This window comes from Talpa europaea (genome assembly GCF_964194135.1).
Source record: "Talpa europaea genome assembly, chromosome: 3".
In the NCBI taxonomy this organism is placed as follows: Eukaryota; Metazoa; Chordata; class Mammalia; order Eulipotyphla; family Talpidae; genus Talpa; species Talpa europaea.
Genome location: NC_140069.1, coordinates 141,816,305 through 141,960,483, shown reverse-complemented (window position 1 = coordinate 141,960,483; position 144,179 = coordinate 141,816,305). Strand labels below are relative to the sequence as shown.

The window sequence follows — 144,179 nt, the reverse complement described above, 5'->3', positions numbered from 1 at the left end:
GGTAACAGCAAGATGGCCTGGCTGACCAAGTATCTCCTGTTAGGGCGCTACTAGAGAATGTGAATCATCCAAAGGGGGGGAGTACATTAAAAAAGAGGACAAGAGAGTTGTGAGATCCCCAAAGAGAGAATAGGGTCTCCAGCAATGAGGGGTATGACCCCAGCACTCCAGGGGAGCACTAGTCTATGGCTCGGCCAGCTCAGTGCAACTGGAGGGGTGACTCCAGACAGTGGAACCAACATGCTAGAGCACATGGAAGATGTCATGGAAAGGCCTTTGGCAGAGATGTTAAAGCTTTTAGAGAACATGAACAGTATTCGAGACCTAAAGTGAGTGAAAAAATGCAGCCAGGATTAATTTAGGGATTCCTGGGAGGCTGTGCAAGAGTGGAGCTAAACAGAGCTCACTTGCTTAGTTATTGTAACATGATTACTATTTACTCCTCCAACAACTGTGATGAAGCATGGAGGGGAAGTGATGGGTACACATGGAGAGGAATGACCAAAGTCGCAAACAGCATGTAAAAGAGATCAGATGGAGGCGCCAAAGCATTGGGCAGGGAGCTGTTACTTTTCATTAAAAACATGTGTACAGGGCCTCCCCGGTGGCGCAGTGGTTGAGCGCTGGATTGTGAAGATGCCCGCAGCCTCTGCAGCGCTGGTTCGATCCCTGGCCAACGGTGAGGGTCCCACATGGCGCGCAGACCTCTCTTGCCACCCGCTGCTCCCCTCAGCAGTGTACTTCGGTCTTTCTGCCTGTTCTACTCTCTGCTCTGGCTCTGGTGAATTCTCTCACCCTCCCGCGCTGCTGACTGTACTCAGTGCTTGTACAAATAAATAAATAAATCTTTAAAAGAAAAAACATATGTACATACATCCACACATCCATGTGTAACTATACATATGTTTATTAAAAATAATTGGAAAACAGTAATGACACCTAAGAAGGGTCTATATTCTTCAGGGCTAGGAGGTGTGGTAATCTCCAACTGCTAGTGAGGCATAAATCTGTAGTCTTTTTTTTTTTTTTTGGTGGGCATTTTTATTTTATATATTTTTTGCATCATTTTTCATTTTTGCACAATGTATACTCAATGGAATATTACTCAGCAATCAAAAAAGATAAACTCATGGGATTTGCAGCAACATGGATGGAGCTGGAAGGGATCATGCTCAGTGAAATAAGCCAGAAAGAAAAAGAAAAATACCAGATGGTCTCACTCATAGCAGGAATTTAGAAAACCTAAATAGGGACCAGGAAAAAGACTAAATCAGTAGTCTTTTTGGAAGGTCACTTGGCAGAATCTAATGAGATTTTTAACCTACACACCCCTGCCTCAGCGGTCTTCCTTCTTGCCTTTATCCTCAGAGAAATACATGTATGTGTGCTAGAGGAAGCTTGCTCACGGGTGCTGCTGGGGTGCTGTTCTAAGGTGAAAAAAATGGTAATGCGATGGATTGGCCAATAAAAAGGAAAGGCAGTACAGCAAGACAAAGTCCATCTTTACAGCGCTGCTGACGGTGCTGTGTGTGCCACATGATAACTCAGAAGTCTCCCGACAGGCTGCACGTTGAACAGGTTCCAGAATAACATTCATGTTAAAGTTGCAATCAAACCCACCCCAAACAAAACAGTACATTTTGTTATGTTCACATAAGTATGTCTATGTGCAGGGAAAGTTCTAGAAGCAGCCATACCCAACTGATAACAGTAATCAAGTGGGGACTTTCCTATATCTGTACTATCTTTCAGGGGAGCGGGGGAAATGCAAATCTGTTTTTTTTTTTAATTTAAGAAACATACCAGTTTCAGGTGTACAGTGCAAGGATTCCATATTTGTATATATTGTGAAGTTATCACAATAATTCTAGCTAAAGCCTATTACCACACCCAGCTATATATTTTTTTTCTTGTGATGAGACATTTTAAGATCTACTCTCTTAGCAACTTTCGAATATGTAATACAGCACTAACTAGAGTCACCATGCTGTAAAATACCCCAGCACTTATTTTACAACTAGAAATTTGTACCTTTTGATCCCTTATTTTGTTCACCCCTACCCCACTCTATCCCTTGCCTCTGGCAACCACCAATTTGTTCTCTGTATTTGTGAGCTTGACTTATTTTTTTTTTAAGATTCCACATACAAGATCTATGGTATGTCTTTGTCTGACTCATTTCCCTTAAGTTCCATCCATGTAGTCACAAATGGCAAGATTTCATTTTTTATGGGTGAATAATAGTCCTCTGTGTGTGTGTGTGTGTGTGTGTGTGAGAGAGAGAGAGAGAGAGAGAGAGAGAGAGAGAGAGAATCACATTTTCTTATCTGCCCATCCATTGATGTGCACTTAGCTTGTTGTTGTGTCTTGACTATTGTAAATATTGCTGCAACAGACATGGGGTGCATATATCTTATTGACTTAGTGTTTTCATTTTCTTTCGATCCAAATCAAGAAGTAGATCATATGGTGGTTTTATTTGTAAATTTTCAAGTAACTTCCATGCTGTTTTCCATAGTGGCTGCACCAATTTGCATTCCCAGGACAGTGCACAAGGCTCCCTTTTCTCACTTCCTCACCAGCACCCACCATCGCTGGCCTTTTTGTGGAGAGCCATTCTGGCAGGTGTAAGGTACTATCTCATTACGGTTTTGATTTGCATTTCCTTGATGATTTGTCATGTTCAACACCTTTCCCCATGCTTGTTGGTCAATCTCTAGATCTTCTTTGAAAAAATATCTATCCAGATCTTCTGCCCATTTTGTAATTCAATTGTTTGTTTTGCTGTTGTGTTGTAGGAGGGCTTTATATATTCTGGATACTCACCTCTGTCGGTTATGTAACTTGCAAACATTTTCTCCTATTCAATAGGCTGTTTTTTTCATTTTGTTGATGATCTCCTTTGCTCTGCAGAAACTTGAATTTGATGTAGCCCCACTTGTTTATTTTAGCTTTTGGTGTCAGATCCAAGAAATCAGCACCGAGACCACGCTCAGCTTCTTTTCTTTTTATTTTTTCAGTTGTGGTAAAAGACACTGTAACATAAATTGACTCTCTTACATAACATAATTGACTATCTTAACCATTTTTATGTGTACAGTCCAGGAGTGTTAAACATATTCACAGCACTGTAAAACTGATCTCCAGAACTCTTTTCATCTTGCAAATTGGAAATTCTGTACTCACATTAAATTCAACTCCCTGTTCCTCCCTCCCCAGCCCTGGCAACCACCTTACTTCTATTTCTGTGAACCTGACCACTTGTGGTCCTTGATATCGGGGTGTTTGTCTTTGTGTGTCTGGTTTATTTCACTTAGTGTAATAGCCTCAAGGCTTAGCTGTGTTGTACAATGCACCAGATTTTCCTTCCTTTTTAAAAATTTTTAAAAAGATTTATTTATTTATGCATACAAGAACTGGGGTACAGGCCAGAGGTGCGGGGGGGGGGGGTGAGAGGATTCACCAGAGACAGAGTGGGGAGCAGAACTGGCGGATCTACTGAAATACACTGCTGAGGGGAGCAGTGGGTGAGACAGGAGAGGTCTGTGCACCATGTGGGTAGATCCCTGGCTGGGGATCCAACTTGTGCTGCAGTGGCTGGCAATAGCTTGATAGCGCTGTCTTTAACCCCTGCGCCACCAGTGAAGCCCCATATTTTCCTTCTTTTTTAAAACTGAGTTGTGCTGGGCCTCCCCGGTGGCGCAGCGGTTGAGCGCTGGGTTGAGAAGCTGCCCGCGGCCCCTGCGGCGCCGGTTCAATCCCCGGCTGCTCCCCGGCCACCAGAGGAGGGTCCCCCATGGCGCGCAGACCTCTCCTGCTGCCCGCTGCTCCCCTCAGCAGTGTACTTCGGTCCTTCTGCCCGTTCTGCTCCCCACTCTGGCTCTGGTGAATTCTCTCACCCTCCCGCGCTTCTGACTGTACCCAGTGCATGTATAAACAAACAAACAAATAAATAAATCTTTAAAAAAAAAAAACTGAGTTGTGCTGTCTCTTTTAAAGAGAATGTATTCGTGTGTTTTCAGTGAAATTAAATTTATAACTTTTGAAAGAAAAAGCAAATGCACACTTAGTGCAATCAATTGGAAAAAAAATACTTAAAATATTATTCATTTATTTCTGGGTTAGGCAATTATGGCCATTTCAATTTTCTTTCATATATTCATTTTAGTTTAAATCATGTGTTATTTTAACACTAGGGAGAAAAGTAAAAATAGAAAGCAAGGAAGTGTGCCATCCTGGTTTTGGCGCATCACCCGGGGAGCCGGCAGTTTAGAAAGCAGCAGTGTCTGACTTAGTGCCTTAGGGATATAACTTGTCGAATCTGGAGACAGGGATGGAGTGTGTATGCCCAAGCCAGGCCTCTGGGTGTGGCCCAGCCCCAGACTGAGGTGACTACCTTGTCCTAGAGACCCCATGAACCAGGTGTTGATAAGTCAGAGCTCCAGGAGCTAAGGCTCTGTGAGGCTCTGGCCATAGCTGCCCCCATAACTGTGCTGTGATCAGTCCAACCTCCACCCAAACTCTGGAAGGGTATCCTCATGTGCCCTCCAGACTGGAGCCTCCTGGCTTTGGCCACACACCTCTTTGTCACCCATCCTCCTGGCCTTCATGTTCATCCTTGAATGAATGGATATGAAAATGTGACATACACACAGGAATATTATTCAGCCATGAAAAAGAAACGAAATCTTGCTGCTTGCAATGACATGGGTGGATCTCAAGGGTATTATGCTAAGTGAAATAAGTCAGGCAGAGCAGATAAATACTGTATGATCTTACTTGTATGTACAATCTAAAACCAAAACCAAAACAGAAGAACAAGCTTATAGATACAGAGAGCCAGATTGGTGATGGCAGAGGAGGGGCCAAGTGGGGAGAGAATGGTTGAAGAGGTCAAAAGGTACAAACGTCTGTTGTAAAAATGTGCTGGGGATGTAATGCTATTGGAGGTGGGGCTCCCACCTGCTGTGCTGGGGACAAGTGGAGGTGCTTTAAGGACAGTCTAGTGAGGAGGACAGAAGTGTGTAGGACTCAGGGAATGGTGAGAAACTGGATGTGGAGGAGTGGTTTAGGGGAGGGCCCAGGATGCCTCCAAGTTCCTGACGTGAGAGGATGTGTCTTCCTGGACATGGCCCTCAGAGAGTCCAATCACCAGAGCTCACCCACAGCCTGTCCTTGTGAGGGACAAGGTCTCCATGGCGGCTCTGCTTTTGCAGCAGCAGGGGGCATTGAGCCCTTCTCCCAAGCCCTCTGTCTTCCTGCCTGTGGCTGGAGACCCTGGTCACCTGCTCTATCTGTGCTTGCATTGGGTGTGACTGGGCCATAGCAGGTTGGGGGAGGCAGACCCCCAAGACAGGACAACCTGAGCTCCTGGGGCTGAACTTGGTCCCACCTCCCCCCAAAGTCAATAGGAACAGATTTTTTAAAGATTTATTTTTATTTATTTATGCATACAAGAACAGGGGTGTAGGCCAGAGGTGCAGGGCGGGGCTGGGGAGGGGTGAGAGGATTCACCAGAGACAGAGTGGGGAGCAGAACAGGCAGACTGACTGAAATACACCATTGAGGGGAGCAGCGGGGAGACAGGAGAGGTCTGCTGCTCCATGTGGGTAGCAGAAATATTTTTAATTAGAAAGCTGACACTAGAATTTGTACAGAAAAACAAATAACGAGGACCTTCTGAATAAGAAGAGCAGGGATGAGAGACTAACACAAGTTTTAAACAAGTTTTCAAGCTACATTGGTGTTAACAAATGTGGTACTGGCCTGTGAATGGGTAGACAACTCAATGGAATGGATTCAGAGGTTTAGAATAGACCTAGATACATGCAGGAATTCAGTGTATAAGGCAGGGATCTCATTCATAAGCAGGAATTTTAAGTTTATGATCCGCAGTGGTCACCTGCAATCCTACCACTCAATTAATGGTGGTGGGGCTTCTGGTTAGTCACCTAGAAAGAAATTTGGATCCCTTCCTGGGTTTTAACCTAAAATAAGACATAGACTAATTGATATGAAAATGTAAAAATGGAAAGAAACCCTGACAGTGCTAGTAAAATATGGGAGATTTAAAGAAAATGTGAGAGGAGGCAGGCCTTGTAAAATGATGTAAAACTCAGAAATCTTAAAGGGAAACCTTGAAAAATTCAACAACAAAAAAATAGAATGTGTCGATGAACTGTAGGCCTAAAATCGGTTTACATAGTACCTTTATGTTAGGTACATTTCACCACAGTAAAAATGTCAGTGCAGCTAGAAACAAAGTCAAAAGGCAGTGCTGGGAAATGTGTTTATAACTCACATCAAGACAAAAAATGAATATCCCTAATATAATACGTATATAGAAGCTCCCACACATCTGTACCCTAGATAGGGAAAAAATGGACATCGCTAATATCTACGTAGCATTTTTTTGTGTCCTGGATACTCTTCTAAATACCTTAATTAACCCAATTGATCCTCACCACAGCTCCAAGAGGTATGAGTTCTATACTGTTAAATCCCCATTGGGGAATTAGGCACAGGCAGGGGAAGGAATTTGCCTCAGGTCACACAGCTGGCAGGCAGCAAAGCTAAGATTCAAACCCAGGCATTCTAGTAGCTTCAGGGACCGGGACTTTAGTCACTATGTTACCCTTTAGGAGGAAAATAATACACCTGACTCTGAAACATGTACTAAGATGCTCGCCCCAATTCATAATACACAAGTGACAATTTAAAGTGCCACGAAGTTCTATTTCCTTTTCTTGCCTATCAGTTTGGTAAAGTGCAATAATATTTGGTGAGTTGGGGAAGCCATGGCCAAGCAGGTGGTCTCAAGCATAGCTGATAGGAATACGAAATGGTTCCATCTCTACGGAGAGCAATAATAAAATTACAAAGACTCAGGTCTTTGACTTGGAAATCCCACTTCTAGTATTTCATCCACCAGATAAATGTGTGGACAGTGTATACATGTATGTGCCTAGGATACATGTATGTAGGTATGTATTTGTAAGAACACACGCACACGCACACACATGCAGAGACAAGGATATTTGTTGCAGCATTGTTCATACTAGCAAAAGTTTGGGGAAAAAACCAAATGTCTCTGTGGCTTAAGCACCCCCCCCACCGTCTGCACTGCAGTGCTAAGGTGGTGAGGCGGGGGGGGGGGGTAGCCACTGTGTGGCTCTGTGTCCTGGTTTTCTGCGCCCCCACATTTCCACATCGCTACACAGGAGGAGCTCGTGAGCCCATCCCTGTAAAATGCTTCCATCCAAGCCTGGCACGGAGCCCCGTCTAGGTTTGTCATTATCCAGGGAAGCTCACATAACACAGGTGGGCTGTGCACCCCTCTCCCCTCCATGGGGGGAGCACGAGGGGTAGGGGAGTCCGGGGGTCTCTGGTGGTGAAGGTTCAAGCCGCTTGGAGACAGACAACAGGTTATGCCAGAAATGTCAAATCACACCAAATGGAAGCATGGCGGAGACTGACGCCCAGCTAAGACACACAGGGCAGCCTGGTGCCTGGCATGGGGTGGCTCTCCAAGGAGCCACATGCTGGTCTGTCACCCCCTGGCTTGTTCTGATGGGTGGTAAGTGGCAGTGGGAACTCCTCCTTCAGAAGACCTGCAGGGGCCATACCAAGGGGAAAGCCCCCAACCAGGAGGTCTCCCCCATCAGCCCCCCTAGGTGAACAGCTGATGTTCAAGGTCAGCAGAAGAAACTGGAGAGGCCAAAAGTGCACCTCCTGTGAGGTCTTCCCTGGGGGCCCCTCAGACCCCTCAGACATCTCTTACATCCCACCAACTAAAGCCTAGTCACAGGCCACCGAGCAGAGGGCAGTCGAGAAATAACTCGCTGGCTGGCAGCACTGCCTTCCTGAACAAAATACATGCCCAGTGATGGGAATGTTCTGGAAGGAGATGGTTGCCCAAATCTGTCAGTCATCAAACACTGAGTGGTAGCCTTTTAAGTGGCAAAAACTGTCATGTGATTTTTATCACAATTCTTAAAACTTGGGCTTGTGTTTGGAAGGACTAGGTGAACCTGAATATGGGGGGAGGCTCGCCCACCTGCATTTTCCTGGCCAGCGTTTAACTGCGGGGTGGGCAGGGAGCAGGACTCATGGAGCATCGCACCTGGCTGGGGGACGCGGCGCTGTGATTGGACAACCTTCGACACGTGGTGCTGAAGGCTGGGGGCGGAGGAGGAAGCACAGGTGGGGGCGTCCAGCCCTACAGCCGCCGCCCTGACATCTGCCACTGGCATGTAGCTGGGAACCCTCCTTAATGTGAGTCACACCTAAGCTGGTACCTGGAGGGGCCTGGGGTCGCGTCACCTAAGTGGAGTGTCCTGCTCACAGGTGCACCTTTAGGTAGTGAGGATCCAGTTCTTGCCTCAGCGAACCTCGACTCTGTCTTCCAGGACAGCCCCCCAGAGGGCTGTCTTTTTCTCCTTCCCCATTTTAGAGATTCCCCCACCTTTCCCTGCACCATCTGGGAATTTACTTTTGAACTTGAGCTGTTCACTCTTAGCTACACCCCACGTGGAGCGTTCCCCTGGCTCCGAGAATACCCGGGGAAAGTCTTGTGCAGATTGCTTGCATTTCCTCAGCACCCCCAAAATGAAGGGTGGTGTAGGGTAAGGTAAAAAGTATCAGGCTTTGGGCCTCCCCTGGTGGCGCAGTGGTTGAGTGCTGGGTTGCGAGGCTGCCCGCAGCCTCTGCAGCACCGGTTCGATCCCCGGCCACCGACGAGGGTCCCACCAAAAAAAAAAAAAAGTATCAGGCTTTTGTGCCCTCCCGCCATTAGGACTGATGATGAATCCTTGCGGTCCCGAAGGCATGCCTGATGGCGGCCACCTGCAGTAGGGTGTGGGCATTTGGAGATGGGATTCACCTGGGCTAAGGCTGGGCTTATAAGGGGACGCCAGCAGAAAGGCCTGCCAGCCTCCCGGCCCCCCAGGACCCCTGCCTGCTGTGTACCTGGTAAAATCCCAATAAAAGCCTGAAAAGCCACTGAGAGCTCCAGGACTCTCTCCTCCTTTATCCCATCTGCTTGGATCATAGAGATCCTGCCCCGTGTCTTCCTGCCCTTACAGGTGGTTTCCAACTTCCTTGAAAGAATACCTGGGAAGGAAAGTGGGGAGCATAATACAGAGACCAAAGGAGGGGGTGGCTAGAGAGAGGTTTAGCCACTTCTGCCTCCTTCCCGGTGCCTGGAGGCCTGCGTGGTGCCCACGTGCCTGGTGCTCAGAGGGGTGGAGCAGGAGGGGGACGCGGAGCAGAGGGCAAGTCTGTCCAGGTCTTTCCATGTGATGAAACCATCAGTGGTGCCCAGAGCAGGTCAGGGTCAAAACGGGACCCCCCTGGGTAGTGATAAATGGGCATTTCTCTGCAGATTTTACACTGCTCTCTAGGGAAAGTGCTGGAACTGCTTGCCTTCAACACGTTTTTTACAAATCACGCTGAAGAGGAAGCATAGCCCGGGCTCTCGGGCTCGCCAGGGACATTAATCTCTTCCAGGTGCTGAAATGCTAAGGCAGTGGCAGGGCTGCAGGAAGCCCCCATAGCACTTACAGGAGGGGGCTGAAAAACATCCCCCCAGCTCCCTGCAGTGCCAGGTGTTGGTGGGGGGGAGAGGGGGGATAGAAATGTTGGGGCGTCTGGTTCATCTGGGAGCCCTGGAAGAGTCACTTCTTGGCCTGCGCGCAGAAGCCCTGCTTTTCTGGATGCCCTGCCTTCCTCGTGCCACCCTCCCCTCCCTATGCAGCGCTGGGCTCTGGGTCTCCTCCACAGTCACCTCCTGTTCCCGCCAGGCCCCTCCCACCCGGTGCTTGGTGTCTGGCCTTGACCCTCCTCTCTGCCTCCATGGGGTGTGGTGTGATCACAGCCTGTCCCCCACCTGGCTCTGCGTCCTCACTCTGTCTCCCCACTCCTTTCACTAGGCCTGGCCCACTGTCAGGCCCTGCTTCCCCACCCCGCTGAGCTGCAACAAGCTTTTCTAGAGCAGAGAAGCGCCACCTCAAAGTCCCTAAAATCAAGGCACATATTCACCCTCTGTCCATTCCACCTTCCCTGAGTCCCTCCTGCCTGCCGGGGCCTTCACCTTTGCGCAGGGGCCGTCTGCAGCTTATCCTGCTCTGATTTGAGAGCTATTTATTTTGTTGTTAGATTTCACCTTGACGCTTCCCTTCCCTCTCCTCCGCCCTCGCCCCCTCCTCCTGCCAACATGGTTGTGAATCTTGTTCTCAGGCACCACAACCAAAGCTAACAAAATGTTCTCTTAGTGTTTTTATTTCCCGCACCAGGGAGGCAGCCTGGGCGCCTCAGACTGAGGAGGTAAGCTAGAGGATGCATAGGAAAGTGAAAGGCTTTTAAGGGTAAAGATTTAGCCTCATCCTCCTGTAGACCTTAATGATGGGATAGTAAATATTTGTGTGTTGCAGCCTTTTTAAAAAAAAGATTTATTTTTACTTATTTATGCATACAAGAGCTGGGGTATAGGCCAGAGGTGCAGGAGTGTGTGTGTGAGAGGATTTACCAGAGACAGAGTGGGGAGCAGAATAGGAAGGGTGACTGAAATACACTGCTGAGGGGAGCAATGGGCGAAAGAGGAGAGGTCTGCTGCGCCATGTGGGTAGCTCTCTGGCCTGGGATCGAACTCATGCTGCAGTGGCTGTGGATAGCTTGATAGTGCTAAGACTTTAATCCCTGCACCACAAGGGAGGCCTTGTTGCAGCCTTTGAGGGGTAACATTTCTTTAAATGTTTGCCAGCGCAACCAGTGAACTAGCTGATTCAGGCAGGGGTCGTCAAGGAGCACCCAAGTCATTAGGTGAAAACTAGCTGGGGAACTGGATGGGTGCATGGGGCCCAAACATCATCCACTGAATTACTGGCTAATCACAGGTAGGAAGTGAACTAAAAGTCTGTGATGGAGTGACCCAGTTTGACATGACTAGTAGAGGAACTATATTATCTGCTTCCTGATGTCATGTGCAGTGAACTGTTCTTGCTCAGGTAGTTGGCCTTAATCTAATCACCTTAATTTCTTAACCAATGTTCCTGGAAGAAAGTCCCAATAATTGATTGATTGATAGATAGATTGATAGATATTTAGACATCCATCACTTAACAATGTGGGTATGTTCTGAGAAATGCATCATTCATTAACTTCATAATTGTGTGAACATTAAAGGATGTAATTACACAAATCTAGATGGTAGAGCCTACTGCACAACTAGGATATATAGAAGAGCTTATTGGGACCACTGCCATATAGGTCATCCATCACTGACCATAACGCTAGGCAAGGTATGACTGTGTAATAGATATAGTCCCCTATTTACTATATAATGTAGTTATATACCATAACGTCTATAAAGATAGATACTATATAATAGGCATATTTATTATAAGGAACTGGCTCATGTGATTATGGAGGCTGAGAAGTCCCAAGATGTGCAGTTGGCAAGCTGGAGACCCAGGAGAGCTGACGGGGGTAAGTGCTAGTCTGACTTGTACCACCAGAAGAATGCATGATTCATTTAAAGTCTGAAGGCAGAGAAAACAGTGTCCCAGCTCCAAGGTATCGGGCTGAAGAAATTTCCTCTTACTCATGGGAGGTCGGCTCTTTTCTTTGTATTCAGGCCTTCACTTGGTTGAAAGAGGCCTACCAACATTAGGGAGAACAATCTGCCTGATTAGTCTACTGGTTCAAATGCTAACTTCTTCTAGAAAAACATTCACAGGCACCACCAGGATAATGTTTGAGCAAATGCCTGGGCTCAGTCAAGTAGACACATAAAATCAAACATCCCACCATCCTGGTTATGTAATGAATAAACGTCTCCACTACAAATTGGGAAGGATTCTTGTATAAGAGTTGTTCAGTGTTTCCATGTTCTGTGGTTCAAATGAGGGACTCAGAGTTTGGAAAAGTCCACTTTAGAGAAAATGAAGGGGTAGAGGGACAAGTTAAATGGTGCTATAGGGAAACAATTTGAATAGTCCAGAATGTGGATATTCTACAAAACAACTAACCTGGTTTCTTTAAAAATAAAGTGATTAAATAAATAAAATTAAAAACATAAATAGATAAATGGTGGGAGAGGCTATTCTGGAATAAATGAGACTAACAACCAAATACAATTTTTGAACTTTGTTTGGATTCTGGTTTCAATAAAGTGTTAGGAAATATATTTTGGGGACCACTAAAGAAATCCATACAGGGAGTGGATATTAGATATTGAGAAATTACCTTATGTATGAAATTACCTTAGGTGTGATAATGGCAGTGTGGTTATTTTTAAGAAGTACATACTAAAATATTTAGGGGATAAAACTTATTTTCATACATGTCAACAAGAAAAACACACATGTGTAGATAAAATCAAATGTCACAGTATCAACAATTATTAGGTCTAGGTAGTGGGTGATCATTTAGTCTTTTAACTTTTCTATGTGCTTCAACCTTTTTTTAATAAAAAGTTTATGGAAGTGGGGTTGGGGATGGCATACACTTGTTGATCTGAGTCTTCAATATATCTGGGCACAGGAGGGGTTAATGATGCTACTAACCCCTTAGTAATACTACTAAGTAGATTTGGAAAAATCTCTTCATTCTGAGAAGCTCAAAAAATATTAGTTATGGACTGAATTGGCCCCTCCAAAGTTCACATATTGCAAACCTCACTCTTATACTACAGAATGTGACTGTTTTTGGAGATAGGATCTGAGCCTTTATAGGGGGAATTAAAGTTAAATCAGGTCATTGGGGTAGTGTCCTTATAGTAAGAGGAAATCAGACACAGATTGGTAGAGAAAAGATGATACGAACCCCTCAGTTTATATGTTGAAGCCCTCACCCCCAGTGTAATGATCTTAAGGATGGAGGAGCCTCTGGGAGATGATTAGGTTTAGATAAGGTCATGAGCGTGGGGTTCTTTTGTGGACTGAACTGTATCCTACCAAATTTGTGTTGAAACTATACCCCTCACTGTGGTGGCTTTCAGAGGTGGGGTAAGATTACTTGCCCATTGCCAAATTACTGTGGCCAGGCCTCAGCTCTGGAGCCAGGGATAGATCCAGTTCCATTGAAAGCACAGACTGAGGATAGAGGAGGAGTTGTTCTCCTCACACTGTGGGGTGTAAGTACCACGGGAAATGTGAATGGGGGCTAGGTAGTAAAAAATGTAGTCTTCTACTGGAATGTTGGTCTTTCTCCATCACCAAAGAGCTCCTGAAAGTCAGCAGCTCTGCTTCTCATGTTTGTATTCCAGAGCGTAAGATAGTAGCAGGCCCTCAAATAAATATTTGCTGAGTTATTTTGCATTTTCAACATGATTCCTGAGAGCCAGTTCTTGAACTAGGGTGACTCCAACCCATGAAATTACTCCCCTTTGTAAGGTCCTAACTAGGTAGACCAGTTGGCCATGTATCAGGAGCTCATTCTCAAAACTTCCTTGAGAGGGAACTGAGAAAAAGATATCTGGTTCATGTTTGGGTCAAAGTGGGGCAGGAGAGAGACACAGTGATAGGTGAAACTGAGGAACAAACACAATCTGACTCTCCCCATTGTCCCCACCCCCCACCATGAATCTACCCACCATGATTCTCCACATCTGCAGGATGGAGTATTGTTACTCTCATGTGTACTGGACTCTGAAAGAGAAAATAAGATTCTGAGTTTAGGTGTGTATCATTCAGTGGGGTATGCCCAAAGTGTTGTTTCTGAAACACCAGTAGACAGGTCTTGCATCCCAAGCACCAGCAGGGTCAGTGCCCAGAGGGTGAAATCAGACAGCCCTTCAGCTAGATGAAATGGACTCCGAAACCACACTGTGAAGCTTAATTTGCTGACCTAGATGTAGTTTGCAGCCCACAAAACCTCATACCACAGCAAAGTTTTTCTTGTGCTGAGACAGCTGACTCTGTGTGATGTTGCAATGACTCAGTTCTCAGTAAAGGGTCTGAAGAAATGAGGGGCAGGGCTGCAGCCCTTCGACCACAGCCCCGAGAGACCTTCCTGTTTATTCCAGGGTGAGAGGAGGGGAACCTTCTCTCTGTGGGCGCTGGTGCTCATGAGAAGGAATAGGACTGGACCTTTGGGTTCAAGCTGAGGATACACTGTCTCACTTGATGGCCAGACAGTTATACTGAGAGTCACAATTCAGACTGGACCACAAGGGCCAAAAGCATTTTTGGAAAGTGGTCTTCAAACTATGTGAGTCCAGTTCTATTTTTTCTTGATATCTATGTTGAAATGGAGACTAGGTTTACACCAAGAAGTCTGTCTCAATTAAACTGTGGGTTCTGAGGACGTCCCATTAAACAGAACAGATTGAATGTGTGCATAAGCCTTGGCCTCCTCCAAAAATCCCACTAAACTGTGGATAAAGAGATTTTTTTAAATAATAATATTGAAAAGGGGTATATCCATAAGAGAGATAAGAGCAGAGAGGACCAAAAACCCCTACCTGAACCCTAACTGATGTTCAAGAGAACTAAATTTACTCTGGATGGATTTCCCTGTTGTGAAATATGTATTTGATTATCAACTGTTAAACATTGTTACATAACCAGTGTTTACTGAATTACTTAGCCATCTTTGTGCGAGAGTGTGTGTATGTGTGTGTTGTCTTGGTTGATTCGTTTTATGTAAATCTGTGCTGCTTCTGCAGTCACATCTTAGAATATGTGGGCAGAAAGGAGGTGGCAGGGGATTTAAACATAACCATGTGCGTTTATAACACCAACCAGTATTTTTCAACCCTAACATTAGAAGCACCTTCAACTACTTGTTAAACATGGGAATGCTTGTTAAAAATTCATGTCCCTGGGCTCGCTCTCAGATAGATGAAACAGAAGGAGTGCATAGGGTCGTGGATGGGGAAATTGTTGGGAATCTGCTTTTCCTTAACTGTTTACTTTGAAAATTTTCAAATTTACAGAAATTTTACAAATTTACGGAAAGAATACAGCGCTCACCCCTTTCCCTTCCACTTGGATTCCAACATATGTGTGTAGACTTTCCCACACAAACAAGCAATTCTTGGACACCAGCAAGGTGTGAGAGAAATAAACTCAACTCCATTCTGACACTACTTGGAGATAGCATCACATTGCACAGGTCAATTGCTCAGTCCTATGATGACCCTTGACCTCTGGTGTCAATCACAAGTCCAGGTTGTTACTTGGACTTCTGACTGCCTGGCTATAAATCAGCAGTCTCTTCAACCCCTCTTTTTTTTTTTTTTAAAGATTTATTTATGCATACAAGAACTGGGGTACAGGCCAGGCCAGAGGTGTGGGGTACAGGGCAGAGGTAAGAGGATTCACCAGAGACAGAGTGGGCAGCAGAACAGGAAGATCTACTGAAATACTCTGCTGAGGGGAGCAGCGGGTGAGCCAGGAGAGGTCTGCTGTGCCATGTGGGTCAGCAACCTGGCTGGGGATCAAACTCGTGATGCAGTGGCTGCAGGGCCTGGTGGCACAAGGGGTCAACCCCTCTTTAGGTTCGATTTATTTGCAAGAATGGTTCATAGAAGTTAGGAAACCCATTTACACACTAGATTATCAATTTATTACAAAAAATATATACGTAGGGTGCAGTCCTGAACAAAGGGACTTATGCCTCATGAACTTGGGGCCCTACACAGTGGCAAGTGGACGCACATGCTGTTTCCCCAGCCAGGAAGCTCTCTGAACCCCTCCTTTCAATTTTTCACAGAGGCTTCCATTCATAGGCATGATTGATGATCTCACTGGTGATTGATTCAATCTCTAGCTCTTCTACTTTCCCAGGAGACTGGGGGTGGCACGGGAAGCTGCAGCTTTCTATTCAAGGCTCGTTCCCCTGGTGGTTTCCAGCCCCCATTCTTAGATGATTTCCAAAAATCACCTCATTAATATAAACTCAGTTGTGTAAGAAGGGACTAGTTACAAATAACAAGAAACACACTTCACCTTTATGGCTCTGAAGAGATTTCAGGAACTTGAGGACAGAAAAACCAAATATTATAATGAAAGATGTTCCTGTTGCTTCAGGAAATTCTAAGCATTTGGGGGGCTGAGTCAGGAACTGTGAGTAAAAATAAAATATATGCAAGAAATTAATTTTCATCATCTAAATGACCAAATATGTGTATTTCTTTTAAAACTCAATATTATACCTAGATTACACAGTTAACATTTCACTATATATATTTTTAAATGTTTCCCTTTTATTGATATTGAGCTACCATTGTTTTACATCCTTGCTAGTGTTTTGACAGTATAGGATGTCCCCCTCAGGTGTAGTCACTGTAGCTCTCCCACCATACATTTGTTTTTTTCTTTCTGTCTATAACATTTTTTTTAAGATTTACTTATGCATACAAGAGCTGGGGTACAGGCCAGAGATGCAGGGGGTGAGAGGATCCACCAGAGACAGAGTGGGGAGCAGAACAGGCAGACTGACTGAAATACACTGCTGAGGGGAGCAGCAGGTGAGCAGGAGAGGTCTACTGCACCATGTGGTTTCTCCCTGGCCGGCCAGGGATGGAACTCGTGCTGCAGAAGCTGCGGATTGCTTCATAGTGCGGTGTTTAACCCCTTAAGCCACCAGAGAGGCCACTGTCTATAACATTTTTTTGCTGAGATATTTGAGAGTAAATTTCAGACTTCCTGACATTTTATTCTTACTGTGGGTTGAATTATGTCTCCCCAAGAGATGACTTGAAACCCTAAGCCCTGGTACTAGTGAATATGATGGTATTTATGAATAGGGTCTGTGCAGATGTAATCAAGATGAGAGTGTGCTATGTTAGGGTGGGCCCCAATGACTGGTGTCTTCATAGAGAGAAAGATATTTGAAGTCAGGGAGAGGCACGGGGAAGGACTTGTGACTATAGAGACAGAGATTGGAGTTTATGCTCCAACCTGCCCCTGTCATAAGCCAGGGTGCCCCAAGGATTAGCAGAAGCCACCAGACGTCAGGAAGAAGCAAGGATGTCTTCCCTAGAGTCTTCAAACAGAACAAGACCCTTGATTTCAGACTTCTTTGTCTCTAGATTGTGAGAAGATAATTTTTTTTGTTGCAAAGCACCCAGTTTGTGGTAATTTGTTATAGCAGTTGTAGAAAACTACAATCTCTAAATACAGATGTTATCAAAATGCAGGTATTTTATAGGAATAAGGATATTGTCCTTAATCAACACCATTTTCACATCTAAGAAAATTAACAGTAATTCTGTAATATTCAGTGTATAACTAAACCACACGACTCAGAAGTACCAGGGACCCCAAACCATTAAGGGGAAAACCCTATTTCGTATGTACTGAAAGGACCTGGCTCTCTGTGTGCACTAAGACAAAGAGAACAGACTCTTGGTGTGAAAGATCTTTAATTGGTGTGCAGAGAGAGAGAGAGAAAAAGAAGAAAAGACAGGATTTCAAATAACAGACTCCTGATCAAACTCCAAAATTTACCCATGACACAGGCAAATTCCCAGCCAGACAGGCTCAACCCAAAGAGGGATGGCTGAGGCCTGAAAGCTTGCCACAAATCTAAAGTACATTCCAGGAGGGAACCATAAAAGAGGGATTAGATGGGTCGCAGAGACCTGGGACAAGGAGAAATGTGTTCTATAATCCACCATGAGGTCAAGATAATGACTGCCGCTGTCTCTGCCAGGATCAGAAATGGCCTCTTCCCATGTCTCTCTGCCACATGGTTTTCCTTCACATTTCTCTCCTTTGTTGCCCCTAGATTTACAGATCCCCTTGGTTCCTTCTTCCTTCCCAGCTGCTCCGCATTCAGGAAGTCCAGTTCATGGTCTTCTGGGAGTTGTAATCCAAGGCAACTGTCTGGAGGTGGGTCAGGGAAAATGGTGCCTGCCTGTTCCTGGGGTCAGGATACTCCTCCCCCATTTGTAGGAATGCATTCTGAAACATACCAGAAGGATCTAATTGTCCTTAAAATATGTTTTCTATTCTTTTTTTTTTTTTTTAAATGCTCGCCATCTTTTTTTTTTCCCTTTAATATTTATTTATTTATTTATACATGCACTGGGTACAGTCAGAAGCGCGGGAGGGTGAGAGAATTCACCAGAGCCAGAGCAGGGAGCAGAGCAGGCAGAAGGACCGAAGTACACTGCTGAGGGGAGCAGCGGGCGGCAGGAGAGGTCTGCGCGCCATGTGGGACCCTCCTCCGGGGGCCGGGGAGCAGCCGGGGATCGAACTGGCGCTCAACCGCTGCGCCACCGGGGAGGCCCTTCTAGGTTTTCTTTTTTTTTTTTTTTTAAGATTTATTTATGCATACAAGAACAGGGGTACAGACCAGAGGTGCGGGGGGCGAGAGGATTCACCAGAGACAGTGGGGAACAGAACAGGCAGATGAACTGAAATACACTGCTGAGGGGAGCAGCGGGCAAGTCAGGAGAGGTCTGCTGCACCATGTGGGTATCTCCCTGGGCAGGGATCGAACTCAGGCTGCAGTGGCTGCGGATAGTATCATAGGTTGTGTCTTAACCCCTTGCACCACGAGGGAGGCCCCTTCTTTTCTTTATTTTGATCAGGATCCAATCAAGTTATATTCATTTCATTGTTACATCTTTCTAACTTCTTTTTCTAAAATAATCCACTTTAAAAAAAATGACATTAGGGCCTCCACGGTGGTGCAGCAGTTGAGCGCTGGGTTGTGAAGCTGCCCGCAGCCTCTGTAGCACCAGTTCGATCCCTGGCCACCGGCGAGGGTCCCACATGGCGCGCAGACCTCTCTTGCCACGCCCGCTGCTCCCCTCAGCAGTGTACTTTGTCAGTCTGTCTGTTCTGCTCCCCACTCTGTCTCTGGTGAATCCTCTCACCCCGTGCCCCACCCACATCTCTGGCCTGTACCCCAGCTCTTGTATGCATAAATAAATAAATCGTTAAGAAAAAATAAAGTAGCCTAACAGGATTTTTGCTAACATCAAGCCTAGGACTTAGATATCAAGCATAGGGGATGAAGAACTTGACCCTATATCAAGGGTGATCAGATTCCAAGGATGGAGGGATGTTTCAGCCATATCTATGCTAAGACTGGGCTGTGCAGGCCCAAGGCAGAGTGAGGCCCAAGGCAGAGGCCTAGTCAAATGAGGGCTCAGAGGAGACTAACTAAAGTTTGGTCAAGGAGAGAACCTTTGAGAGGGGTCAGTTGTCTTATAGATATTTCATACTCTGATTTTATCCTTTTGATTCCTCTCAGTGTCATTTAACTTGTTCCTCTATCCCCATATTTCCTGTAAATTGGAATTCAGGTCATGAAGCTTGATTAGATTCATGTTAGTCACCCTTGGTTAATTCATAGGTGGTAATGTATATTTCAGATTATCTTACATCCAAAGGAGCATAATTGTTGCTCTATTAGTGATGCTCAGTTTTAGCAAATGGTTGAAGTGGTCACCCCTAGCCCTCTCCAGTGTAAAGGGAAATGTTCCCCTTGGTAATTTGTAAGTCATCTGTGGATGATGCTTTAACCCAATCCAAATATCTTACTCTTCATGAAATGTCACACAATGGTGCCATGGATTATCATTGCCTAAATCACTTTCTTGATTTCCAATTCTCTCATAAAGAAAAAATCAAAATCAACAAGTAACTATAAACCAGAGACACACTACGGGGCGGGGAGGAGAGGAGGGATTTAGGGCCAAAATAAGGGGGGTGGGAATGGTATGGGGAATATAACCAAGATGAAAATGCATACATTGTGCAAAAATGAAAAATGATGTGAGAATAAAATAAAATAAAATATAAAAAAATAAAATAAAAGGAGCTACATAGTAGCTCATGCTTATGAGGTACATCTGCCTGGCATTGTGCCCAAGCCATTGCCATACATGAGCTCATTTAATTCATGAACTTATTCTTGACAGCAGATATTCTTACTTATGCCCACTTTACAGATGGAAAAATCGGGCTGTGAAAATGCGAATTGCACAGCAATTAGAGGCATTATCGTGGAATTCAGATCATTCTGATGTCAAAATCAAGCTTGCGGTGGTCAAGCTATATTATCAATTTTGCTACAAAACAAGACAACCCCTTAAGAAGGACTGAACCTTATTATACGTTCAGTTTTAAAATTAACCATGCTTAAAGAAGGATAAGTATTAAGCTAAATTTACAGAAAGAAATCCTTGAGAAATCTGGTCTCTTTCTCATTGATTCTAAATTGCTGATAATCAGAGTTTCGGATCTCCTAGGCCTGGAAAGTGATTAGAAAGCTTTCTTGCCACTCAACCCAAAGCCAGATCATGGACTGAATTGGAGCCGACTTTGGGCCAAGCCAGTGTTAACAGCCTCTCAAGCGTCTCACAGTTACACGCATTTTCCCTGCTTCTGGGGTGGTCTGTTCAGAGCTTGGGCTGTCCAGGTTAATGAAGGGCCAGCTCTGGGGGGCAGGAGAAATGCTGTGATTATGTCACTGTCCTGGGTGGCAGAGTCCCTGGGTGCCGGCAAAGTGAGAGGGGACTCATCAGGTCCAATGACTGCTGGAAGAAGGGGCCCCTTTTTCTAATCTGCAGAGACGCGCCCTGTGGGCGAGCAAAGCCCCGTATCTCCGAGCAAAGTTCTTCCAGTGTGAAGCCAGCTGTTCCGGGTTCAAGGGCGAGTGACTCCATTATCTCTTAATGAGAGAAAACTTCCTCCTCCCGACAGGAATTTCCAGTTGTAGTTATTAACCTAGGTGTAACCCGAAATGTAAGCGTAATTACACTCCTCTTAGAGCCAGGGTCGCCCTAGCAACCTGCCAGTTTCCTGCTTTCCTTCTGAGGAGAGGAGGGAGCCTTTGACCTTTCTCTTTTCTCCTCCCCCCCCCCCAACCTTAGGGTCCAGTAAAGCCTGGGCGGGGGTGTTTAGAGTGGCCCCAAATCCAGGACACCAAGTGTCTGCTTGTCTCCTCATTGCTGGGGGAGGGTGCCTGAGTACCTGCGTGCTGAGGGGTATTCTAGGGAACCTGTCTCCTCATTGCTGGGGGAGGGTGCCTGAGTACCTGCGTGCTGAGGGGTATTCTAGGGAACCTGGGGGGGGGGGCATTAAGATAAAGAAGAAGAATAAACAGAAACAGATGTGCCTTCAGCCAGGTCCCCAGCTCGCTGCAAAACAGGAAACTGGAATGGCAGCTGATAAGAGCCTGTCGCCAGGCCCGGCCTGCCTGTCCTCCTCTGACCTGGGACAGGTCGCCTCCTCGGTCCTCATCTGGACATTGTTTCCCGTCCCTGGGGACAGGCCTGCCCTGCGGAGAGGCAGAGGAGCTTTCCCTCCACGGGACTCAAAAATGTATTGTTATCCACTCAGCCTGTTACCCATGCCAGTGTGTCCCCTAAATTTTACAGTCATTCTCCTGTGAACTACAAAGTGCACGCTGTACCCCCCACCCCTCAAACATACACACATGCACCCCAACCCTCCCACACCCCATATACAGGCACACGCCCGTACACCCCCCCACATAGACACCCTCACATACGTACCTCACACACACGCACACAGCCCCCCCCGACCACACTCACTCCGTACACACCAGCACACGCCATACACACAGGCATACTCCATCCACACGGGCACACGCCATCCACACGGGCACACACCATCCACACGGGCACACTCCATCCACACGGGCACACGCCATCCACACGGGCACACGCCATCCACACGGGCACACTCCATCCACACGGGCACACACCATACACACAGGCACACGCCATACACATGGGCACACGCCATACACACGGGCACACGCCATACACACGGGCACACACCATACACATGGGCACACGCCATACACACGGACACAGGCCATACACATGGGCACACACCATACACACGGGCACACTCCATACACACGGGCACACGCCATACACACGGGCACACTCCATAAACACGGGCACACGCCATACACACGGGCACACACCATCTCATTTAGGCTGAGATTACAAAACCCTGAGGGGACTCTAGTCTCTCTCACCGAAGGGCTCTCTGGCCTGGAGTAAAATGAGGGTGAGCAAGAGAACCTCTAGGGAGCTTCCTGGCTCTAGGGGCCATGCTGGGCTGCCCACGCCAAGAAGGGATCGAAGCAACGGGAACTCTGGACTTCAGGCTGTGAGGACTGGGGCCGATGCTGCGGGGGGTTGATGACGTAGGGGACCGATAACCTGGGGGGCGTGTGGGGGGAGGCTGATGTCAGGGTGGGGGCTGATGATGCCAGGGGGTGGGAGGGGTGCCGAGGCTTCGGGGGGCTGGCTTGTCATTCTACAGTAGTAGAGGAGCTCTGAAGCCAGGCCCTCGGGAGGCAAACTGGGGTAGGGGCTGTGTTTTCACCCCCATCCCTGCACATACATAGGATGTGGGCCAGGGCTGGACCAGGCAGCCATCTTCAGGCGGGGCTGTTCCCGAGAGGGTCTGGCGCTGACCTGTCAGCAGGCCTGGAACCCGGGCTGTGCTCAGTGTCCACCTCGAGTTCAGAGCCCAGCCCTGCGCTCACTCTTTGTGTGTCCTTGACCAAATTCCTGGTCCTTGTTTAGCTTGGATTTCAATTTCTGCATCTGTGAAGGGGAAGGAAGTTGGGGGGGGGGGAGCCGGAGGGGGGCTCTAAGACCAGACCCGCGGGAGGGAGGGCCTCGGCCCCTGCTGGCTGCCCTCCAGGGAGCCGCTGTAATCTGCTTGGCCCGTGGCCAGGACACTGGTTTGACCACCGGAGGAGGTGAGGCTCCTGTGCGATAAGGGTTGTGTGCCCAAGTGTGGCCTTGTCTCCGACTTCTGCCTCCTGGGAGCTGGGCGGACTTGCTGTCCCGGGGTGTCCTCCAGCCCCACCCCTGCAGGCCGGCCGGGCTCCTTGCCCTGCCACATCCTCCTTCCGGGAGGACTAGTTGGCGGGCCTGGGTGGATGACAGGAGAGTGAGAGTCCTTGGGCCCCGGTGTCCCGAGCCTCTGTCGCGCCCTGGGCTCCGGAACTCAGGCCTGAGCGGCGTGCGAGGCTCCATGCCATTTGCCTTTGTCGGCTGTGTATGTTGATCCCCAGCAGCCGCCCAAGAAGGCTGTGGTGGGCGATCCAGGCAGAACGCTCTTTCCCGAGCTCTCAGTGATAGAAAAGATGGAGAGATTAAATAGAATGGAGGGGGGTGTATGGAGGGTTCAGCGGTACCCCAAACATCCTTAGCTCTCCTCACCCCCCCCCCCACCAGTATATACAGGCACTTGACATGAATGAGGATAAGCCCCTCTTCTGGATCAACATGCTTCCACCAGGGCCCAGCTTAGTGCACAGACAGTGGCTCTGTGCAAGCTAGAAACAGCTCCCCCCCACCCTCCCTGTGCACTTGAGGTGCAGTGCCCAGCCTGCCCAACCGTGCAGGGCAACCCAGAGTGAAGGCTCCATGCAACATCCTTGGTGCCTTACCCTGCCTCTGCCCTGCCTGTTTTCTCAGCACACACCAAGCCTAAGCAGGCACGAGCAGGTATATGCCACAGAAAGTGTCTTCCCACACCCCAAACACCTCTCAGCCTTAGAGCCTTGGCTGTGACTTTCTATGGTGATTCCATAGATTCAGAATCCTGGAGCTGCAAGTAACCTGTACAGATCACTATCCCTGCTGAGTGGCAGGGGCCCCGAGCCTGCCCCCTGGGGGACAGACACAGAGGTTGTGCAGCTCCATGAAGGTCTTCTCTATGTCCACCCTGCCGGCCTTCCCTGCTTGGCTCAGAGTCCACCCTGTGCAACCATGTCCTCCATGGACCACAGAACAGCGTCCTGTCCAGCTGGGTCCCTGCAGGGGTGGTGTGAGGAGGGTAGAAGTCAGGAGACAGGTGACCTTGGCCTGGAGTGAGCTGGATTTGTCCAGTGTATCTGTGTTGGCCCTCACGACTTCTCTTGAACTGGACGTGGCCAGAAAGGACCAGCTTTCCTTCCTGGCCACACGAGAGCTGAGCACTATCTCCCCAGCAGAACTGTAGGGGCAGCCTGGACCCCTCTCCTCTCTGGGGAAGGAACGACTCCAGAGTCACTGAGCTGGAGTTTGAATCCTGCATCACTTATTAGCAGTGGGACCTTGAAAAAGTTACTTCTCTGGGCCTCGATTTGCCCATCTGCCAAACTGGATGATGACGTATGAGTACCCACCTTCCAGAGTCCGTGTCGGGATGAAATGAGTAAGTGCTTATAACAGCACAGGCACAGAGTAAATGTGGGCTATCGTGAAGACACCAGGTGAGTTCCCAGTGGGCAGAGCAGACATGGATGTCAAATTTCCACAAGTATCAGTGAACCCCGAATTCCCATCCTTAGGGTGCAGCCAGTCTAAGGAAGCCTAAGTTGGGAAAATCACTTTTTCACCAGTGAGCACTGCCTGACCCCAGCAGGGCCACAGTCCAGGCTGCCCAGGGCTGTGGGGGCAGCTTCACCCCCCGTCTTGCCTTGCTCTGAACTCCTGGGGGGTGGCAGAGAAGGAGGGGAGGGCAGGAAAGGAAGAGCTGTGAGCAGCCAGCAACTCCAAGAACACACCCCCATATCCCCCAGCATCCTCAGTCCTCTTAAGTCATTAGGGGTCTGTCAACAGCAGGGCCTCCTGGTGCTTCTGGGTCTTTCCTTTCCTTTCCTGTTTGGGGCGATGAGTTGACCGAGGAAAGCAGGTTTGCTTTTATGATTCCTTAGCATCATTCTGTCGCTCCTGGTTCAAGTTCAGGGTTTGCAAGTGGGTACATGGCCACCCCAACCATGCATAACCTTGGTGGTCAAACACACGTGATGTCTATGTAACCTTTATCCTTCCAGACGGAAGAGCCTCTGTGTATCACTCTGTATTTTCACGACAACATCCCTATTTCCTGTTGACTCCTCTGGTTTCCCACTGTTTTTCTTGAGGTGCAGTAAGCACCCAGGACAGAAACCCCTCCTCAACCATGAATGCCGCCCCCCCAATGCCGTTTATATGAGAATGCACTTCCAAGTGCCAAGTGAGGACTGGCACTCACTACATGGCACGGCAGCCAGTTGGCTGACAAGAACTAGAAAAAGAGGGGGCTGTGAGTTGGTAAAGGGAGAGAGGATAAAAGTGGCAGCGGACAAGCAGCGGGTCTGCCATCGAGGCGTGGGAACAACAGTGGTGGCCTCAGAGTCCCCCTCCCTGGAGTGCCCACAGCTGTGCAGGATGGGTCCTATCCAGGGACGCCCTCCAAGGGGCGGGTAGGGGCTGAAGCCCAGCTGCGCCCCCTCACATGGTCCTAGGTGCAGGGCTGTGTCAGCCAGAGGGAGTTACTTCTCCTGGTTTTACACAGACACCTCTTGGGCCAGCAGTGACTGGGTCTGGGTTATGCCAGGCAGCACCTGGGACTCTCCTGGGCTAGTGATTGTCTGGGTGATGTCCCAAACAGTCCAGTGCTTCCTGTGCAGTGTTGAAGGACAAGAAACTCTCTCTCTGGACCATCCAGGATATGGCTGTGAGGCCAGGGATTGCTGTAGCCACTTTGCTGATGTCCAGGAAGTCAGCCTGAGGAGCTATCCGGAGAATCACAGAGACAGAGCCTGACCCCATCTGGCAGGAACCGGATTCGTTTCTGAACTTATCACTCCCCATCATGTTGAGGCCAATTTGGGTATCTTATTTCTTTTGACCAAAAATATCCTGATTGAGGCCTGAGTGGTTGCTGCTGAAATGGGCAAGTTCATGAAACCCAGGAAGGTGGTGCTGGTCTTGGCCGGACACTACTCCGGAAGCAAAGCGGTCATTGTGAAGAACATTGATGGTGGCACCACAGACCGCCCTTACAGCCACGCTCTGGTGGCTGGAATGGATCGCTATCCCCGCAAAGTGACAGCTGCCATGGGCAAGAAGAAAACTGCCAAAAGGCCAAAGACCAAGTCTTTTGTGAAAGTGTGTAACTACAATCACCTCATGCCCACTAGGTAGCTATCCCCTTGGACAAACTGTTGTCAACAAGGATGTCTTCAGAGATCCCGCCCTTAAAGGCCCCACGAGAGGCCAAGGTCAAAGTCGAGGAGAGGTACAAGACTGGCAAGAACAGATGGTTCTTCCAGAAGCTGCGATTTTAAATCTGTTTTGCTTTGGTCATTACAAATACACACACACACACACACACACAAAATCCTAAAATCCTAATTGAGAGAGGTCATCAAGGAAGGAGTGAGGTTTGAGCTGAAGTGCAAACAATGGTTAATAAGCCCTGAAGGGATGACCTTCTAAAGCAGAGGAACAGGCAAATGCAAACATTCCAGGTGAGCATGGCCAGGCACACCTGGAAGCAGAAAGGTGAGTGAGCCTGGGGAGGGTGAGAGCCCATGAGGTAGAGAAGGGGCCAAGGTGAGGTGCTTAGACTCTATGCAACAGGAAGACATCGCAGTTTGTTTTGTATTTTTTAAAACTGATTTTTATTTATACACAGCAGTGAAGTGCACAGAGCTTCGGGGCACAGTTGGATGAATTTCAACGCCCACACATGCACACATATATCTCCATCAACTGGGCCTAAGAACATTCTCTGTCCCCACAAGCTATCTCTGTAGTTTTACATTTTCTAGGAACTACTTTACAACAAGCGAAAAGAAACAGGTTAAATTAATTTTAAAAATACATTTAACTGGGGCCTCCCTAGTGGCCTAGGGGTTAAGTCTCATTGCTACCACCACAAGTCCCACTGCAATGGCCTGAGTTCGATCCCTAGGCAGGGAGCTGACCCACATGGCACAGCAGACCTCTCCTGACTCACCCACTGCTCCCCTCAACAGTGTATTTCAGTAGATCTGCCTGTTCTGCTCCCCACTCTGTCTTTGGTGAATCCTCTCACCCCCCTCACCTCTGGCCTGCACACCAGTTTCCCTATGCATAAATTATAAAGCAATCTGTAAAAAAAAAAAGAAAAGAAAAGAAAAAAGAAAGAAAGGAAAGAAAAATACATTTAACTGAAGGGATCCAAAAGATTGTTTCTACAGGTAACCAATGTCAAAGCTGTTCATGAGCTGTTATATTTTTATGTTTCCATGTGGACTGGCCACGTCTCAAGGTGTGATAAATGGAAAGGAAGTCAACCACATCAACTGATCAGAACAGAAGCCATGTAAGACGTAGCCATTGACCTTTATCTCTATTTTGAGCACCACTTTTTAAATTTCATTTTAGTGAAAATATGTTCCCACCCAATCTCAGTTCCCTCCTCCTTAGTCCGCTAAGGGCTTAGATTACTCAACACAGAATTTTCCTACCGCGAGGGGTTTCAGTTCCCTGTCGGGCTCGCTTATGAATGGGGTTGTCATGTTGCGCATTCTTAGGCAAGAGGAGCTTCTGCATGGCAGGTTCCTCATTGGAGCGGCCTTGGCCAATCGCAGCCATTCTTGGCTAGTTCAGCCCTTTCGGATGGAAATTGTTCTAGGCTGCGAGTCCCAACCTGGTGGGTCATGTGAATCACTGCAAAGTATTTAAAATTAAACATCCAGGACCTCCAGAATCTCCTGAGCCAAGTGTCTGTCTGAAGAGCTGGAGTGATGGGCCTCCAGCCACGGGGCTGCTGAGCATTCTCCCCTTTGCCCAACAGGCCAGAGACTTTGTCTGGCACTGTGGCCGGTGGAGGCACAGCCAGCCCCCCGGGGACAATGCTGCTGTGGGGAGGGGGAGCCTACTTTAGACTGGAAGAACCCAGGTCTGTTTGGGGACCTGTATGAGAGAAGGCAGGGACAATGGCTTGAGCTGGTCTGAGGGGTGTAGGTGGGGGGAAATCCGCAGCTGGAAACCGGCCTTCCTCTGCCTGCCCTGTGCTACCTCTGCTGCTGACTCCCGGTGAGGCAGTGGCATCTCTCCTTCACTCAGAGGGGTGCAGAGCAGAGCTAAGCCACGATGCAGGGGGACAGCTGGAGAGAGCAAAAACTGAAGCAAAGAAAGAATCAACTCTGTCTTTCTGATCCAGAAGGCAGGCCCGGTTACCTTCCTGCGATGTATTGAAAGAGCCTTGAATTTCCTTGGGATGCTTGGCTTCTGGCCCCAAAGGTATTCCCAACCGCGGTGTCCATGTGGGTGCAGGATTTTACTTCTTTCTGTCTATGAGTGATGCTCTCCGTCTTGCAGGTTACAAGTGACCACCCAACAAACTCGCCCGTGAAAGCAATGTGGAAACTAAAGCCCCACACGTAGGCAAGATGCTCACATCCCTAGAGTGAGGTGACGAGGACAGGGATGGGCCGCAGCTTAGACCCAAGCTCTGTCTCTGCCCTCCCCTCTCCTGCAGGCGAGTGGCAGGGCCTGGCCGTGCCTTAAAAGGCGCTTTAACCGACACGCATGAATAAAGGAGCCCCACTCCGTGCGGGGCTCTTGATGCCACTCCTGTCCGGGCACAAGAAGCCTCTCCCCCAGGTCTCCCCAAATGTTTGCAGGGTCAGTTCCTCCCAGCTCGGCTGGTTTGCGCGGCTGAGCACCCCTGCGCCTGCCTTTCACTGCTGACAACCGTGGGGCCGAGAGGAGCAAGCTCTGAGGTTCCCTGCGGAGAATCACTTAGGGCTGCGGGCCCCTCCTTGGCTGCCCCAGTCCGGTGGGGGCGCCCCTCCCCCGCCCGCCCAGTCTGTCCCAGGCGCTCCCCCAGTCCTGAGGCCCGGCACCTGCACCCGGCGCCCCAGGCGCCCCCTCGGGAAGCCTTTCCCGGCCCCGCGCAGCCACCGCCAGGCCCGCCGCGGGCTCTCCGGGCCCCGCGCGCGAGCCGCGCCGCTGACACCTGCTCGGGCCGCACCCGCGTCCAGGCGCGCGGACCCCACTCCTGCCCGCGCCCCGGCACAGCGGGAGGACGCGGACGCCGCCGGGCCCGGAGCACGCTGGGCTGTGAATGCAGCGGCCTCGGCCGGCAGCAGAAGGAGGTGCCGCGTCCCCCCAGCACTCACAGAAAGTCTTTCCTCGTCGCGGAACAGCATCCGCAGCTCCCCGGAGGACGCTTGTCCCGGGACCGCGGAGCCAGAGACCGCCCGTGCGGCCAGGGGCGCTTTCTAGGGGCTGCTCCACGGTCCCCCCACTTCCCGTCAGGCCCTTATTGTTAGCCGGCCCCTCCCGGCTGCGAACCCCTGACCGAGCCTGCGCGCCCCGGCGCCCCCGGGCCCCAGCGCCCCGGCCAGCTGCGGGCGCCGGGAGTCGGGGCGCGGCCTTCGCGAGCCCCGCCCCAGAGCCCGGCTGGGGCGCGGGGGGCGCCCGCTGCCAATCACCGCGCGGCGCACGTGCGGCACGTCTCCCCGACCGGCCCCCCGCCCGCGCCGGCCCCGCCCGGGGTGCGATGGGGGGGAGGGGTCGAGGAAACGCGGGTGAGCCGGCGGGGGGGGGGGGGCGCGGGGGCAGGAGGTGTGATCCGGCAGGGAGCCGGGTGTGGGGGTGTGGGGGGTGAGAGCGCGGGGAGCTGGGGGGTGCCGATGTGGATGGGGGGGTGCGGGCCGGCGTCTGGGGAGTGGGTGCTTTCTGGGGGGCCGGGGTGTGCGGGGAGTGCGGAGGGTGTGAACGTGCCCGTGCTGGGGCTGGGGGCTCTGCTGGGGTTTGGGGATCCCCGAGGGCAGAGGTGGGAGGTTGCTGGGGTACAGGAATGCGGGAGGGTTGGAGGATGAGTCGGTGCCAGAGGATGTGAACACCGTAGGGGGGGGGAAAGAGTGTGCAGGGGGCTGGGGTACGCCGGCGCTCTGAGGGAGTCCACTGGGGGTATGCCAGGGTCACTAGAGGGTCAGCCTCCACTTGGTCACCCTCCTAGCCAATTAGGGGAGCTACCGAAAGCTCCCCAGTCTGTCTCAGCCGGCTCTGCCCCTCTCTCGCACTGAAAATTCTCCCAGACGGGTGGGGAGAGTCACTGGGGACCAGCTGGTGGAGTCGCTGCAGCGCCCGGCCCTGCACTCGTGGCAGGGGCAGGGAGGGGGAACATCACATGCTGCCTCCGCACCTGCTCAGCAGAAGCCAGCTTAGATTTCAGAGCCTCCTTCCTTACCAGCCCCTTCACTGCCCCACCCCGCTCATGGGGGGAAGAGCTTTACTTCTTGAGATTTTCAAACACAGAACCACCCTACATGTCCACTGCAGAGCAGAAGCGCAGAAACCCGAGCCACGCTGCGGCCTGGACAGCAGTTAGGAAGAGGGGCCAGCCCAGGGGGGCAGGACCAGACATTACTGCTGGCCTCTTGGGGGCTGCTGGTGGCTCCTCACTGCACCCGGAAACCTAGGGAAACCTGGGGTCACACTCTTCATCCAGAGTCACATCTTCATTCTGGGGTACACCCTTGCCCCCCCCCCCCCCCCCGCAAAGTTCTAGGTCCCAGAGGGAAGCCAGTTGGACAGAGCTGTACCTGGCTGCAGTGCCCAGGGCCGTCCTGCTGTTTATCCTGCTGTGACAGCTTCCGGAAGAGGGGCTCCCTTTGAAGTGTGGGCAGCATTTGGGCTGCTTAGACTTCACGTCTCTCCTTTGATGTGTGGTGAGGCCAGGCTTAGCTGAGACTGGCTGGCTACCAGCCACCAGCAGATCAAACACCACTCCACCAAGTTCACCTCCACCACAACAGAGCATTTGGAAGGGCAGATTGAAATACTCTAGAAAGAATCTCAAATTTTTCCATTTCTGGGGTGTGTTTCAAAAATTGACACAGCACCTATTTTTCCGATGTTTTGCGCACTTCTCTGTGCCTGTGAAATCACCATGGAGAAGCTTGGGCTAGAGGGCTCTACCTACATTATTTAATCCTCACAACTACTCTGTTTGGTGGGTATTATTCCCATTTAAGAGAGGAGAAGGGCCTCCACCGTGGTACAGTGGGTTGAGCACATCGCTGTGAAGCTGTCTGCAGCCTCTGCAGCGCTGGTTTGATGCCTGGCTGACCAGGGAGATACCCACATGGCGCAGCAGACCTGTCCTGTCTCGCCCGCTGCTCCCCTCAGCAGTGTACTTCAGTCAGTCTACCTGTTCTGTTCCCCACTCTGTCTCTGGTGAATCCTCTCACCCTCCCACGCCTCTGACCTATACCCCAGTTCTTGTATAAAATAAAATCTTAAAAAAAAAGAGAGAGGAGAAATTGAAGGTCTAGGGTCACACAGCTATTTGAATGAAAGCTTTCCTTCTAGATAATTCCCTCACTAAAAATGTATTGGGTGAAACAAATGACTCAAATTGCAAAAAGCATAAGAGTGCCTGGCACACAGGGCACATGAGGGCTAGCTGTTCTCTAATGGTTGTTATTATCACAAGTGAATCTAAAAGTTCTCTCTATTGTGGTGGCAAATTCTTCAAGAATCAGAGGCAGCAGACCCTGATGTATTCTGATAGTGATATTTTGGGTTTTGCTTTTCTCTGGCTAGAACCATTTCCCCAGAGTCCTGGAGTGGAGTCCTTGAATGAGTTGCTCTATTGAATGTCTTCCTATTGAGATTTGTCCCCAGACTGGATCGCTCCTTCCTTCCCCACTGGAGAACTGTTATGACAAGCATGCTGTTGGTAGGAATGCAGACTGGCCCAGGCTCTATGCAGAACAGCATGGAGGTACCTCAGAATGATAAAAATAGATCTACCAGGTGAGCCAACAATTCCACTTGTAGGTATCTACCCAAAGAAGGCAAATCCACTAATGTGACGGGATTGATGTTTGTTGCTGTTTTATCTGCAGTAGTCAAGTCATGGGAACAGCTGAGTTAAGTGCTCAAAGACAGATGAATGGATTGAGGTGTGATTTGTAGACACAGTAGAATACTACTCAGCTGAAAAAACAAAAACAAGAAAAGGATGAAATCCTGCCATTTGTGACAACATGGATGGAACTGGAGGGGATCATGCTAAGTGAAATAAGACACATACTGGGTGGTTTCACTCATGTGAGGAATGTAAAAAAAAAACAAAGGAACAGATAAAAACAATCTGAAACAAACTCTTGAAATCTGACAGCAGAACTGAGGCTACCAGAAGGGGAATGTGTGTGTGTGGGTGTGTGTGTGTCTGGGGTAGGGGATGTGGATAAGCTGATGACTTGGTCTTAGAATTTCACAAAGCAAATCAACATAATTTACTAAATCATATACTTTAAAAAAAGTTTAAAAGTGCTGCCTTTGCGGGGGGTGGGGGATGTCCTCCTGAAGACCCCATAAGCTGAGTGAACCATTAGGGCTGATCTGAGGCAGCGTGTTGGGGGCTGTCCTAGAGACATTAGCTGAGAGACCCAGGAGGACAGCGGTCAGGTTGAGCTGCCCGGTCCGATGTGAGCAGGCCAGGATAGAGGGAGGCAGCACCTACAGATAAGTGCTGCTAATAAGTGAGGTGCACGGGGAAACCCGCCAAAGGCACCTCTCTTTTGAGTCAGAGGCTGACTGGAGGCTGAGCACAGTCAGGCTTTGCCTTTAACACAAAAAGATGGAAGAAGGTTTGATGGCCTCCTGAGCGTGGCTGTGTCACTCAGGAAGAGAGGGAAGCACTTCGTTCTTTCATACCAATATTCATTTTATTAGTTCTTTTTTTTTTTTTTAAGATTTATTTATCTATGCATACAAGAGCTGGGGCACAGGGCAGCGGTGTGGGGTGGAGGTGGTGAGAGGATTCACCAGAGACAGAGTGGGGAGCAGAACAGGCAGAACGACCAAAATACACTGCCAAGGGGAGCAGCGGGCGAGACAGGAGAGGTCTGCTGCGCCATGTGGGTTTCTCTCTGGCCGGCCGGGGATCGAACTCGTGCTGCAGAGGCTGCAGATTGCTTCATAGTGTGGTGCTTAACCCCTTGCACCACCAGGGAGGCCCCATTTTATTAGTTCTTTTCACAGGGCAGTGGGGAACTTTCTCGTCTGAGTCCATTTGAAGAAAGAAACCTTTTGAAAAGGAGTTGACTGAGTCAGAGGGATGGGTAGGATAGACACAGGTAGATGACAGGTGGACAGACAAGACAGGTACATAGGTGACCAAGTGGCTGAGCAGAGATGAGGGAGAGGAATTGTGACCAATGACACAGTAGGAGAGCGTGATTCCTTACAGTCCTGTGCATGCAGGGAGACATGAGGAGAGGTGGACCTTTGCTGTGTGGGGAGCAGAAGTTGGCACAAGTGAGAATCCTGGGAGGACAGGGTGACCCCTTTGTTGTTTTTTGTTTCCCCACTCCTCTTGGGTGGCCATTTTGATTTCAAAGTATACAAATGACACCTCAGTTTTAACACAGTGTTATGGGTTGAATGGTGCCCCCACCCCAGTTCATATTTCAAAGTCCTAACCCCCAACCCAGGCACACCTGGGAGATGTTATAAGTTGGGTTCGAGACCATAGCAGGCAAATGGAATAAAGAGATTCACATGAATTTTTTGGTTTCCCAGTGCATATAAAAGTTATATTTACACAATACTGTAGCCTATTGAGTGTGTAAAATAGCATGTCTAAAAAATGTACATAACTTAATTTAAAAATCCTTTATTGCTAAATAATGCTAACCATAACCTGATCTGTTGGATAAATAGCCACAGTCTTGCTCCACATAGGTCTGTGACAAATTTATTTGTAAATGCACTATATCTATGCAGGGGAATTTAAAAAAAAAAACACTCAATAAAATGAGGTTTGCCTCTATCTCAGAATGTGAACTTCTTTGGAAATAGCATTTGGCAAGTGCAATTGCCGGAGTTAGAAAGAGCTCACACTGGGGCAGGAGGGATGTTCATCCAATAGGACTGGTGTTTTTATTAAAAGGGGAAATTGGCACACAGACCCACACAGGGAAACACCATGTTGCTTGCAGATGGAAACTGGGGTAATGTTTCTACAAGCCCACAAGGGCCAGAGATCATCAACAAACCACCTGCAGCTAGGGGAAAAGTCTGGAACATTCGCCTCCTCTGCTCACAGAAGGAAGCAACGCCCGATGCCTTAATCTTGGACTCTGGCCTCCACTCTGGCCTCCAGAACTATGAGGCAATACGTTTCTGCTGCTTAAGTCAGTGGTAAGAGTTCGTTGCAGTGGCCCAAGCAAGGTAATGTGTCTGGTGGCTACCCTGGCTGGGAAAGACCCTTAAGATTTGCAAAACTTTGCTTTGTAGAAATTGAGAAGACTTGTTTTCTATAAAATTACCTCCTCTCCCCTCTCTCTCTCCAAGTGATATCTGTGTATAGTTTAAAAAATGAATAAATATGAAAAAGTTGTATGAAAAAAAATCCCCATTTTTTCCATGTCTCATGGCTTTTTCCCCAAAAGAAACTACTCAACTGTGTAGCCATTTCCCTGGTCTATATTTCCATTTGTACCCCTATTTTAAGGCTAAAGAATCAAAATCTCCAAAAGCCTGTATTCTCAGCAGCTGAGGTGTAATTGGACTCCAGGTCTAGGCTTTTCTGCTTTCAAGAGAATATAAAAGTCAAGTTGTCAGAAGGTCATAGAGGACATAACAGTCCCCTTGTACAGTTTTTTTTTTAAAGATTTATTTATTTATGCATACAAGAGCTGGGGTACAGGCCAGAGATGTGGGGGTAAGAGGATCCACCAGAGACAGAGTGGGGAACAGAACAGGCAGACTGACTGTAATATACTGCCGAGGGGAGCAGCAGGCAAGACAGGATAGTTTTGTTTCGCCATGTGGGTTGCTTCCTGGGCCATCGGGGATCAAACTCATGCTGCAGAGCCTGCAGATTACTTCATAGTGCGGTGCTTAACCCCTTGCCCCACCAGGGAGTCCCCCCCACCCCGCCTTGTACAGTTTTCTGACCCAGTTATAGGCATCCCATTTGAAAAGGAACAAGAACAAGCTAGAGCACTCTGAAGTAAACAAAATTAATAAGCTTTTGGACAACATATCAAGTCTGCCCTTTTCAGCATTATATACTCATTGCTCAACAAGACCTGGCACGTACTAAGTGCACTGTAATCTGCTGGAGAAATGAATAAGTCCTGGCGAGGATGGAAGACCTGGAGACCAAGTGGTTAGAGCAGAAAGCATAGGTAGGAGAAAAATCCAGGAGTCTCCAGCTATGAAAAGCCCTGAAGTGAAAGGATCAGATTGTAATGTGTAACTCCAGAGCAAAGCAGAGTCAGCCCAGGGGGCAGGGCAAGAGACAGTGGCAAGAGTTAGAGTGAGACCAGCTTGGGGTCAAAAGAGCAAAAAACATTGCAACAAGGGCCTCCCTAGTGGCACAGGGGTTAATTCTCAACACCATGAAGCTATCGGCGGCCACTGCAGCATAAGTTTGATCCCTGGCCAGGGTGCGGACCCACATGGCACAGCAGACCTCTCCTGTCTTGCCCGCTGCTCCCCTCAGCAGTGTATTTCAGGAGATCCACCTGTTCTGCTCCCCACTCTGTCTCTGGTGAATCCTCTCCACCCCCTCACCTCTGCCCAAACCCCAGTTCTTGTATGCATCAATAAATAAATCTTTATAAAAAACAACACTGCAACAATGAAAACTGTTGAAAATGAAAATGGTCATTTGAGGAAGCAAAGGCCCTGCTTTGAGAAGAAGACTGAGCTGAAACACTTGCTGCAGAATCTATGCTGACTCAGCAGAGAACCCAGAAGGCCCATCTCCCTTCTTGCTTCGGAGATACAGGGCTGCTGTGGTCTCTGTTGGCCCTTCTGTCTGTCCCCAGGAGGAAGCTAGAATCTTTGACTCCTGTCAACCTGTCCTTACCACAGAGGCGAGATGAAATCTCGGCGGTACAAGTGGTACCCAACCACTGCATGCCAGGCGGAGTAGGAAGGGAAGGTTCTGCAGATCTCAGGATGTGTAGTCTGTGTGTGTCAGGAATTGAGGGGGAAGAAGCCACAGTAGAGGGCCGGGAATGCGAGGAAAGGAGTGAGAACATTCTAATGTGTCTCTAAAGGAACCGCAGGCCTTGTTGGCTGACTCAATGTGAGTGAAAAAGCACAGGAGGTTGAAAGTGTGCTCATCTGCACATTCACAGGAGAAGTGGGAAGCAGAGACATCTCTGATTCAGACTGGTGATTAGTGACTCATGGAGAGAAGCCTTTAAGTGAGCCCAGAGTCTGGGTGGAAGGAAGGAACGATGAGCAGATGAAGCCTTTTGGGACATGTCAGTATAAAGTGGAGAGGCAAAATCCATGAACAAAAGAATAAAAGAATGGGAGAAAAAAGAAGGTGCCCAAGAACGTGCGTGAAAAGCACACCACCCTGGAGCTCAGGGTCCTGGGTTTTGGTCTGTGGGACACACTCCCTGTTACTGTCACCCCCCCTCAGTGCTTTTTACCACAGTTGCTCCATTCCGACCTACCAGGCTGGAAACTGAAAGGTGGCATATCTGTGTGATTCGTATTATTCTGCCTTGATTGTCCCTGGAAGCAGAGCCTGAGAAAAGGACTTAATGCTGGTAATTTTTTCTAGAAAGAGATCCCAAGGAATAGGCTAGAGGGCTGGGAAAAGTGGAACAGGAACGAGAAAAGGAAAAAGAAAAACAGAACAATCCAATTGGTTTTGGGTAAGCCGGGTTCTGTCCCTCGGGGGCATCTGAGTTGCTGTGTAGACCACGCCTAAGGATTGTTGGCCCAGAAGGTACCCTTTGTTCTGCAGGCTTTTATGCAGCACTTGCTTCGTAAAATGAAATCATCCTCTCCTAAGAGGGCGCCGTTTTGGAATCGAGTAGTTTGAAAGAACTCTAGTAAATCAGCGGCTTTGACTTCAAAGTTAGGAAATGATCTGAATTTACAAGCCATGTCCTAGGTATGCAGGGAAACTTGTGAACTAACTTGGCTACTATTTTCAGAGGTGTTGTCTACATTTTCTCCTTTGTCTTTCTTTCGTGTCCTATATACCATTTCTTCAAAGGTCTGCTACATCGAATTTAGAAATAAGGCAAGATTGGTAGAATTATTTCTGAATCCCCAGAAGCCCAGACGTTCCTGCAGCAAATGTTTAATGCATTAAAAACTTTTCAGGTCACAAACTCTGTCACCCAAATAGATATATAATTATATTTATATATAATTTTATACTTCCACATAAATAGTTGTCACTTAACATAAATGCTAAATACCATCACACATTTCTCTGCCCCTCCCGCCCCCCACTTTCTCTGTCACTACCTCACTTTCATGCTCTTTCAATCTTTTTTTCGCTCCCGTCCCCATGGAGAGAAACTGAACATACAACGTGTGCAAGTCAGATGTAAAAAGAAAAAAAAAAGAAAAGAATTGTGTTAGCCCAAGCGCAGAGTGAATAAGCCACTGGTTCGGGTTCTTGTTTCCTGACAGTTAGAAGTTGTCTCATCCCCAGGGGTTACAGTTCCATCAGTCCAGCAGAGAAAACCCAGGGCAGAAAGCCAGGGGGACGGAGCTTCCAAGGCGAGGTGTGGCAGATGACACCCCCAGGCAGCTGCTTGCTGCAGCAACAGCTGGAGCAGAGGATCTGAGGCTTGATGTCTCATCCACGTAACTGACACCGCCCGCGGGGCCTCCCTGTCAGCACTGACTGTGGCAGGAAGCAGAGTTCTCTCTAGATCTATAGGATCCCCTGTTGCCCACGGGCACAGTATCCTCAGAGTCAAGGTACCTCTCCTGCACCTCCAGACCACTTCCAACGAGCCAGTCTTGATGGCTGCAGCCTTTATCACCAAGATCCTGCAGATGACACAATTAGTTTCCCCTGGTCAGGAAGTAAATTTCCTTTTGCTCCATTTCAGAAACATGGGCACCGAGACAGCCCCCAACCCCCACTCAGTTGCTCCCGACAGCTGGGAAGGCCCCCAGCAGCTGCCATGTGTCTTGTCCCCGTGCCCACTCCAGCTCTGGGCCCGGAGCTCAGAGGACGGTAGAGAGACATCGAGGCCTGCTTGTCTCACATACAGGCTGCGGATCCCAGGACACTCTCATCAGTGGGGAGTGAATTGAAATTCCCTACATTCTGGTCTTTTGGGGCAAAATTGAATTTGTTGCTTTAATGGGGCAACTTGACTGCATTCTCAAGGACCCCGTTCTAGCTGCTTCTAATTACTATTGGGTTCTAATCTCTTCATATTTGCAAGTTTGTTCCGCCTCACTCGTGGCTACTTAGTGTATTTTTACTTCTTTCTGAGGACAAGGTTAAGTAGTCTTTTTTCCTAACTTCTTGTGATTTTCGGTGACCCTGTTTGGAGTTCATAATCACAAAACCTCAGGGGTTTTCTGAGGTTAAGGGAAAACAGCAGTTTGAAGGCTCAGGAAGTGGTTGGGCTTTGGTCGTTCTGGAAATAGCACTGAGAATGGAGATTTACAAATCCTTGATGAGACCATATTGGTGACTTGGATGACTTGGTGCTGCTAGGCTGGCCTCTCGCCTCAGCAAACATCGCACACAGGAGCTTCGGGAAAGCTGCTGTATAGTCGGGAATTGTCCTTAGGGTTTAGGGAAAGTAGTTGAAAAGGTCCCTGATTTGTATCAACTAGTTTAGACTCAACCTCCATCACCACAGTTTAAATAAGATACATTAAAGTGTTTCTCCTGTATGTAGCCCAGTTCCATGGTGTCAGCCTCACCGCCATCAGGGAGACAGTGCCTTTCCAGTATTCTCTCCAGACTGTGTATCATCCTCATGATCCACACTGACTGCTGGAGCTCCAGCCTTCATATCTGACTTCCCTGCAGCAGGACAGAGTCTTCCTGGAAGAACTGTACTATACTTTTGCTTACAGCTCATTGGCTGGAACTTAGTGGTCAGACCACATTGAAGGGAGGCTGGGAAAATGGGTTCTTTCGCAGGTTACTCAAAAATAAATGTGGGGGTTTTATTAGTAAGGGAGAAGAGGAACACTGCTATTGGTTGGGTTGGCAGGTTATCATTTGTGAAAGAAAGCTGGATTTAAGGGCTTTGTATAGGGATTTTTCTTGGAGGTGCCTCAGAGATCAGTGGGAATTTCAGAGCTGAGATGCCAGAGAAGTCCAGACCAAGTTTGTTCAGGTTTGTTTGGTCACTGCACATCTCACCAGCTCTGAAGCTGCTGGGGGAGAAACTTCAGAGCCACTGTGGAAAGTTCTGGGTTTTGAGAGAAGCAAATTAACCTGGTTATGTGGGCTCAGGTGGTTCCAGAACTACAGAGATGCATTTCTGTAATTCAGGTGAAAGCTTGGTCGTGCTTCTGTGATTTCTGCAGGTAATCAGACATAATTTTCTTGACTCAGGGGCATTTCCTAAGGGCTGGAATAAAGAGAAAATGAACCTTGGAATAAGATCCAGGCTTGTTTTTCTGTTCTACCATTTGGGGCTTGTTACTCATTCTCTTGGATCCTCAATTTGCTCATTATAAAAAAGTGGGAATAATGTCTACTCTCAGCACTGCTCTGAGAATTAAATGTAATCAGATGTGTAAAGCTGACTAATTTGTGAGTCCACTTCAATGTCACCCATTTGTCAGGGGGTCCCACACCACAAGGGGTTAGGATCTTAGTGAACTGACCAATCAGTCCCTGAGACTCAAAATAAAAATGATGACATTTGTTTTTCTATTTTCCACACATCTGAGGCGGAGAAATCCTATCCTGTCAAAATATTAACAGGGATGTAAAACAGTGGCACTTCATTAAAATCAATTAATTAATTAATTACTCTTTTAAAAAGATGACATTGGGCCCCTGAGCACTCTCTGGACCCAGCCCGTACCCCATGGGACTTGAATGTCTGACATGCAATGCCCCGGAACCTCCCTGATCCTTTATTTTTTTAAAGATTTATTTATTTATGCATAGAAGAACTAGGACATGGCCAGAGATGCGGAGTGTGTGTGTGTGTGTGTGTGTGTGTGTGTGTGTGTGAAAGAGAGAGAGAGAGAGAAAGAGAGATGATTCACCAGAGACAGAGTGGGGAGCAGAACCAGCAGATCTACTGAAATACACTGTTGAGGGGAGCAGCAGTTGAGACAGGAGAGGTCTGCTGTGCCATGTGGGTTGCTCCCTGGCCAGCTGGGGAATCGAACTCATGCTGTAGTGACTGCAGATTTCTTCATAGGTTGCATCTTAACCCCTTGCACCACCAGGGAGTCCCCATAGATAAATAAATCTTTAAAAAAAAAAATCTTAAAAAAAAACCAAAGGCAAGTTCAGAGTGTAGATGCTAGCATCATGTATGGGTTCAGTGTGATCCCCAACAGTTCGGGGATCTGGCATATGGATGTCCTTAACTCTGTTTTCTCTCTAAGCTGCTTTCCACCCTGTTCCTGGGGCTGTCTCAGCCCCACTCCAGTGGGCTGCCCAAGCCCACGCTGATTGCATCACTCCCCACACCTCCCTGCAACAGGCAAGGATACCACTCAGCTGGGGCCAGGGCAGGAAAGGGCTGCCGCATAGAAGAGGGGCTGCCCAGAGCGCAAAAGAAGACCCAGCTTGTGCCCCCCAGTTCTTAGGTCCATTGCCCAGAAGCCCTGGAATTTCTTCCCAGCAGGCTCTTCTGGGTTACTGTCTCCTGCTTTGTTGCTGGAGCTTCTTGCTCCCTACATGACACTTCCTCCCATGTTTTAGTTTCTTTTAGTCTCTAAGACCCTCTCCAAGTCCTGGCTCTGAGGCCACCAGGAGCACGAAACTAGCCCTTACTGTGCTGGGTGATTTCAGTTCCCTTTTATCTCAACTTTCTCTTTCAGACAGGGGTGTGGGGTTGTGGGGGCGTGAGGGGGGAAGATGAACCCCACCCTGTGCTCACCTAGTGGGTCCACAGACACCTTCCAAACCTAAACACAGTTCACCCTAGGGCGCCACCTTCACCCACACAAAACTCCAGCAGAAATTCTGAAGTCAGCTTTTCTTTCGTTCTTTTTTTTTTTTAAAGATTTATTTATTTATTTATTTATTTATTTATTTATACAAGCACTGGGTACAGTCAGAAGTGCGGGAGGGTGAGAAAATTCACCAGAGCCAGAGCGGGGAGCAGAGCAGGCAGAAGGACTGAAGTGCACCACCGGGGAGGCCCAGCTTTTCTTTGTTGGGAGTCAATGTCCTCAAAGAATATTCTAGGCTTTCCTTTTGACCAGTAGTGTCCACGGAAGGAAAGCGAGGAAGATCTTTCTAGAACATTTTTCAAGGTTATGGTTTATCAGCCCCTTCTATTTATGTGGCCTTTCTGGGGTGTTGACACCCCCTCCCCCAATCACGAGCTCCTGCTTGGCCCTTGGCCCTTCCCCCTGGAACTCCCAGGTGGCTCAGGCTTCTGTTTTCCCTCCACTGTCGCCCTGAGTTCTCTCCCCTCCCAGGGCTCCTCTTCTGCTTTTTCCTTTCTTTTCACTTTTAAATCATTTCACTTCTAAAATAATTTCAGACTTAATAGGGATCTATTGCACCACTAGGTAAATGCACTTCAGCCCCCTGAACGTACTCTTAAAAATGGTTGAGATGATAAATTTAATGTTATCTTTTTTAAAACTATACTTTTTAAAAAGAATGTTTTTGAAGGCGAGTTACATTGCAAAAGGGAGGGAAGGGGTTGAGATGGAATTCTTAGGAATAACTAACCAGGCAGTTTTCAACTCTAATAAATATTTGGCATTTAATACACACCTCAAAATAGTTTCAGACTTATAGAGAAGTTGAAAGGAAACTGAAAGAAAAAACAAAAAGAAAAGTTGGAGGAATGCCACAAAAATTACTGTATAACTATCCCCAGAATCACAAATGTTACCATTGTTATATTTATCATTATCTATCTAACTCTCTATCATCTAATTTTTCCTGAACTATAGAGAATAAATCTTATTTTTTAAGATTTATTTATTTTTATGCATACAAGAGCTGGGGTACAGGCCAGAGATGTGGGGGGTGAGAGGATCCACCAGAGACAGAGTGGGGAACAGAACAGGCAGACTGACTGAAATACACTGCTGAGGGGAGCAGGAGAGGTCTGCCTCACCATGTGGGTTTCTCCCTGGCCGGCTGGGGATCAAACTCGCGCTGCAGAGACTGTGGACAGCTTTATAGTGTGGTGCTTAACCCTTTGCGCCACCAGGGAGGCCCTAATCTATATACTTTATTTCAAATTTTTCTAATTGTTGCAAAGAAATTGTAGCACAAGAGAAAAAACAAACAAACAACACAACACAACACATCTCTTTCTGGTCCAGGCTCAACTCTAGAATGAAATGTTGTTTTCTTGATTATGTTTGTTCCTTAGTCTCCTTTAATCCAGAACAGTTCCTCAGCCTTTATCTTTCATAACCTTGACATTGCTGCAGAGCATGGGCCAGCTATTTTGTAGAACGTTCTTCCTTGGGGGTTTGTCTGACGTTCTCTCCTGATAGCCTCATGCCACACATTTTGGGCAGAACTGTTACGGAAGCAAAGCTGTGTCCTTCTCAGTGTATGATATCAAGGACACGTGATGTCTCTGTGTCCATTATTGGTGATGTTCATTTTGATCATTGGTTAAGATGGCATCTGCTAGATTACATAATAAGTGTCATGTAAGGGAGATAGTTTGAGATTATGTGCCTTTCCATCTGTTTTTTTTTTTTAAGATTTATTTTATTTATTTATGCATACAAGAGCTGGGGTACAGGCCAGAGGTGCGGGGGTGAGAGGATTCACCAGAGACAGAGTGGGGAGCAGAACAGGAGGATCTACTGAAATACACTGCTGAGGGGGGCAGCGGGCAAGTCAGGAGAGGTCTGCTGCGCCACGTGGGTAGCTCCCTGGCCTGCCAGGGATCGAACTTGTGCTACAGTTGCTGGTGATAGCTTTATAGTGCTGAGACTTACCCCCTTGCGCCACTAGGGAGGCCCTCCATCTGTCTCTTAATGCAGCTGTCTCGTCCGGTTCTGTTGTCAGCCTCTGCTCCTCTCTTTCAACAGGGAGCTCTTCCTGAGCTCATCTGTCCCTCAGACCTCTGTCTTGGGCCAAGATGGCTGCTGGGGAGACACAGCACCTCACAAAATTCCTGTAGCCACAGTAGACTCAGCATGCTCTTCTAGTTGGGGATCTTGCCTCCCATGGCCGGGTCCCATGAGCCCTCCCCTCCCCCTCTACGCCTGGATGACAGCTCATGGCATGGCCGTGCTCCTGCTGCCCATCATCCTGGATGCCTGGGCCTCGTTCTGACTCCTTCCCCTCACATGCCCTCAGGATACCAACAGCTCCTTCATGCTCAGGCCCTGCCTGCCTTTCTCACTGCCCTGGTCGTGTGGGCATTTCAGTTTCCCCTTTGGAGTCACTCTTCGCCTTGGGTTCTCACATATGAAACCAGTGTTGCCATCCCCTGCTTACACCCGGACACCAGGTCTGCTGCCCTTCAGGATTTGGCTTTAGACCCCACAACACCCATAGTGGCGCACCCCTGCACCCCTGACATGAGTTAGGTGCCTTTCTCAGGTGCTCCCAGCACCTTGAACTTGCCCCACCATGACACTGGACATGCTGCAGAAATGAATTGGATCCACTTTGACACTTTCCCTGGGCTGGGAGCGCCTCTGGCACAGGCACCACGTCATGCTCACTCCTTGTGCTAGAGGGCGGGACCTCAAGAGCATGTTATCCAAAACACATGCTCCCTGAACATTTGTCGGTGAGTGGGTGGAGCGGGGAGCGAGGCGGATGCTGACACAGCTGCAGGGTTTTTGAATCTGGGGAGAGTAACCAAGATACTGGCAACTCAGAGACTTGGGTTTTGGAACAGGGGGACTGGTTCTTGGTGCTCAGCTCTCCCAGGCTTAAGACATCCAGGGGGACACCAGAACCAAGATCAGAGTTCAGCATCCAGAAGACTTAGTGAAGGCAGGGCGCCCTCTGACACCCAAGTGCCCATGACCCGAAGAATTGGGTTTCCAAGTTGCAAATGACTCCCAGAGAACAGGTTTCCCAGGCCCAGGTGACTCAACTAGGGTTGGGCGCCAGGGCTCCAGGAGGGAACGTGCCAGGTAATTGAGCAGCCAGCCAGGCTCCTGCCCAGGTGGCCAGCCACATGGCCGACACCCTTCATTGACTTGGCAGCCAGTTGGGCCCACAGTTTCCTAGGGAACCAAGGCCAGTCAGTCTGTGGTGCAGCTTGGCACGGAGCCGGGGACAGTTTATGAGGGCCAGATGGCCAGACTCCAGGCATTGTTGGTGGGCAGCTGAGGGTCTTGGGGGAGCAATTCAGCCCTGGGGCTGGGAGGGTCTGCAGAAGGCTGCAAACACATCCACCACATAGGTGAGGGTCTCCGGAACAATGAGTCCTGAGATGTGCATCAGAGTTGGCAGTTAGGAGAGCATGGAACAGGGGCCTGGTGGGCAGTCTGGAGCCAGAGGCTGTGGGTTCTAGAAGTCAATCTAAGCAGTGAATGAGATTGAAACAAGGGGGCACCACATGGTTGCAATGTGGGTCAAAAATATCATTCTCCCCGTGAGAACAGGAGTCTGGTCTCTCGGGGCTGTGTCCACACTGCCGAAAATACCACCTGGAACAAAAGAGCGACCCAGATCAGACATTATCAGACGGAGCAGGAGCGCCAGGATGAGGAGGGCGCTTGAGGACAGGGGACGGAGCCTCTTTCAGCCCTGGGAGAGAATGCATTCCAGTGAGAGAGCTGGACAGACATTTCTTTTAGTTTCTTTACAAGGATTAATACCTGTGTGAAGCCCTGATGGTTAAAAAAAAAAAAAAAAAAAAGCACAAGCAATAAACATAAGCAGACATAGCATGTGGTGTCTTTGCTAAGAGCTGAATCCTCAGCACTTTGGACACCTTAACCCAGGGGCGAGGAGGGGTGGCGGCTGCTTGGGGGACACCCCACTGATGAGCCCACCTGGAGCAGAGAGGGGGCTTCCGTGGGAAGCAGAGGGGTCAGGAAAGAGTCTCTTGCCCTGACTTGTCCTGAGTAGGCAGGAAATGACTAAAACGGAGCCTAACCACCAGATATTTTCTGTCTTGCTCTTACTCAGTAGATAACGTAGATTAAAGAAGTTCAGAGCATGCGTACTTGTGCTTGGAATTAGGCTGAGTTACATAACAGGGAGGGGGAAACATTTGTCTTATGTGATTGGAGATGGCACAAAACACTCCATCTGTTGGATTTTTTTCTCCCTGATGGCAGCAAGAGCTGGGATGTGGGCACATCTGGTCAATGATTTGGGGGTTGACAGACAGGTTCCTGCTTACAGTAAGGGACATTTCCTGGGAGTACAGGCAGTGAGCCCCAGCCAGCAGCGTGCGACTGGACCCTGAGGCCCCCGGGAGCTCGAGGCAGGAAGCCTCCACCACATATAGGCTGGGGCAGCTCAGTGTCCGTCAGCAGGGAGCAGGGGACACATGAGAGAACTGAGCACCGGGCAGGAAGCAGGCATGAGGGATGGCCAGTTCTGCTACTACGAGAGACTGCCCAGGGCGCCTCATTGGCTACAGTATCATAAATGTCTCCTGTTTATGGGTTTCAAGGCTCCCCATTACCTTCACCATCATCACGGCCATCACCACCACCACCATCACCATTGTACTATTTATTGAGTACTTCTCACTGGGTCAGTCGCCTCCCTGAACCCTCACACAAAGCTGGAAGGCAGGAACTGCGATGAGGAAACTGAGGCTCGGAGAGATTAAATGACTGGCTAAAGGTCACTGTTACAGGTGATTACGTAGGAAGTGGCAAAGGCAGACTCTGAGTCAAGGTCAGATGGACATGCACTCTGTAAGGTAGTCATGAAGTTGGCATCACAGGCTGGCGACAGATTCACTGACCGTGGGCAACTGCACTCAGTTTTCTCATCTGCAAAATGGGGGTGAGGGTGATCAAGAATCACCTCCTATGGTCTTACTGAGGAGCAAGCAGGACTGCTCATGACTTGGCTTGCCCAATTTAGCAAATACTATAAACAAGATGCTCAATTCAATTTGAATTTCAGATAAACAGTGGGTCATCGTTTAGAGCAAAAATCTCGTCATATTAGGGACACACCTACATGAAAACTTATTCTTTGCTTATCTGAAATTCACGTTGATCTGAACAGCATGCATTTCACCTGGCAACCTACTGAAGAGGCCTCCCTTGTGAGCGTGACCCACCCCCAGCCTCCTTGCCTCCCTGCTCTGGCCCTGCAGCCATGCCCCCCCCCCCTCTTCTTTTCTCCTGGCCTCCCAGGCATTTTCTCCCTTTGAACCTCTCCTGGGACATTCCACAGTTTTCATGCATTAATCCTGCACCTGGATCCTGCCCCGGCTTTACAGGCCAGGTCCAGGTAGTTCTTGATCACCCTCATCCCCATTTTGCAGATGAGAAAACTGAGTTACAGCATTTCCCACGGTCCGCGAATCTGTTGCCAACCTGTGCTCCAACTTCATGACTACCTTAGAGAATGTAGCGTCCATCCGACCTTGACTCAAAGTCTGCCTCTGCCACCTAGGTAATGACCTTATAACAGTGACCTTTAGCCAGTCATTTAGCCTCTCTGAGCTTCAGTTTCCTTCATTGCAGTTCCTGCCTTCCAGCTTTGTGTGAGGTGATGCACCCAGCAAGAAGTACTCAATGAATGGTACTTTGATGAGGGGGTCTGGTCACTCCAACAAGGCTCCACACAACTATCCGGGTGGGCTCTGCCTTTTGCACCCTGAGCATGTACAGGTTGCATTAAACCTTTTTCAAACTTACAGAAAAATGGAACTTGCACTTACAGAAAAATGGAACCGCTGACAAAGCCGGCCACTTCTGTCTTGCAGCTCGGCTGAGTGGTGCCATCAGAATAAACCAGAAAGTCTCAGCATCTCCAGGGTCCCCCCAGCTAGGCCCCCCTTCCTCCCCAGCCCACAGCCCTGTTTCACTTCTTCCCACAGAGGGGAGCGGCTAGGGTAGATGTTTGCTTTTTCTCAGCCAAGGAAGTCACACCCAGGTATGGCCCTTCAGCTGCAATAAGGAACTGACAACTGCCCAAGACCCTGAAGTGCCACAGCAGGCAGGAGGCTCATATAGCTTGTCACACCTCTTCTCAGGTGGCATCAGGTCCTTACCCAGCGCCTGGGCCTGCCTGGCTGTTCCCCCCGTCCTTCCATTGGCCCTTGGCTCTCTGTCCTTCCTGCTCTTGTCCTTTTCTGCCTCCCTGGCCAGGTGTGAGCCCTTGCAGAAGCACGACGCCTGGGTGGCTCCCCACTGTGGCTCCCCACACTTGTGTGTGGCCTCTCACACTTCACGCGCCTGAGTCATAAGAGGGCTTGTCAGAACCCACAGCACTGGGCTCCACCCTGGAGTTTCTGATTCTGTTGGCTGGGGCTGGGACCAGAGAATTTGCATTTCTAAGTTCCCAGGTGATGCTGGGGCTGTTGGCCTAGGACTGGGCTTTGAGACCCACTGTACCCACCGAGTCAACAGGAGTTGAGATTCTGAGGCTCCTGATTGTCAACCTCTAGGAAGGCGAGGCTTCCAAGGCCAGGGTGCCAGTCCTCTGACGCCCACTGAGTGTGGCTGGCGTCCCTGTAGGGCAAGGGACTTCAGATAGGTCATTGCACCCAGCAGGTAATTGTGGGGGGGGGAAGTCTTCAAGGGCAAGGAGTTGTGGGGGTTACTCAGAGTTGGGCGGGCGGTTCTTTCCTGCCATGTGTTTACCATTCAATGTAGAAATAAAATGAGACCTACGGGTGACAACTGATGGTAGATTACTTGTCATACCCCTCAGCAGTGGGCTCTGGCGGGGTGGTTGGGGGTGCCTTCGTTGAGTTCCTTTCCAGAAATTGCTATTCTTGCTCAAGCTCTGCTCTCCGCAGGGTAGGCCACATCCACTGGCCAGTATGTCCTGCTTGCCCAAATTCTGGCTCAGAAGGGCCTATCCTAGCTTCATGACTCTCCACAGCCTTTGCAAGCATTGGGCCCTGATGACGTCAGTGGCCCCCGTGTCCCTCAGAATATGAAAGAAGGCGGTCTACCTGGAAAGCATATCCAAAAGGAGTCAGCTCAAATATTGTCCCCCCTATTGGAGGGGCACTGCCCCAAGAGCTCCCTCTCCGAAGGTCAGCTCTGGAACCCCTCAACCACTTGCTTCTTTATCTGCCTTTTTCCTGCGCAGCCTGTGAGCCCCTCAGGGGTAGGGGCACATGTGTCTTCACGCCCCTTACCACAGTTTCTGGCACATTGGAAGTACTTAGTAAATATTGAGTGAACAAATTACAGCCCCACCCCCACCCCCCCAACCCCAGAAAAAATTTAGCATGGGGAAGACACAGCAATTAACATTGACAAAACTTCATTCTTCCAAAATCCTTGAAGGTGATAACATTGAAGCAAAACAAAACAAAAAGCAGAAAATTATGCTGGTGGCAGAACACAAAACAAGCAGATTAGGACTGGTGGGGGTGGGGGGAGATACAAAGTTCTCTCAAATCTGGGTTCATTGTATTCTCAGCTCCTTTTCTGGAAGCCAGGGCCTCCTGTGAAGACACTGAGCGCAGAGAACATAATGACTGTCTTTGTTTTATTATGAGACTGACCATCTCTCCCCGGCCTTAGATTTTTGTCTGAGTCTGGTAAATAGGCAAAAACCAACAACTTGGATTCTTTTAGTATCTTGAAGCTCCACTCACAACACAGAGCAATAAAGTTAACTGATAGATGTATAGTGAGTGCTGAGGTGAACTGTGCCTTTACGGTTTTTTTTAAAGTTTTATTTATTTATACATACAAGAATTGGGGTATAGGTCAGAGGTGCAGGGGGTGAGAGGATTCACCAGAGACAGAGTGGGGAGCAGAACAGGCAGATCTACTGAAATATGCTGCTGAGGGGAGCAGCGGGCCAGTCAGGAGAGGTCTGCTGCACCATGTGGGTAGCTCCCTGGCTGAGGATTGAACTTGTGTCACAGAGGCCATGGACAGCTTCACAGGCTGAGTCTTAACCCCTTGCGTCACCAGGGAGGCCCCACTTTACAGTTTTTACATAAAGCATTCTGTAAGCAAGTTACACAGCACATTTTAATATTCCCAAACATAAAGTAATTTCAATCTTTTAAAGGGCATTTATGTTTGTTTCATCATGTTTTCAACTTTTTATACCAGTCTACAATGCTACCCTCATAATTCCTTTAAACAAAACCAGATAATTAAGGGAATGCAATGCAAGGAGAAAGTTCAGGAAAATAAAATATTCGTAGGTCAGATTCATTGAGATTTATGTGGTACCAGGGACATTGTGAACACTTTCCTCCTGATCTCATGGAATCGTCACAACAACATCATGAGGCAGGTGTTATTAATCTCAGTAACCCCTGCTCTCCCCCAAATTAAAAAAATTAAACTCAGTCCCTCCTTGCACTGAGGGTCTTGCCCAAGGTCACACTGGAATTAGGCTGTGGGGCCAGGATGCACACGCTGGTCTGTAACTCTCCAAACCTGTGTTCTCAGGAACTGTAACCTCCTGCCTGCCTTCCCTGACCCAGACGAGAAAAGGGAAGTGGGCATCGGCTGAAGCCTCGTCAGTGAGAACAGGGACGTTATTGCCACATAAGGTGTTCTTGTGTGTTCGGCTGAATTTATTCAATCTGAGTCTGCTTGGCTGTCTCTAGCCTCGGGGTCACCGCTGTCAATACAGAAAAAAAGGTCCTGTTTCCTTTCTCTTGCTGTATTCCATTGCTATAGATTTTAAAGCTTTTATTAGACTCTCATCAAAAGGGAATTTCTTCTATTTCTGCTGGGTATACACTTGAACTTCCTCTTACCTCCTTTCCTCCCTCATACTCCCAGAGAGCAACCAAAAGCAATTGGGAGGTCAGAAGTCAATGGCAAGAGTCAAAGGACACCAGCCTGGTCCTCTGAACAATGGTTGAGGGTCAGACAATTGAAAACTGAAAGGGTGATGAAAACTTCTCTACCTGTGAACCAATTAATCGAACCCCCACTGTCTGGGGAATGAACGCAAGACCCCTCAGGTCTGATATGGACGGAGCTGAGGGAACACACCACTGTCGTGTGGCCTCCATGGACAGGCAGACCTTTACAGGAGACCTGGCTTCTCAGAGCTCCTTCCGCCACCGTATTCCTGTATTCCATTGCTGCCCCACACTGCTCTCGGGCCTGCCTGCTGGGAGCAGGGCACCAGGATCGGGCACAGGACCCTTTAGTCATGGAGTCAGGAAACTTGGGTGTCCCTTTCTGCACCAGGGAGCACCCAAGGCCTCTCAGATCTATCCTCCCCCACCTCAGTTCTCCTGCAACCAGAATCTGTCTCAGACTTCTTTTCCTTGACTGAAAGTTTTGTTCTGGCAAGTGGGCCTTTGGAGCTTACCAATCTTAGGGCAACTCAGACTTCAAAAACTGGTGAGGTTTGGGCTCATGAGCAAAGTCTGATTGTCCAGACTCCCAAGACCCTCCCAGAGAAGAGATTTCCTTGTTCAGCAGCCATTTGCCTCCCACAGGGAAATGAGGAGGTTCTCTCGGAATCTATACGTATGTCCCTGACTTTTAGCCCCAGTTCACTGTGTTTGCTCAAAAGTGTTTCCTGAGTTAATAGTAATGACATTAATATTCACAAATGTGTTCATAAAAAGTAATACACTCATAAAGAGAGAAGGATCACATAGCAGAAGGGGGGGAATTAGGTGTGAACTGATATTTCTTTGTATTTTTCTGTGATCAAAAAGTTTTCTGTTGTAAGCAGATGCATTTTAAAACCAGAAAACAAGGTACTATTTTGGAATATTATCAACCACTTGGATGACCAAAGCACTCTTCACAGCATCAAGTCAAGATACAGTCTGCTTCTAGCCATAATGGCAAAATGGGGAGCTGGTTAACCACCTGCCTAAACATTTAAAAAACCAGACAAATATATGAAACGATTTTTAGATATTGTCCAACAGGCAAGACAATGATAGTTGAAAGAATAGAAACTACTGGTCCAGATTACTTCCTGGAGAGAGTTTTGATTTACAGTGACGGGAAGAGGACCCCAGATGGGATCTGGGGCACAATGGTTTCTGAGCTGACGAAGCTGACTTCAGAGTGTGGGGAGGCTGTGATGGTCAATTCTATGTGTCAGTGTGGCCTGGCAATAGAACCCAGTTATTTGGCCAAACACCACTCTAGATGTTTCTTGGAAGGTATTTGGACTGAATGTTCATGTCTCCCCAAATTCATAAGTTGAATCCTTAGATGGTACAATGAGATGAGGCCTTTTTGAGGTAACTAAGTCATAAGGGTGGAGCCCTCATGATGTGGTGAGTGCCTTTATAAGGGGGTACAGGGAGTGACACGTTCTCTACCCCTGTCACGTGTCAGTTCAGCAAGAAGGCACCCATCTGCAAACCAGAAAACTTGATCTTAGACTTTCTAGCCTTCAGAACTGTAAGAAGTAAATGTTTGTTATTTAAGCCACTCAGTCTATGGTATTTGTTATGGCAGCGTGAGGTGACCAGGGCTGCTGTGCGTTTTGGATAAGATTAACATTAAAATCAGTGCATTTTGGGACCTCCCCGGTGGCGCAGCGGTTGAGCGCTGGGTTGCGAAGCTGCCCGCAGCCTCTGCAGCGCCAGTTCGATCCCCGGCTGCTCCCCGGCCACCGGAAGAGGGTCCCACATGGCGCGCAGACCTCTCCTGCCGCCCACTGCTCCCCTCAGCAGTGTACTTCGGTCCTTCTGCCTGCTCTGCTCCCTGCTCTGGCTCTGGTGAATTCTCTCACCCTCCCGCGCTTCTGACTGTACCCAGTGTTTGTATAAATAAATAAAATAAATCTTAAAAAAAAAAAATCAGTGCATTTTGTGAAAGCAAGTTGCTCTCCAGAATGTGGGTGGGTCAGACCCAATCAGTTGAAGGGCTTAAACAAATAAAGACCAGTCTCTCCTGAGGAGGGCATTCTGCCTGCCACCTGCCTTCACACTCATGCTGCAGCCTCAGCTCTTCCCTGGGTCTCCAGCCTGCCCACCCACCCTCTCAACAATGCACAATCTCAACAATGCACAATCACATCCTGAATAATTTTATCCAGGAGATGATGCAATCTACTGAGGTTTCATGAGTGTGGATCCTCAAGGCACTGTCGGGAAATGCCTGGAACAGAATGGGAAGAAAGAGAGGCTAAAACTTGGGAGACAACTCTGGGGGCAGGACTGCAGGAATCCAGGTGTGCGGCAGGCAGGAAGGAAAGGGGTGAGGGTGGGAGTCAGTGAAAAAACCAACTTCAAAGAAAGAATCGAGAGATGGGTAATCTCAGGTGGAGGCTAGGCTGGTGCTTCTTGAAGACAGTCTCTGAAAGTCTGGGAGATGAAGTGACCCCAGCGGGTAGAAAGGGGTGACCTCCATCTGTCTGGTGAGTGATGAGGAAGCCTTGCCAGCCTTTTGTCCCAGGCTGTTTGGCCTCTTCCTGGAACTGTTTTTTGAACCTTAATCACTGCTCACTGAACTCAGGGCCTTTGCTGGGCTTGTTCAACCAGTGTTATTTGTTGTTGGCATGGGAAAGAGCTACTTGTTGATTTCTGAAGGTATCTCAGGGTGCAAGGCAAAGTTACATCTGGCGCCAGAAGGAAGTCCTTATTGCAAAGCTTCCCTGGAGGCAGGGAGTCTAAACTTTTGTCACTGATAGGACTTTGCTCCTCATTTCTTGAATGACTGAAACATTTTCTTCAGACAATGGTGAAGTGTATCTTACTTGAATCAGTGGATTTCTGTTATTTTTGTAAGATGTGGGTGGGCAATATGACTCAGTATTTTTCCAAGAGATGTGAAAATTATATTGCCTATTTTGGATCATTTCATGCTGAGCTGGAATATTTTCTTGAGTTTCAAATCTTGGAGCTTGGGAAATTTTTGTTTTTTCCTTTGCCTTTTAATCATTACAGATCTTTTCCAGATAAAATTTTAAAGGAAAATTACTTAGCAAGAGCTCTAAGTTAGGAAGTATAGATTTTGAAGGCCAAGTTAGGAAGTGCATATATATATGCACTTCCTAACTTGGCCTTCAAATATATATATATATATATATATATAATTTTATTTATTTATTTTTGCATAGAAGAACTGGGGTATAGGCCAGAGGGCTGGGGGTGAGAGGATTCACCAGAGACAGAGTGGAGAGCAGAGCAGGAAGGTCTACTGAAATACACTGCTGAGGGGAGCAGTGGGAGAGACAGGAGAGGCGTGTTGTGCCATGTGGGTAGCTCCCTGGCCGGGGATCGAACTCAGGCTGTAGCAGTGATAGTGCTGACACTTAACCCCTAGGCCACCAGAGAGGCCCAGGAAGTATATTTTTTAAAAAAAGTACCATATCTAGTGATGTGCTAGCCATCTTAATTGAGAAACAATTGGAGAGTGTGGGGTTAGCAGGGTTTTGATGGTCATCTCATTGAAAGCTTTATCTGGTGTGTCAATATCCTCAGACTAGTTTTCAGGTCTCCCCCGTCGCTGTACCGCTCTGACAGTTGGGTTCTGCTGACTGCACCAGCATATGGACAGCTCTTTGGCTACCAGGCAGTGCCTCCTCTGCACAGCATTGTCATACCCAACTAAAACTTGCCCCCTTGGAGCTCCCAGACAAGGCCTCTCCCAATCCCATCTCTAGTGAGTTAGTCCGTAACAGAGTGGGAGAGACACTTACCACTGTGTTCTCCATTTTAATGAATCAGGTCCTTTTCCTGCTATGATTTTACTATTAATGTTAGGGCAAGAGGCTGAGGCTTAGGGAAGTACAGTGTTGGGGGAAGAATTGTGACTCCCACAAATCCATCTGTTGAAGTCCTAACCCCCTGAAGCTCAGGATGTGACTCTATTTGGAAATAAGGTCTTTTAAGAGATGATTAAGTTAAAGCGATGCCTTTAAGTTAAGCCCTCATCTAACTGGTGTCTTTCTAAAAAGAGAAATGTAGACGCACAGAGAGACACCGTGTGTGTGTGTGTGTGTGTGTGTGTGTGTGTGTGTGTGTGTGTACACAGAGGGCTAGGCAGAGGCAGCAAGAGGGTGGCCTCCTTCAAGCCCAGAAAAAAGACCTCAGAAAACAAACCTGCCAACACATTGATTGTGGACTTCTGGTGTCCAGAGTGTGGGTAATTTCTGTTGCTCTCCTAGTCTATGGTGTTTGCTGTGGCAGCCCTAGCAAACTCATACGGGTTTGGTACGAAGAATTAGAAAGCTATGCCACCAGGGCAGCTGCTTTCAGATGGGAAACTGGAGGGAAAATGCACATCCTTCCAGTGTGTGTGTATTGAGAGCACCAGAGTCGAAGGCAGGAGAAACATGTCAGACGCAAGTGCCCTGCCTGTCCCCGTGCCCACTCTCCCCCAGGCCTGGAGTTAACCCCAGCAGGAGCCATCGAGGGGCAGTGGAAACACCCAGGAAGTTCTGGAACAGAGGCAGATCTACCATGAAGCTAAAGAGGCTTCAGTTTCAGGGCCTCTCACTGGCTGGACTGTCTTTCAGTCTTCTGAGGGGCCCTAGCAAGGTGATGACCTGATTTTGCTTTTAGAAAATTTTCAAAAGCCATTGTAACTGTAGTTGTTTAAAACAGCTGAGTCTTTCCACTCAGACTTCCTTCCCATTACACTGATCTCTCCAGGGAGCTGCGTGGGGTGGCCCCAGGCACTTTTGGCACCCAGCTCAGGGAAATGTGAGTTGGGGTTTCATCTTGTTTGCGTTTTGTGGCACATATTTATAGAGGTTGTGGTCAGATCTGTGGATGGTGGTGCTTGCCTAGGGGGGCTAAGTTTTCAGCACCTGGATTGGTATGTTTGCTGATGTCCGTGTCAGAAGATTCCCATCCTGGCCTATTTCAAGCTGTCAATGTGACTTAACTGAACGGAGTTGAGAAGAGTAATACACCAGGACACAGCAGTTGCACCATATGAAGAGAATAGATATATAGACTATCACGAGCATAGTGATAATAAACCTGTAATGAAATAATCAGGAAATGATGTGTTCTGAGCATTATCTCTGTTTTTGCTTTTTTTTTTTTAAAAAAAGATTTGTTTATTTATTTATACAAGCATTGGGTACAGTCAGAAGCACGGGAGGGTGAGAGAATTCACCAGAGCCAGAGCGGAGAGCAGAACAGGCAGACTGACGAAATACACTGCAGAGGGGAGCAGCAGGCGGCAGGAGAGGTCTGCCCGCCATGTGGGACCCTCACCCGGTGGCCAGGGATCGAACCGGTGCTGCAGAGGCTGCGGGCAGCTTCGCAACCCAGCGCTCAACCACTGCGCCACCGGGGAGGCCCTCTTTTTGCATTCTTTAATAGTTTTTATTATTTCATTTCTAATAATGGCTCTGTTTAATCAGTGTCTCCCCAAATGTCTGAAAGGCCAAGCATCAGCTCTTGTGAGCCAGAGGAGCCAGCTCCATCGCACTGCTTGGTACCAGGAATCCCCTCTGCCCAAGTCAGGGGCTTGTGACAGGAAGAGGGGACTAGAACAGTTGATTTAATGGGAAGTATGTGGCTAAGGGAGAATAAACTATGTTTTAACTGTGTGGAGCCAGGAATTTGTCAGGAAATGTATGGAAAGGAATGGAATGTATGGAAAATTCGTTCAAATTTTCAGATAGGTAAACTTGTACACAGATGATTTGGTTCTCATCAATGTCAATGGAAGTTCTTGCCCAGCAAGAATATGCTTGATGAAGCCCTGTATAAATTATAAACGCCCCAATATTGACAAGAACATATTACCGCGTAACATATTACTCCAAAATTTAGTAGTATAAAAAACACAAACCCCTATTACTGCCTAGTTCTGTCGCTCATGGACGTGGGTGTGTCTCAGCCGGGTCTTCTGGCTTGGGGGTCTCTGAGGCTGCAATCAGGCGTCGACTGGGGCTGTAGTTGGCTTGACAGGGCACTTGGTTGTTTTCCAAACTCCCTCAAGGGGTTCTTAGCAGGGTTCAGTTCCTCCTAGGCTGTCAGACCCAGGGCCTCATCTCCTCACGGCTGTTGAGTGGAGTCCTCCTTGGGTTCCCCGTTCCCGGGAGCCTCTCCACAGGGCTGCTCACAAGATGGCCGCCCTTCCCTCAGCGTGAGCAAGTCAAAGAGGAGAGTCGAGGTGAGGTGGAAGTCATGTCTTTTTGTGACCTAGTCTCAGAACCGCCAGTCCATAGTTTCTGCTGTCTCCTCTTTTTTTTTTTTTTAAAGATTTTTTTACTTATGCATACAAGAGCTGGGGCACAGGCCAGAGATGGGTGTGCGGAGTGGTGGGGGGCGGTGGTGAGAGGATCCACCAGAGACAGAGTGGGGAGCAGAACAGGCAGACTGAGTGAAATACACCGCTGAGGGGAGCAGCGGGAGAGTCAGAAGAGGTCTGCTGCACCATGTGGGTTTCTCCCTGGCTGGGTGGGGATCGAACTCGTGCTATAGAGGCTGTGGGTTGCTTCATAGTGTGGTGCTTAATCCCTTGCGCCACCAGGGAGGCCCTGCTGTCTCCTCTTAATGGGAAGCCACTGAGAGGTCTTGGGATCCAGATCACCCTTAAGTGGAGCAGTAACACATCGGTATCAAAGGCAGGAGCCCACTGAGAAGTGTCCTAGCTCTGGTGGGGGTGATGTTTTTAAAAAAATTATTTTATTTATTTATGCATACAAGAGCTAGGGTGTGGGCCAGAGGTGAGGGGCAGGGGTTAAGAGGATTCACCAGAGACAGAGGGGGGAGCAGAACAGGTGGATCTGGAGCTCCCTGGTGGAGTAAGGGGTTAAGACGCAGCACTATGAAGCAATCCGCAGCTACTGCAGCACGAGTTCGATCCCTGCCAGGGAGGTGACCCACATGGTGCAGCAGACCTCTCCTGTCTCCCCGCTGCTCCCTTCAGCAGTGAATTTCAGTACATTTGCCTGTTCTGCTCCCCACTCTGTCTCTGGTGAATCTTCTCACTGCCCCCACACCTCTGGCCTGTACCCCAGTTCTTATATGCATAAATAAATAAATCTCTAAAAAAAAAAAAAGAACGGGCGATCTACTGAAATACACTGCTGAGGGGAGAAGCAGGCAAGACAGGAGAGGTCTGCTGTACCATGTGGGTAGCTCCCTGGCAGTCTAGGGAATCAGATTCATGCTTCAGTGGCTGTGGCTACCTTGATAGTGCTGTCTTTAACCCCTGTGCCACCAGGGAGGCCCTGTTTCATGATGTTTTAATTCCTGGCATCCTCTTGGCCTTCTGGCCTTCTCTCCCATGTGACAGGTTGCTCTCTGGCTTCAGCTGGGCTGTAACCTGGGGTTTCCCTTGGCCATTCTCCCAGGTCCCATGAACTATAGCAGGAAGTACTTAAGCGGCTCAGCACCAGGTCATCCTTCCTTGAATTGTACTGGTAATTCCTGTCTATGACCTGGTCCCTGTAATTAGCTCATTCCTTTGATACAGCCGAGACCATGTAGGCCTTGTACCTGCTTTGTTTTTGCCAGGCTCCTCGCCCAGGGCCAGGCGCCCAACCTAACTCCAGTCCACTGAGCTGCTCACAGATTTCCTGGCTGCCAGTGGGCACTGCTGATTCTTGAATTTACTGGCTCTTGGATTCCACATTATTTTGTCATCTTCAACCTATACAGGGGGGAGACAGACTGTGAAAATCATACAAACCTGGGGTCAAGTCTCACCTGTTCTTCTGCATAAACTTAGGCAGGTGAAGTTTTATCTTACACATTAGAGAAGTCCAAGATAGGACCTCCCTGGTGGCACAAGGGGTTACGTCTCAGCACAATGAAGCTATCGGCAGCCACTGCAGCCTGAGTTCGATCTCCAGCCAAGGAGCTGACCCACATGGCCCAGCAGACCTCTCTTATCTCGCCCGCTGCTCCCCTCAGCAGTGTATTTCAGTTAATCTGCCAGTTCTGCTCCCTACTCTGTTTCTGGTGAGTCCTCTCACCCTCCACACCTCTGGCCTATACCCCAGTTCTTGTATGCATAAGTAGCTAGACCTTTAAAAAAAGAAGAAAAGTCCAAGATCATAATGTTATGCTCACGAATTCTGTTATAGGAATTCAATGAGAGAATGTCTACGGGGCATCGAGGATAGTTCCTGCACCTAAACACTAGTTCTAGCTCCATCATCTACCCCATTGTCTCTCATCTCCCTGCCAAAAACTTTAAAAAAAATTTTTATTTTGTTGAGGTAACACTGTATGTGTTCGGAGTCAAAGGCTTCTACCTCTTCGGGTATATGTCACCAGCCACTCCCACACCACAGCATCCACAGTCTTCCATTGGGTCCTTTCCACCCATTGCTCACCAGCAGCCCCCTACACCCACCCTTTAACCTTCATTTTACTGATAGATTTCTAGAGTTGGCCATTGGTTTGGTTTGGACTGACCCTTTGTTTTGTTTCTCTATATTCCACATATAAGTGAAACCACGTGCTATTTGTCTTTCTCCTTCTGACTTACTTTGGTTAGTATGATCCCCTTCAGCTCCATCCATGTTGTTGTCACAAATAGCAAGAGTTCATCTTTTTATGGCTGAGTAGTACTCCATCAAGTATGTATACCACATCTTCTTAATCCACTCATCTGTCCTCAGGCACTTAGGTGGTTCTTAACTTCTGCCAACAACTCTCTTGCATTGTCACCTGGTTTTACCATTTCCCCCTGGACACACCAGCCCTTCATGAGTCTTAACCTGGGTCTGTCTCCCTATCAGTCTGGCCCTCTGCCTGGCCCATGTACTTGATACATTCCTTTGACCGAAAGAAGTTAACTCTAGTTTCAAATAGAGAACCTGTTTAGTTTTCCCAATCTTGCTATAAATAAGTAGGTCGAGACAATACTTAGTCCCACCTGCCATCTATCTTGACAAAGTATCTTCAAAGATGTCTTCTGATAAGAGATGAAAATAAAATACATGTTGAGCAATTTTGCTTCATCATCTGTCAATATTACACCATCTGCCCCAAGCATTATGCCCACACCTTCCTTGTTCTTTTTCTCACTCTAAATATAGATTAAAGCATTCTTTTTGTTGTCCTTAGCTTATTTTGGCAAGGCCCCACTCACTGTGCCTTTAATCTTCCTCACACCTTTTATACAAGCCTGTACTGAAATTCTCTGTTTGTTCCTAATTGAATGTCCCTTTCTCCAAGTCCTCTCAAAATCTTGGCTTTTCAGGACTCCCTGTATACCTCGTGATTAACCCCTTCACTCACTATTTTTACTGCTGTCAATTTTAAGTTTATTAAAAGGAGGGACCACTTGTACATTTCTTTCATTTTTTCCCCCCATGGTATCCGGCATAATGCCTTCTATATAAACAGATCTCTGTAAAATCTTATTATCCAAACTTAACTTTGTTACTACACACTATGGTAATTCTTTTAGTGTACTTGCTAAAAGCGTCTTTAAAGCTATTCTTTCTCAAATTCATGGGGATACCAACTTCTTTCCCATGTCTGGCCCTGAATATTAAGACTGTTTGTGCATTCCTTACTATTTTTAAATCCTTATGCAAAAGATATTTGGGACTTGTAAAATCTGTCTCCTAAATTATGAGCAAAGATATTCAGTCTTATTTGACACCTTTTATGCAATTAACAAAATTAAAACTTCAAACCCTTTGGGTTAATGTTAATTTCTTAATTAGGACCTGGAAAGAAATACATCTGTGAGGCAATACAATTAAAAGACAGGGAAATATAAATATATATGTGGGAGTAAAACTTTTTAATTTTGCTTTGAAAGTGAAATTTTAATATTTCATAAATACGGATGGCAGAAGTCCTTTAGGACTAAGCAGTCCCTGATCAACCCCAGTCTGGTTTAGCTGACCCTCCTGCCTGCTGCCACAGCTGTCTGTTTTTTTCTCCACCAAGACACTTAGCATATTATGTTACAATTTATAGTTCCTTGGTTATCTCTTTTATGGACAGAGCCCACTGAGGACAGGAGAGGTATCTTTTATCCCAGTGTCTGAGCAACTATCATATGTATGTCATAGACCTTCAATAATGACTAATGAATGGATGTATGTATGTTTTACTTTACTTTTAAATGTAGCTTACCCTCAGATTAATAAATCACACACACACGCACACACACACACACTTTCCTAGACGTAATCATTATTAATAAGATGTGTGTTGCTCGCTCCACCAAAAACATCTTCCTGAACAACATCAAAATACCGTAGAACTCAGAATGAGAAACCATGATCTAGTGCCCTGATAACTGGTTTTTAGTAACTGGGTTGGTATTTGAAATATGAAGACTTTGTAAGTAATGTCCTCAATAGTGTTTTGATAAACCAAAGTGATATATACATTCAAACCATTTGTGAGTTTGGGATAGCTTTAAATGCCAGGCCCTGAGAGATTTTATTTTTTTAGGACACTTTTAAGTTTACAGAAAAATCAAGAAGATAGTTCAGGGTTCCCATGTGCATGTACCAAATCCCTCCTATTATTAACAACTTGCATTTATCTACTACATCTGTTACGGTTAATGAACCACTATTGATCTGATCATTAACTCAAGTCCATGGTTTATTAAGATTTCCTTCATTTTAACCCAAGGTCTTTTTTCTTTTCCAGAATCCCATCCAGGATACCACATGACCTTTCAGTGTCTTAGCTTCTTAGGCTCCTCTTGTCTGTGATGGTTTCTCAGTCTTTCCTTGTTTTTCCTCACCTTGGCACTTTCTTTTTTTTTTTTTTAAGATTTATTTTATTTATGCATACAAGAGCTGGGGGGTGTAGGCCAGAGGTGTGGCGGGGGTGAGAGCATTCACCAGAGACAGAGTGGGGAGCAGAACAGGTGGATTGATTGAAATACACTGCTGAGGAGGTCTGCTGTGCCATGTGGGTCAGCTCCCTGGCTGGGGATGGAGCTCAAGCTGAAGAGGCTGCTGATAATGTCATAGTGCTGGCACTTAACCCCTTGCACCACCGGGGAGGCCCACCTTGGCACTTTCGAGGTGTGCTGGTTAGGTACTTTGTAGACGCCCCTTTATTGGAATTTGTCTGATGTTTTTCCTATGGTTAGACAGGGGCAACCTTTATAAGGAGACACAACCTAGCAGTGTTATCAGCTTTTCTCCGTGCCCACACTGTCTACACACCCATCACTGACAACTCTGTAGATAAGGGACAGAGGGGTGGGGCACAGAGCTAAGAGCTCTCAGAGACTCTCTGGATTTGTATATATTTCACTTTAAAAAGGGCCCCTCCCTATTCCTGTTGAGAGGGACCAAATGTTACCTCCTATTTCATAATCTACTGGGGTTGTAAAGCTTAGCAAAATAATGGTCCTGTACACTTTGTTCTCTGGAAGACAGGTGTGACTCTAGAAGGTATAATAAGAAATTACACTAGAGAGATATTCAGAATAGGAAATCATTAACTACACAAATATCATTTAACTTCTGAACAGACTTGAGAAAAAGGCTGTATTCTTAGACTTAGCATGAAATTTTTCAAAAATAAACTGAAAGGTTAGTACAATGAACACATTCACATCTTTACCTAGATTAGCAGCAGTATTGCATTTGCTTTGTTCATCTCCCCATCATTCCTCTTTGTGTGTGTGTGTGTGTGTGTGTGTGTGTGTGTATTTGTTTGTTTGTTTGTTTGGCTGACTCTTTCCAAGAAAGAGGGGATATGATACTGTTTCCTCTCTAAACACTGAGTCCAGGTCCTTCCTAGTGATGCAAGGTGTTAAGGCACAGCACTATGAAGCTCTCTGCTGCCACTGCAGCACAAGTTCGATCCCCGGCCAGGGAGCTACCCACATGGCGCAGCAGACCTCTCCTGTCTCACTCACTGCTCCCTTCAGCAGTGTATTTCAGTGGATCTGCCTGTTCTCTTCCCCACTCTGTTTCTGAATCCTCTCATCCCCCACACCTCTGGCCCGCACCCCAGTTCTGGGGGACTGGGGGAAATCCTAAAATCAAGCTGGCAACAAGGTCGCCGCATTATGTGTGTTGAGACCTGTCTTTGCCCATGAGACTGTGCTGTTCTTCCCCCTAGCACCAATGATGCACCCCCCTCTTCAAAATCTACTCTCCCTGGGCAGTGTTTGCCAGCCAGACACTAGCCTCTCCCACCGATCTTGGTGAGATTAAACTGTTTGTCTTTTGCTACAACTTTAGGCAGGCTGCTCCCTGCTTACTCTGGTTAATCTGATAAAGAGGCTGTGATAAGGATTGAGGCGCATAATGCTCTTACATGAGCAAAGTACTATCTTTTAACACATCAGTGGTTCATTGTAGCATTCCTAAAATATGCTTGTTCTGTGTGATATTAGTGGTATTGGAAAAAAACAAACAAAAAACCCAACAATGTAAGAGGCCAAGCGAGAGTATCGATGACACAGACACCAGATCGCTTTTTATTTTTCTTCTGGCAGAAGTCATTCCATGTAGTCTGGGCCAAACTTACTTGACTCTAGAAACCCTGCGGTCCCCAGAAAAGTTCTTAGCATTGCCCAGAAATTGCCGTCAGTGCCCTTACACCATATATACTTGTCCTGGAGTCTTCTGAGAATAGAGATATTTACCTCACCCTACCATTAAGTGGTGACTCTATAAGGGGGGATTTTATTCACCCTGGTAGGCAGATGAAGAAAATCACTTGGGATTGGTAATTTCTTACAGGATCCCCAAATTGCATTACATAAGAAAAATGGTCTATAATCTCGATCAAAGAGACATCAGAGCAACTGCTAAATATTTTACTATTTTTGGTTTAATTATTTTCAAATGACTCATGTTTTTCCTGCCAAATTGTATAGACTTTTAGAAACAGGCCCCTTGAGTTTCTGAACGTATAAGAAGAAAAGTAAAATGTTCCTTGGGGGACAAGTATAGGTACTGAAAACAATATGCAAACTAACTGCTATGCTTGTAACAGAGGACTGGGAAGGAGAATTTTGAACAGCTTTTTGAAGAAAAAGGAAGGCGCGGGAACATCACGGAAGAGAATAGCAGACGTGTTCATGGAGATGAACAAGCATTGATAGTAGCAGGAAGCACGATTAGTTAGAACAGTCATTCTTTTTCAGAGGAATAGGGGTGTATGGACAAGTGGAATGTTTAAAAGAAACAACTTAGAATTAATATGCTGAGAGTTAATATGAGGAGCTTAGAGTTAGGAGAGTTAAGAAACATCTACTTCAGGGACTGGAGAACCCAAAAAGGAGAGTCATTGCAAACCTATGCTGACATGTTGCAGGATGTCTTTGAGATATTTTCTTTCTGAAATTCTCTCCCCCTTTGTTTTTGGGACACCTATCTCCTAGTCTTCTTCCCTAATTTTCTTGGTGCTGATGATCCTCTATTATTAACAAACAAGTAAAGTAATTATTCATAGTTCTAGCTAACAACTACATGGGTTACTATGTACTGAGAATTGTGACTAGCATTTTCTTATCTCCTTTAATGCACTAAACTTTGTCAAGTAGATATTCTTATCATCTTCATGAAAATGAGAAAACTGGCCTTGGTGGTGCAAGAGGTTAAGCACAGCACTGTGAAGCTGTCTGCAGCCTCTGCAGCACCAGTTCGATCCCAGGCCTCCAGGGAGCTACCCACATGGCACAGCAGACCTCTCCTGTCTCGCCTGCTGCTCCCCTCAGCAGTGTATTTCAGTCATTCTGCCTGTTCTGGTCCCCACTCTGTCTCTGGTGAATCCTCTCATTTCCAGCACCCCCCACCCAGACCTCTGGCCTGTACCCCGGTTCTTGTATGCATAAATAAATAAATCTTTAAAAAAAAAAAGAAAAAGAAAATGAGAAAATTAAAACCTGGTAGTGGGTAAGTTGTCACAGAGATAGTAGACTGTGGAATCCAAGTACATATTCTTGATCACTGTCCATGGAGCTTACCACTAAAATTTTGGCATTAGTCAGAGTTCTGGTCTTCATCCCTTTCCTCTCCAGGTCAAATTATTGCATTTACATCTTTAAGTTTTCCTTACAGATTTGTACGCTTGATGGTGTAGCTATCCTTCCAGCTTTCGTGATGGGCCTTTAAAACTATTGAATTTCCAAACTAGAGACTCAACTCAATGAATCAAATATTGATACTGGTTTTCTTCTCATTGGGTCCCATCAGATGGTACATAATTTCAATTTGTTTCATTTCTAGTGGCCCTTGGTCACTTAAGATGCTGTCTGCCAGACTTCTCCCCTGAAAATTGACTCTAATTCCCTTTGTAATTAACAAGACTTTTTTTTTGGGGGGGGGTTGATATTTTGAAACTATGTACATATTCTAATCTGTTTGAAACTTTCAATTTATATATTTTACATTATTGTCATTTTTAGAATACATTATTTGTCATTTTTATTACTGTCATATTAAAGTTCAGTTTGTTCCAGATCTGGCCAATGGGAGACAAGCTGGCCTATGGTCTTTTGATATGCACTCTTATTCTTGGAGCACATCCTTATTTTCTGGTATAGTTAGAGACTCCAGGCTCATCTCCTACTTCTCTTCTCCAGTCCTGGAATTAGTCATTTTGCCAAGAAGAAAAATGAAGAGGTGAATCATATTTAGAAGTCAAGCTCTGGGCTAGATGTATTCTCTGTGTTGTTGTGTCACTACTCCCAGATCCTCTCAGTGGACAGAGCATGTGTGTACTTACACACCTGCACCTATATTTATATATATATATATATATATTAAAAAACCCCCACCAATATCTTCATTACCAGTTCACCACCAAAAGGTTCATCCTAGTTTTATTCCCATTATTTATAATCCACTTCTTCAACAGTGAGAAACCAGGCTCTTGCTTTATTTTTTCAACTGGCTCCCATTAGAAAATATGTATTTATTTATTGATAAATGTTCTTGTACATGCCAATCCCCCATCACTGCTGCTGCCCGGCTGCCCTCTTCACTCTGTGGTGCTGACATCTGAAAGCCAGGTGCCCCCCACCCCCACCCCAGCAGGGGGAGAACACCCCATCCCAGGCTGCTGCCCTGTGTGGATGCCCCTCTCACCCTGACTGTCTCCCCTTCCCTGACACACTGTTGCTCGTGGCACCCCCGTCCCCATTCTCTACAATGTACTTTTAAAAATACATACTCTCTCATGCTGGTTATAAAACCTCTGAGCAGTTAAGGAAGGTATTAGCCACAAGTTTTCTTTAAACAGATCCTCAAGATCTAGTTCAGGAGAAATGGAGCGACTTGCCCGCCACTGGATGGCTGAGAGAAAGCCGGCTCTGGATGGAGAACGCTTTCCGCTCCACCAATCCACCAGGACTCCGAACACACGCCAAGGTCACAGTAACTTTTCTTTATTCTCCAGGAGAAATGTTTCCAACTGATTCACTTTGTGGTCTCCTATGATTGCCAGGTGTTTCTTTTCCTGACAAGCATGTGCTCGGCCCATGTTTGGTAGGAAAAAGGCTGGCTACAGAAGCAAGAAGTTTAAACTTTATTTCCAGCACAGCTCTCCGACACTTCAGGGGAACGACTCGCTTTCCTCAACGATAGAAGGTTAGCCATGAACAGCGATCGTCGGCCTGGGGCTGGATGAGAAAAACCAGGAACGAAAATTACGCAGGGAGCTAGAACCCAGTGATCGCAATGCCTGCAAAATCCAGCTACGAATATCTGAATCAATAATCCTTAATCCGCAGAGACAGGATGCCGAGGCAGTCTCTCTAACCATTATTTGTTAGCTGTTTTAATGCTTCCGTTACCAGGCTCATCCTTCATTCAAAAATATGTATTGTTATGTGCCAAGTCCGGCCAACCCGGTTTTTGTAGCATCCCTTTTCCTAGTCGTCGCCCCCCAGTAGGATATTCTCTCTTTCCCAAAGGACTCGCAAGCCCCCGCGTCTGAGCCGTGCGATGACGAGCGCGCGAGGCTGCTCCCCGGCCTCCCCCAGCCTCCCCCGCCGCGGGCCGGTGCCCCGGGGCTCCCAGACATTCGTGACCTCCTGGGACAGCCTCTCCACCCCGCGGTGGCTCCGCCGCGCTCTCCTTTCCCAGCTGGTGGTTGGGGGTGCGGCTGGGACGTTCCCGAAGTTTGCATGACCCCCCCCTCCCGGGCAGGGCGCTGCGGGCCGGGACAGCGGCGCCTCCGACCCGCGGGGGTGGCGCGCGCGGAGCCGGGGCTCGATTCCGCCGCGCCGGGGGCGGCCCTGGCGGGGCTCTAAGTCCCGAGTCCCGGCCTCCGCGCCCCGCCGCCGCCGGCGCCGCGCTCCGCAGCGCAGCAACGTCCCGGCCGCCTCGGCGCTCGCTCCTCGGAGCCGAGCGCCCCCCGCGCCCCCGCCGCGCCGCCCGCGCATCCTCAGGGACCCCGCTCGCGCGCCCCGCAGCCGCCCCCCGACCCCGGCCCCGACCCCGGCCCCGGCCCCTGCCCGGCCGACGCGAGGGACGCGGGGCGCGCGCGCCGGCGGCGGCGGCGGCTGACGTGCGCGAGACGCACGGCCCCGCGCCGAGCGCCGGAAGGACGCGCCCCGGCTCGCGCGTCGGGCGCGCGCCGCCTGCCCCCGCCCCGCCCCGCCCCGCCCCCCGCGGCCTCGCGCGCGCGCACTGGGGCGCTTCGCCGCCGCCGCCGTCGCCGCCGCCGGGGCTGCTGCTCCGGCTGCTGCGGGAGGCGGCGCTGGCTGGCGGCGGCGCGGCTCCAGGCGGCGAGCGGGGCCGCGAGCGGGCGGGCGGCGAGCGAGCGTGTGTGTTTTAAAGATGGCCGGAGCGGCGGCGGCGGTGGCCGCGGGGGGCGCCGCCGCGGCCGCCGGGTCGGTGGCGGCGCCGGGCCGGGCCTCGGCGCCCCCGCCGCCCCCGCCGGTGTACTGCGTGTGCCGGCAGCCGTACGACGTGAGCCGCTTCATGATCGAGTGCGACGTCTGCAAGGACTGGTTCCACGGCAGGTAAGGCGCCGCGGCCCCCGCCCGCCCGCCCGCCCGCCCGCCCGCCCGCGCCGGGGCCCCGCGCAGCCCGGCCCGGAGGGGCGCGCGGCGGCGGCTCGCGGCGGCGGCGGGGCCGGCGCTCCCGGCCGGCGAAGAGTCGCCACAACGCACGGGAACAAAGGGGGCGGCCGGGAAGTTGGCCGGGGACGGGGGACGCGGCGGGCGGGCGCCGGCTGGGGCGGCGGGAGCAGCGCGGCCCGGCCCGCCGCCCCGGGTCGCGTCCGCCCCGCCCGCCCGCCGCGGGCTGCGGCTCCGGCTCCGGCTGGGACTCGCCGCCGCCGCCGCTGCCAGCCCCCCTCGGGGCGCCCGCCCGCCGCGGCCCGGGGCTCCCGGAACGCCCGCCCCCCGCCGGCCGTCGCGCCCCCTCGCCCGCGTCCTCAAACTTCCCGGGCGCGGGGCGCGGCGGAGTAAACAGAGCAACAGATGAGGCGCTCGGGGGGTCCGGGGATGCCGGGGGGAAGTTCGGGCCCGGGCTCCCGGGCGGGGCGCTCGGGGGGGCCCGCGGCGCGCCCCCCCCGCGGGGGCGGCGGACGGAGTGGGCGGCGGGCCGGGGCGGGGACCCCCGCGCGCCCCCGGCCCGCGCCGCCCCCGCGCCGCCGCCGCGCAAACTTTACAAAGAGTGAGGTGCCGGGTCCCCCCCGGGGCCGGCGCCCCCCGGCCGGCGCGGGGCTCTCGCGGGCGCCGGCGAACTTGGGCCGGCCCGGGGGGACCGTGGGTCGGGCCCGGCCGCCGCCGGCCGCTCGGGTTTGACGTTTGCGAGCGCCGGGGCCGCCCCCGCCGCCAGGCCGCCGACTCGTGTGTTTTGTAATCAAAGTGTGAGGCTAATAAAGGGCGGCGCCACAGCCTCTTGACTCCGGCGTGGGAGGGATTCGCAGGCATTTAAACAAAGAAACTAGTTGGGGTTGGGCTCCCAAAGTCCTTATTTGGGCGCTGCGGCCCGGCCTGCGGTCACCTTTGGGTGCCGCAGGTTCCCGAGCGCCGGCCGGGGTGGCGTCGGGGCGCGGGGCGCTCCCGGGCGGGAGCTGATCTGGGGACTGGGATGGTGGGACGTGGCCTTTGATTGACAGCAGGACATTTAAATGCAGCCTCCGCTCCCCCTCCCCAATTTTACAGAAACGCTGCCCGACCAGGCCAGATGTCTTCGTCTCCCTCTGCTGGCCCTGGGAGAGAAAGCCTTTGACATGACAGCCTTCTCGCGGCGCGCGGGCTGGGGAGAGTTAGTTTGACTTCGCTTTCCGTCTGCAAGTGCAGCTCGTTCCACTCAGTCAGTTTTCAGGTTGGCCAGTTCGGACGGCAGCCCAGAGCGCAGGACGCACCGCAGTGTTGGGATAAAGGACGGGCAGCCTGCGTCTCCGATAATCCCGAACAGCTTGGTCTATGCTTGGGGAATAGTGTTACAGCCTCGCTACGTGTAATTAAGAATAAATTATCCAGCGTTCTTTTTTTTTTTTTTTTTTTTTTTAACTCACCAACCGAGGTTTTCCTGGAGGTAGATGATAGGTAAAATTAAAGTTTGGAGATACCAAGTCTTGCCGATTCTATTTCTGCATCCGTTGGAGCCCCTAACTACCCTATCAAGGCAGTCAGAATAGATGACCCAGAAATTTAGGTTACATATAGAATAAAACCAGAATTCCGCGTGGTTGTGTAGGTATTTGTTTTTTTATAAAACTGTTTTAGTTGGCTAAGAGATTTGCCCCATTGTGCAGTGTGCAGATTTGGTTAATTTTAGACTAGAATGTTATTTATCTTAATTTAGGTAACTTCACACTATAAGCATGACAAGCTGCCTGTAGTTTATAGAGGAGTTCGTAATTCCCTTCTGTATACAGTTGTAAACAGGGGAGGGTGAAAGGAAGCTAGGAGGGCGCGTGTCAGGAGGCCTCAGTAAGTTATGCTCTGCTTTTGTCACGTAAGTTTCTGTGACTTCTCATCTGTAGCTGTCTCTGAAATACGATTATTTTGAACCTGGGGTTATTTTTGGCTAGTCGTTCTTGGGAATTTAATGGGATTCAGATGTCAAAAGTTAGAAAATGTGATAATGCCCGGCCATGCAAAAGCCGTATTTTATTAGCAAGTTTAATTCTTAGTGAAAGATTGCTAATTTGGGGTCTCTGTGTTTTCACAGGAAAACAATATTTCCTCTAATGTAATCAATATTTCCCCTAATGTTTATTGGCCCATGAAGTGAGTGAGTGGTTTTTTTGAGCACAGCGATATTTTGCTTATGTAATAATTAAACGTCATTTGCTTATGTGAGAACAGGCCCCTCAAGTACTAAGGTCTGTGCCTTTAATCCCCAAGCTCAGCTTGCCAGGGGTGGCCCATCTGTAGAGTACGAAGAGGGAGCAGGGGCGTGTGCGCAAAGAACTGCCTTTACCTGATCATTTTATTTTTTCAAGTCGAAGAATTCTTTAAAGTTAAGGATTCAGTGAATTTCAGTATAAATATGGGTTTACTCTGCCTGGAAATCTGAAAAGCTTTTGTCCTAATTTATCCCGACAGGTTAGAAGGCCTTTCCTTCCCTGATACTTTTCATCCAAGTTTGACGGCCTGGTAGAAGCAGCTTCCTCCCCTTTGAGGCTGCTGAACCGTGGCGCCTTGGATGGTCGGGAACTCCCAGCCTCAGTCTGCCTGAGCTTTTGGTTCCCGCAGTGAGAGGGAAAGAACTCTGCCAGGGCACCGTGTATAATTGGTGCCCTAGGGGAAGTGAGCTGAGGCTTTAACAGGATTTGCCTGGGAAGGTTCCTTCCAACCCAGAGCCGAGTTCTTCCCTCCTCGCTCAGTCAGTGCTGTTCTTGGAAGTGAGACAATAGAGATCTTTCCTGATAGTGCCCACCTGTAATCCCCAGTACGCTCATCTTATCCTAAGCATCCTGCACTGGTGCCCTCATTCAGTGGTATTATAGTGTCTTTTGTCTCTCCGTTGGAATGTAAACAGCTCTGTTTATCAGTCTTTTTAATCGCCTATTCTTTGATTGACAAAAGCAAAATATAGAAAAATAAAAAGTACAGAAAACATGAATATACTGTGCAGGTACTCATATCTTACAGTGATATTTGGACATTTTACTACTTTAGCCTTTTAAGGTATAAGTTTATTTTAAAAACAAAGTTGGAAATTGTTTTATGTATTAGTTACCTAACCTCTTTCATTCATGTATGCTTTTCCCTATATCTTCAATGTGCTTTTGAAAGTATTTTCAGTGAGTGCATCATGTTTAATTTCACTGAAGTACAATACATTTTAAAATCATTTGCCTTGTTTACTGCTTTTTCTTGTATTTTGGAATGGTTGACATTCCTCTAAATGAGTTAAAACATGTAGGACTCACAACTTTAGAAGGATGGTATCAGTACCCAGTGTGTAAGTACTCCAGAAGACATTTCCTTGAAGTAGAAGTATTAGTCATGGGTGCAGATATTTTTAGGCTTCTTGTGCCTACTGCCAGATTGCCCTCCAGAAAGGTTATTGCAGTTTATGCTGCCACCAGCAGCGCCCACTTTCTAGTTCTCTGTATCGCACCAATCTCAGGTATTATTGCCCCTTCCCTAGCCCAGCCAAGCAAAAATTTTGCCAGTCTGTAGCTGTAGTTATGTGAATATTTGCACCGAAATACATACCCAACAGTGTTCATGGTTGCATTATTCATATTATCCCCAAATTGGAACAGCCTGTCAGCAGCAGCAGATAGAAAATGTTGCGGGATGTTTTAAAATGGAATACTACTTGGTGATGAAAGAGCGGCTGCATCAGCATGCATGAGCCATGCGAGTGAATCTCAGAGCAGTGAAGTTGAACAAAAGATCAAATACAGGGGTAATTGGGTCGTAGAAGTCAGACAGGTGTTACCTCTGTGGGGGTATTGATTGAGAGGAAACCCAGCAGCTTCTGAGATCCGGGAACTGTCCCATGTCTTGATGTTAGGTGGTAGTTACAGGAGTGTGTGCAGATGGAAAATTCACTGAGCTGTCTGTGCTCTGATTTCAAAACTTTAATCTTTGAAGTGTGTTTCAATTATTTAAAAGTTTCAAAAATTAAAAAGTTGCCACTTCAGTGGCTGACAGAAGGTATTTTATAATTGTTTTGTTTTTTGTTCCTGACTTTAATAGGATTGCCTCTTGTATTTTATCACTAAGTATGACGCTGGCTGTGGCCCAGAGTTTGCAGTACACCCGGCACTGTTGTCAGTACTAGGAATAGAGCCAGAACGAAACAGAGTCCTTGCCCTCTTACAATTTAAATTGAGCGGGGAAGATAATCAAAAGAATGTTACATGCTATGAAGAAAAATTGTTGGGGGGGAGAGAGAGAGGGGCCTAGGGGTCTACTTTCGTGGGGTGCGGCTGGACGGCCTTGAGGAGGCGGCGTTTGAACACGGCACATTTTGGGTTTTACTCGGAACAAATGGTGTATTTTGAGTGGAGGAGTAAACGATGTGACAACCTTTAAAAAGTTTTCTCTGGCCGCTGCTTGGGGAATAGACTGGAGGGAGGCCAAGAGGACAGGCAGACCAGTAAGGAGGCCGTTGTGATAACCCAGTGAAAGATGGCTGTAAAGGTTCCAGTCCTTTTTTGTAATTTACAAATGTCATACATTAATTTTTATTGCTGTAAAAGATTATTTTTATAATTGTCATTTTGGGACTAGAAAAATTTTCTCTGGAATAATGCTACTGGGTGGGAGATTCTCAGGTACTTGCTCCAGAGTCCTGGGAACTCAGGCACTTACCGAATGCTTCATAGCAAGTGCTCGGCACTATTCTGATTGTGTCAGATGCAGTCATTACCTCTCCTCACCCCACGGTCACCTTGCTGGGTGAGTGGTAGTACTACCCCCATTTTATAGATGAGGAATTCTGAGGGTTAGAGATGACAGTGACTTTCCTGGGTCACAAAGCTAGAAGGTCCCAGCTCTGATGAGCTGGCTCCGGAGCTCCCCCTGTCGGTCCGTAGGGGTTCCTGGGTCTCTTCTTCCTTACCCGCCTCTGCCCTGGGGGGGACAGAGGTGAGCACCGACAGGGCGGTCCAGAGAGATACTTCCGTAAACATTTTACTTTTGTTTTTGTTCTTTATTAAAATTACTGTCTAAGCATCCGTCTGTTAAAAATGATAGTAACTGCCTTGGGAATAATATTTATAAAATATTTACTTAAGTATAGTTTAACTCTGATTTCATTCTTGTTAGAATGGATTTCTTTTGGGGTGTATTGTGGTTTTTAAAATTAGGCATAGGAATTATTTTTAAAATGTGTTTTATGGTTCTCCCTGGTGGCACAAGGGATTAAGTCTCAGCACTGTGAAGCTATGGCAAGCCAGTGCAGCATGAGTTCGATCCCCGGCCAGGGAGCTGACCCACATGGCGCAGCAGCCTCTCCTGTCTCTCCTGCTGCTCCCCTCAGCAGCATATTTCAATAGACCCACCCGTTCTGCTTCCCACTTTGTCTCTGGTGAATCCTCTCATCCCTTCTCCCCCACACACCTCTGGCCTATACCCCAGCTCCTGTATGCATAACTAAAATAAATCTTTTCAAAAATGTGTTTTATATGAACTTTCCCTTAAAGATGAAGTCTTTCAGTGTTTTAACACAGACTTGAACTCAGGATCTTTTTGCTATAACCAATTTTCATAGAATAGGAGTATTGTCTCCATTTTCCCTTATAGGAGTTTTGTATGTATGTACTCAGTTCTGCTGTTTGAATAACATGTGGTGTGGGAGTCTTGCCGCGGGCTGCTTGGAGGCTCTGACGTACGGATCTTTCATCAAGCTTTTTTTCCCCTTAAGCCATCACTTAGGGACAGATTTCTGCCTAGCGGGTACACATAGCCTATGCTCCCAGTTATGAAATTGAGTTTACTGGTCATGGGAGGGGAAGAATGCCTTCATATTTGATGGGGGGGCGGGGGAGAAAGTGGGGAGACCAAGAAGACTAAAACAGGTGTAGAGGAATTTGGTTATAAAGCAGGCTTTGTTGGCCTGAGCAACTTAAACTACAGTAATTGGCACAGCTTTTAACAGTTGGCCAGTGCGGATCTTGCAGCTGGTACCAAGTTTGATTCTTTTTGGAAGTTACATTTTAGTGCTATACTTTTCCGTTAATCACAGTGTGAGTTAATGGTAACTTGTATGAGTTTTTGTATCCGTTGTGTGAGCGCTAGTTCCCCCTATTGGAGAAAGACTTTGGGAAATTCAGATCTGGCAGAAGCTTGTTGCTTCTCGGCCTTCTCAGTGGGCAGCGCTTGGAAATAAGCTAACCACACACACACACACAAGTGCACATCTGTATACTTTTTCTTCTGTTCTCATAATGACACCTTTGATTCTAACCCGACACCCCAGGCTTCTCCTTAACCTTCCTTCTTTCCTTGTAATTTTGTTCCAACAGTGAGAAACCCAGCTGTCATTGTCTATAATGTGTTCATCTGTTTGTTCGATCCTAGTAGCAGTTCTGGAATTGCTAACCCATACCCTTGTAGCAACCACATTTGCTAACTAGATTACAATATTTGTGTATAGTTATTTTTGTGTTTAGCCTGATAGTATCTGTCAAATCACTGTTTTCCAAAGTTATCCCAGCTGAGCTCTTTTCTCCTCTAGTGTGTTGTGTGATTTATTTGTAACACAGTTAAGTTTTTTGTTAGTTTGTGTTAAATTTTGGGTTTTTCCGCACATCCTGGTTTCATTATGTTGGTTTATATTTTGGGTATGTGAAACGTTACCATAGTTCTAAGAAGTCAGAGTTGTGTGAAAATGTGTGCTCAGAAGTATCCTGCTCTCTTACCTGTCCTGCACCCACCTCTCTGCCCACCTTCTGGAAGTAGTCATCTCTTTAGTTTAGCTTGTCTGTCTGGAGTTCTGTCTGTTTTTGTTTTCCCCCAAAATGATCAGGTGCTTGTTTACTTTCGGACAGCTACTTACTCTATATAAGGTAGCATATGACAACTACTCTGCTTTTCTTCACTTACCAGTATATACAGGAAATCATTTCATGTCAGCTCATAGAACTTCTTTCTCTTTTAAGCAGCGGAGTAGCACCCTGTAGTGCCAGGAAGGCACGGAGCAGGTTTTCTATGATCCGGGCAGACGGATAAAGGGGGAGTCCTGGAGCCCTTGGTGGCCTTTTCAGGCTTTTAATGATCTTTCTGCACCATGTGTAGTGAGGCCACCAGGTGCAGGGCGGGCAGGGGGTCAGGGGGCGCTGGCAGGCCTCTTAGCCCCCAGCGTATCTTCACTCTTTCCAGGCTTTCCGGCCTTCTCTCCTGGCCTCCCGGCTGGTCTCCACTGCACTCCACGTGTGGTCTTCTGTGTGGAGCCTCTGCTGCGTCCTTCTGTGATGCTGCCCTTGTGTATGCTCAGTCTCTCAGCTCAGCTGTGCCCACTCACGCACCCACACCCCGTACTCCAGGTGCCGCCGTGAGGCGTGGGTGTAAGACCTGAGATGTTGCTCATTGGTGCTAATGGCGGGAGTGTTCCAGGACAGGGAGTGGGGCAGCCCAGACCCCGCAAACCTGCCTGCTCTAAATAGGTTCTGCCATCCGCCGCATTAACACAAAACATGAGACTTTAATAGGAAGGAACTTTAATACAATTAGGAAACAATACAGGAAAGGCAAAGAATCTAGTTTCTAAATGAAGCACCCAAAGTTCCCCGTCCCCTTGTGGGTAAACGTCCATCCAAATGGGATTGGCCCAGAGCAAGGCCCCAAAGCCTGCCACAAGTCTAAAGCATCTTCCAGTGGGGACCCACAGAAAAGGGTCAGAAACAACCAGACAAGCCCAGAAGGAAAAGAGCAAAATCAACATCAAGATAAAAGCTGCCACTGTCACCTCCCCACGGGTCTCACCCACATCTGTGTCACCCCGTCCACAACCAAAAGACAAGTGCAGTTTCTTCACGTGTCTCTAGGCTCCATGCGCCTCCTCCAGGTCTCCTTCTGGCTCCATCCCCTGCTTCCTTCCTTCCTCAGTCTCCTCTGCAGCCTCTTCTCTCCCTGCTCACATCCACCCTCCCTTGGGTGGGGCAGGGAACCTGGAACCTCCCCCTTTCCTGGGGACCACCCTGTTACAGGAGGATGGAAAAAACCTGCTAACTTCCATTTACCCCACCCACCCCTCTGTGTGGATGTACCCTGCTTTATGCATCCATTCTCTTGTGTGAGCATTTAGGCTGTTTAGTATATTTTGCAGTTACCAGCAGTGATATAATGAAATAACCTGGTGTATGTTGGTGGGGATGTATCTTCAGGTTAGATTGCTGGGAGTAAAATTACTTGGTCAAAAGGTTGTGTGTGTGTTGTTTTGCTAGTGTTACCGTATTTCCCTCCAGAATGGTGGGATCGATTGTGTCCCTACCAGCTGCATGAGGGCGCCTTTCCCCACATCCATGCAGGCAGGATATGCCGTTATGTTTTCATTCTTTGCCATCCCGTGGGTGAAAAATGGTATTCGTGCTTTAATCTGCATTTGTCTAATGGTAATTATGAGTGTGAACAATTTTTCATGCTTGAGGGTTCATTTTTTTTTTTAACTTTTATAATTTATTCTGGTTCTGTCAGAAACAGTTGGTTTGTCTTTTATCCCTCAACTTTACGAGCTCTTTACATTCTAAGGGTGAAGTCCTTTGTGGTGTATATAGAGATTTGCTCCCAGTTTGTGTTGTTTTGTGTGTGTGCATTGATTTTTTTTTTTTACTATGCAAAATTTAAAAAATATATATTTATGTGACTGTGTTAATCAATCCTTTATCAACTTCGGATTTGGAGTCACTATTAGAAAGACATTCTTTCCCCCTGAGGTAAAGGAGAATTTTTACCTATGTTTTCTTTTACTACTTGTATAGTCTTTTTTTTTTTTTTTTACATTTAGAATCTATTTGACCTTTATTCTTATACCTGATTTGAAATCAGGATGTAATTTTATTTTTCTCTAAATTGCTACCCCGTTTTCCCAGCACCCTTTCTTAAAAAGGCATATTTGCCCTAGTGATTTGACACACCACCTCTATCATATGCTGAAACTCTTACATCCCTGGGTCTGTACCTGACTTTTTATTCTATTCCACTGAGCTGTTTTCCCTTCATGTACCAGCACTACACTGTTAATTATGGGGGCTTTCATAATGTGTTTATTGTCTATAGGGCTATTCCCAACTTGGTGCTTGCTTCTTTTCCTGGCTATTCTTGCAGGTTTACTTTTCCATATGAACTTTAGTAGCAACTTGCTAATTTCATAAAAAAGTTTGTTGATATTTTATTGATATTACATTCAATTTATAAATTAACTTAGAACTGACATTTTCATAATGTTGAGTCATTTTAAGAATAGGATTATCTCCTCAGTTCTACTTTTGTGTCTTTCAAATATCTTTATTTTTTTATAGATTTTATGCCTTTGTTAAGTTATTGATACTTAAATTTTTTTTACTATTGTCAATGGGATTTTTCTCATCGATTGGATTGCTTGCTAAGTGTTATGTATATGAACACCTGGTTTATATCCTGTTGGAGGTAATTGTATTGTCAGTTAACTAGAGGTTCTTATCATAGGCAAGTGGAGAGAGTTTTACTATTCCTTTACCTATTCTTATGCTTCTAAAAATTTTATCTAGTTGCACAGGCTTACTCCACTGGTGTAATGTTGAAGATTGAAAGAGATAGTGGATTTCTTTGCTTTGTTCCTGATTTTAGTGGAAATGTCTCTAATGTTTCTTCATTAAATAAGATACTAACATTAGGTCTAATTTACCAATTCCATTGAAACTTTTTTTTTTTTTTTTTTGTGGGACCCTTGCCGGCGGCTGGGGAACGAACCGGTGAACCAGTGCTCAACCACTGTGCCACCAGGGGAGGCCTAACATTTTTTTTTTTTTTTAATCATGAATGGATGTTGAATTTTGTCTTAAGACCTCTACAGCATTATGAAGAAAACTATTGTTTTTTTTCCTTAGATCTATTAATATTCATACAATACATCTTTAACTGTGCTATGAAGAACGGCCTTATGGAAAAATATTCACTACGTGGTTTACTGTTGGATATTTAAGTTGAATTCTGGTGATGCTCTGTACCTAAATTTAAAAATATTCTGTATCTAAATTTAAAAATGCCTGTGATTGATTTTAATATTGAAACAAAATTGACCCAAAAAGATGACATACAGGAAGAAACAAACCCTGAACAAGGAAATGATTATTATAGGACTCTCTAAAGCATTAATGATCCAGGAATTTCTCTAAAGCAGCATTTTCTGATCCCTTTTTTTGTGGTCCCTCAGGGTATAAGGTATTGTGGGAGTGTAACAGGGTGGTCCCCAGGAAAGGGGGAAGTTTCAGGGAACCCATTTAGAATAGGCAGGTTTGCGGGGTTTTGGGCTGCCTCTCTCCCTGCCCTATAACAGGAGTACACTTCTTTTAATTCATCCTTTAAAAAGATAGTGATTATTTTCCTTTTAAAATAGTGGTCAGCAAGCATATGCGGGCTGGTTAGTGGAAATCAGTTGTGTGGCCTCAAGATTCATTTACTAGGTTGGCTGAATTTTGCTAGCTACCCTGGTAATCCTGTCTTTGATTTTAGTTTTTTAAGAGAAAATTTCAAATGTACGCAGATGTAGACAGAATAGAATAATATGCTTCCGGGGTTATCATCATTCCAGTTAAGTAGTTATCAGTGCATGACCAACCTTATTTCATCCTCCCCTTCCTTATACTTGATATTATTTTGAAGCAAATTGTCCTCTTTATGAATATTTCAGCATATCTATCTGTAGCTCTATAAGGTCTCTTTCAGAAACTACTATACCTTTATCACAACCAAAGATAATTGACAGTTTGTTAATATCAAATACTCAGTGTTCAAATTTCTGATGGTCTTATGAATGTCTTAATTTTAGATGTCTTTTTTACTATTTGAATCAAGACGCAGACACGGTCCATACATTTTGGTTAGTTGAGACGTCTTACCCTCAGTGTGTAGCAGTGGATCTCAACTGGTGGGATTTTGTCTCCTTGGGCATACTTGGCACTGACTGAGGGGTGGTGGTGGAGGTGCACTACTGGCATCTGGGAGTGGAAGTCAGGACTGGCACTTAGCATCCTGCCCCAGCAGCCCCTAGGGGAACGGTCAGGTCAGTTGTACAGCTTTTGGAGCAACCTGAAGTATACAGATTTCCCTCATGCCTTTTTCCCTTTGCAGTTTACTTGTTGCATAAAGGAGCTGTTTATCCTTTAGATTTCTTCACTTTTTGGATGTTGCTTATTACATCCCTACAGTGACTTTTATCATTTTCCTCTTTTTCCTGTAAACTGGCAGTTGGAGAGACATAAAGTGTCTGGTTTTTGTGTTGTTTGCTGCTGTTGAATAGTGCCAGTCTCCATTCATTCATTTATGGTTGTAAAATGATGCTATTTTAATTAAAATCGCTAGAATACTTCCTCTGAGAGAACATTTTCTTTCATCTCTTCCTTTGGTTAGCTTATGGTACAGTTTTTATAGGCGAGGCAGAATTAAATGCATGATTCTTTCCCTTTATCACTAGTTTTGAAATTTCTTGGCTTGTTGGTATCAGCTAATACCAAAGAGGCCCTGTCTTTTTAACATGGTCCCTTTGACCACATAATCTGTTATTAAAACCAATTGTGAGAAATTTAAGCAAAAAGAAAGATTCAGAAAATGAAAAGTAAGAAACACCTCTTCCTTTCAAAAATCCTCTTTCCTTTGTGATTAATATGCGGAACAGTTTTGAGTTTCCATCCAAAAGGAAGTTGTCCTACTGTCCGCTCACCTTGCCACTCTCGCTGCACTGTGGACGTGCAGTCAGACCTTCCTACTTGCTACTATGAAGGAGTCTTGGGGTATAAGCTATCTGCAGATTAGAGGAATTTCAGTCTTTTTACTTAATTTCATTTGTCTTGGTCTGACTCATATTCTTCTCTTATGTTTTTCCTATTTCAGTTTTTTTTAAAGGCTGATTTTCTGTGTGCCTGTTTTGAGTCACTTTCCCTTTTTTTGGCCAGCCTGTCCTTATTCTCTGTGTATCAAAGGATCAGCATGTCCTTAGATCCCATGGTAACGGGGAGCAGAGTCCCTTCTGTTTGATTCAGGAACTTCATTTCTTAAAGCTGCTTTTTCAGTCATCCTGATGACAAGGAGTCAGTGCTGAACTCTGCTCCCCAAGTTTTCCTATTCCTGCCTTTCCCTTTGTGGGCTTGTAGGCTGTGGTTGGAGAGCAGATCCCCTGATGTGAACGTGCTTTCTCAGGTTTTTTTTTTTTTTTGTTCTTTTACCCTCTTTTTTTTTTTAAGATGATTTATTTATACAAGAACTGGGGTACAGGCAGATGTGTGGGAGGGTGAGAGGATTCGCTAGAGACAGAGTAGGGAACAGAACAGGCAGACTGACTGAAACATTCTGCTGAGGGGAGCAGCGGGTGAGACAGGAGAGGTCTGCTACATCATGTGGGTTGCTCCCTGGCTGGGGATCTAACTCGTGCTGCAGAGGCTGCGGATTGCCTCATGGTGCTTAACCCCTTGCGCCACCAGGGAGGCCCTCTTTCATCCTCTTTTGGCCTTGGCTGTGCTCTGAAATCTCCCACAGCTTTCACATACCCTGTCCATCAGGATCACCTTGTTGGGGCTTTGCACATCTTGGAGTGTTCCCCAGGAATCCACTGGCCTCCTGCCAATGCAGGGTGTTTGGGGGCCTTACTCCTGGCCCCAGGGCGCTGCTGCATGACTCATACACTAGCCTCACACTCTGAGAGGTTCTTTTGTTTCTTTCAACCAGACAGAGGAAGTCTTAGAACTTTCAGATCAAGTGATGTTAGGCTGTGGGTGGGTGACTTTCCTTTCCATCTGTTCCTTCACAGCAGTGGTGTGTGTTTGTTTTTTTTTTTTTCCTTTATCCCTATCCCATTTCAAGCTTTCATTGACCACCATCATTTTGGTCTGTCATATCTGTATATACACTTTAATGTTTACTATTTTTCTTTAAAGCAATTTTAAATGGATTTAAATTTATTTTTGTCCTAACAGAGGTACCTGTGAATGCATAATATGTTTGCAATACGCATGACATATTTTAATATTTGCAAGAAAAGATATGCTTATTGAGATCAAGTCTTTACCATAAAAAGTTGTACAGGTAAGATTGCCAGAAGGTCATGGTGGTTGATGAAAGGACAATAACAAGTGCAGGGAAAGGACACAGGTTTTTTTTTAATAGAAGCAAAGGATTGAAGAACTTAACCAAGTGAGAATAAAGCAGAGTTTGTCCCATTGGCAGGACAAACTGCTCTGGCCTTCAGTTCCCTTCTAGGTGCTATCTATTACCAGTGATAATGCCATCTGGGAGCTGGGTCCCCTCGGGTCCAGCCCCTCACATGGTGATGACTGTGCTGAGCTTCTCTGGACTTCTCCCTGTTTTAATGGTGCCTGCACGTGTGAGTTCACTGCTCACAAGCTCAGCACATTCCTCACTGGTTATGGCAAGACTGGGTGACTTGAAGATGTCCATTTCCCTGGCAGGCTTCGAGCTGCTTGAAGTCTGTTCCCACATATAAGTAACCCTACACTTCAGAGGGCCTGAACGAGATCAGTAAAAAGTAACTGGAAGGTTTGTACACACCCACTGGAAAGACTGGGTCCTTTAAGTGATTAAAAGTAACATCTGTTTTGTCAAGTGGCGTATATTCTTGAAATAAATGATGCTTTTTATCTTAAGAACTTTTTATTTTAGTTAATGTTTTTGAAGTGCCAGTGCTGTACGCATTCAGCCATTTATAGGTGAGCCACGCTTGCCAAACTTTGTTTCAGTATGCAGAGATCTATTATCAGATTTAGGAAATTTCTGGAAATGTCATTTCAGATAGAAAAGGAAGTTGCTACATCATTGGAAACTATCTTTAGGTGTATTAGCGTCTACCCCTATCATCTCTTCAAGGATGTGGCTTTACCACTTGCCCTACCCCCCATATAATTTTTTTTCTCATAATTTTTCAACTATTAGATAACCGTCATTGAAAAACAAAACAAAACTTTCTTGACCTGACATCCCCCTTTCAGCTGCGGTGCCATTTTTTTGTTCCCTTTATAGCAAATTTCATCAAAAGAATTGTCTGTTTGATTTCTCCAATTCCCCCTTCTTCCCCTTTTTCTAATTGGGTCTCATTCTCTCAAATCCTATCCATTTGGGCTTTCCTCTTTACCACTCCACTGAAACAGTTCATGTCCAAGTTACCAGTGAACTTTTCCTATCTTGCCTTCTAGAAAATTCTCTGCTGGTTTTCCTTTTGCTTCACAGGACTCCTCAGTCATCAATGCAGTGCCTTCTTGTCTCCTTGCTATCCTAACAACAGAGTGCTCCTGGGCTCAGTCTTCAGTACTTCCTTCCTAGCATTTGTCTGACCCATGACTTCAGATTTCATCTGTATGTGAATGATTCCTCCACTTTGTCCTTTGTAGACCGCGCCCGAGTGCTGGTCCTGAGTACGCAATTGCCAGATTAGCGTCTCCACGAGGATGAATGATGGCTGTCTCGTGCTCTCGCGTGTCTAAACCCCTTCCCAGCCAGCCTGCTCCTGCCATAATCTCCGTCTCAGGCAGTGGCAACTCCTTCAAGGCGTTCATGTTTCAAACTTTGGAATCACCTTTGCTTCTTCGCTCTTGATCTGTATTGGATTCTCTAAACTTCTCATCACTTCAGCCTCACTCCCTTTATGGAAATCGAGATGACTGCAGTCGTTTCCTAACTAGTCTCGCTCCTTCTGTTGGCACAGAGGCCAGAGTGGTGATTGTAAAATCAAGTGAGATCATGTAACTTTTGCTTGAAGTCCTCCAAAGAGTCCCATCTCACGCACTAAAGCCTTTCTGTGGACTCAACAGCTTTGCACATGGTCCCTCTGCTCTTGTCTGAGTTATCTCCTGCCTCTGTCCCCTTGCTGACTGCAGCAGCCCTGTTCTTTGTACACGGGTTGCACTTGCCTCGGGCCCTTGTGTTAATTTTACTTCCGCTTAGACTATTCTTTCCTCAGAGACCCCACGGTTTGCTTCCTCTGGTTTTTTTCCCCCCGTTGTCATCCTCTTGGTGAGGCCTTTCTAACTACTCTGATAGAAAGTAGAGGTTCCCCTGTGTTTGAGTACTCTTCTTCCTCCACAGCTCTTATCACCACCAGGCATATTTGACATGTGTGCAGGCTTTGTAGGTGGCCCAGCTGTCTCCACTGGCTATGGTTTCTGTCTCTGTCTCTCTCTGTCTGAAATATTACTTGCTGACAGCAGCTTAGCCGCTTGTACTTGAAGCAGGCTGGGCATGCTGGCGAGTTAATACTGAATTGTATGGGGAATATAACCAAAATGAAAATGCATACATAATGCAAAAATGAAAAATGATGTAAGAATTATATAAAATAAAATAATTTATTAAAAAAAATACTTCCAGGATAGGCCTCCACTATGGTCTACTAAGCGATGGATCAACACCTGGCTTCCTCTTCTCTTGGGTGGGACCACCTTGAAGCCCTTCCACATAGTCTTCCAGATATCCCCAAAGGGGTACATGCTCACTAAGGTCCTCTCTCTGGGATCCCTCCCTTCACACTCTCACTTTTCCATTCCCCCTGCCAATGTTTCCAGGGGTCACCTCCCATGAATGCTCTCAGATTTGTGTCTCATGATCTGTTTGTGGAAGATGCCACTTCTAAACCAGTAGGAAATTATTAATGAGAAGGAAGTTTGTAAATGAGAGATAATTACATCTGAAAGTAGGATTTGGATTCCATTTATCAGAGAGCAGAAGAGATTTTTTTTTTATATGATAGGCATGTTTGTGTTGTGATGCCTGTGTCCTGAGTGTGCTTTCTATGCATATTTATATCTATGCATATATAAGTAGATGCATTGGGAACATGACTCTCACCATGGAATATAAAGGGTGCTGACTTAAAATCTCATCGAATTGTTTTCTGATCTTGCTATCTTGAAAAGATGTTTTGCTTAGAAGTTTATATGTGATATGATTTTAATTTGAAGCTGTTGTTGGTTATCTCTCCCTTTCAATCCCTTTCTGAAAATGCTAGAACATTCCATAGTAGTTAGTAACCTTTAGCATGAGAACAATTGCAATGAGTGTTATTAACACTTCACAGATTTAATTAGCATATAAAAAACCTAGCAACCACTTTGCCATCTTTGGAAAATGATGTGGTCTAGTTAAATAAGATTTTCCTGTAACTATAGAGTCTACTTCTGAAACATAGCAGAGTGTCCTCAGAAAAGTTACTCAGGAGATAAAATTCTTATATAGTAACTATTATTAGAAGGATTTTGACAGCTATATTATCTCTCCTTAAAAGAATCCTGCACTGTTTAATTTTGATGATTAAGTATCACGGACCTGAGTTATTTTCTATACGTGTGGACTCTGTACCATTTGTGCACAGAAATTGCCCCAGGCCAGTGGGCATTTATTGATAGTGTGGCATCTCCTTCCTAGCTATACCTTTTTCCTTGGTCTCTTACCTACTGCCGTTTTTAATTTTTTGGTTTTTTGACTTGATAAAACTCTCAGGATGTTGATGGGGAATGAAACAACAGGTCATCTTAAATTGCCCACTCTGTCCTTGTGATCTGTTGGTGACAACAGGATGATAGGCCAGTGGGACTGAAGTCAAGCTATTTAAAGGAGATTTTGGCAAATATTCAGCTAGGTCTGGCAGGCTGGGTCAGGGTTTTTGAAATCAAAGTACTTGTTGATGCCGGATAGTGGCTTTGAGTTCTTACCCTGGGTGGAAGCTCCGCCTGGCGAGAAAGGGTAGCCTCAGATCCCAGCTAGTCTTGCCCAGAAGACAGTCAGATGGCTGGTGTAACGATAGGGTATGTCTTGCTTCTTGTGGAAATTGTGTTTTCACAAAATTGTCAGCTCTCTAAGTTCGGGTACCAAGTCTTCAGGCTTGAACCTAGAAACTGCCCTACATATACTTGTTTATTATATTGTGATAAGAGAAATCTGAGACAGATTTTCTTTGGTAAATCTCTGGAGGCTAAGCATAGTTTCAAAAGGTTTTAGTATGTAATCAGTTATTGACCGTTTTAGCTCAGTACATTTTTTTTTTTAAGAACTGGGGTACAGGCCAGAGTTGTGGGGGAGTGAGAGGGTTCACCAGAGACAGAGTAGGGAACAGAACAGGCAGATCAACTGAAATACACTGCTGAGGGGAGCAGCGGCCGAGTCAGGACAGGTCTGCTGCACCATGTGGGTTGCTCCCTGGGTGGGGATCGAACTCATGCTGCAGTGGCTATGGCGAGCTTCACAGGTTGCGTCTTAACCCCTTGCGCCACCAGGGAGGCCCAGCTCAGTACATTTGGATGTGTGCAGTTAGTGCTTGGGAAAACTTTCATGAATTTGGTATCCTGTATTGTTAAGGGAGTGATTTTACAGTACACTTGATTCATTGGTACTTTGTACCAATTGTGAAAATGTAAAGCATTATTTAAAAATTTAAACTATAAAATTGTAACAATTGTAATGATAAAAACGTTAATTTATAATAGACTCCTCATAGCTGGTGAGTCAGAAAGTTAACTTTTAGGATAGAAAATAATAGCCTTGGGCTTCCCTGGTGGGGCAGCGGTTGAGCGCTGGGTGTGAAGCCGCCTGCAGCCTCTGCAGCGCGGGTTCTATCTCTGGCTCTGGTGAGAGTCCCACATGGTGCGCAGACCTCTCCTGCGGCGCCCGCTGCTCCCCTCAGCAGTGTACTTCATCACTCTGCCTATTCTGCTCCCTGCTCTGGCTCTGGTGAATTCTCTCACCCTCCTGCGCTTCTGACTGTACCCAATGCTCATATAAATAAATAAATAAACAAACAAACAAATGCTTGTATAAACAAACAAACAAACAAACAAATAAATAAATCTTTTTTAAAAAAAGGAAAGAAAGAAAGAAAATAATAGCCCTGTGAAGTATTTCATGAGGGGGAAAAAAAAGACCCCAGGTCAAGTATTTCTCTTTCTGCTAATCCCCATCTTGGAAATACAAAATGCACACCAACTTGTTGAATTCTCCAAGAAGGCCTGCTATAAATAAAGTGACTCCATCTTAGCCCAGCGTCCCCTGTCTTACTTGACTCGAAGTCTTTTTGTGAGTAACCTTAACTCCTGCGAGATGGTGAAGGAAATGCTCCTTCAGCGAATGCACTGTGAGCAGTCCTGACACTGCATGCTTTTGAGGGGCGCGATTTGCAGTTACCATGGGGAGGAAAACTGTTTTTCTACTTACAACATTCCTTACACCAAGTGTGCGTTCTCCATGCCAGGCAATGCTCCAGGTCTCTGTAGATACCAACTGGGTGTCCTACAATTTAATTCAATTCTGATAATTCTTGGAGTTAGCACAGGCCCAACTGGTTAAGGGGTTGGTGTCACAAAATTGCCCTCCTGCTTCAGACACCATTTGCAAGTAGTGGGTTCCTGTACTTCTGCCTGATTTGGCTACAAATTGGGAGTTCCGGTGGGGATTTGCTAATTTGCTGTAACAGCAGAATCCAGGGAAATTCTATTACCAGTGTATTATAAAGGGTATTATAAAAGTTACAAATGAACAGCCTGATGAAGAGGTACATAGGGTGAGGTGGAGCATGGAATGTGCCTCCCTCCTGGCATTCGGATGCACTCACCAGCCTGGAAGCCCTCTGAACCCCTGTGTTTAGGGCTTTCATGGAGGTCCCATTATACTGGCACACTTGATTAAATCATTAATCATTAGTGATTAGCCCCATTCCCAGCTCCTGCTCTCCTTGGGGGCTGGGGGTAGGGCTGAAAGTTCCTAACCTTTAATCACTTGGTTGTAGTCCCCTCTAGCAGCCTGAAGCTACTCAGGAGCCTACCCAGAGTCCCCTCTTTTGCATAAACTCTAAAGGGCCTGCTATGAACAACAAAAGACACTCTTCTCACCCATTACTCAGAAAATTCCCTGAGTTTTAGGTGCCCTTGTGCCAGTGTTATAGGACAGGGAGAGGGGCAGCCCAAAACCCCGCAACCCTGCCTATTCTAAATGGGTTCTGCCATCCGCCGCATCAACACAAAACACATGAGACTTTAATGGGAAGGAACTTTAATAAAACTAGGAAACAATGCAGGTAAGGCAAAGAGTCTAGTTTCTAAATGAAGCACCCAAAGTTACCCGTCCCCTCGTGGGTAAAACTCCATCCATATGGGATTGGCCCAGAGCAAGGCCCCAAAGCCTGCCATGAGTCTAAAGCACCTTCCAGTGGGGACCCACAGCAAAGGGTCAGAAACAATCAAACAAGCCCAGAAGGAAAAGAGCAAAATCAACATCAAGATAAAAGCTGCCATTGTCACCTCCCCACAGGTCTCACCCACACCTGTGTCACCCAGTCCACGACCAAAAGACAAGCACAGTTTCTTCACATGTCTCTAGGCTCCATGCGCCTCCTCCAGGTCTCCTGGCTCCATCCTGCCTCCTTCCTCAGTCTCTTCTGCAGCTTCTCCTCTTCCTGCTCAGCTCCACCTCCCTTGGGTGGGGCAGGGAACCTCCCCCTTTCCTGGGGACCACCCTGTTGCACCAGGAACTGGGAACAAAGACCAAATAGATATAATTGTATCATAGTATCACACCATTGTTTATTTAAATGGCACTAGTCCCCAATAACATTAAATTTTAGTCACCACGACAAGCTAACTCTGCATAAAGTCTGAATCTTGCTGCTTGCTTTTCAGTGTGCACATGGCTAATCAGCATGTAAACTGCAGGTGTGCACCTGTACTTCACTTGGCGACAGGACAGTGAGCGTCACAGTGCCTCCTTGTCTCCCAGTCATGAGCCCACATGACATCACGGAACGGGGTAATTAAGAGAGGGAAGTGGCCAGTAGAGATGAAAGTGCAGCAAAGAAACAAAAAGTGCTAATTCTGACCATGAAATTTAAATTTAAATTGAGAATGAATGGCGTACTGACATAAATAACAGAAGGGAGGCAAGTTGACACCGCCACCATCTGAGGGACTGGATATGCAGCAGACGCGCTCCGCGAAGGCACACTTAAGGGCTCGTGTTTTAAGTTCCGGTGCACTAGAGAGTAATCTTACAGTTTTTTCATTTCTTTGCCCATTGTAACTGGTAGGGGGTTTTTAATGTTTTCACAAAACATTTGTAAAGTTTAGGGAACAATTGTAATTTTCCCCATTGATTCTCAGTTGCGTGGTTTCAGCTTGCGTGGCTGTTTTTATGGCACTGCACTACCTCGCAAAGCAGGGGCCACCTGTATTTTCCTAACATTTGCTGGTAATATATTATCTAATGCTAGTGGAAATTAAGAAGAATTACAAAATGGACTTCCAGGAACTTGTAATGCTAAGTTGTTTTTTGAATGACTTTAACATATAAATAGGTTAAAAAATCCTTACCTGGGGCCTGCCCGGTGGTGCAGCGGTTGAGCGCTGGGTTGCGAAGCTGCCCACAGCCTCTGCAGCACCGGTTCCATCCCTGGCTGCTCCCCGGCCACTGGAGGAGGGTCCCGCATGGCGCGCAGACCTCTCCTGCCGCCCGCTGCTCCCCTCAGCAGTGTATTTCGGTCCTTCTGCCTGCTCTGCTCCCCGCTCTGGTTCTGGTGAATTCTCTCACCCTCCTGCGCTTCTGACTGTACCCAGTGCTTGTATAAATAAATAAAATAAATAAATAAAAATAAATCTTTAAAAAAAAATCCTTACGTATTACACTACATTAATATGTAATCCTCACGTATTACAACTTTACATGTTGCCCTTATTTGTATCTTTTGAAATAGGATGGTCCAGTGTTTGCTATTAACATTTTCTGGACAACTTTGTACTACCCATTTTGCTTTTGATGGATACTTCTGATTTGTAATTGTGTTCAAGTCCTTAGAGATCTTCTGGATAATACTGTACATGAGATTCCATGTGGGGGTATTTGTCATGGATTTTGTCAAGATTTTGGTGGCCCAGTTTATCCCTCATCAAGAAGCCTGTCAAAGATTTTAGTTATAGTCCCCTTAGGATGCTACCTTAGTTTCTGTCCCAACAGAAAATTCTCTAATATGAATCCTTTCTCTTGGCTTAAGTTGGAATGTGGTCTCTCCCCTTAGATGAGGACACTGAAGACTGTTGACAAGAGAACAGCACTGAGGGACCAGAGCTGCCTGAGCTGGCTGCTGTCTTTTTGTAGCTGACTCAGGACTCACGTTAAGTGTCCTCAGCGTTAAACTTTATGACTGCTGTTACCTTTCATCCTAGGGTGTGATCTTTAGCTCTGCATATATTAAATGTTATGTAGGTGTTATTAGACCCTAGAAAATATAGCTTTCCTACTTATACTCACAATGGGAAAGTAAAACTGTCAACCAGGTTGAAATGTTTCTGATGGCTTATGGGCTCATCTTTTAAAAATATTTATAACCTAGTTAATCAATCTGTTCTTTTATTAGATAACCTCCTTGACTGGGAAATCGAGTAAAGATAGGGGCACTTAGGGGATACAGAAAAGGAAAACAAAATAGATGGGCAGAATACATGAATCTGTAATGAATAGAGAGCCTTTTTTGGATAATAGGATTGTACCTGCAGCGGAACCTGAGCTGTCAAGAATATGGCATCGTTTCCTGGCAGCAAAAAAGTATGCACGTCGGGCCATGCACGTCGGGCCTCCCCAGTGGCGCAGCGGTTGAGCGCTGGGTTGTGAAGCTGCCCGCGGCCTCTGCGGCGCCGGTTCGATCCCCGGCTGCTCCCCGGCCACCAGAGGAGGGTCCCACATGGCGCGCAGACCTCTCCTGCCGCCCGCTGCTCCCCTCAGCAGTGTACTTCGGTCCTTCTGCCTGCTCTGCTCCCCGCTCTGGCTCTGGTGAATTCTCTCACCCTCCCGCGCTTCTGACTGTACCCAGTGCATGTATAAACAGAACAAACAAATAAATAAATAAATAAAACATGCCTCTATTAAAAAAAAAAAAAATAAAAAAAAAAAGTATGCACGTCACAGAGTAAGATCTTGTGAGAAAAATTCATCAGTTACTTACTTTTTCCTCCTCATATCTATTTTCTATCCATTTATATTTGCAAAATTCATATTGAAATAGGCTCTAGGAGAGTAGCCCAAACTAATGCCTCCCTGATGTGCTTGGATTTCCTCTTCTGTATGACTCAGTTAATATTTTGTGAGCATCTGTTATGTAATTGACTTCAGTAGATCTGTGGGGAATAGGAAATTCTGAATTATTAAATGTTCATTTCTTCAAAAAGCTTAAAAAGGATTTTTTTTAATTGAGTTAACTTTGGTTTATAATGTTGCCTAAATTTCAGGTGTGCAGCTTTATACGTTGATGTTTGTGTGTAGCACATGAGACTCCTCACCAAAAGTCGTTTCCATCCATATAATTGACGCATTTTACCCATTTAATTCACCCATTTTACCCACCCCTTCCTGCCACCTCTGGTAACCAGAGGAGAATTTGAGAGTTTTGTTATGTTTGTTTGCTTAGCTTCCTTATCTTCTACATATGGGTGAAATTATACAATGTCTTTTTCTGTCTCATGTATTTCACTTAGCATATTTCCCTCAAGTTACATCTATATCTTGTGGCAAATGGCCAGACTTCAGCTGTTTTTGAACAGCTGAGTAGTGTCACTGTGTATCCAGTCATGTGTTGATTAACAGCAGTTTGGCCAGTGGCAGACTATGGTCCTGGCAGGCTGCGGGGTGGAACCTGGGTGTGTAACTACACTCTGGTGTTTACATAGCTACAGGATGGCCTCAGATGCGTTTCTCAAAATATGCCCTCCTTGCTAAGTGACACACGGTGGTACGTACGCACTCCATCTTATCCAGTCAGCTGTCAACAGGCACTTAGGTTGTTTCCATGGCTTGCTATGTCAGTAATACTACAGTGAACATATGTGTGTCAGTATCTTTTCAAATTAGTGTTTTATATTTTTCGGGTAAATACCCAAGAGTGGAATAGCTGGATCATACAGTATTCCTGTTCCTGATTTTTTGAGATGTCTCCATACTCTTTTCCACAGGGACTGCACCAATTTACATTCCCACTGACAGTGCATTGGGTCTCCACATGTTCGCCAGCACTTCTTATTTCTTGTTTTTCTGATAACTATTCTAACAGGTATAAGGTAGTATTTCATTGTGGTTTTAGTTTGCATTTTCCTCATAAATAAGTGATGAAGAACATATATTCATGGGCCTCCCCAGTGGCGCGCAGCGGTTAAGCGCTGGGTTGCGAAGCTGCCCACAGCCTCTGCAGCGCCGGTTCGATACCTGGCTGCTCCCCGGCCACAGGAGGAGGGTCCCACATGGCACACAGACCTCTCCTGCCACCCGCTGCTCCCCTCAGCAGTGTGCTTCAGTCCTTCTGCCTGCTCTGCTCCCCGCTCTGGCTCTGGTGAATTCTCTCACCCTCCAGCGCTTCTGACTGTACCCAGTGCATGTATAAATAAATAAAAATAAATCTTTAAAAAAATATTAAAAAAAAAGAACATATATTCATATACCTGTTGGCCATTTGTATTTCTTCACACAGTTTTAAGAAAGCTACCATGAATTAAGGTATAGTACTCACCTCTATGCTAGGGTTTTAGGTCAGTAGTGCCTCAAATGCAGTTTCTCTGATTAGCTGACTGCAGTAGAATTGCCTGGGGAACTTATTAAAAATAAAGATTATTGGACCCCACCCAGTCATGTTTCCCTGTAGATCTAAGGTGAGCCTCAAGAATGTATTTTTATTTTTCAAAATAGGCGATGTGCACAGTACAGAAGATAATAGCCGGTCATGTGATAACAGCCGGTCATGTGCATCCTCTCAGTTTTCTTTCCCAGAGGCAACCACATTTACCAATTTTTGCATCTTGTTCCAGATGCATGTTCTGCGTTACAAATGTGCATGTATGGTTGGGGGCATAGCATTCAAACTGTTCTGCTCCTGGCTTTTGTTGCTTTCTCACATAGCTGAGAGATCTTCCTATATTCCTGATTACAGAGCTACCTTGTTCTTTGGAAAGACTACCTCATAGCAGCTTGTAAAAGCTGTACCAGGGATTTTAATGCTTAGCCAGGCTGAGAGCCACGTGTGGATTCATTAAGGGAGTTTAGAAAAAGTTTTCTTGAAATGTTCATTTCTTAAGTCTTGCATTTCACATCAAGAACTGGACTTAGCAAACATTTCATGTGCTTACAGATTCAGGTTGCATTAGAACAAAATTTTACCAGCTTCTTTTTTTTTTTATTTTTTTTAATTTTCTAGAGACATGTCTTATTTATTTATTTATTATTTGTTTGTTTGTTTTATACATGCACTGGGTACAGTCAGAAGCGCGGGAGGGTGAGAGAATTCACCAGAGCCAGAGCGGGGAGCAGAGCAGGCAGAAGGACCGAAGTACACTGCTGAGGGGAGCAGCGGGCGGCAGGAGAGGTCTGCGCGCCATGTGGGACCCTCCTCCGGTGGCCGGGGAGCAGCCGGGGATTGAACCGGATGCAGAGGCTGCAGGCAGCTTCGCAACCCAGCGCTCAACCGCTGTGCCACCGGGGAGGCCCACCAGCTTCTTTCTTGCTACAGTATTAGGTAGAATACTTGGGTCAAAAATACATGAAGGCAGTAGTGTACAGACTGATACACAGCCTGATAATATACTTTAAAGTTCTTCCCTTATTAAGAACATTTCCAAGCAAACCTTTATGAAATTGCTTCTGTTTATCCCTCATTATGGTAAAATATTTCTCTCCCAAGATGATTTACAGAGTTCTCACCTCTTAAATTCTCACTTAAAATTCATTTTAGGGTAGCATTTATTTGCTGTTTCACTGGTTATAAATAGAAATATAGTCTATCTCCATGAAATAGCAGTACTGTGTGCATTAGAGCTTCCCTTAGTGTCTATAGACATACATTACATTCCAGTTTAGAGTCAGACAGGCAGGAGAGAGATTGCTAAAGAGGAATAGTATTAGCTTAAGAGGTTGAAGGCCAATGGAATGACCACAGGAGGGTGAAAAACAATACATACAACTTTTTGGATATATCAGAAACTTAAAGTACCTTTTTCTTCAGAAATAATTTCTGGTAGAAATTATTACCTTCATGAGAAAATATTTATGCTTATTCATAAAAATCCGTTGAACTCATTTGCCTTTTACATGGCCTGCTCTGTGTACTCAGGGGTCAGACAGTGATAAGCAGAATAGGTATGTTTTCTGCACTCAGGAAGCCGGCAGTGTGATCTATCTTGATGTCTATATTTTGTGTATTCATCTTGGAGCAAATGTTATTAGAAGTGTGTCAATAGGATTTTCACCTAAGGATTGTAGTTTTTTATACTATAATTTTTATTGAGGTGTAATTAATTTATAATAATTTTAGGTGTACAACCGAATAATTAGATATGTGTTTACATTGTGAAGTGATCACAATAAATTAGTTTAACATCTGTCATCATACACAGTGATAAACTATTTTTCTTGTGATGAGAATTTTTAATATTCTTAGCAACTTTCAAATACGCAGTGCAGTATTACTAACTATAGTCGCTGTACTGTACATTACATCCCAATGACTTATAACTGGAAATTTGTACCTTTTGACTTCCTACACACACACACACACACACACACACACACATTCACTCACTCACTCACAAACTCTTCGGGCCACCACTGGTCTATTCACTATATCTATAAGCTTGGGTTTTGTTTTGAAGTGAAATCATACTATATTTGTTTTTCTCTGCCTTACTTTATTTAGCATAATGCCCTCAATGTCCAGTCATGTGTTCACATATGACAAGTTTCATTCTTTTTGGGGGCTGAATAATACTCCTGAGTGTGAGTGTGATATACATATGCACATATATAGTGAGTGTATATGAGCATGCATGTTTGTATACAACCCCCACCCCCATTTTCTTTCTTCATTCATCAGTGGGTACTTACCTTGTTTCCATACTGTGGAGAACATGGCGGAGTGGGGGTGAGGAGGGGGACGTATTTTTTTTTTTTGAATTAGTGTTTTTGTTTTATTCAGATACAAACCTAGAATGGAATTACTGGATTGTATGGTCATTCTGTTTTTCCTTTTTTGAGGAACCTCCATATTATTTTCCATAGTGACTGCACCAATTTACAGTCTCACTAAGAGTCCAAGAGGGTTCCCTTTTTCCACCTCCTCACCAACACTTGTTATGTCTTACCTTTTTGAAAATAGTTATTCTGTAACAGTTACAGATAATAACAGGTGTAGGGTGGTATCTCCTTATTGTTTTGATGTGGGGAGGAACATCTTTTCATGTGCCTGCTGTCATCTGTATGTCTTCTTTAGAAAAACGTTACTCAGATTATCTACCCATTTTTTACACCACATTGTTTTTTTCACTGCTGAGTTGTATGGATTCTTTATTTTGGATATTAACTCTTTACCAGATAAATGATTTGCACATATTTGCTCTCACTGCCTTTTCCTTTTATTGATGACTTCCTTTGCTGTGCAGAAGTCTTTTCCTTAGTAGCTCCACTTGTTCCTTTTTTTAGGGGTGCATTTTGTTCCTTTGAGTGCATCTATTTATTCCTTAGCCTTCAGCTGTATTTCACTCTCACATTTGTTTTTCAATTCATTTTTATAATGTCTTCTTCCCTCGTCCTTCCTTCTTAATATATATGTTCCTAGTCAGCTGGGTGGAAATGACTAGGGAAGCCTTGGACATCTGGGAGCAGAAACCAGCTGTTGGAAGTAAGAAAAGTGTCTACTTCCCTGAGGTTATTACGAGCCGAAGGCATTTGGTTCAGAGCGTTCACTTCATTCAAAACTCTTGTTAAACATGGTTAGGTGCATTGCATGCCCACAAATAGTTTTAATGTGCCAAAAAGGAAATTGCCGCAGACCAGCACAGCAGTAGACGATGAGGCCACCTCAGGGTTGAGAGAAGCGTGCAGGGTGGTCAGGGAGTCGGCGAAAGAAATGACAAACAGACACACTTCAAGAGTGAAAATCTGAGTGTAATTTTCTTTGAGTTTGTGACCAGTATATATATGTTTTCCAAAAGCACAGGAATGAATATCAAAGAAATTAGCTTGCTCATGGGCTCAGTCTATCACCATCAGGGAGGTGATCTACATAACAAACAATGACCATTATAGAAAAAAGGAGGAAGTTTAGAAAGACAGATAAGGGATTAAAGTTTTGGGATAAGATTTTTTAGCATTCTTGTAGTGGTTCTTGGTGGTCCTTATCTATTGATAAGCTTCTGCCTTTTCAGGGAGCTTCCGCTGCACTTCCTCTGCTTCAGGCTGTTCTCTCCCGGCGCGCTGGGCACCAGCCGGATCTAGGGACCGTGGTGAAAGCCATTCCTAAAGATCACTGCGGGGAGAGGTGCAGCAGGTAGGGTTTTGCTGTTCTCCCCCTGCGCGCTGGTTGCCCAGCCGGACCTAGGGACGGTTAGCCCTAAAGGTCACTGCAGGGGGAGGTGCAGCAGGTCCCCCTTTGCTTTTAGAACGGAGCTGGAAGGCGTACATATCTCGTTGAAGATGATGAATGGACCTGTGAAGTAAGCGGACGCAGAGGGGAAGGAGTAAACAAAGGAACAGGACGAGTAGGGAAAGAACAATAAAGGAGAGAATGAGATGATACCAGTGAGTAGGAGTCAAAGATTGGAGAGTAGAAGCTAGAGAATGAGCAAAGGAAGAGAGTGAAGTGTGCAGATGAGACTTACTGACAGCAGAAATTTCAGCTTGGAGAGACGAAAGGTCATGAGAAAGGTCATTGTCTTGCCAGATGCCTAATAGGTGATGTTTGGTAAGATTCCAATGTAAGGAAGAGTTATAATGTAAAGGCGTAACACAAATGAAACGAAACTGAACATGGCAACGAGTAGACAGTTGTTGTTTGAGAAGTTGAACCTCATTGCCAATAGCAATAACAATTTCTTCTAGAGCATTTAACTTTCTTTCTAACTTATAATCAATGTCCCGCTGTATTGCGAGCGCCATGGACTGCCGCGGACCAGCGCAGCGGTAGACTTGCAGGACTGTCTCAGGATTTGAGAAACTGTGAGGATGGTCAAGGAATCGGCGCATAAATGACAGACAGACACACAAATGACAAACAGACACACTTCAAGAGTGAAGATCTGAATGTAATTTGCTCAAAGTCATCATACACTTTTATACCTATTTTAACAATGGGTGATTTCATACAATTTAATTCTTTCTCAGCATAAAATACTTTGTAAGGCATAAGACATTTACTTTATTATTCACGTGCATGTGATCGCTGTTCCATGACATGGCACAGTAAACAATCTCCAGGTACTGAATCTACACAATCACTTTTGCCTACACCGAACAGCATTCTTTAAGCTAGCTTTTCTTGATTCGTATCCCAAAACCACAATGATCAAAAGGCATTAATATTTACCTACTGGCACCTCCTACTTTTAGTAATCACGAGCAATATGTTCTCTACGTAAACATTTTGATTTTTATGGTGTTGTCTCATGTGAGAAGTATTATGATTATTATAAAACTACCATTGCCACACACTATTTTCTTTATCATGCATTTCCTGAAACTGATTGTACACATATAAGGAAAAGGCAAAGTAAGTAAAAAAAGTAGTATGATTATAGACAGGTTGCTAGGTTGCTACTTATTCTGAAACAATGGCTATCTGACTAATGGTAAAACTGCTTTGTAGGTAATTCCATTAGGCTTGTTTGCAGGTGACGTTCTTAGCAGCCTTGTTTCCATCAAAGGAGGGGTTAATTACTGCGGGCTTGTTGCCTAAATTAGGCTTATAGGCATGTGTGCCTTGTTTGATCTGAACGCCAAAGTTTATCATAATAAAGCCCCTCGGGGACTGCGCCTGTCTTAGGTCGTCAGGAGTCACAGACATGAGGCTGGCCAGTGCCTTCTTTAGTCTGCCCCCGATCTTACCCGTCATTGACTGTCCAGTCCAGCGCACAGGGGAAGGGGGTCTTACTCACTCTGATGTGTCTGAGTGAAAGCCTCCCTCTTTCCAGTAAGTTCACTGGCCTCCCTCTTTCCAGTCAGTTTACTGGCCTTCCTCTTTCCAGTCAGTTTACTGGCGTTCAGCGGCAGAGGCTGCCGCAATGGACACGTTTTTTGGTAAGGTCATTTACAAAAGAAGCTGTGTTAGCTTCCTGAATTAAAGCAACAGAGGAGGCAGCTAAAGAGGTAACTAAGGAAATCAGAGCGGCAATGCCCAGAATAAGGGCAGCAATAAAACGTTTGGGACGAAGAAGAAGTTGAAATATGCCATACTCAACTTATAAAGAAAAGTATTTATGAAAAGCTTTATAAAGTGTCAGCAAGAAAATAATAGAGCTGGGTTTTTCCTGAACCATAGATTTAATCCTAAATTGCCTTTCTAATTTCCACTAAAATATTTCATGTGTACAAATTATAAATCTTTACTTTTGCTCGTATCTGATAATCAGTATCTCAGAATTAAAACACTGCATAAAATTTAAAAGTGCAAATGCCTGTTGGCTTCCCAATACTTCAGTAGCAATGTCAATCTGTTAAACCAGTGCTGCTTAGCAAAATGTTTTTGCATCAGCAAAATTGGTATTTTACAGATTCATTCTAGGCATTTTATGTACATTAACTTAATTTTCTGAATAATCCTTAGAGGGAGATCTTGTTCAAGGTGAGGATCTTTAAATAGATGAGACAGAAAAATAGACGAAAGTAGTTACCAAAAGTCACAAGGCTACTAAGTGGAGTGGCCAGGATTCTAACATGGGTAGAAATGAAACCATCAAAAGTTAATTAGAAATTGAAAACAAGGTCTCTCCTTTTTCTTAATGGTCACTTGGGTGTCTAGTGTGTGCTCTGAGGAGATGCACTAATTGGAGAAAAAATATTATCCCTATTCATAACGCCGTGTTTTGTTCTTTGGCTCAGACCTCACATATGGCACACCGAGAGCTGTATGGTCTGTGACTGGTACCTAGTAGAAACATACCAGTAATGTCAACGGCTACCGTTTAATACTTCATAGAGTTCCTCCGCTGTTATTCCTGATAGCGGCAGGCTGTATGCTTTCCATGCTTATTTACCTTATCTTGTTTCATCCTCGGGGAATTCTTCCTCATAGAGATTAGGACACTTGTTACAAGTCAAGCTCTACAGGCTCTAGAAATCAAGCCAAACCTTTCTAATTCCACTTAAATCTGTGAATCCATTTCCTGCTTGTTTTTCTGTGCTGTCTAAGTAGGCTGGGTTGGCCTGACCTGGCATTAGCTGCCCTAACTAACTGATCCCAGAGTTACGTTCTGAAAGAAAATATAAAGAGCATGGTATATATTGTGCTCTGAATTCATGGTTAATTCACCTCAGCGGTCATTTGACACCCTTTGTTGATGTTAGTATGGGATGTGGGGGTTGCATGATGACTCAGTCCTCTGATTATGAAGAAATTAAGTAGTTCAGCACTTTAGGCAAGAAGGTGAACTTTTGATACACAAGGCAAAAACTTGTACTGAAGCCAAATAGACAATGAATTTCATTACCTCCAACATCTACTACCTAAGGAAAGATGAAAAAGCTGTATTTTGAAAGGTCTTTTCCTTTTGCTAACTGTTACCTTCACTTCCTATATGAAATTCCTAAAAAATTTAAGCTGAACAGATATTTTAAAAGAGTTGCTTGTAACTTGGCTACAACATATTGGTTTTCAAGTAAGTTTTCAGCACAGTTAATAATCAACAAATGGACTGTGTTTAGGAGGCACTGTGCTTGGTGCTGTGAGAAGTCTTATATACCCAGGAAACAGGGTATATAAAATAGCTAATGGTGGTAGACATAAGTATATTAATAGAATATTGAAGGACTTTCTGTGGGGTGATCCAGTGAAGTTCCACCATGGAGGAGTAACTTAAGATGGATTTTGAAGGCTAGGTAATACAAGATTGCTTGGTGAAGAATGGGGAGAGCATTTGAAGCAAGAGGAATATCTAATGAAGTCCACTGACAGTAAGATCTTAAAGAATTTGGCCACCCACTCTTCCAGCAGCCAGAATAGAGAATATAAATGGGAGCATTATCCCAGAGGAAAAAAGAGAATGTTTGGCAGATCTTAGGGAATTCTGGTTAGTCATTAATTCAATTCTGTCCTTGTCAAGTGTCAAAAAAAAAAAAAAAAGCCAACTAAGCAACAATTTCAGATTAAGACAATAGAAAATGCTAAAGTTGTCACTGTCACACTCACCAAATGGCAATCAAGCAGTTCTTCTATAGATGGAAGCTATTTAGCAAAGGTCAGATTGTCACCCCTATAGGGAAACACCCCTGACACTAGCCCACAGTGGTCTAATAAGCATTGAACATTTTGCTTTTTGAAAAAGCAGGGCGATTTGTATATGAAGGAAAGATTTATGAGAGAAACAGGAGAAAGATTAAGGAGGTATTGAAAATGATTCTCAACAAATTTTGCTTTCAGAATTCTGCCTGTTGTGTGTCCTGCTGTGTTTGCTGTTAACATATCTTAAAGCTATTGTGAGTCTGGAATTCTTTTAGCAGGGAAGGAGAGGAGCTAGAAGCTATCCTTCCCTCTGAGAAACTGAAATGCAGTAGTTCCTTTTAGTGCCCTCAAAGATTTGAAAGCCCCACCCTCTGCCCCCTACCCTGTCTGGGTTCTTTTAAGGCTGGATGGATGAACAGATTAACACCAGATAGATTTATAGGAGAAAGGGCCAAAATTTAATGGCATCCGAATGGAGAATTTACATGATCGTATGTTTTAAAGAATAGTGGAGTTGTTATAGGACAGGGAGAGGGGCAGCCCAAAACCCCGCAAACCTGCCTATTCTAAATGGGTTTTGCCATTCGCCGCATCAACACAAAACATAGGAGACTTTAATGAAAAGGAACTTTAATAAAACTAGGAAACAATACAGGTTAGGCAAAGCATCTGTAACAGGGTGGTCCCCAGGTAAGGGGGAGGTTCCCTGCCCCACCCAAGGGAGGGGTGGAGCTGAGCAGGAAGAAAAAAAGCGGCAGAAGAGACTGAGGAAGGAAGGAAGCAGGATGGAGCCAGGAGACCTGGAGGAGGCGCATGGAGCCTAGAGACACGTGAAGAAACTGCGCTTGTCTTTTGGCCGTGGACAGGGTGACACAGACGTGGGTGAGACCCGTGGGGAGGTGACATGGCAGCTTTTATCTTGATGTTTGTTTTGCTCTTTTCCTTCTGGGCTTGTCTGGTTGTTTCTGGCCCTTTTCTGTGGGTCCCCACTGGTAAATGCTTTAGACTTGTGGCAGGCTTTGGGGCCTTGCTCTGGGCCAGTCCCATTTGGATGGAGTTTTACCCACAAGGGGATGGGTAACTTTGGGTTCTTAATTTAGAAACTAGACTCTTTGCCTTTCCTATATTGTTTCCTAGTTTTATTAAAGTTCCTTCTCATTAAAGTCTCATATGTTTTGTGTTGATGCGGCGGATGGCAAAACCCATTTAGAATAGGCAGGTTTGCGGGGTTTGGGCTGCCCCTCTCCCTGTCCTATAACAAATTTAGTTTCTAAATCAAGCACCCAAAGTTACCCATCCCCTCGTGGGTAAAAGTCCATCCAAATGGGATTGGCCCAGAGCAAGGCCCCAAGGCCTGCCACAAGTCTAAAGCATCTTCCAGTGGGGACCCACAGAAAAGGGTCACAAACAACGGGACAAGCCCGGAAGGAAAAGAGCAAAATCAACATCAAGATAAAAGCTGCCATTGTCACCTCCCCATGGGTCTCACCCACATCTGTGTCACCCAGTCTACGACCAAAAGACAAGCGCAGTTTCTTCACGTGTCTCTAGGCTCCATGTGCCTCCTCCAGGTCTCCTGGCTCCATCCTGCTTCCTACCTCAGTCTCTTTTTCAGCTTCTCCTCTTCCTGCTCAGCTCCACCCTCCCTTGGGTGGGGCAGGGAACCTCCCCCTTTCCTGGGGACCACCCTTTTGCAGAGTGGACTGGAAGTGTTTAGGAATCTGAAGTGTTTGTGAGAGGGGGGACCTCAAAGAACAGACTAGAAGGAGGTGCCTTTTTCTCTATATGAGAGTAAAAAAGAGATTCTCAAGTAGAGATGACTCGTTATGAGACCCCCAAACTATATTCTCCTAGGTCACAAAAGGGGGAGTAGTGACTGCTTCTCCATTTAAGAAAAAATGGAAGCTCAGGGAATGCCAATCTTTATTTAGGGAGCAGGGACAGACTAAGGCAAGGAGAAAAGCGTCTCCTCAGCCCCAGGACACTTGCTGAGACAGAGTGGGGAGCAGAACAGGCAGAGCTACTGAAATACACTGTTGAGGGGAGCAGCGGGTGAGACAGGAGAGGTTTGCTGTGCCATGTGGGTAGCTCCCTGGTGGGGGATCGAACTCCTGCTGCAGTGGCTGCAAATAGCTTCATAGTGCTGAGACTTAACCCCTTACACTGCCAGGGAGGCCCTAGTCAGTAATTTTTTTAAAGAAAAATTATTTATTTGTGCATACAAGAGCTGGGGTACAGGCCAGAGGTAGGGAGTGGGAGGGTTCACCAGAGACAGAGCGGGAAACAGAACAGCCAGACCGATGAAATACACTGCTGAGAGGAGCAGCGGGCGAGTCAGGAGAGGTCTGCTGCGCCATGTGGTTAGCTCCCTGGCCGGGGATCGAACTCATGCTGCAGTGGCTGCAGATAGCTTCATAGGTTGTGTCTTAACCCCTTGTGCCACCAGGGAGGCCCCCAGTAAGTAATTTTTGATATTATGAAGGGTGAATCCTCTTTCCAGTGATTTTTGACCTTTTCTTTGGGTTAAAGAAATCCTTTTGGGTTTCTTACTAAAACAGTAACAGCAAAAAAAAAAACATGGACCCAGGCCATTGTACATAAATAAATAAGACATTTGCATAAGGTTTATTTTATTGTGTTGGCAATTGATAAGTTTTTCAGGTTAAATAGTAACCTTTAAACAATCAGTAAATTCTCCTTTTGCTTTCTGTGGAAAGAAAAGAAGTAAATCTAAATTGGACAAATAAAACAAAGTGCATTTCAGTTCTACTCAAAAGTAAATTGCCATTACTCAACTCAGTTACATGAATTGAATTTCAAATGGTAATGTTATTTTTGACAACTGTTTTTGGACTTTTTTTTGTTTTAAAGATTTATTTATTTATTTATACAAGCACTGGGTACAGTCAGAAGCGCGGGAGGGTGAGAGAATTCACCAGAGCGGGGAACAGAACAGGAAGACTGACGAAATGCACTGCTGAGGGGAGCAGTGGGCGGCAGGAGAGGTCTGCACGCCATTTGGGACCCTCGCTGGGGGCTGGGGATCGAACTGGCGCTGCAGAGGCTGCGGGCAGCTTCGCAACCCAGCGCCCAACCGCTGCGCCACCAGGGGAGGCCCTTTTTTGGACTTTTTTTGCCTTAATTAAAGGGAGGGCTACCCAGACTCTCAAAGTCCTTATGGTAGCACATGCTCAGGATTCTCATATGAGAACAGGCTCATTTTGGGGTATCCACAGATCTTTATTTTTTTTCCCACTGGACCAGAAAGTGATATTTATTTATCTATTTATTTATTTATTTAGATTTTAATTTTATTTTTATATTCCCCATACAATTATAACACCCTTATTTTTACCCAGTCCTCCTTTCCCCGCCCCCACCCCCCCCATAGAGTGTCTCTGGTTCATAGTTGTTTGTTGATTTTGATATTTTATTTCTTATAGTTATTCTTTTTCCTGGTCCCTTATTTAAGTTTTCCAGATTCCTGCTATGAGTGAGACCAATCCACAGATCTTTAAGAGTCATCTTTTTGATATTTTTATTGTTTTTGGATTAATACATGCCAAGGTTTCTGTTAGCTTAATTTTTTTCACATGCTTGTAGATAGAATTTTATCCTTGTAAGTGTTTTAATTGTGAAATAACACAGAGAAGTATCTGAAACATAAATGTTTAGTTTAATGATTAATTATAAAACATACACTTTTTTTTAAGATTTATTTATTTATGCATACAAGAACTGGGGTATAGGCCAGAGGTGTGGGGGATGAGAGGATTCACCAGAGACAGAGAGGGGAACAGAATAAGCAGATTGAATGAAATACACTGCTGAGGGGAGCGGCGGGTGAGACAAGAGAGGTCTGCTGCGCCATGTGGGTAGCTCCCTGGCTGGGGCTCGAACTCGTGCCCCAGTGGGTGCGGATAGCTTCATAGGTTGCGTCTTAACCCCTTGCGCCACCAGGGAGGCCCATAAAACATACACTCTTATAATAACCCAGAACCCCAGGACAGCCCTCTTCTCCATCTTTTCCAGACCACAACTCCCTAGAGGTAACCACTATCTGTTACGATCCATTTCCTCTTTGCCTTTCTTTATAGTCTAATCCCTAAACATTGTACTTTAGCTTTGTCTGGTTTGAACTTCATACATAAGTGGAATATATTGTATATATTATACTCTTTCAAAAATTCTATTGACATTTGTAGAATCCATTTGTTTATTGCAGGGGGCCATAGTTCTGTCATTTTTATTGTTGTGTAGAATTCTACTGTGAGAATATACTGTAATTTATTTTACTGTTATAAATAATGATTCTGTAGCCATTCTTGTGTGGGTATTTGGTGCACATGAGTTTCTCTAAGATATTTTTATCTAAAAGAGAAATTGGTTGATTGTAGATATGTGGTAAGTTTTATTGCACACATACTCTTAAGTTTTGTTGCAAAGTTGTTTCCCAAAATGACTGCACCAGATTTACTCCAGGCAGCTGTGTATGAAAACTTCCCTTTTTTCACATCATTATCATCATCAATATTTGGTATCCTCTGACTTTTTAGTATTAACCAATCTGTATAATGGCATTTTATTGTTTGTATTTCCCTTAGTTACTATAATGAGGGTGCACACCTTTTCCTGTGTTCATCAGCCTCTTGGATTTCCTTTAGTGATGAGTGTTCAAGTCTCTGTCCATTTTTCTCTTTTGATGGTTATTTATCTCCCACTCTGACTTAGCCTTTCATTCGACAGAGCTGAATGAACAGCAGTAATTTCAGGATGATTGAAGTTATCAGTTTCCCCCGTTATAGCTATGGGGCACTTTATGTTTTGATAAAGATAGCCTTCCCTGGGCCTCCCTAGTGGCGTAGCGGGTTGAGGGCTGCACTGTGAAGCTGTCCGTAGTCTCTGCAGTGCCGGTTCAATTCCCGGCCAGCCAGGGAGATTCCCACATGGCGAGCCAGACCTCTCCTGTCTCGCCCGCTGCTCCCCTGAGCAGTATTCTTGGCCCGTCTGCCTGTTCTACTCCCTGCTCTGTTTCTGGTGAATTCTTTCACCCTCCTGTGCCTCTGACTGTACCCCAGTTCTTGTATAAATAAATAAATCTTTAAAAAAAGATAGCCTTCCCTACCATAAAGTCATAAAGATTTTTTCATATTATACAACCTTTAAAGATTTATTTATTTATGCATACAAGAGCTGGGGAACAGGTCAGAGGTGCGGGGGGTGAGAGGATTCACCAGAGACAGAGTAGGGAACAGAACAGGCAGACTGACCAAAGTACACTGCTAAGGGAAGCAGTGGGTGAGTCGGGAGACATTTGCTGCACCATGCGGGCTGCTCCCTGGAGGGCCAGGGGATCGAACTCGTGCTGCTGAGATTGCGGACAGCTTCATAGGTTGCGTCCTATGATAAAGAAACCTTTACCAACCCCTTGCGCTACCAGGGAGGCCCCTTGTGTTTAGGTTTTTAATCTACTTTTGGATTAAATTTTTATGTTGTGAGGTAGGTGTTTAATTTCTTATTTTTTCTCCATACAGACAGGTACAAGGTGTCTCAGAGTCTTTTCCTGAGGTCTGTCTGTCTGTGAGCTGTTGTTCTGCAGCGCCTCCTCTGTCACACAGATGCACCCGAATGTGTGTGTGTCTTTCTGGGTCCCTGTGTCTGTTTCATGCACCTTAATTTCTGTAAATTAAAATAAGTCTTGACACCTGGTAGAGTGTTCCCCACTCCCTGCTCTCATCCCCAGAAGGCCATGCATAACCTTGGCCTTTTGTATTTCCACGTCAGTTGTAGCATCGGCTTGCCAAATTACACAGATTGGGATTTTTTGGACTGGGATTAAGTTGAATCCGTAAATCTCTTTAGGAGGATTAGTATCTTTACATTATTGAAATTCATATTCATGACCATGATGTATATCCCCATTCATTTAGGTATTCTCTAAATTCTCTTAATGATGCTGTATAATTTTCTTCAAAGAGGTCTTGCATAGTTTTTATTAAATGCCCACATACTTGGCCTTTTTTATGCAGTTGAATGTAGTGTTTGATTTAATTTTTTAGCTCTGTATTGTTGGTGTATGGAAGTACATCTGCTTTTTTCTGCATTGATGCTGTATCTAGCAACTTTTGTTTTTATTGATTCTTACAGTTTTCCTAGTACCATAGTTTATGCAAATGCCAGCTTTGTTTTTTTCTTTTCAATTCCCTGCACTATTAATTCTTTTTCTTATTGTACTGTCATAGCTAGACCCTCCAGCATAATGTTTTACTATGATGTGGTTAGATGTAGATTTCTTACTGTTTTTCTAACTTGGGATTTGTTGGGTTTCTCGAGTCGTAATTGGTGTCTCTCATTGTTTTTGGAATTTCTTAGCTGTTAGGTTCTCATCACTTCTCACTTGACCTTCTGTGGCTCTGACTAAAGTTTCGTTAGGCATTTCATTTTATCCTTTATGGGTCTTACCATCTCACTTGTGTTTCCCATCATCTTGTTTCTCTCTGCTGCATGCTAAGTACTGTGCCCATCATCCAGTTCCTATTTTTATCTGTTAAATGACTCATCCTGTCTCCTCCCCACACCCCTCCCAATTCTGTTAGTTCTGCCTTTGTTCGTTTTCAAGTATAAGTTGTTGTGTTTTTGCCCCATAACTTATAATATGTTGCCTTATTAAGTTATGAGAGGTAGTAAAGCTGCTGTGATCATTCTTTGATAAAGTACTGTATTTTCAAGATGTCACTAGTTTTTCAGTCTCTAGTTGGTTTCCTTAAATTTTATTTTTATATAAGTGCCACAGCTACATAGTCCATGGTGTGGCATGATGAGGCACTAGCACAGTGCCTCCAACTAACTTGACGATTTGGACTGTGAGACCTAAAGCAAAACTCTTAGTCTCAGTGCTCTCTCCATGTCAGTGATTTCCCAGACATACTCAGCACCACTGGCTGATGACGGCCATGTTTTAAAGCTGGGCGATTTATGTCCCAGTCTGTTTGGGCTGCCATAACGAAATACCCTATACAGGGAGACCTAAACAATAGAAATTGAATTTCTCACAGTTCTGGGGACTTGAATTCCCAGATTAAGGTTCATGAGGGTTCACTATCTCTTTTTAGTTTCTGGGGTGGGTTCCCTTCCTGGCTTGCAGAAGGCTTCCTCCTTGCTGTGTACTCCTGGGACCTGTCCTGGATGCTGCTTATGAGGACACTAGTCCTATCTGGCTTGTAGGATTTTGACCTATGACCTCACTTAACCTTACTTACTTACTTAGGGGCTCTTTCTCCAAATAGAGCTATACTGGGGGTTACAGTTTCAATATGTGAATTTGGGCAAGAGTTAGGAGGTGGGGGACAGATCTTGAGTCATGCATAAGGGTTGAGGGTCTTAGGATTTACAGTTGCATTATTTCTGATGGCTCTGCTACTGCTAATTTTTTTTTTTTTTTTTTTTTTTTTTTTTTTTTTTAATAGAGGCATGCTTTATTTACTTGTTTTACTGGTTTGTTTGTTTGTTTTTTGTTTATACATGCACTGGGTACAGTCAGAAGTGCGGGAGGGTGAGAGAATTCACCAGAGCCAGAGCGGGGAGCAGAGCAGGCAGAAGGACCGAAGTACACTGCTGAGGGGAGCAGCGGGCGGCAGGAGAGGTCTGCGCGCCATGTGGGACCCTCCTCCGGTGGCCGGGGAGCTGCTGGGGATCGAACCGGCACCGCAGAGGCCGCGCGCAGCTTCGCAACCCAGCGCTCAACCGCTGCGCCACCGGGGAGGCCCTCTGCTACTGCTAATTGTCCACCACTGTTCATGTATTTGAATATATACTCCCCCACAATTATTTAGCACGTGGGTTGGGAAGAGAACAAAATTTATCTTTGCATGTATTTCTGTATTCAGAAACATAAGAGGTGGTAGTATGTTTCTCAGCTAAATTCCAACCAATCTATTATAGTTAAAAATTTCAGTTTATTTATATATTGGTTTTATTTTTCTTTGTCTTAGCTGTGTTGGAGTAGAAGAACATCATGCCGTTGACATTGACCTTTATCACTGTCCCAACTGTGCGGTTCTCCATGGTTCCTCTTTAAGTAAGTATTAAATGCTTATGTACAAATTAAAGTTTAGCACTTACCACATACATGATAATACTTGAATGGTACTCTGACTAGTTTAATGGTGTTCTCTCTGGTTATACCCACCGAAGACTATGGGCAAGATTTTTCTGAAGATAATTGAGAATGCAGCTTTTGCCTGAATTGTTAAATAACTTACAAAGACAAAAGGTTAAGAGGAAAAAATAGCATCTTTCTTGACTGCCAGTGCAAAGCCCCCAGACTCAAGTACATATTTTCAAAGCTTTCAATTTGAGAAGTGTGATAAAGTAAATTTTGTGATTCTGGGAACTTATTTTACCTGTTTTTATCTCTTTCTAAATAACTTTTGAAGATAGCTATTAGTAGTGTTTTGGACAGAATAATACTTTAATGTATACACAGAGGGGCATTAATAGGTTAAAATATTACTTCTGTTTTCTGAATTGGGTTATTGTATTGAGTATGACCGGGCCCAGCCATCCTCTGCTCAAAATCTCTGCTCCCCCTCGATCTCTGTCCCAAGAAAGACAAAGACCAGAACAAGTTTTCTTCTTCCTGAAGGGCAAGGGCAGTCAGGAAAGCTCATGTGTCCTCTGGACTGTATCAGCATCACATGTAAAATCACATACATTTTAGCTGTTTACAAATGCTTCAGAAGAATAGGTTGGAATAATACTAATGTCATTGTACAAATGCAGAGTAAAGTTGTAAAGACTTGGTTAGTATGGGGCAGAATAATGTAGTGTTTAAAATACTACTACATATGTACTCTGTTTTCTATTTTTCCTATATGACTTAATTTTCAAAAAAGCTTGTTGTGCTTTTTTGTGAAATCAATCACTAAATTGTGCTTTTTAGTGAAATCAATCACTAAATTGATTTCACAATCCATAGTGGACCACAACCTGCACTTTGAATAATGATGCTTCAAGAGAAGCTTTGACTATCACCTGGCCTTTGTAGGCTGCTTCTTCTTGAACAACTTAAGATCAGACATTGGCTGTCTTCTGGGCAAAAGTCCAACTCTGAGAACCACGGGCAAATGCTCGAGATCCACTAACCTATTTTATCTGATTTAAGGCTCATCTTCCCCATCCTCACCCTTGACGCCCAATTTGGGTAATTCCTTTTGGTCCCTTTTCCTCTGCTACTAACCCTTTCTTGCTTGCCCCCTTCTCCCCTGCCCCCCAGGGTTTCCTCTTACTTTCAGAAGTCCCTAGTACTCTTATCATAGCTATTACTTGAACAGTGTAGTACAACTTCATATGGTGATTAAGAGCTCTGTTTGAGGGTAGGTATCGAAAAACAGCCCAGTACTAAAATATTTTCAGCGCTCCTCAAACACATGCCACCCAGACTCAAATTTCCTCCATTCTCTTTAACACTAAGATGTTCCTTCACTGGGCTCCTTCCTTAAGAGGTTCAGTCAGCTCTGCAGTAGCTGATTGCATGTGTTACCTGTGCTGGCCCAGCAGGGCAGAACAAATGTGTTACCTGTGCTATTCACATCCTGCTGGCCAGGGCCTTTAGCAAGGATGGTGATTGGCAGCTTATTGGGTAGCAGCAGGCACTAGGCTAATAGGTTCTTGACCTTACATTATCTTCTGTGATACAAATATATAAGGCCTTGATGTGAGAAAAGTTACCTAATTAGCTTTTTCATAGCTACTTGGCGGAACTGGAGTTTGAAACTATAATTATCCAATCCCAAATATGCTTTGATTCTAATCTTTTCTGCCAAAAAATGAAAATTAAAACAATGTAGTATCATAGTATACTTAGCAGATGGGCAGCTTTTTCTTTTTTCTTTTTTTTAAGTGATAATGTTCACTGTTGACCTTTAAATAGGCAGCTTATATAGATGGGTAAGGATGTCAGTTGCCTAACACTTTTCTGGAGGCAGTTTTGCAATGCACAGCAAGTGTCTTAAAAATATTGAGTCTTCCAGTGTTTCTGGTAATTTATCCTGAAAAATTAATGCAGGAAATGATTTTCGTATGTGAATATTAATCTCAACTTTGTTTGATGAAAGATTTCAGAATGAATTAAGTACTTAAGAATCAAAAAATTATTATATGATGCATCTACATCTTAAAAATCTAGGTTGCCTTTAAATTGCTTTTGAATATTTAATAAGGAGAAAGTGCTCATGATATAATAAGGTAAGCAAGATAGACATTACCCTAGTTGAAAATAAAATGGGATTAGATGTGTGTGTGGGTGTGTGTGTGTGTTTAAAAAATAAAAATAGGGCCTCCCTGGTGGCGCAGCGGTTGGGCGCTGGGTTGCGAGGCTGCCCGCGGCCTCTGCGGCGCCGGTTCGATCCCCGGCTGCTCCCCGGCCACCCGAGGAGGGTCCCACATGGCGCGCAGACCTCTCCTGCCGCCCGCTGCTCCCCTCAGCAGTGTACTTCGGTCCTTCTGCCTGCTCTGCTCCCCGCTCTGCTCTGGTGAATTCTCTCACCCTCCCGCGCTTCTGACTGTACCCAGTGCATGTATAAACCAAACAAACAAATAATAAATAAATAAATAAATAAGACATGCCTCAAAAAAAAAAAAATAAAAAAAAAATAAATAAAAATAACCTGGAATGAAATACCCTCGAATTTTAGAAGTGATTTTAAATGTAAAAAAAAAATAACACACAGGATGTCTTAATGTTACTTTCTAGGAAGAGAAAGTGCACTTTATGATTCTTAATTTTTCTTACGAGATTTTTTGAAAACGGCACGTGCTTTTCCATACTGAGGGTGTTCGGTGCCATAATTACACAGGAGCCTTCTTCTGGACACTCGGTTGTTGCATAGACCTGACTTCCACCCTTATTGATAGTGTGACTTCTTAATATGTGGATTTAGTATTACTGTGATGATCTTATTATATGATGTGAAGTGAAGGAATAAAGTAACTTAGACTCATAGAATTGCTCCCCCACCCCAGTGGTTTTTTTATGAAAACATACAGAAAAAGTTGAAGGAATTTTGCATCAGGTGCCTTTTACCCATAATCTAGATTCACTATATACATTTTACGTTACTTGCTTTACCACATGTTTGGGTAACTGTCCTTCTAACTATCCATGTATCTAGCCATGTTATTTGTTTGGTGGATTCTAAATTAACAATTTCAGCACATTTTCCAGAATCATGGAGGTTTGGGGCTTAAGAGTGATTTTCAGACTTAAAAAAGAAAAGAGAGATCAAACTGAACTCTTACATTGATACCACATAAAAGATTTATAGCTGGCTCCCGCCTGGTGGAAAAGGATGCCTCCATTGGACTCTTTTCCAATTTCTACTCAGCCCAGGGGATTCCTCCACACAGTTTGAAAACCACTCATCCTCTCCACTTCCACATGGGCAAATTGGACCCAGATGTGTTAAGTGACTTGCCCAGGGTTGCAGAGTAAGTTAAGGCTAAACTAGGAGTCAAATCTTGGATTTGCCTCTACAAGATTGTCACCTCCCAGAACTGTAGAAGCAGGAATCTTTTTGTTAGAACCGCCCGTAAAGTTATTTATCATCCCACTTGTCTTCCTTTAATTTTGATGCATTTGCTGACTCTTGTTTGTGTAACCGTGTTTATTTTGGGAATCATTCTTGACATAAAGAGAAAGGGAAATATGCTGTTACGATAGATTTCTAATGTGGGATGGAAAGAGCAAGAGTAGATTTTTTTTTCAATCCATAGTTAATTGCCTATTTAGGTTTCCCCTGCTATTCAAAAATAGAATGTTCCAATTTGGTGGGTTATTTTATGGCTCTGGGAATTAATTCTCTTGCTCTTAATTTATAGGGAAACACTTTTGAGCCTTGCCAGACCCAAAAAATAACCTACTAAATTATACCAAATAGGAATGTTTTAATTTTGAATAGTGGGGGAAACCTGTGATTGCAGCATTACATGAAGTATAATTTACTTCTTTGGCATGGATGTGTGTGTTTTCGTTGCTACTATTGTTATTTGTGAACATAGTAAATGTTATTTCTGAACATAGTGATACTGATTAGATAGCACATAGTAACCTCAATTACCAAAAATGTTTTTTTTTAATCTTTTAAAAATCTAGTGAAGAAGAGGAGGAACTGGCACAGGCATGACTACACAGAAATTGATGATGGTTCCAAACCAGTGCAAGCTGGAACTAGAGCTTTTGTGAAGGAATTACGTTCTCGAGTCTTCCCAAGGTATGGAAACTTGTTGTGACAAAAAATGTAAGAATATTACCTGATAAAGTGATATTATCTGAAGCAATGTTTTCAGACTTCACTGTGCAATCTATTGTTCTCTATCAGCCTTTTTTTTTTTTAATGAAATAGAATAGAAAATTTCCTTCTTGCAAATAATAGGAGCGCGTAAGAATAGCTTCATGGAACTGCGTGTGTGTGTGTGTGTGTGTGTGTGTACTCAGTTACTATGTAAAAACTTATTTCTTAACTGTAGGTCTCAATCCTAAAAGTTTGAAATATATGAATTTAAGTCAACTATTTCCAGTGCTTGGTTCCTTATTGGTTCCTTATGATACACAGCTGCTGCCTCTTTCACTTCACTGCTTCTGTTTTCAAGCTTCTTTTGTCTTGTGTTGTTTTCACATCTCTCGCCATCCCAAGTCTACCGTAACCATTGCTCAGCCTCTGTGTGGCAGCATGACCGTGCTTTTTTGTTTTTAAAGATAATGGAAAGTATTTGAGTTATCTGTGGCTCAAAAGAGAGTCAAAAGCATTATACTGCATTTAATCATGCTAATTCAGATCACTTCCTTCTCACTGCCTGACATCTATTTAAAGTGATAATGCTTAATAGGCTTTTATACAAGATCATATCCAGGCTTGTTAAAGAGGGGAAGTACAATTCAAATTTAAATCACAATATCACATGCTGCCTATTATGGAATTATTTTAGATCCCGCAATTATAAAAACCCTGCTATTTCCTCAGAATCTGTAGGATCGCTGTCTGTCCCCCTTCCCTTTCATCTTTAAGCAGAAACATGTAAATGATAAACATTTATTGCTTCTCAACAGTTGATCTATATGAGACTGGTTTCCATATGATTTTTGTGATGTTAAAGGCCCTGTTCTCAAATAGTCTCTATCAGATTCAGGGTCTTTGGAGAAGTGATTTCCTTTATTGGTTGGCACTTAGGGTCATAGTTTTCAGCCTGAATCTATGAGCTGACTTCAGAGAAGCTTCCCTCAATCTATATAACCAAATTAGTGTCAGTGTGTGATTGTGCATTTTTCAGGGGGAAGAGCGTTCATTGTTTCAAATAGGCTTGTGGCCCAAAAGAGTAGACTTAAAAACCCCCGACCAGGTATCTCCTGTGGCTTCTCTGCCCAAGTGAGAGCAGGTTACAGAGCTCTGGCAGCTGTCCACGCTGTGATCACCATTGATGAGAGCTCTTTGGCTTTATTTTAACTTCACAAACCTTCACACCACTTGACACTGTAGAAGAGTAACAGTAATAAGTAAATTACACGTACTTAATGACATTAACACAGAGGTATAGAAAATAAAATTGAATGGGTTTCTTACCCTTCACCAATTTTTAGACCTAGTTTAAGTCTTTTGAGGCCCTTTTTTACATAAATAATATTTAAAATATTTCTGTATATAGATGCTTGAATATATATATCTAATAGTTATAAACCATTTTACAGTGTATAATTTTTATACATGTACCATTTTATGTACTTATACAGTCCATATATATACAATTAAAAAAATAAAATTTGGGTTATGTCATGCAAGTGTTGTGCAACTTCATTTTTTAAATCCTATTATGTTTCATAGATCCCCTTCCATGCTTGTGCACACAAACTTAGATTTACTTCTTAGCTGCTGTGTAGTATGCAATAGTGCATGTTACACCAGACTAACTTATCCAGCTCTATGATGTATCTTTAGTTTGTTCCCTTCTTTTTCTCTTGCAAGTAATGATGTATCTATGTTTTTATAATCACTTGTATCTATATATTTTTGATCGACAGGGAAAGTTAAGAACTGTATGTTTAAGAGCAAGGAGTTCAAGTGATTCAAAATTCTCCTAGGGAAGGAGGGACAATTATGGAGGCTTTGGGGAAATGAAAAGGCAGTACAGAAACTCAGTGAGTCAGGTGAAGGAGAAAGGAGAAATAGGTATGATAAAATGAGAACCACTGATACGGATAATATAGTATATGAGTAAATCCCAGAGGTTTTTTTTGACTGAACTTCCCAACAAAGATGACATTTCGCCTTATGCTTTCCTCAGTGCTGACGAGATCATCGTGAAGACGCATGGCAGCCAGCTGACGCAGAGGTACCTGGAGAAGCATGGATTTGAAGTCCCTATTATGGTCGCCAAATTAGATGACCTAGGACTCAGGCTCCCTCCACCCACTTTTTCTGTTGTGGATGTGGAACGTTATGTAGGTACGAACCCGATTCCTTTATGTACTTGGAAAACATGGTACAAGTAAAAATGATAATATCCTAATAATATTAAGTTAAGAAAAGAGATATTAACTTAGTTTGTTTTCCTGAGTCAGGAAATATGAAATTCAGTACCATTTATATTGACAATGATTTTTTCTCAGCCAGCCTACAATTACCAGTAAAACAGCTTCATCTGCTGATTTTTTGTTATTAAATTTTCTGATACTTGTTTGGAGAAAGTTGTTCCTGATGGGTAGCTGAAATACTAAGGAAGAATGAATTAGGAAATTGGATTGGCTTTAGGCTTCTATGGAATTCAGACTCCAGATACCTGACCCCTGCACCCCAGCAGCATCGTTTGTCCTCTGGAACTTCCTTTAGTGAGTCACCTCTTGCTGCTTAGAGAAAGGTTGTCAAAAAGATAATTTTCAATTTTTTTTAATATTAATAACTTGGTGGATATAGTCAGTGATTGCTGTTTAGACTTATTAACTTGTGATCTTGAGGCCCAGAAAAGAATAAGAAACTCAGGGAAAGCCCTTCACCTCTGGCAACATTGTTGACGTTTTCAGTCATGTCATACCTTCTCCTCATGGTGCTTACAGACACGTCTGACTGTGAGCAGCTCTCAACCCTCGACAGCGGTAGATAAAAGTGATTGTAGATGAGCCCTCCAGTCTACCTTCGCCCACAGTCCTGTGTTCACTGCAGCACGTGATCTCCTCAGTGTGCAGAGTCTGAGGACTTGTCCCCTTATCGAGCCATCGGGTAGCAGTTCTCATTGACTAATTGACCAATTGATAAATTAAGGGATGAAGCTTGAATATGACCTGCTTGCTAGACCACTGTCGGATAATGGCTAGTGTGATGTAAATGTAGGGGGAAAGGTCGAACTGCTTGAAACTAACCTTTGTAATCCTGTGAAGTATTTGGCTGACAAAAATCGCCTTGCCTCCTAAAGATAAGATAAAGTCTGCTAGGCAATACTTTCCTAGTCATATCAAGTTACATTAAAGTGCAAAAATGGTATTTGCTTCCTATTTCAGATTGATTAAGACTTGTCAGGTTTTGAATGCCACCTTCCCCTGTAGAGCATTGGGAAACTGACCAAGCCACCTAGCGTGGCCATGCGGTGGTGTGCAGGCCGCGCCTCCCAGTTTTCCAGAAAAATTGTACATTGACCCCAATTCAGAACTTGGTTCAGACACGAAGATGGGCTGATGTTTTCCTCCTAAGCAATGATTTTGTCTTGAAGCAGAATATTAGAAGAGAAGACACCACCAGGCGAGCAGGAATTGTGTATGCTGGTTAACTTGACCACTGATTGCCCAACGGCTGCTCGCTTTTCAGAATGATAGACTCTTTGGTGTGCTAGGAATGAAGGGAAAAATTGGTTCCCTCGGGGTTCCCATGAGAAAACCACCCCCTAAAGCGTGTGGCACTGTTCCCATACACCTTTGGGATGTGTTTTGTCATGAGCGCCCGTGAGAAATCACAGGTCTAGAAAAAGCTTTATGAGCCATCTAAGTGTTTATGGTCAGCATTACTTATGCAGCGCTGTCTTGATTGCTTTATTCTTTCCCTCAAAAATCATCCTTTTTCTCAAAAGTTCCAGTTGGACTTAAAAATTAAAATATAGGAAAATCTTTCTCTCGGCTATGTAGCTTTAGAGTTGGCTTAGTGTCATATCAAGAATATATATGGTCTTTAAAATATTTTGTTTAGGACATCTGTGGTGTAGCTCTTAAGCCCAATAATAAGACTATAATTTTTCTCTGCAGGTGGTGACAAAGTGATAGATGTCATTGATGTGGCAAGGCAGGCAGACAGCAAAATGACACTTCACAATTATGTTAAATACTTCATGAATCCTAACAGACCAAAAGTGTTAAATGTGATCAGCCTTGAATTTTCAGATACAAAGTGAGTAGTTCTGGACATTTCGGTTTAGCCTTCTGAGTGTTAGCTAAATGTAGTTTAATGATAAATTAATTTTAGTAAGAAACATAATTGTGACTTCCAAAGTGGTCCATTGGTAGCAATGTTTTAATTTTGCCTCTGCACGCTTAGAGAATATTTAGAAATAAGATGAGTTTTAAGCTTTGCTGTTGTTAACCTTGAGTTCCAGTTAATTTCTTTTTTGGGTTGAGATGGGAGATGCAATTTTAAGAAATTTTAATTTGCTTGATATGGGTATATGGGTATATGTATGTTTGCTTTTTTAAAGGATGTCTGAATTGGTGGAGGTCCCTGATATAGCCAGAAAACTTTCTTGGGTGGAAAATTACTGGCCAGATGATTCAGTCTTTCCTAAGCCATTTGTTCAGAAGTACTGCTTGATGGGCGTTCAAGACAGCTACACAGATTTCCACATCGACTTTGGTGGGACTTCAGTTTGGTACCATGTCCTCTGGGTAAGGCTGGGATTTTTGTTGTTGTTCTCTTACTGACAAAGACATATAGTCATGTTTTCCCAGGGGTTTATGCATTTGCTGTACAGAAGGAAAATTTTGTACTCTTTAACTAGTATCTATAATTAAATATCATGATTCTTTTTCTTATCGCAAGCAGTAGAGGAACCCTTAGCTCTTAATTTATATTTAGATTCCTTTTTTTGCCTCTTCTCATAAGTTGATTTCTTTTAACCTTCTATCTTTTTGTTTCCTCTTGGCCCCAATCCAATCAATTATCAGCTAATCCCTAAATCAAATAACTGAGAAGGAACAAAATTATAGTAATAATAGCTTCTGATCTTAAGGTCAGTCTATGACAGCTGGTTGGCTCAGTCAGGAATGCCCAAAAAATAGCTAATTCTTGGTAGCACGCATTCACCTTGCTTTCTCTGGCACTACACTACTCAGTATAGTATCCACTAGCCACAGAGGGCTACATTTAAATAATTAAAATGAAAATATCATGGACTATTCAGTTTCTCTTTTGCACTAACTACATTTCAGGTGCTTAGTAACCAACTACCTGTGGCTTCTAGCTACTGTGTGGCATGACACAGATATAAAGCATTGCCATCATCACTGAAAGTTTGATTGCACAGCGCTGATCTACAACCAAAGCTTCATCTATGTATCAAGTGTCTATGTATCTGCAGTGCTCTGATGCTGTGTCCTTGAGCTCCTGTTCCATTTCTGCAGGAGAGAGTGAAGGACTTATTTGTTAAAGGAGGTTTACTTACAGGTCTTTAAAAACAATCTCTATTACAACTCATGGGAGAAAGGGCAATGGTTGCAGCTTACTCTCTGTAACATGGTTCTTATTAACATGTATTATTTCTGTACTTTAAAAATGAGGTCAGGGCTTCCCTGGTTGCCTAGGGATAAAGTCTCAGCTCTGTCGCCCCCACAGCCTGAGTTCGATCCCAGCCAGGGAGCTAATCCACATATGGTACAGCAGACCTCTCCTGTCTCGCCTGCTGCTCTCCTTAGCAGTATATTTCAGTAGAATCACCTGTTCTATTCTTCCCTCTGTCTTCTCTCTGTCTGCTCTCCCCACTGCACCTCTGGCCTACACTCCAGTTCTTCTACGCAAAAATAAATAAAATCTTAAAAAATATGTATATATATAAATGAGATCAGTTTGTGGTCCTTTATCCTCCTTTCTTAAAACTGTTTTCTTAACACTGCTTTATTGACTGCTTCTCATATTTGGGAGGGGGAGCTTTAGCTACTGTTTATTAAGGGCAATAGTTACTGATCAGGCATGTGAAATACATCTTTCTGAGACTAAAAAAGCTTGGTAGTTATCTAATTTATTTTAGATCATTGCATTGGGAAATTGCATCAATATAGGACAGCCTACGAATGGCTTTTCCTTTTTCAAAAAAGTATGATTGCTTTCTTTTAGGGTGAGAAGATTTTTTATTTGATAAAGCCAACAGATGGAAATTTGGCCCTCTATGAAGCTTGGAGTTCATCTGTGACCCAGAGTGAAGTGTTCTTTGGAGATAAGGTGGATAAATGCTACAAATGTGTGGTAAAGCAGGGACACACCTTATTTGTTCCTACAGGTGAGGTTTTAATCCTATCCCTGGTTCTCATAGTTGATACAGTCACATGAAGTTCAGCTTTTAATTTGAACCTTTGGTATTAACACATTTGGAAAGTAGCTTTGCAAAGCTAAGAAATAGTTCTGTTCTTGAACTTTTACTTCTTTGCCCATTGAGATCTTCTCTTGTAGACTTGTATTGGCATCATGGTTTATGTCATTTGCCTTCATTTTTCTTTTTATTTAGATAAAATTCACAAGCCATGATATTCACCCTGTAAGGTATATAATTCAGTGGGTTTTCATAAATTAACAAAGTTGTACAACCCTGCCACTAATTCTAGAACATTTCATCACCTCCAGAAGAAACCCCATGCCATTAACCCTCCTTCCTACTGCCCCCTCCTCTGAGCCACTGACTTTCTTATCTCTATGGACTTGCCTGTTCTGAACATTTCATATATAATGTGATATATAAGCCCTTTGTTTCTAGCTTTTACTTAACAAAATATTTACTAGACTAATCCCTGTTTCTGTATTTCGTTACTTTTTATGGCCAAATAATATTCCATTTTTTGATATAGCAGAGTTTGTCAATCCATTCATCAGTTGATGAACATTTGGTTTGTTTCCACTTTTTTGGCTTTTGTACAAGTTTTTGTGTGGCAGTGTATATTCATCTCCCTTAGCTGTAGAATCACCGAGTCATATGGTATAATCACTTTTAACTTCTTAAAGAACTGCCAGACTGATTTTGAAATGGGATATACCATTTTACATTCCCACCAGCTATTTACTTGAATTCCCCTTTCTCCATATCCTCACCTATACTGTAATTGTCTATGGTTTTTGCCATTCTGGTGAGTATGAAATAATCTCCTTGTGGTTTTGATTTATATTTCCTTAATGAGTAATGGTGCTGAGCACTTTTCTTGTGCTTACTGGCCATTTGTATATCTTCTTTGGAGAAATCTATTAAAATCCTATGCTCATATTTAAGTTGGTTTTTTGTCTTTTGTTGAGTTGTGAGTATTCCTTATATATTCTGTATACCAGACCCTCATTAGATAGATGATATATAAATATTTTCTTTCTGTGGATTTTCTTCTCATTTTCTTGATAATTTCATTTGAACAAAAATTTTAAATTTGAATAAAGTTCCCTTCAATTTTAACCTGTCAAGTCTATATTGTTGTCACAGGCCAAGCCCGTGTAAAAATCTGGGCTACTCCCTTGGGACAATTAGGAGACAGTGAATATGTCCTGAGGGAATCTAAGGTGTGTTGAGGACCAGCCTTAGCTTAGGCTCAAATGCCCTGTTGATAAGAGAGTGTTACACTCTCCAGGCTGGGGGGGTTTTGAGAATTCTGTTCTTCCAATTTGGGTTACCTCAGTGGCTGCAAGCATTCACAGGGATCTGTTACCACAAGCCCTGCCTCCTTGTCTTTCCTTTGGTATCTATAATATGAGGGGTAATGAATGAACAAATGCCTAGAATTACTAGAATTTAAAAGTCTAAATAAGGATCAGTATATTCATTGTGAATGAACTAAGCTCCTCCTGTAGAGCTCTCCTTTTTAACAAATATTTTATGAAATTTTTAAATTCAAAACCTTGAATTCAAATTCATGGATAATCTCCTATACAAATAATTTTTTAAAAAATTGATGTGATGAACTAACTAGAATATAAAGAAAAATTAAAAAGTAATTTATAATAAAATGCTATTTTGAAATGTGCTTGCTTAGGCACTGCAGCATCGGAAGACAGGGTGCATAGATACACAAGCTAGCAGTAACGGTGTGTGATTGGCAGCTCAGATTCTGTAGTGTAAGTTAATAGTTCTTAAGCTTAATTGAGCATCAGAGTCACCTAGAAGGCTTATTAAAACACAGATTGCTGGGGCACTCCCTAGGGGATCTGACTCAGTAAATCCTGGTGGGCCTGACAATTTGCATTTCTAACAAGTTGCCAGTTGAGGCCTATGTTGCTGGTCTAGAGACCACACTTGGAGAACCAATGCTCTAGATGCCATGATTTTTTTCCCCCAGAATCATTGGCAACTGATAAGCTTCCAAACAAATTGGAGATATAGTTTCCTTCAAATTAGGGTAGTTATATTCCTGAAAAATTGTACCAAAAATTTGCAAAAAATACTTTGTCACCATAGATGTGGATTTCTGGGCTCAGACTGCTGATGACAGATTTTGTAGCTCATGGGTGGCAGCAGAATGGAAATCCCTGCTCTAGTGCGCTGTTGACCTGTAGGGCTGGGAGCTGCTGGAGACTTCAGCCCATGGTCTCAGAGTCACCAGGTTCACAGCTGTGTGCCTGAGAGGAGACACATGGACAGCACGTGGAAGTTAGTCTTCTGAGGAGTTTTTTGATACTGAGTCACAGCAAATTAGGGCCCAAAAGATGAAAAATATAAAGGAAATGGGATTGGTCTATTTTAACAACTAATTTCTACATGCAAATGTGTGTGTTAGGCCTCCTTTCTCAGAAGTGATTTTCACTTTGAAAAACATTTTTATGGGACAAAAGGACATCACTTTGATTGCCAGCATTTATAGTGATAGGTCCATAACCCTCCTGGCACCTTTCTTAGAGTCAAGTGTCTGCTTGGGGTCCTCTGATCCTCCTCTACGTAGTCGCTGAGACACTCATGTAGGGTGGCACTGCGGGTGAAGCACTCTGCCAGTCTCAGGGTTCATTTACTGGCAAATGTACTTGCCTCATTCTAATCAGATTTGACGAGTCTCAGAATAAAATCTCTAATAGAAAGTTGGATTGTGTTTTTAAACTAAAAAAAGAAACTAAAAGGGTAACAACCCCCAAACCTTCACCGTATCTGGGACAGTAATTGCGTCAGCCTTTGTTTCCTCAGACTCAGCACGTGGTGCTTATAATAAGCAGTTAATAAATATTTGAGTGAATCTATGAACTGTAATTAGCGTTGGAGTATGATGTAAACTGATGTTGATATTTTGAGTTACGTTGTTTCATAGGTAAATATCACACCTTTTTGGTTTAAATATTGAAAAATCACTGATTTATATACTTTTTATTATTTCAGGGTGGATTCATGCTGTGCTCACTTCTCAGGACTGTATGGCTTTTGGGGGGAACTTCTTGCACAACCTTAACATTGGCATGCAGCTCAGGTTTGTGTCGCCAGGAGTCAAAGGATCTTTTCGTCCTCTTTTAAATAGGGACATTATGTAAACGTTTCAAAGAAATGGGTTTACAACATATTTTAATTGAGCTCTTATGGAAATAGACCCCAAGAAATGATTAGGAATAGGAACTTTTACCAAAAACACTATCTGGAAATTTTGGTAGGAGGAGACTTTGATGCATTTTAAATCTAAAGTAAAAAAGAATAATTCATTCAGTTTGAAATTAAATGGCTCCTTGCAATTCAGATGTTTATAAAAATGGATGGGCTGTCTTTACAGTGAGGGACATGAGCTGACTGACAGACTGAGGTGTGATGAGGGAGCTGGGGAAACTGCAGTGTGTTAGGATTGCTGTCAAAACACGTGCTCTCATTTTTCAATGGCCAGAGGATGAACAGCCTTCTCCCCTCTTGTATGAGAATTGGCCTTTGGGGGACTCTGCCCCCGGCAGCCTGATGGGACAGACTGTCACTAGGTAAATGATTCCTGATTGATAAACTCCATCTGGGTGGGTGGAACTAGAAATATCTGTCAGGAAGCCACCTCTAAACTGTCCTGAGTGTAGTGACTCTTGTAACTTGGCACATCCCTGGGGAGCCCCTGAAGCTTTGCCTGGTAGAGCTGTTACAAGAAGTAGCGACTCTTAAGGGGCTTGAAGCTTCACCCGTGTGGCTCATGTGGGTGCACTGCTACGCAGCTCCCACCAGCACCTGGCGCTGTGGCAGCTCTGGGTTCTGTCTTCTCACCTTGACCAGCTCTGGAAGCGGTCTTGGGCTTGAAAGTTTAGCAGGATCTGAGGAAACCCCCAGAGTGAGTGTCACTTGTCTGACACCCAGTTATTTTCTAAACATTGTTTTATTTGTTATAGTGGGAACCTCCTAAAATTCCGTCTGTTAAAACTGAGCCACAAACCCCAAGGTGTGATCTTTTACAAGGGCTGGTGGAATTCTTCATTGCACTGTTGCATTTGTTAAGGTCAGATCTAGAGAAGCTCACAGCCTACACTTGTCCAGATGTGTTGTTAGGTAACACGTACTGCTTGATTGGTCCTCTGTGCCATGGCCTGCTCGTTTACTTTTCTGTAAGGTGATTAACTTTGAAATACCCCTATTAATAATCTCTTCAAATTTTGTTCATTTAGGTGTTATGAGATGGAGAAAAGGCTAAAAACACCAGATCTCTTCAAATTCCCTTTCTTTGAAGCCATATGTTGGTTTGTAGCCAAAAACTTGCTGGAAACACTGAAAGGTAATTAAATAATATACCTTTTTTTGGTTTAATGTGATAACTGGTGTTTGTAAAGTCACAAAGATCTCTAATAGTGAATTTTGGTGGGAGAGTCCAAATTTAAACTGAAAGCTATGTTCTTATTTGGCATTTCAAATTTTGGTGTTACTTTTTGGTTTAATGTTCTTTGGATAGTCATGTTGGAGACCGAATGTCACCTTTCCTGTCAGATTTTTGCTTTTCATGCACTTGTGCCCATGACAGTACAGTTCATCAGGTCTCATGAGTCTTAACTTCTCAGTTTGCAAACAGTGCTGCTATTAAAATTTCCAGAATGACACATAGGAGCAGATTAAACAGTAAAAGCTATTGTAAACATTTTTTTCTTCTTCCATTTAAAAGTTACACAAGAAAAAAAATAGGTGAAATGAAAAGAAACAATGAAAAACATACCTCCCAGAGTAGCACATGTAAAGTGCTAAAACTCGTGTGATTTCTTCCCTTAAAAAAAAAAAAGAGCTCCCTCTTTGAGTGGAAGGAAAGGCTATTGGAGCCCCATCCCCACAACCCCTGCAGCACAGTGCAGTGTGCCGGTGGTGGTGTGGAAACTTGTGACAGAGCTAGGCCCTCAAGGGTGAGGAAGAAGAGATCCATTTTGCGCAAGACCTATCTGCTTCAGAAGTGCATCCTCATCCTGAAACTCTGGCTCGGTCAGTGTTTTCAGGAATTTTTTTTGGCTGCAAAAATGACTTGTGAACCAGAGTTGACATATATAGCTTCCAGTAAATACCGGGCAGTCAAGCTCAGAGTCTCTCATCCAAGTACAATCCCATGGAAGTAGGAACACTTATAAATACTTACAGAAATACTTCGAAATGTCCTTGCCAAGTACTAAATCTGCCAGATAAGAGATGGGCAGCTCTGTACTCAAAGTTTAGAGCACGTTTTTCCCTTTTTCCTTCTCACTAACACACATGAATATTTAGGATGATGCTTTCCCCCCTGATACCTTATAGGGACTCATCAGTCAAATTCTTAGAATAAATAAAACTTTTATTTTCTGAATGACAGACTCTTGCACTTCATCCTGCAGCTGAATAACTAGTCAGCCTGTGCTTTAGGGCATGAAGAGTTCATGAATGTTGAGGTCTGATAGAAAACATGACTCTGAACACTGAAGACAAAAAAAAAAAAAAAAAAGAAAGAAAAGAAAATTGCTACGAAAGGATCTTTGCCAGTCAAATTTAAAAATGTTTTCATGGGGCCTCCCTGGTGGCGCAAGGGTTTAAGACACAACCTATGAAGCAATCTGCAGCCACTGCAGCACGAGTTCGATCCCCCGACTGGCCAGGGAGCTACCCACATGGCGCAGCAGACCTCTCCTGACTCGCCCGCTGCTCCCCTCAGCAGTGTATTTCAGTCAGTTTGCCTGTTCTGTTCCCCACTCTGTCTCTGGTGAATCTTCTCACCCCCCACACCTCTGGCCTGTACCCCAGTTCTTGTATGCATAAATGAATAAATCTTTAAAAATAAATAAATAGAATAAAAATGTTTTCATTGTGCCAGCCAGGTCAATAGAGGGTACCTAGCGATACTTGTGATTCAATCAGTGCCACTAAGAATAGTACCAGCTGACCAATATACCAACTGCGTAGTCCCCAGCACAGATCCCAGAGCAGGAGTAGAGGTCTCATTCCCCCAATGGTGTTTCTTTGACCTCTGACCTTTACATTGCTGGCTGGTATTTGCCAGCTCTCCGACCCTTAGCCGGCTTTCATGAGGAATTAGATGAGGGTAGATTGAATGAAGCTCCTCTCTATGCTTAGTGTCACAATCAGCCTATCAGCCAACTTTAGATTTATGAGTAAATTAGCAACTGGGCAGATTGAAGTCTTTTGTTTTTGTTTCTGCTTCTTGACTTTTAGACTACTGATTTGGTTAGAAAACGTGTGTGTGTGTGTGTGTGTGTTTACCTTTATAATAGTGAACTATGTTGTGCGCCTAGTCGTTTGTAGAGCACACATATGGCATATACATAGATTCTTTACAGTTTATACAGCTGTCACCTAGGTCATTTCTACCGAATGTAATCAGGGTCAACCTTGCCAGCACATTCGAAGGGCCCAGTTGCCATTCCCGTCACTCCCTCCCTGGAGAGGGTGAGGTGCCCTTCCTTCCCCTTCCCTTCTGGAGACAGGACTGTCTGACTTTCGAGATGATCCTCCTTCAGTTTTACCACCTATGTCACAAACTAAAGTACTTTAATTTTATCCATTTTGGGGGACTTCATCCATTCTGACCTGTCTTCAGCATTCTCAGAACCAGAGCACTTAGTGCAATTACATTTAATGTAATTCCTTTTCTTTCTTATCATTTCATTGTTTCTTATTTCACTTTTGCCCTTTCCTTCGCAAGTTAGAGTTTTTATTTGGCAGTTACTTAAAATCTAAAGTTAATTATCTTTTTTCTCCAGAATGCTTTAACTCCTTTCCCTGCTTTTCTTCCATTCCCGCAGAGCTGAGAGAAGATGGTTTCCAGCCTCAGACGTACCTAGTGCAGGGAGTGAAAGCACTGCATGCTGCTTTAAAATTGTGGATGAAAAAAGAAGTAAGTACTTTTCTTTGAGGAAATAACTGGCGTGTTTTTCATGGCAGGACCAGGGAGACAGAGACCTTACGCTATTTTTTTGTGTTTCTTTTTTAAAGATTTATTTATTTATGCATACAAGAGCTGGGATGTAAGCCAGAAGTGCAGGGAGGGTGAGAAGATTCACCAGAGACAGTGGGAAGCAGAACAGGCGGATTGACTAAAACACACTGCTGAGGGGAGCAGTGGGCAAGGCAGGAGAGGTCTGCTGCGTCATGTAGGTCAGCTCCCTGGCCAGGGATTGAACTTGTGCTGCAGTTGCTGTGGATAGCTTTATAGTGTTGAGACTTAACCCCTTGCACCACCAGGGAAGCCCAGCCCTTACTCTGTTTTGGCAGCACTTATAAGTTGGCGGTAGTAGAGAGGGTAAATCAGAGGTACTAGTTTCTATTCATATTTGAAAATGTAAAGTATCTAGGTATTTCTATAATTTTTCATTAAAAAAATAATTCAAGTATATCTAGGATATTGGCTAAGAAATGAACATGTAGATCGAAGATAATAATAAATGGCTTGGAGCTCTCATAGCGTGTTAATCATTCTTCTTAGGCTTTATCTCCGTAATCTCATTTCATCCTCAAAGCTACCATATGAGGTTGGGGTGCTATGGTTACCCTCATTTTACATATAGGAAATCTAAGATTCAGAGAATTTTATGTAATTTGCCCAAGGCTGCTGGTGGAGCTAGGACTTAAAGCTGGGTCTTTGTGGCAGCAAAGCCTATGCTCTTACCCCTGCTGGACTAAGGTCAAAATGAAGGCAAAGGAGGTCAAGGTTCAAGCAGGAGCTTTCAGTTTTTACTAAATTGTGGTCTAGTTGTTTACATTTGAATCTCACCACCTTTAAGAAATCATCTCAGATTTCTATTAAGAATAGATGTGTTCCTCCCTTCTGCTTCCATTATACATTTCTTGTGCCAGTGGACTTAAAAGTCATGTCTATTAGGCAATACATCCATGTCCCCTTCTTTGGGTTTATGTGCTCTTATTAAAGAATAGGGATTTTGTCATCTTTATTTCCCTTTTGGGATTTCATATACTTTTAATAAATGACAGATATGTCAGGTGATGAAAATACATTTCCATACTAATTTCTTAAATATCCATCCACTTGAAATAAAAATCCTGCTCTTCAGGGATATTGGGGGGGAAAAAGGAAAAATAGGAGCTATTGGGAGACAGTGATTAATAGGTTACCTTCCTAATAATTTTATACTCCCTTTCACTTGACTATCGCAACATTCCCACTTGAGCAAGGTACTGTGGAAGCATTCAGGAAAGTAAAAACAATGACCTCTACTGCCAAAGAGATCATCATCTAGATGACAAGTAAAAGCCTAACCAGATGACAAAACCATATAACAAGGTAAAAACAAAATGAAAGACACATTGCAAGGATTATGTAATTCATTTCCTATAGAAAACTTTAGACAAGTGGTTCTCAAATTGGTGTGTTTATCAGAATTGCCTTTAGAGCTCTTTAACAATAATATCACCAGACTCCTCCCCTAGAAATTCTGATTTAATAGATCTGGGATAGAATCTGAACCTCTCTGTTATACAAACTTCATAGGTGATTTTGATGCACAGTAAAATTCATTGATAAAAAGACTATCAACTCATTACATTACAACTCATTACATTCACTTTTAAAGGCATGATGCTTGGAACTATTAACTTTGCTCTGAGATGAGAGGACACCCTGCTTAGTGGTTAAGAGCATGGACTTTGTGGGCTCAGATGTTTGTATTCAACTCTAGACTTTGTTACTAATAAACCAGTGACCTTGGGCTAATTTCCCGACCTCTGTTTTTGTTCCCTTGGTTATAGAATGGGAATAATAGTAGTATCACTGTCATAGTTGTTGTTGAAAGAATTACATGCACTAACACTCATAAAGTACTTAACAGATACTTGCCTGGCACGTAATGTCACTGTTATTATTAGTTTGTTTTAACAGAGTGTGTGCAAGACAACAAAAGGATGTGAAGCAAAAGTAAAAACTTGTTGAGTGTAATTAAACAATCAGAACGTTCTTAGATACAAACATTAATATCTGGACATAGACATGATAAATAATGGTAGTAGTTGCAGATATGGTAACTCACCAATTAATTATTTCCCTAATCATGGATCTTTTTCCTCTTTTGCTTTTAACAATGAAAAGTTTATAAAAAATGTTTCAAATTAGATATCCCACAAGAAACTAAGATTGTTTTAGTGCCTGTGTTCCCTCTTACACATCCATGTCCTTGCTTATTATGAATTAATGTCAAGCTAAATTAATTACTACTGAGTGGCGCCATTAGAATTATGGTCGGCTTTGAGATGTAGAGTATGAGGTTGCTACTCAATATAAAGCAAAATTCACTGTGTGATAAATGCATCTTTAGCTCTTTCTAAGAGAATTTATAAGTAACTGAGGAGCTCCTTAGAAGGTCTTACCCCAATTACATGAACCTTGAGAGCTGATTTACTAGTATTCGGCTATGTTTGTAAAACCAAGACAACCCCAAAGTTGGTTTAGGAAATTATTTTTACATATTAAAGTGTAAGTAACTTTGGCTCTTTTCTTTATTAATCCAAATGCAGCTTGTGTCTGAACATGCCTTTGAAATTCCAGACAATGTTAGACCTGGACATCTTATTAAAGAACTTTCTAAAGTAATTCGAGCAATAGAGGTAAGAATAGACACTATCATCTGAATGTTTGGTTACCATCTCCTTTGAGAAGCAAATGGATCTACTGCTACACTACAGACATTTGAAGGCTCTGCTACACTTAGAAAACAGGTAGAATGAGCTATGTTTTAGAAGAATTCTTAGGTTTCCAGGCTTCTAAAGTCCTAGAGAGAGATTTAGAGTATGGTGTCATAATGAAGTAATAAAGGAGTATTATCAGGCTATTTCAGGTTCTTTAGGTTATTACAAAAAAAATAAAAAAGTACAGAATAAAACTTTCATATTCCATTTATTTCCAGTAATGATAGTAGACCCTTCAAAAAGCTCAGGGTTTATGGGCAATAGGTCCCTCTGAATATGAAAATACAGGTTATGTGCTACAAAGTTATGTCAAGTGTATGTTAATACAATTATAGAAAACTTGCAGGTGGTTGCTTCTGGAAAATGGGAATCAGGATGGGAAAGAGTAGACCATTACTTTTCATGATTTGCTTATGGAGTTTTAATTTTTAAAACTACATAAATGTGTGACTTTGGCTTAAAAAACAAGTACTGACTTACGTAAATATGTACATGAAACTGTTCATCCTAGGAAAGAACTGAGAGCAGCCTAAATAGCTACGAGCATTAGGTCAACAGATTGTGCTCTGTCTGTATAAGGGGGTATAGCACAGCTTTAAAATGATACTGAAAGTCAGCAAATATGTTCACAGGCTACTGTGGGGGGAAAGAAGGGACTCAGGTCTTATGATTTGGTCTTTTTTGTTTATAAGATTAAACTGAATGGTTTTGTTTTCTAAAATAAATACTGATATTTTAATGAATGGTTACTTAGGTATGTCCCTAGCCTTGTCATCAAAATACTCTAAATTTAATTCTTAAAGGAGGAAAATGGCAAACCAGTTAAATCTCAGGGAATTCCTACTGTGTGTCCAGTTTCACGATCCTCAAATGAAGCAACTTCCCCGTATCATTCCCGACGGAAGATGAGGAAGCTTCGAGATCATAATGTCCGAACTCCTTCTAATCTGGACATCCTCGAACTTCATACAAGGGAAGTCCTCAGAAGGTTGGAGATGTGTCCATGGGAAGAGGCAAGTATTGGGGTTCATGATCATAAAAGGAAGCTTGGTTGTTTCTGAAAGTTCTATAAAAGGATAACACAAAAGGAGGACAGTCTGACCATTCTCCTTATTCTTTGCTTAGGTTTTTAGAGGCCAGACAGTACTTATGCCTGTTCTAGGCATCTGTGTAGAAGCAAAGGAATAAGTCTCTTTCATACACTGATAGGCTCACTGAGTGTTTATCCAGTGTCATGCTCCTGCAGGCTCCGGAGAAAATACCAGAAAATACCCTCAGATCACGTCCATCCTAGTTCATGTTAGAAGGGTGGAGAGACAGAGACATATTAAAATACTATGATTTCAGAAAACAGGTGTTATGAAGGAAGCCATAGAGTAAAGGAGTTGGGAAGACTGGTGCCTTATCTAGGGTGGTGACGTGTGAACTGATGCTTAGATAATGAGAAGTCAGCCGGAACCACAGATCTGAGGAAAAGTATTGTGGACAGAAGCGAGAGCAAGCCAGGTGAATTACCTAATTGTGAAAGTTCTATTTATTACTAAAGAAAAAAATTTACTACAAAAGAGAGTATTCTTTACATAATGAAAACCAGTAACTCCCTGTGTCTTTCTGTATAACGAGGCAGCCTCTGTCCCTCTGAGAGCAGTGTGGTGACCTACAAGTTGCTGACAGCGCCTGTTAGGAAGACTAGGGATCAGGTCAAGGAGAAGGTGGCTGGAAGGACCCAGCAGGTAGCACTGCAGTGGAAAGAGGATAGAAACACATGCAGGCAGTGCTTCTCCAGCTTTCTGCCAGCGAGGAATGTCTGTGGATTTGCTTTATGCAAATCTTGCGGTCTACTCTACTGCGTGTTTCATTGTTAGCGGGCTGCAGACAGGTGAACCATGTCCTGCTTTGGTTTTAGAAGCCATTTAGTTTTCATGTCACCCCACTGTGCACCCCTTGCCCGGCAGCTTTTTAGAGGGCAGAGGGGGATGGTGGCGGTACGCTGTAGTCTTATACTGAAGCAGGTGTGTTTTAAGGGTGGAGTCAAGTAAATTCTGTTTTTATACTTGAAGGATGTCTTGAGCTCTAAACTGAATGGAAAATTCAACAAACATCTCCAGCCATCTTCCACGGTACCGGAATGGAGAGCGAAAGATAATGATCTACGATTACTGCTGACCAATGGAAGAATAATCAAGTACGTAAAGTAGATCAGAGTATCAAACTGATTAGTTTTCAGTGTTCCCTTCTGTTAATTGAATCCCTGGTGCCCACTGTTGTGCAGCTGACTGTAAGTGGGTGGTGGGGGGTTATACTGTTTGGCCACATCATTGCACTTTTTCTGACTTGGTTGCTTTTCCTTTTGTATACAGAGATGAGAGACAGCCCTTTGCAGATCAAAGTCTTTATACAGCAGATAGTGAGAATGAAGAGGATAAGAGAAGAACCAAAAAAGCAAAAATGAAGATAGAAGAGAGTTCAGGAATAGAGGGTGTGGAGAATGAAGACTCGCAAAAACCACTTAACAGTACGTTTGTTTTAATGGTCTTTTATTTGGATTTGTACACTTAGACATTTATCTGCATTCAATTCTTAATGTAATGCTAAGAATCAGAATTGCAATCTGAGAGCACATGGTTGCTTCTTTTAATTCAGAGAATTTTAAACAAAATATCTGAAAATCTGCCTCCAATTTATATATATATATATATATATATATTTAAATCTTAGTCTTTTTTTTTAAAGATTTATTTATTTATTTATTTATTTATTTATTTATTTATTTATTTATTTATTTATTTATTTATTTATACAAGCACTGGGTACAGTCAGAAGTGCGGGAGGGTGAGAGAATTCACCAGAGCCAGAGTGGGGAGCAGAGCAGGCAGAAGGACCGAAGTACACTGCTGAGGGGAGCAGCTGGCGGCTGGAGCAGTCTGCGCGCCATGTGGCACCCTCCTCGGGTGGCCAGGGAGCAGCCGGGGATGGAACCGGCGCTGCAGAGGCTGCGGGCAGCTTCGCAACCCAGCGCTCAACCGCTGCGCCACCGGGGAGGCCCTCCAATTTATATTTTGTCTTCTTCAAGGCATCTTAAAACTCATATAGACAAATTTGCATGATCGATGAAAACTTCTGTAACCTTTCAGGACTACAGATTAATTTTTTTATTTAATTTTTGGGCAGTGCATGATTTCTCTCATCACTGGAGCATCCATAGTTCATCACCATATTCCCTACACTCTTACCCCACCCCTGTTTTCACACCTTCCCCTCCCTTCATGGTACCGCATATCTATGGTCAGCTTTCAAGCTTTGGCTTTGACCCTTTGTTTGGTTTTTCCATATTCTACATATAAGTGAAACCATCCAATATTTATCTTTTTCCTTCTGACTTATTTCAGTTACCATCAACCCTTCCAGCTCCATCCATGTTGCTGCAAATGGCATGAGTTCATCTATTTTTGATCACTGAGTAGCATTTCATTGTGTATATATACCACATGGTCTCTGTTTTGGGGCATGTAGGTTGTTTCCATATCTTGGCTATTGTAAATAGTGCTTCCATAAACATAGGAGTGCAGGTTTCCTTTGGAATTAGTGTTTTTGTGTTCTTTGGGTAGATTCTTAGGATTGGAATAGCTGAGTCATATGGCAGGTCCATTTCTAGTATTTTGAGGAACCTCCACACAGCTTTACATAGGGGCTGGACTAGTTTGCATTCCCACCAGCAGTGTAAGAGGGGTCCTTTTTCTCCACATCCTCCCAGCATTTGCTGTTTCTGGTTTTATTAATATGGCCCATTCTCACAGGTGTGAGGTGGTATCTCATTGTGGTTTTGATTTGCATTTCCCTGATAATAAATGGTGATAGACTTTGTTTCATATGCCTTTGGCCATTTGCATTTCTTCTGCTTTTCTGCCTGTTTTTTGATTGGGTTGTTTAATTTGTTTTGTTGAATTACATGAGCTCTTTTTAGATCTTTGGTATTAGCCCCTTATCAGATGTATAGTGTGCAAATATTTTCTCCCTTTCAGTGGGATATCTCTTTGTTTTGTCTCTGACTTTTTAGTTTATATATATAGCCCCAGCTGTTATATCCCCTTGTTTTCCTTGATTCTGGAGACAAATTCTCAAAGGTGTTTCTGAAGTTTATGTGAAGGAGTGTTTTGGCTATGTTTCCTTCTATATATTTTATAGTTTTGGGTCTTATATCCAAGTCTTTTATCCATTGTGATTTGATTTTTGTGCATGGGTACGATGGCAGTCTAGCTTCATTCTTTTGCATGTGTCAGTAAATTTTCCCAGCAACATTTGTTGAAGAGACATCCCTCATTCCAGTGTATATTCTCTATTCCTTTGTCATAGATTAGTTGAACGTATCTGTGTGGTTTTATTTCTGGGTTCTCAGTTCTATTCCTTTAGTGTTTGTGTCTGTTTTTGTTCCAGTACCATGCTGTTTTTATTATGGCTTTGTAGTATAGGTTGAAGTCTGGAAGTGCAGCACCCCCTTTCACTCCCTTTTTAGTCAGGAGAGCTTTGGCTGTTCAGGGTCTCTTGTGATTCCATATGAATTTTCAACGGTTGTTTTAAAGGCCTGTATATTACTCAGGTGATAATGTGTAAAGCAACTTGTTGATTCTAAAGTTCTTACATTTGTTGTTTAATTGAAATTTTTTGTGTCCTTAATACTTGTGAGAAACCTCAACTATTTCTAAATAGTTTTTCTACCAGAAAAATGCAGATGGTGAATGCCAGATGAGGGAAATAGTCAGGGGAGAGGTTACTCTTTAAAGGTGAGGGTGTGTGTGGGTCACTGACACCCTTGTCTAGTGACAGTTCTTGATGGAATCATGTGAAAGCGCATGCATTTTATGTGCCTATACTTCAAATAATGAAACAATTAACAGTTTAATGCAATTTCACAAATGATTTTAACTAATGTGTACATGATTTTCAGAATTAAATGTTCATAGAAATGACCTGAAGCTATTAGCAATCCATGTAATGTTTTATTTGATTGTCTGCTGAGACCTCTACTTAGTTATTAGTTGATTTCCCTCATTGTAACAGATAGTAGTAGCATGTCCTCTTCCTTGAGATCTTTCTTCTTTGAATGAATTCTTAATTTCTCAACATTTTTCAGGGTCTCCATATTTCAAAAGTAGTTTTTTTGAACCTGACTAGTGTATGTCCAGATAATAAACATTACTTAATCCATGTTAAATACCTCAATTCCAGCTAATTCTCCATAACTCTGGTGTCACTGCCATCAGTGGCTGCCTTTGCTCCCGGGCTGGGAGGAAGGCAGCTCATTCAGGGGTCCACAGAGCACTTGTGGACTCATGTCAACAGAAATGCTTTTAGGGTTAAGGGCATTATCTTTTTGCTGTCCTTGCTTTCTAATGCAAAAAGAGAAATTGAAAAACAGCTTGAATTTCAGTGTTGGGGGTTTTTTTCTGGAAAAAAATAATAAGCCCACCTCCTAGGGGATATATAATTGTGTTCAAGAAACACCAAGTATCTTCAGAATATTCTTCAATCCGCATCTTGCTCAATTAGGGAGAAAGTCCCAGGGAGTGACGTAGTGAAGTGGATGGAAGCAGCACAAAGGCCTTCGGGACCTGTCAGGATGCTGGACCTGGTTCATTCTAATGGCTTTCATTTTCCTCTCTTTCCCTTCAAGGGTTTTTTACAAGTGTGAAGTCAGAACTCAGGAATCGATCATCAGAATATTCGGACATTTCTGATTCAGAAGACTCTGGACCTGATTGCACTGCACTGGTATGTCCCAAATGCCGTGACCTATACATCATTTAACGGAAAGACGAATATTTATTACTTATCTTCATGTAGGAGGAAAGTGAATAACAGCTGTTCTCAAATCTATTCCTGACTTGTATACACAGGGTCTTCCTTGGAGTGGTGTATGTGTACACACACACACACACACACACACACACACACACACTCCCCCACCCCCCATCCCCTCATATGACTCTTTACATTGATAAACATAGTTTTTGCCCCCTTTTGGAAAGGGTGGAGGGAGATACCATTCTTGCATTTCACATATTTCTCATAGATTATAGGTCATTTTACCTTGAAGAAAACCTGTACAGTGTGTCTTTTCCTAAGGAATTATATTAGAGCTTTTCACATGAAATACAGAAGGAATTTCATGATAATTCCAGGTGTTTTGGTTTGTTTGCACAGACTTGGTCAGATATCATATAAGTTTGCTTCCCTTATTTTTTTATCTCAGAAAAATAATTTTGCCACTGAAGAGTCTGAAAGTTCAGGTGATGAAAAGAAACAAGAAATAACATCAAACTTTAAGGAGGAATCTAATGTAATGAGGAACTTCCTTCAAAAGAGCCAGAAGCCATCTAGAAGTGAAATTCCAGTTAAAAGGTAGGCTTGCTGATGGTAGTTGTCTTATTACACTGTGATGCAAGTGATATGAAAACTTTGTTTCGTTTTAAAATTTGACCAAAAATTTCATTAAATGAACTCTTGTCTTCTTTGATGATCTCTTCAGGGAATGTCCTACCTCGACGAGCACAGAGGAAGAAGCGATTCAGGGCATGCTGTCTATGGCAGGGTTGCACTATTCCACATGTTTACAGAGGCCAGTACAAAGCACAGACCGCAGTGGCGACAGGCCCTCTGTCCAGGACCCCAGCAGCTGCCACAGCAGTGACCATGAGGCTAGGCAGTTGTATCGCTGTGATAAGCCAGTAGAATCTGGTAAGAAGCATAAGTTATCAGTCTCTAAAGAGTAACACGTGAGCCCCAGCTGATAATCCTTGTCCGCTGCTGTTTATTGCACAGCTTTAGTTAGAAATGGTGCTTAAGTATTGCTGCCGCCCACCCCCGCCCCCAGTACATAATGTTGCCAGATCACGTGTGATCCAAATGTATAAAACAAAATGTAAATGAACTGGGTGTGGAATTGTTTTTGCTGCGTGATTCTGCTGCTGCTGCAGGATAGTCATATTTCCCTATCACGAGTTGCTCAGAGTATAAGGAATGTCTTGGTATCTATATGTTTGGCTAAGATTGGACAATCTACCCTTTTCCATTCATGGGGTAGGGGAGGGAAACACGTTTTGAACTGTTTCTGATTGAGATTATTCTCTCTCCTACTTGAAAAGAAAGTGGCAGGAAAGAGAGAAGACACGATGGTAATATCAGCAATGCTATATAGTGTTTTATTGTCTGCCTTTAGGGAAAAAATTTGTTTCCCTTAAAGTCTGAGAAGGATTGGGGGAAAGCTGATAGTATGTTAAAACAACATGCGTTTTGTAGCAGTGTGTTCATTCTCACCCATTTAAGTGTCAGCTATGAGCCAGGAGTCTGACATGCATTCCACTTAATTCATGAAACAACACTTCCTTGTAGGTAACATAATTCTTACAAATGAAAGAACTAAGACTTAGTGAATTTAATGTGCCCATACTTACATAACTATCATTCAAAGGTGTTAGCATTTGAATACAGGTATCTGATCTCAAAATATTTGCTTGTGTTAGTAGAAGCTGAGGTTTAGAGAGATTTTTTTTTTAATATTAAATTTTATTTTTATATTCCCCCATACAATTGCAAACGCCCCATTCTGACACCAATCCTTCCCCTCCCGCCCCCTACCCCCCAAAAAGTGTCTCTGGTTCATAGTTTTTTGTTGATTATGATTTTCACTTTCTTATGTTCATTTTCCTGGTCCCTTATTTAAGTTTTCTAGATTCCTGCTATGAGTGAGACCATCCGGTATTTTTCTTTTTCTTTTTGGCTTATTTCGCTGAGCATGATCCCTTCCAGTGCCATCCATGTTGCTGCAAATTGCATGTGTTTATCTTTTTTGAATGCTGAGTAATATTCCATGGTATATATGTACCACATCTTCTTGATCCAGTCATCTATTTTTGGGCATTTGGGTTGTTTCCAAAGCTTAGCTATTGTAAACAGTGCTGCTATAAACATAGGAGTGCAGGTGCTCTTTGGAATTGATGTTTCTGTGTCCTTTGGGTAAATACCTAGGAGTGGAATTGCTGGATCATATGGAAGCTCTATGTTTAGTAGGTCCAGAAATCTCCACACAGTTCTCCATAGTGGTTGGACCAGTTTGCACTCCCACCAACAGTGCACAAGAGTTCCTTTTTCTCCACATCCTCGCCAACATTTGTTGTTGCTAGTTTTTTTAATATGTGCCATTCTCACTGGTGTGAGATGGTATCTCATGGTAGTTTTGATTTGCATTTCCCTGATTACAAGTGATGTTGACATTTTTTCATATGTCTGTTGGCCATTTGCATTTCCTCTTCAGAGAAGTTTCTTTTTAGCTCTTCTGCCCATTTTTTGACTGGATTATTTTCTTTGTTGTTGCTGAGTCTCATCAACTCTTTGCAGATTTTTGTGATCAGTCCTTTATCATTAGTGTTGGGTGCAAAAATGTTCTCCCAGTTGGTGGGGTTTCTCTTTGTTTTTGTTATTGTCTCTTTTGCTGTGCAGAAGCTCTTTAATTTGATGTAGTCCCAGCTGTTTATCTTTGTCTTCACTATCACTGCTTTGGGTGATGTGTCTGTAAAGATGTCTTTGATGTGCAAATCCCGTAGTGTTTCGCCTATATTTCCTTCTATATATTTTATGGTTTCAGGTCTTATGTCTAGTTCTTTAATCCATTTTGAGTTGATTTTTGTGTATGGTGTGAGGTAGTGGTCAAGCTTCATTCTTTTGCATGTAGCGATCCAGTTTTCCCAGCACCATTTATTGAACAAACTTTCTTTGCTCCAATGCATAGTCTTTGCTCCTTTGTCAAAGATTAGTTGACCATAAATCTGTGGGTTTATTTCTGGATTTTCTATTCGATTCCATTGGTCTGTATGTCTGTTCTTGTTCCAATACCATGCAGTTTTGATGATTATGGCTTTGTAGTATAGTTTGAAGTCTGGGAGTGTGATGCCTCCATTTCCTTCTTTTTTTTTCAGTAGAGCTTTGGCTATTCGGGGTTTTTGGTGATTCCATATGAATTTCATCAATAATTGTTCTATTTCTTTGAAGAATGCCATTGAGATTTTGATTGGAATAGCATTGAATCTGTATATTGCTTTTGGAAGGATGGCCATTTTAATAATGTTTATTCTTCCAATCCATGAGCAGGGGATGTCTTTCCATTTCTTTGTGTCTTCTTCTATTTCTTTTAACAGTGTTTTATAGTTTTCTTTGTATAGGTCCTTTACCTCTTTTGTTAGATTTATTCCCAAATATTTGATTTTTTTTTTGTTTCGATAATAAAAGGGGTGGTTTTTTTTTATTTCTTCTTCTTCAGATTTATTGTTTGTGTATAGGAAGGCTACTGACTTTTGCGTGTTGATTTTGTATCCTGCCACTTTACTGAATTGATTGATGAGTTGAATTAGTTTTTCTGTGGAGATTTTGAGGTTCTCTATGTATATTATCATATCATCTGCAAATAGTGATAGTTTGACTTCTTCTTTTCCTATTTGGATTCCTTGGATGTCTTTCTCTTGTCTTATTGCTCTGGCTAGGACTTCCAGTATTATATTGAAAAGCAGTGGTGAGAGTGGACATCCTTGTCTTGTTCCAGATCTTAATGGAATTGCTTTCAGCTTTTCACCATTGAGAATGATACTGGCTGTTGGCTTGTCATAGATGGCCTTTATGATGTTGAGGTATGTTCCTTATATCCCAAGGATTTCAAGGGCTTTTATCATGAATGGGTGTTGCACTTTGTCGAAAGCTTTCTCAGCATCTATTGATATTATCATATGGTTTTTATATTTCTTTTTGTTGATGTGTTGGATAACGTTGATTGATTTTCGGATGTTAAACCATCCTTGTGCCCCTGGAATGAATCCAACTTGGTCGTGGTGAATTATCTTATGGATACATTGTTGGATTCTGATAGCTAAAATTTTATTGAGGATTTTTACATCAGTGTTCATTAGGGAGATTGGCCTATAGTTTTCCTTTTTTGTGTTGTCCTTATTCGGTTTTGGTATTAGTGTAATATTGGCTTCATAGAACGTGTTTGGTATTGTCCCTTCCTTCTCAATTTTTTGGAAGAGTTTGTGAAGGATAGGCACTAATTCATCTTTGAATGTTTGGTAGAATTCATTTGTAAATCCATCAGGTCCTGGGCTTTTGTTTTTGGGGAGGTTTTTGATTACCATTTCAATTTCGCTGCTTGTAATTGGTCTGTTTAGGTGTTCTATTTCTTCTTTATCTAGCTTTGGGTGATTGTAGAGTTGTAGGAATTTGTCCATCTCCTCTAGATTGTTGAACTTGTTTCCATATAACTGTTCATAGTAGTTACTGATTATTCTTTTGATTTCTGCTGTGTCCGTTGTGATTTCTCCTCTTTCATTTATGATCCTGTGTATTTGTGCTTTCTCCCTTTTTTCCTTTGTGAGCCTGGCTAGGGGTTTGTCTATTTTATTTATTTTTTCAAAGAACCAGCTCTTGGTTTCATTGATCTTTTGGATTGTTTTTTTAGTTTCAATTTCATTTATTTCTGCTTTGGTTTTTATTATTTCTTTTCTTCTACTGGTTTTGGGTTTTTTTTGTTGTTCTTTTTCTAGATCTTTGAGCTTCGAGATTAGGTTGTTTCTTTGGGTTCTTTCTTGTTTTTTGATGTGAGCTTCTATTGCTATATATTTTCCTCTTATTACTGCTTTTGCTGCATCCCATACATTTAGGATATTGGTGTCCTCCTTGTCATTCAATTCAAAGAATTTTTTAATTTCTTCTTTGATCTCCTCGTTAGTCCAGTGGTCTTCCAGTAGTGTGGCTTTTAATCTCCATGAGGTAGGATAGTTCCTTGCCTTCTTTTTATGATTTATTTCTAGTTTGATGCCTTCGTGGTCAGAAAAGATGGTTGGTATGATTTCAATCTTGGTGTATCTGTTGATGTTTGTCTTGTGCCCCAGTATGTGATCGATCCTGGAGAATGATCCGTGTGCGCTTGAGAAAAATGTGTACTCCGTTTTTTTTGGGTTTAGTGTTCTATAGATGTTTGTTAAGCCCAAATGCTCTAGGTCCTTATTTAGAGCTTTAGTTTCTTTACTTATTTTTTGTCTTGTTGATCTATCCATTGTTGATAGTGGTGTGTTGAAGTCTCCCACTACGTATGTGTTTTCTCTGATGTCTGTTTTCAGAGAGGACAACAGTTGTCTGATATATTTTGGTGCTCTTTCGTTTGGTGAGTATATGTTAATGAGTGTTATTTCTTCTTGAAGTATTGTCCCCTTAATCATAATGTAGTGACCATTGGGTCTCTTTTTATTTTTTTGAGTTTGAAGTCTGTTTTATCTGATATAAGTATAGCTGTTCCTGCTTTCTTTTTTGGCCCATTTGCTTGTAGGATTGTTTTCCATCCTTTGTCTTTGAGCCTATTTTTATCTTTTGTAGCTAAATGTGTTTCCTGGAGACAGCAAAAGGTTGGGTTTTGTTTCTTAATCCAGGCTGCAACTCTGTGTCTTTTTATTGAAGAGTTTAGTCCATTTACATTTAGAGTTAATATTGATATGTTAGCATCTGTATTTGCCATTATGTTTGTCTTTCCTTTGATTTTATTTATTTATTCTTTTAATAACTTTTTTTTTTTTTTTTTTTTTGGTCTTCTTTCGTTGTTATTCGTCCCTCTGAGGTTCTGGCTTTAGGATTCCTTGTAGTATTTTTTGGAGTGGGGGTTTAGTCGCAGTGAAATTCCGGAGTTTCTCTTTGTCTGGGAAGGTCCATATTCTTTCTTCATGGAGGAAAGAGAGCTTTGCGGGATAGAGTATTCTTGGTTGGCATCTGTTTTCTTGGAGTCTGTTGACTATGTCCCTCCACTCTCTCCTTGCCCGTAGTGTTTCTTCAGAGAAGTCTGATGTCAGCCTGATTGGTTTTCCTTTGAATGTTATCTGTTTCTTCCCTCTTGTCAGCTTCATTATTTTTTCCTTGTCCTGGATTCTTGGGAGCTTTACTATTATGTGTCTTGCTGTGTTTTTCCTTTCGTCGTGGAAGTTTGGTGTTCTTCTTGCTTCTTGTATATCAATTTTCAGCTCCTTCTTCGCATTTGGGAAGTTCTCTTCAATTATATCCATGAATATTTTCTCTGTTCCTACATCTCTCTCCTCTCCTTCTGGAATTCCTATAACTCTTATATTTCCTTTCCTCATGGAGTCAGATAGTTCCCGAAGTCTTTCTTCATTCTTTTTCCTTCGTACTTCTCTTTCCTTTTCTGTTTTGGTTCTTTTTATTTCTGTGTCTTCAAGATTACTTATTCGTTCTTCCATTTCATCTATTCTGCTTTCATTGCTTTTCCCAGAGTTCTTTAGTTCCTCCATTAATTCTTTGATCTCCTGCATTTCTCTTACTTCCCTCTTTAGGGACTCAATTTCCTTCTTCTGATCTATCACTTTTTTAATCATGGCAATTTTAAATTCTCTTTCTGGAAGGCTCAGAAGTTCTTCCAAGTTGCTGTCGTTGCAATCTGGGGAGTGGTTTTCTTTTTGTGGTGTGCTTCTTTCCTGAGGAGTTGTTAGGTTGCGTGTGGTTCTTCTACTCCCTACTGTCTGTTTTCTAATTTGTCGTATGCATTGGGACACTGTGTTGCTCGGACTGACTGACATCTTGGGTGAACTTCTCCGCTCCCCTCTGGCTCTTCCAGGAGCCATCTCTGTCTCCTGGGGGAGCTTTCTGCTGGTTTTAGGCAGTTTTTACTGAAGAAATGTCCCTGTTCTCAAATGGCGAAGCGGGATGCAGTCCCTGCGCCTCTGGTTTCAGGCACACTCTTCTGCGCACCCGGTCTGCCCCGGACGTGGGTGCCTGCTCCCTCTGTGGGCTCAGACTGCTGGTCGGAAGGGGCCTGGCGTGGAATAACTTCCCGGCTGGCCACTGGGTCCTCCAGAAGCCTTCTGCCCTTTTCAAGCAGTCTTAAGAAATTTCCTGTTTTATGGGGTGTTAGTGACTTTTTTTCCCTGGTCGCTAGGTGGCGCCAGAGATCTCTCCTATTGTCCTTGGGGAGCTGTTTTTCGCCTCCCCCCACCCCGTGGGACAGGGAACAGAGCGGGAATGGTAGGGTACACCTCAACAGCTTTGGGGTGCTGTGTCTGCCTTGTGCCCCACCGTCGTGGAGAACCCACGCCCCGAATTTTCGTGCCCCGGGTCTCAGTTCAAAGCCCTCAGTTCCAGGACGCGGGCTGTAGCCCAGTTCAGTGGCGCGGGAATGGCGCCTTTTGCACCGCTCCCGTGCCTGGGCGCCTGGTTCCTGCTTACTCAGGGAGGGACCTTCACCTCAGTGAGGACCTCTGCGCGTCTCCCCGCAAGCCTAGGTCGTCTCCCCGCAAGCCTAGGTCGCAGGCGCGGGGACCTGGGCAGCCGCGATCCAGGTCTGCACTTGCTTTTCAAGCACGCCGAGCACGCCGCTTTCCGCGCAAGCTTACCGGCAGCCCGGGCTGTGTGCGCGTCTCCCGGGGTCTTTGTTCTTCTCTAATGGCGCCCGGAGCCGTTCGCTCACCGCCGCGGCGAATCCTGCAGGGTTCGCCTCAGCTCCCGTTCACGGGGTGTGGTGGCTGCAATAGTTCCTTTCCACTCACAGTCCCGCTTGCTGCGTCGTTTGTTCTTATTGGCTGTTTTGGTTTGTTGTTTTCCTCCTCTCTGCCGGTCGGAGAGTCTAGAGATATTTTTTAAAATAACTTACCCAAAGATGCATTGGTAATGGAAGAACTCAAATTGTCTTATCTGTCCATTCTGTCTTCCCCATAATCTTCTCGATCTCGATCCCTTGACAAAGTTTCTATTGAACTATTGCAAAATTCAAGCAACATAATCCATTTTTATGGCTAGTGTATTGTATTTGATTTTACATCTGCAACAGATGGCTGTAGAATTTGATGCTAGATCTATCGACATCTGGCACAAAACCCATCATATGAAGACAGTCTTTAAGCAAAGTGAAAAATTTAACGTGAAATTGTGAGCTGGTGACTATTCTGTTAGTGAGAAGGAAAGGGTTTGAGTATGGTGAAGATGTATGATTAAATATGTAAAGAGTTAGCATATTCATTTTTTAATAGCAGCATAAATTTGCTTTCAATTTTAACGTTGGGCTAACTTTGTTCTTTAAGTTCACGTTTGTGTGAAGATAATTTAATGGAAACTTCTCTTTAGGATACCATGTTAAGACTGAAGATCAAGACTTGAGGAATTCTTCCTGGATGAAACAATTTGATACAACTTCCAGATTTAATCTTCAGGTATATGCACAGTTTGAAGCATTAAAAGGAGATTTAGAATGGCATTAACTGCTTTTAGGTTTTTTTTTGTTTTTGTTTTTGTTTTTTTTGTGGGACCCTCACCGGGGGCCGGGGATTGAACTTGCGCTGCAGAGGCTGCAGGCAGCTTTGCAACCCAGCGCTCAACCACTGCGCCACCAGGGGAGGTCCTGCCTTTGCTTTCTTTTTTAACTGCACCTAGTTATCAGCACTCCCTGACTCCTGAATCCGAACCCTGCTGTAAGAGAAGAACTGATGCGTTAGGGCTGCAGGTTGTCCGTGCTTACACCACAAAAACTGAACCTAAATAGCTTTTTGAAGAAACCACTGAAAAAGGAAAACAATACTACCTTTTGTTGCAAATCCTGGAAAATGACAGCCAGAGAAAGAATCAAAGTTCTTATATGGCAGGGTGGGATCTACCCTCTCTGCCCCAAATGTCCTCTGAATTGTGGAATTATGGGTGGTTTTTCTTCTTTTGGCATACTTGTGTTTTCTAATTGCTTTTACAGTAAGAGCCAAGTTATTTCTTTCAGGCAGTGTATGTGAGTACAGTAGTCAAAAGTCAAGTTAGAAATCCCTTAACTTTTGTAATTCACTTATTTAATACAAGATTTTGAATTCATGTTGTGGTCCTTCCACATGGCACACACTCCGTGAGTTCAGGATGGCTTAAGTCATATTCTTTCTCTCGTCCCGCACCCTATTTTAGACAATGTAATGTTTTCTTCTTGATTTAAGCTGTGATGCAACTTCAAGACTTGATCCCTTCAGAGCTGTTAGACTTTGGAATGAGATAACTGTCATGAAGGGCAGTCTTCTGTAGCTACTACAGTTTAAGGAAAGCAAAATGCTACATCCTTTTTCTTCCCCCTCTGGACTTGCTAATTCAGAGAGAGGCTGAAGACCTCATTGATCTTAAGGAACCCTGAAAATTCAGGCTTATTTCCTTCCCTTTTCTTTAGGATCTCAGTAGAGGCCAGAAATACATCAAAAAAGAAGGTTCATCAGAAGTCATTCAGAAGGTCCAAAGTAGGAATTCTGTGGACAGCAGTGGCTCAAGCCTTCAGAATGGAAAATATATGCAGAATTCAAGCTTGAGTGCAGGGGCATGCCAGATGAGTGATGGCGGAGTGAGCCCGGAAAGGCCAGTTGGTGAAACTTCCTTTTCAGTGCCTCTTCACCCCACCAAGAGACCTGCATCAAACCCACCACCTATCAGCAACCAGGCAACAAAAGGTGACTTGCATGCATTTGTAGGTTCAGTACATTTCTGAGTGTGCATAATGGGGATAGTGGCAGTTTAGGTAAACATTGTCTCTGCACTCAAGTTGCTCACAGCCTGATGCATGGTGGACAGCTTGATGACATATTTCCAAGGTATGGTGGGACAGAGTACGAGGATACCCAAGTCAACCCTGAGGCTCAGGAGTGGCTTTCTGGAGGAGGAGGTCGATCCTGAAAAGGGTGATCAGGGCTTAGCTGTATTGATTTGGGGGAGTGACAGAGTAGAGAGCAGGGAAGGCACAGCTGATCCTGTGACCCCTGGGGGTCAAGTGAGATGCAGTAGGAGGGGTGTTTCGTGAACTGTTCTGTTGCTGAAGCTCAGAGTGGTGCAGGGTATAGTAAGTACTCATGCTCAGGAGAGGGGCAGGGTCAGACCGGGAGGGTCTTCCAACCTCGTCGAGGTTGGCCTTTATCCCCCGAGTGACCAGTTGGAAGGGTTGTAAACAGTAGCTGTCCAGAAGTGTGAGCAACTTCTCACCAGAGAGCGTGCAGAGCAACTTCTCATTAGAGAGCTTTCCTGTTAACTTTCCCAGGCACCTCTGGCAAGTGTGCTTTTCATGATTACTTACACCATTGTTGATGTTTTATAGGTAAACGTCCAAAAAAAGGAATGGCAACAGCCAAGCAACGTCTCGGCAAGATCCTAAAGTTGAACAGAAATGGTCACGCACGTTTCTTTGTGTGACGGAGCTGCTGTTGTGGCATCTCTTCCCTTTGGAGACCAGTTTTGGGGATGCAGGAGCCTGGAGCCCCAGCGTGCCCCACTGAAGCAGTTTGCATGTACAGTAGGGAACACTGCCCGAAGAACAAAATGAACCCGATGCTGCATTTTCACTGTGCCACACCCACTCAGCAATAACCATTTGGGACCTGGTGGGAGAGGACGAAGGAGGGTAGAACCTTAAAAGGAGACCTTGAACTGGAAAGGGTCTCTTGTCAGGGCTTGAATTTCATTTTGTTGTTGGTAGTGTCTTGATTTATTTTCAGTGGTAGGGTAAAGAATTATCAATAATTTATTTAACAGATTTTTTTTAAAGTTAACAGCTTTTAAATTCTTTCTTTTTTAAAGCTATTTATTTGGAAGATTTCTGGAGAAATATCTCACTAATTTAGATTTAAGAATGTGAAGGTTTTTTAAATTATTTTTGATAGTGTGTGTGTTACATGTGGGGGAGAGCCACGGTAACAGTAACTAGTCTGGACTCTTAAATTTGATATTCAGGTTAAAGTCTTAAACAGGGATTTGATGCATTAATTATTTTAAATTAAGATGTATATGAAAATCATTTTATTTTATATATTTCATGTGTTTTTTATAAGCTATTAGCTTCGCTTTTGCTAACATCCAAGGTGCATACTGTTATCCAGGTTGATTACCTTATATCCCACCTCCCTCTGCGCTCCCCATCTGTTTGTGATGATATTACAAAACTCTTCTCTTTGCAGGGAAACACTTTCATAGCCAATGTATAAGAAGTACATAAACGATCCTCCATTTCTCATTTCATTTGACATGGCAATTTTCTTCTCAATATAAAAATAGGCTTCTTGCATTTTCATTTTGCTGGTGATATCTGGGTCCCAAAGAGAACAGCTTTAATATCTTTTTCCTACTTGTGGGAAAAGTATTATCAGTTTGGTTAAATTGTCATGTTTGTAATTTTTCAAATACATTTGTAACTACAGAGGGCCTTCTTCGTACTGCTGGTGTTGGAGGGCACGGCTGATGCCTGCCACAGAGGGTATATTTTATGACGCTTTTATTCTGTGATTTATTGGAGAATATGGTTTGATGTAGTATATTCAAATCTGCATAATAAGCCGTAATATAATAAGACTATACTATATTAAGTTGTATAGAAGCAAGCATGTTGGAGTAGATCTTTTGGGTGTGCGTGTGTGCGTGTGTGCACGTGTGTTTAGTTTTTTATTTCTTAACCTTCTAAAGAATTAAGATATGAATTTGGAGTAAAATGGGTGCTTCTTGCGGTTTCTTCCATCTGTCCTGACTTAACCAGTGCATATTGAGGTTAAGTATCTGGTTGAGCTTTATGGATTCATTTATCTCCTTTATGCACATTTTTAACTAAATGCCAGTTTTCAGTTGCTCATAATAGCTTCTATTTTTCCTTCCCTTCCCCCAGTCCATAGCATAAACATGAGTGATTTTGTGGAAGGGGGTGGAGATAGTCCCAATTCTGATAATAGAGCATTTTTTACAGATCCTATAAAGAAAATATAGACAAATAGGATAAAATTTATTTTTATGGTGAAGAAATATGACCGTATCACAGATCTGTCTTTTTTTTACTCAGCAAGGTAGCAGGCCTTTCCCCTCCATATTCAGTATCAGTTGAGTGTAGAATGATCTTTCATGGTTGCATTCAGATGTGTATTTTCA

The 144,179-nt window shown here is 44.5% G+C and overlaps 1 protein-coding gene and 1 pseudogene across 2 annotated transcripts; both read left to right on the top strand.

The window, feature by feature from the left end:
- Positions 1-25,654: 25,654 nt before the first annotated feature.
- Positions 25,655-26,052, top strand: LOC311168157 (large ribosomal subunit protein eL27-like; annotated as a pseudogene). Its single transcript has one exon. The product of its transcript is annotated as a large ribosomal subunit protein eL27-like (transcript).
- Positions 26,053-66,410: 40,358 nt separating this feature from the next.
- Positions 66,411-142,463, top strand: KDM7A (lysine demethylase 7A; the record flags this gene model as incomplete). Its single annotated transcript, XM_084229723.1, has 20 exons — positions 66,411-66,595; positions 105,908-105,993; positions 110,068-110,185; positions 112,251-112,411; positions 114,196-114,337; positions 114,642-114,828; positions 116,273-116,435; positions 119,490-119,577; positions 120,734-120,840; positions 123,335-123,426; positions 126,057-126,146; positions 127,031-127,240; positions 128,288-128,412; positions 128,588-128,742; positions 131,899-131,996; positions 132,478-132,626; positions 132,754-132,962; positions 140,388-140,473; positions 141,457-141,730; positions 142,369-142,463. The coding sequence occupies 20 exons, from the start codon at positions 66,411-66,413 to the stop codon at positions 142,461-142,463; spliced, it is 2,820 nt and encodes a 939-aa protein (XP_084085849.1).
- Between the last annotated feature and the right edge of the window lie 1,716 nt (positions 142,464-144,179).